This window comes from Meleagris gallopavo, chromosome Z, assembly GCF_905368555.1.
Source record: "Meleagris gallopavo chromosome Z, MGAL_WU_HG_1.1, whole genome shotgun sequence".
In the NCBI taxonomy this organism is placed as follows: Eukaryota; Metazoa; Chordata; class Aves; order Galliformes; family Phasianidae; genus Meleagris; species Meleagris gallopavo.
The window spans coordinates 15,615,540-15,759,718 of record NC_139435.1 but is presented as its reverse complement, the minus strand read 5'-3'; positions in this window follow the sequence as shown (position 1 = coordinate 15,759,718).

Here is a 144,179-nt window from a genome sequence, read left to right as displayed (position 1 = left end):
CAGCACTGCTGATAAATGGTGGAAAGCAGATTAGCAATTGCTTCTATCAGCTTCCTCAGTACCCTCATGTGAATCCCATCTTGGACTTGTGAATTATATGGACTTTGTGACTGTCCAGGCAGAGGACAAAGTTCTATCCTAGTCTTTCACCTCAAGGGACTGAGTACTCGCTTGACTATTAAGTACAGAAGTAAAAAAGGCATTGAGAATCTCAATCTTTTCCTTGTCCTCAATGATAGCATTCCCTGTCATGTCTAATAAAGGCTGGGGATTCTCCTTAGCCCTTCTCTTGCTGTTAATATATTTGTGAAAACATTTTTTACTGTTGTGATTTAACTCATCAGGTAGCTAAACACTATACAATTGTTCACTCACTCCCCCTCTCTTCTCTCATTGGGATGGGAGAGACAGTTGAAAAAAAACAATGTATAACTTGTGGATTGAGATAAAACTATTTAATAAGATAGAGAAAGAAGAGGGGGAAAGATAGTGTTCTCTGTTGTAAACAGCAGGTCTAATGGGGCAGTTCCCCCAGTAGACTTACTTACTGGCTGTCTCAGAAAGCTATCTTCCTTACACTCCAGGAACTTCCTAAACTGCTTGTCACTGCTGTACTGTTTTCAGCAAATGTCAGGTAAGCTGAAGTTCCTCACAAGAACCAAAGCTACCAATTACATGACTTCTATCATTTGAGAAAAGAAAACTACTACTGCCTCTTCTTCCTGGTTGGGAAGTTCAAGACATTTGTTGGTGGCCTTGTATGTGGTAAACCTAGTTGCCTACCACCCTTCTTTTGTTCCTGGCAGAAGCTGTCTTGGGGCATAAGGATGACCATCTCAACCTAGCCAGCTGTTTGGATGGACTTTCTTCAATATAAGCACTTACCTGTACTTTGAGTCCCACGGTCTCATACCTTTTGTGCAAGGGCACTACATATAAGGACACACAAAAATAAACATTTATATACAGATGCATATATATAGATAAATTCATAAGGCTGCATACTGCATATGTCACCTACATCTCTATGATATTGGAAAACAAGCCTGAAGAAAAAGCACTGAGATTAATTAGGCTAAGTAAAAGACAACAATGCACAGTACCCTCCGGATGTTATATTTCAGGGACTTGTTTAGAATTGTTTTTTATTATTGCTTTCTGGTTCAGGATTGATTACCACATAAACAAAAAAGAACACTACATCACCCTACATGATAATGTAATAAAACTCATTTCTCAGTAATAGTTATCACTTTCTTGACACAGAGTTCTACCCAGAGACTGAAATTTCTGTCACTGATTACTTCAAATTCACAAATATTTACTGTCTTGGTCAGTTAGAAAAAGCAAATATGCAAAATTAATTCCATCTCGACATTTCTAGACTTCAGCAAAGCCTTTGACACTGTCTCCCACAGTATTCTCCTGCAGAAGCTGGCAGCCTGTGGCTTGGATGGGTACACTCTTGGCTGGATAAGGAACTGGCTGGAAGGCCAAGCCCAGCAAGTGGTGATGAATGGAACTAAATCCAGCTGGAGACCGATCACGAATGGTGTTCCCCAGGGGTCGGTGCTGGGGCCTGTCCTCTTCAATATCTTTACTGATGACCTGGCTGAGGGCATTGAGTGCACGCTCAGTAAGTTTGCAGATGACACCAAGTTGGCTGGAAGTGTCGATCTGCTTGGGGGTAGCAAGGCCCTACAGAGGGATCTGAACAGGCTGGATAGCTGGGAGGAAGCCAATAGGATGAGGTTCAATAAGGCCAAATGCCGGGTCCTGCACACTTTGGCCACAACAACCCCAGGCAATGCTACAGGCTTGGGGCAGAATGGCTGGAAGACTGTGTACAGGAAATGGATCTGGGGGTATTGATTGATGCTCAGCTGAATATGAGCCAGCAGTGTGCCCAGGTGGCCAAGAAGGCCAATGGCATCCTGGCTTGCATCAGAAACAGTGCTGCCAGCAGGGAAGTGATTGTCCCCTTGTACTCAGCTCTGGTGAGGCTGCACATCAAGTACTGTGTCCAGTTTTGGGCCCCTCACTGCAAGAAAGACATTGAGGCCCTGGAATGGGTTCAAAGAAGGGCGACAGAGCTGGTGAGGGGTCTGGAGCACAGGCCTTATGAGGAGTGGCTGAAGGAGCTGGGATTGTTCAGTCTGGAGAAGAGGAGGCTCAGGGGAGACCTTATTGCTCTCTGTAACTACCTGAAGGGAGGTTGTAGTGAGCTGGGGGTCAGCCTCTTCTCTCGTGTAATTGGTGATAGGACTAGAGGGAATGGCTTCAAGCTGCACCAGGGGAGATTTAGGCTGGACATTAGGAAATACTACTTTTCTGAAAGAGTGATCAGGCACTGGAATGGGCTGCCTAGGGAGGGGTGGAGTCAACTGACCCTGGAGGTGTTCAAGGAATGTTTGAATTTTGTATTGAGGGATATGGTTTAGTGAGAACTATGGGTGATAGGTGGATGGTTGGAGTAGGTGATCTTGTAGGCCCCGAGGTCCCAGCATGCGACTGTGGCTCCCTATGGGGCATGTGGCCTCCAGTCGCCTTGCAAACAAGTGACGGAGAGGAATCGACAGACAGACTGTGCTCCGGATATAGTGAGCCCCCAGTCTGCTCCTTACCCTCACAATACTTATGTAGAACTAGGGGGTGTGGGACTGGGACAAAACTCTCTCCCAAAAGGGCAAGGTGATATCCACTGCTCAGTGGCGGAGCCTCTGCCCTTTTGTTGCCGAGCAGAGCAAAGCTGTTTGAGAGAGAAGGATGGGTGGAAACAGATACCGACTCGGCGTTGTGGGCGTCCCCCCCCCAGATCATGCTCGGTTCCCCAGGTGCCTCTGCGGAATAGATTTGAGGCCCTGGAACCCGAGGGAGAGGTGTGTGCAGGTGTGGAAGGAGGCCCACCTGTGAGGGTGCCTCGGGGGAAGCGGTCAATCCCGCGCCTCAAGACTTCCTACACCCGAAAGGATAGAAGGGTGGTTGTCATAGGCGACTCCCTGCTGCAAGGAACTGAAGGCCCTATATGCCGGCCCGACCCTACCCGCAGAGAGGTGTGCTGCCTCCCTGGGGCTCGAGTCAAAGACGTTGCTAGGAGAATTCCCAGACTGATCTGCCCTTCTGACTACTATCCACTATTGATAGTACAGGCTGGCAGTGAAGAAGTTGGTAAGATAAGCCTGAAGGCTATCAAAGATGACTTCAGGCGACTGGGGCGGGTAGTTGAAGGAACAGGTGTGCAGGTGGTTATTACATCTGTACCTTCAGTGGCAGGAAATGATAGTGGGTTGAGCCTAAAAACCCATCTCTTGAACAAATGGCTTAGGAGTTGGTGCAAACGCAGGAGTTTTGGTTTTTTTGATCATGGGGCAATTTACTCGGCACCTGGCATGATGGCTGCAGATGGATGCAGCCTGTCTCCACGGGGAAAGAGGGTTCTAGCTGAGGAACTGGCGGGACTTATTGACAGGTGTTTAAACTAGGTATGAAGGGGGAAGGGGACAAAATGACGACCGCTGGGACTGAGGGGGCAGTTCGAGGCTCCAAACAGGACTTGATGGGTGGAGACAGTGGAGTTCAAAGGCTTGGAGAGAGGTGGAGGGATGCTGCTTCTCTTAAGTGCCTGTATACTAATGCGCGTAGCATGGGGAATAAACAGGAAGAGCTGGAGTTCTGCGTGCGGTCGCGAGGTCATGATCTCATCGCGATCACGGAGACGTGGTGGGACAGCTCGCATGACTGGAATGTTGTCATGGAGGGCTATGTGCTTTTTAGGAAAGATCGGCTGGCTAGGCGGGGTGGTGGAGTTGCTTTTTATGTGAGAGAGCAGCTAGAATGTATTGAAATTCACTTGGGGGAGAGTGATGTAGCAGTGGAGAGCTTATGGGTGAGAATCAAGGGGCAGGCTGGTAAGGGTGACACTGTTGTGGGTGTGTACTACAGGCCCCCTGATCAGGATGAGGAGGCTGATGAGGCCTTCCAAAAGCAACTGGATGTAGCGTCACGTTCCCAGGCACTGGTGCTTATGGGGGACTTCAATTATCCAGATATTTGCTGGATGACCAACATAGCCAGGCACGCACGGTCCAGACGGTTCTTGCAGTGTGTTGAAGACAACTTTCTGATGCAGGTGGTGGAGGAACCGACGCGGGGAGGGGTGTTACTGGACCTTATTTTCACCAACAGGGATGGACTTGTTAAGGAAGTAAAGGTAGGGGGCAGTTTGGGTTGTAGTGATCATGAGATGGTGGAGTTCAAGATCCTGAGCGGAAGAAGCAAAGCAATAAGTAGGATTGCTACCCTGGACTTTAGGAGAGCCAACTTCGATCTCTTCCGGGACCTACTTGGAGCTATCCCGTGGGCTCGGGTGTTAGAAGGTAAGGGGGCCTCTGAGAGCTGGTCAGCGTTTAAACAGCTCTTCTTCCAAGCTCAGGATCGGTGCGTCCCTGTGAACAAGAAATCGGGAAAAGGTGGCAGGAGACCTTTGTGGATGAGCAAGGAGCTCATGCGCAAGCTCAAAGGAAAGAAGAAGGTCCATGAAATGTGGAAAAAGGGTCTGATCACTTGGGAAGAATATAGGAATGTAGTCAGGGCCTGCAGGGATGCAACGAGGAAGGCTAAAGCCCATCTGGAATTGAATCTGGCTAAAGTGATAAAGGATAATAAAAAAGGCTTCTTCAAGTATGTTAATAGCAAAAGGAAAACTAGGGAGAATGTGGGCCCCTTACTAAGTGAGGGGGGGGTCCTCGTAACGGGGGATGCTGAGAAGGCAGAGATACTGAATGCCTTCTTTACTTCTGTCTTCAGTGAAAAGGCTCTTCCGCAGGAATCCCACACCCTGGAGGTTAGTGAGAGGGTCTGGGGAATGGGAGACTTCCCTTTAGTCAGGAAAGAGGACGTGCGTGAGCGCCTAGGCAGTACTAAGGTCCACAAGTCCGTGGGACCTGATGGGGTGCATCCACGTGTGCTGAGGGAGCTGGCGGAGGTCATTGCTGAACCGCTCTCCATCATTTTTGAGAGGTCTTGGACGACAGGGGAGGTCCCTGAAGACTGGAGGATAGCCAATGTCACTCCGGTCTTCAAAAAGGGCAAGAAGGAAGATCCGGGTAATTATAGGCCTGTCAGCCTCACCTCCGTCCCTGGAAAGGTGATGGAACAGCTTGTGCTGGATACCATCTCCAGACAACTGGGAGAAAAGGAGGTTATCAGGAGTAGTCAGCATGGGTTCACCAAGGGGAGGTCGTGCTCGACCAACTTGGTGGCCTTCTATGATGCTGTCACATGCTGGGTGGATGGGGGAAGAGCGGTAGATGTAATCTACCTTGATTTTAGAAAGGCGTTTGATACTGTCTCCCACGACATCCTTATAACAAAGCTGAGGAAGTGTGGGATAGACGAGTGGACAGTGAGGTGGGTTGAGAACTGGCTGATTGGCAGAGTGCAGAGGGTCGTCGTTGGTGGTGCAGAGTCTGGCTGGAGACCTGTAACCAGTGGTGTCCCCCAGGGGTCTGTGCTGGGTCCGGTCTTGTTCAACATCTTCATCAATGACCTTGATGAGGGGATAGTGGCCACCCTCAGCAAGTTTGCTGATGATACGAAGTTGGGAGGATTGGCTGACACGCCTGAAGGCTGTGCTGCCATTCAGCGAGACCTGGACAGGCTGGAGAGCTGGGCAGTAAGAAACCAGATGAGGTTCAACACAAGCAAGTGTAGGGTCTTACACCTAGGGAGGAATAATTGCATGCACCAATACAGGCTGGGGGATGAGCTGCTGGAGAGGAGCTCTGCAGAGAGGGACCTGGGCGTCCTGGTGGACGACAGGTTGGCCATGAGCCAGCAGTGTGCCCTCGTGGCCAAAAAGGCCAATGGCATTCTGGGGTGCATTAAGAAGAGCGTGTCCAGCAGGTCGAGGGAGGTGATCCTCCCCCTCTACTCTGCCCTGGTAAGGCCTCATCTGGAATACTGTGTCCAGTTCTGGGCTCCCCAGTACAAAAAAGACAGGGATCTCTTGGAAAGAGTCCAGCGGAGGGCCACAAAGATGGTGAAGGGCCTGGAGCATCTCCCTTATGAAGAAAGGCTAAGTAAACTGGGTCTGTTTAGCCTTGAGAAAAGAAGACTGAGAGGGGACCTGATCCAGGTTTATAAATATCTGAGGTGTGGCGGCCATAGTGGTGAGGCCAGTCTCTTTTCAGTGGTATGTGGAGACAGGACGAGGGGAAACGGACATAAGCTGCAGCACAGGAAGTTTCGCACGAATGTGCGTAAGAACTTCTTCACGGTGAGGGTGACGGAGCACTGGAACAGGCTGCCCAGGGAGGTTGTGGAGTCTCCTTCTCTGGAGATATTCAAGTCTCGCCTGGACGCCTACCTGTGCGACCTGGTGTAGGGAACCTGCTTTGGCAGGGGGGTTGGTCTCGATGATCTCTAGAGGTCCCTTCCAACCCCTACAATTCTGTGATTCTGTGATTCTGTGATTTTCCAACCTTGGTGTTTCTGTGGTTCTGTGATTTTGTGGCCTCAATGAACATAGGAGAGGAATTAAATTTAAATTGTTAACATTTAGTTATCTATTTGTTTAGTAGGAGTGGAACAGTGGAAAGTACAAGAAAGATACATTTTACTGAGCAATGAATTCTTGGAGAATCTTCTTACTTTGAAGTCTGCATCAATTCTTAGTTGACAGAAATAATCTGTATTCAGTCAACCTCCAAAAAAACTTGGAAATTTTTGTAGTATACCAGCCTCTGTCAGGCAGCTCTCCAATCACTAGAGGGAGGAGATGAAGATTAAGATGTCAACTGTACATTATGTTTCTATTTCCTTACAGATACACTAAGTCCTATATACTATTTGCATGGGTCAGTAGTAAGATTTTCATTATATAAACTAGCGATTAGGATGTTTTAATTATCAAACTGTTTGCTGGAGAAAAGGCTACTTCCATGGAAAATAAGTGAAAGAATGAAACCATGAAAACCATGAAAATTAACAACACAGATAGGCAGTTGGCTGAAAGAAACATGTATAAACAAGAGTCATTATTTCATTCTATAATTTCTCCCAGCTTCACTTTATTAGTGTTACGTTCTAAGAAATCCTAAAATGTGCAACAGCAACAAGCAATTTTCCAGCAGTGCACTCAAGTGCCTGACTGAAAACTAGTGACGCTCCTTGAAAAGTCTGCAAAGAAAAAGAAGTACATGGTGAATCACACATTTGCATAAGTTAGAATAAAAACACTAGGCAGAAATCCAAGCTGCCGGCACTGCCATATAATGCTACACGCGAAACAGCATCAGGAAACTCGCAGTGCTACTCAGTAAAAGTTTTGAGAAAGGCCATGCTGGGCTTGGCCTCTTTCAAGAGCTCCATTGGAGTATGGTTTGACCAATCATCACAGTCATGGATTTACTATTTCAGTTAGTTAGTAGCACAGCCCATGTGAAAGAGTGAGTACTCTGATCAAGTTAGTTAAAGTCATTTATCGGTAGCCTCGTGTGTGGTAAACCTAGTACTCATGGCTTGGAAAGCTAGATATTGTAAAAGCTGGAAACATCTAGATATGCAAAATACATACATACAAAACCTTTATCTCACTCTCTTACACACACATACAAAGAGCATTCAAAAACTATGTCATATCCTATATACCACAAACCAGACTGAGCTACTTGAAAAAATAATACTAGCTGAGTTTCTTTTAATTGCTACCTGTATTTTTAAACTGTTAGTAAGGAGGTAGTTGGTACTACAAGAACACTGGCCACAAGCTTATTTAAAAGAGAGAAAAATAGTTATCTGTGTTTGCGATTCTAGCTAGCATGCAACATAAACTAAAGTAAACTTAGTAAGCAGCACTAAGCAGCACTACAAAGAATAGACTACAGCATTTGTTTTCTTCATTGTCTTCATATTCTTCCAAACTGAAAAGTAATACCAAATTTTAGGAGTATAACTATTTTGCTCGGTACTGTCTGACAATCTGTTGCAACCAGACAGTCTGTTTGAGATCCTTGAGTTTATGTACTATAACTGTCAGAACATTAGAGAATATTAAGTTTTGTACTTTCCCAGCCACCTGAGTGGGTGGGAAAGTACAAAAGTTTGCATAAAGGCTTTTATAGTATGTGCATATGTGATGCTGGACATTGTCATGGTTTTGTGATTTTTGGTTTTTGGTATTCCACATCATAACATCATGTGGGGCACTGGGAGTTTAACTGTTAATGCTTAAGTTCAGGGTACCTGCCCAGAGGAGAAGAAAAACTACATTCCCCAGGGGACTTTGTGGTCAGAGAGGAGATATAACTCCTGGTAAGGTCACCTGATGCGCTCTTTTTCATCTGCTCTTCTTTGTCGGCTCTCCTCCTTGTCCTTTCACTACTTTCTTTTGAAAAAAGTTAATTTCTTTCCTGCTTATTAGCTCCTTTTAAGTAATGGAAAGCCACCATCAATTTTCCCCTGAGACTTCTCTCCTCTGAATTGAACAAGCCCAGCTTGCTCAGCGTGTCTTCATAGGAGAAGTGCTCCAGTCTTCTCATCATCTCTGTGGCTCTCCTCTGGACCCCTTTCAAGAGATCCATATCTCTCCTGAGATGGGGGTACCAGGCCTCTGTGCAATACTCCAGATGGAGCCTCACTGGCAGAGTAGAGGGGGACAATCACCTCTCCCACCCTGCTGTCAACTCATTTGTCATGGTTTCATGATTTTTGGTTATCAGTATTCCACATCATAACATCATGTAATGCACTGGGGGTTTGACTGCTGATGCTCAAGTTCTGGGTGCCTGTCCGGAGGAGAAGAAGAGCTACATTTCCCCAGGGGGCTTTGCGGTCAGCGAGGAGATATAACTCCCGGCAAGGTCACCTGATTCTCTCTTCTTTGCCTGCGCTTCTTCGTTTGCGCTTCTCTGCCTGTGCTTCTCTGCCTGTGCTTCTTCATCGGCTCAACCGGACTGCATTCTCATCTCAGCATTGTGGTGAGGCCGATCCACCTTCCAGACACACACTCTCTCTCTCTCATTATATTCTGCTGATATTATATTTAGTAAATTACTTTGTTTCACCTCAGATTGTTGCCGCTGTTTTCAATTATTTTGGGATCTCCTATTTTCCTTTTCTGGGGGCGCGGATCCGCGGATCCCTCTGCCTTCTAGTCATGGAACTGGACTGAACCAGCCCGTAAACCGTTGACATCATTTTTGATGCAGTCCAGGATACTGTTGGCTTTCTGGGCAGCATGTGTATACTGTTGTCTCATTAAACTTTTCATCCTTAAGTCTTGTTCTCTGCAGGATTGCTCTCAAGTTCTTTTCTCATTCTGCACATATATCTGGGATTGTCCTAATCCAAGCAAAACATCTTGCACTTGGCCTTGTTGAACCTCATCAGGTTCACACTGGTGCACTTTTCAAGCCTGTCCCTTTGAATGGCATCCCTTCCATCTATTGCATCAACTGCACCATGCAGTTTGGTGACACCTGCTAAGTTGATGAGGGTTCACTCAATCCCATCATCTATGTCATGGATGTCCAATCATGTTGTGCTTCTCTAAATTTGCACCAGCGGAGGTGTCCCACTGTTGCCTCTTGCACCATACATTGTCTTGCTGTGCTCACACTCACTAATTGTTCTCTGTAAACATTCACTCAGTGACAATAGATGCATTTTTTTTCCACAGGGAGCAATTAAATTCCAGCCTTTGCTTCCTCTGCACTTCCATGTCAGATGCCAACTTGTCAGACTATCCATCTGCTGCCATTTTTCATATGACAAAAATATGTAATTGAATATTGGTGGGAATAAACTTCACCACCTTTCCACCAACATGCACCTCTGACATTGTAGGCCAACATAATAAAACAGCAGGCATTACTTATGGAGCAGCCTTCACATAATATTGTTCATGAATATCCGGGGTACATTAAAAAGAATGTGGCCAGCAGGTGGAGGGAGGTCCTCTACTCGGTGCTGGCGAGGCTACATTTAGTCTATTGTGTCCAGTTCCGGGCTCCCCAGTTCAAAAAAGACAGGGATCTCCTAGGAGTCCAGTGGAGGGCCACAAAGATGATAAAGGTTGTGGCCATTCAAACCTTCCTCCTGTGTGAGGAAAGGCTAAGTAACCTGGCTCTGCTCAGCCTGGGGAAAAGAAGACTGAGAGTCTTGAATTTCTTTACTGTTGCAGTTCATCAAAGCTACCTTGAAAGTCCTTGTCCTCGTAAGCCCTCAACCTTTATCATATCACAGAATCACAGAATCACAGAATTGTAGGGGTTGGAAGGGACCTCTAGAGATCATCGAGACCAACCCCCCTGCCAAAGCAGGTTCCCTACACCAGGTCGCACAGGTAGGCGTCCAGGCGAGACTTGAATATCTCCAGAGAAGGAGACTCCACAACCCCCCCTGGGCAGCCTGTTCCAGTGCTCCGTCACCCTCACCGTGAAGAAGTTCTTACGCACATTCGTGCGAAACTTCCTATGCTGCAGCTTATGTCCGTTTCCCCTCGTTCTGTCTCCACGTACCACTGAAAAGAGGCTGGCCTCACCGCTATGGCCGCCACATCTCAGATATTTACAAACCTGGATCAGGTCCTCTCAGTCTTCTTTTCTCAAGGCTAAACAGACCCAGTTCAATTAGCCTTTCTTCATAGGGGAGATGCTCCAGGCACTTCACCATCTTTGTGGCCCTCCACTAGACTCTTTTCAAGAGATCCCTGTCTTTTTTGAACTGGGGAGCCCAGAACTGGACACAGTACTCCAGATGAGGCCTTACCAGGGCAGAGTAGAGGGGGAGGATCACCTATCATACTGCAGAAGACACAATGTCAGATGCCCATTGCATAAACACCATTGTAATTGGTTATGCTGTCTCTTGTATTATTAGAACCAACTTAGATGCAAAAACTGAGCATGATTGTGCACACACTCACAGAGCCAACATATGGAAACCGTGGAAGAACAAGATCAGCTTCTATGTGGATTTGGAAAGTCCACCCCCTAACTAAGTGGGCTATCCTGAGCAGATAAGAGCCGAACCACACCTGTCTTGGGGGCCAGACAGATCCTTCCTTCTTTAGGAAGGATGCATCCATTAGTCTACATACAGCCAAAGCTACTGTATAAGGAAATCTGAATGTCCAGAAACACTGCTCTATAGACATAAATTGCTGTGTAACTCACAGGCTCTTGTCTGTAAGATCTCTGTTTCTGTGAGGAATGCCATGCAGATGGGCTTTATTTGCATTTATGTGCATTTTCAATTTTAGACATTTCAGTTATGCCTATCCTGACAGAATACATTATTTTTGTCATGGCAATGTAATGATATTTAATAGAACTCATTTGAAGTCCATTACTGCACGTGTATAGTTCTCATTAAAAAACATTGTTCTAATTATAATGTAATTAAACTTTGATTTTGGTAAAAATTATTATTATATTTTAGCAACTCAGTTAGCCTAAATTTGACAGTGCCTCTCTCATTGTAGTACCTATTCACCCAAATGCAGATTGCAGCCAAATCATTAAATTAAAATTAACTATATTCATTTTTCATAACCTAAAGCAAGAAGCAATTAGAAATCTGTGCATGATTCTTAGTAAGATGTCTAGTACTCAACTTAATAATCAATGCCACTTCAACAGAAGAAACATAAAGACTGTTTATTTTTTTTTAATTAACTTGCCTTTAAGAAGAGAACAAAATGATTGAGACTAGAATGAGAGAAATGAGAGCTAACACCTGTATCTGCTGAAAGCCTTCTATTTAACTTGAGTAAAATTATTAAAATTTTCTACAACTGCTTTGTATTACAATATTTTGTTTGTTATGTTCTAAGTTTAAAGATCTTGAATTAGAAAATGTTTTATGTTGTTTGTTTTTTTTCATTTTCTTTTAGCATGAAGGAGATAACAGTGCCAAGGTAAATGATATTTTGCAGAGAAAACAGAGTAGCTAGCATTATCTGCCATATAATTATTTTCTGTTAATTGAAACCTTGCACATTAAATTGTAATATTTGTCTGTATAATCCTTAGCAATTATGTATTCTACAAAGAAATGAATTTCAATTATTTTTTATTCCAAATCTAAACTTTAAATAGCCCCTATCTTTGTAACAGAAGGCACAACACTTTACTTATGTTGTGACCAGTACCTAAGCCTTTAGAATATTTTTTTTTCTCAGAAACTGAGAGCAGACTGAAAAAAATAGTAAATATTTTGCCATTTTCAAATTACAACATTTGCCCACTAGATCCAACACAGATGGAGATAAAAGCTCCTCCAAGAGCAAAAAGCGCATCTTTTTTTTTCTATTGCTACAAAATATTGATGAAGTGCTCTATTGAGGGAGAGATCTCATTAATTATTTGATTTACAGGAAAAGAAGACAGAGGGAAATGAGTGCCCTGGCTAATACCATGATGCACCATCTTGAGACTTAAGATCTTTTTAATGTATTCGTCAGTGATGCAGCTGAAAGAGGAAAGAGGAGTTGAATGGATCCATTAATTTAATTGAAGCGAGCTTTGACAAGAGATAAAACATCTCAAGCCCTGCATCTCTTCAAACTACATCAGTACTATAGTAAACAGCCTGTGATCCACAAAAATAAGCACACACACCAAAGGAAAAAAAAAAAAAAAAGAAAAGAAAGGAAAGGAAAGGAAAAAAAAAAAAAAAAAGACAAAAAAAGCTAAGGGTATGCATAGATTCTAGAGACTTCAAGGCCAGACAACATCTACAGAGGCAGAAGAAAATAGACTAAAGAGGCCCTCCCTTCATGCAACATCACAAAGTATTCAGCATCTACTACATTCGTTCAATTGTTCTCCCATGAACAACTTTTGGGTTAACTATAAGTGATTATGGAATTATTGCAAAAAACTTATATTTGTTCTTTTTTTTTTTTTTCATGTACTCTATCTTGTCATCTCTTGAAAGACGGAACAGAAATAAACTTTCAGCTGTCTTGGTAGAAGTTCTTATGTTGCTACTGTCTTTCATGTGTCTTACTCTTAATCCTCACGAGGCTGTCAGAAACTTGTCTTAAAATAAAGCTAGCACTTTTAACTATACTTTTACTTATTTAGCAGTCATGAACATATGCAATTAACACTGTAAGCAATTTTCACTAATAAAACACCACAGTGGCATTTCCTATTCTCCATCACAAAGGAGGGAATAAGTGAAAAGCTTCACGGTGCTGAGCTTGCCTCTCAGGTTAAACCAAAATATTCTTTTGGCACCCAATGAGGAGCACAAAAGATAACAATAATGATAGGTATGACCAGAGCATGTTAAATCAGATTTGTTATAAGAATTATAATAATAGTTACTCATCACAAGGATTATTTAGTCACTCACAATATTTTATTTGCTCTCAAGATGTTTTTCCTAACTCCTTTCTTGTTTAGTAACTGTGGGTACTTGTCTTGGTTTATCATTAATGAAACCAGGAGAAGCCTTTCCCCGACATCAGGACTACATCATTGAAGAAGAGACAGGTGTTAGTTGTAGCTGATTCCTTCTTATAGGGAACTGGAAGTCGAATATGCCAAGCAGACTTTCTTAGGAAGTTGGCTGTCTTCCTGGGACCCGGGTTTGAGATATCATCCAGAAACTGCTTAGCCTGGTACAGCCAACAGACCACAACCCCCTATTGCTTTTTCATATAGGTGGAGAAGAGGCAGGTATCTACATCAGGAAAGGAATAGAATGTGAAAAGCTGTCCCTTAGAGTAGGAAGCTCATCTAGTCCAACTCCCCTGCAGTGAACAGGGACATCCACAGCTAGTGGAAGCAGGAACAGATTACTGGAAGAACAACAAAGAAGTTGTCTGAGAAGTCAGCGATCTGGTTAGGAAAGCTAAAACCCAGACAGAATTAAATCTAGCCAGGGGCATAAAAGGGAACAAGAAGAAATTCTACAGGTGTATCAGTGATAAAAAGAAGTTCTAGGTGGATGTGGGCCCTCTCCAGAAGGAAACTGTAGACCTGGTCACAAGGGATGCAGAGAAGGCTGAGGTGCTCAGTGACTTCTTTGCCTCAGTCTTCTCCAGTCAAGGACTCTAGCTACACTATCCATGTTGTAGAAAGCAAAGTTAAGAACTGGGAGAAGGTAGATCTATCTGCTGTAAGTGAAGATCAGGTTTGAGACCATCTAAAGAACCTGAAGGTGCACAAGTCCATGGGACCCAATGAGATACATCCCTGGGTTTGGAGGGAACTGGAAGATGAAGTTGCCAAGGCCCTATCCATCCCATCTGAAAGGTCATGGCAGTCTAGTGAAATTCCCACTGATTGGAAAAGGGAAAACATAAACCCCTTTTTCAGGAAGGGAAAAAAAGAAGATCCAGGAAACTACAGGCCAGTCAATCTCATCTCTGTGCCTGTGAAGACCATGGAACAGATTTTCCAGAAGGCCATACTGAAGCACATGGAAAAGAAAAACAAGGTAATTGATGGTAACCATCATGGATTCAGCGGGAGAAGGTCATGCCTGACAAACCTGGTAGCCTTTTATGATGGATTTACAGTGTCAGAGGATAAAGGAAGAGCAACTGAAGTCATCTGTATAGACTTGTACAAAGTTTTTGACACTGTCTCACATAACATCCTCGTGGCCAAATTGGAGAAACACTGATTTGATGGATGGACCATTCTCTGGATAAGGAATTGGCTGTATGGTCACACTCAGAGAGTTGCGGTCAGCAGCTTAACATCCAAGTGAAGATGGATGATGAGTGGCATTCTCAGGAATCAGTGCTGGGGCTGGTGTTATTTAACATCTTTGCCGGTGACATAGACAGTGGGATTGAATGCACACTCAGCAAGTTGGCAGATTACACCAAGCTGAGTGGTGCAGTTGACATGCTATGGGGAAGCAGTTTTATTCAGACGGACCTGCACAGGCTTGAGATGTGGGCCGATGCCAATCTCATGAAGTTGAAAAATATCAAGTACAAGGTCCTGCACCTGGGTCAGGACAATTTCAAGCACAAATACCTGTTTAGTGGAGAATAACTTGAGAGCAGCCTTGTGGAGAAGGATTTGAGACTGTTGGTTGAGGAAAGACTCAGCATGAGGCATCAATGGACTTGCAGTCCAGAGGCCAACTGTATCCTGTGTAGCATCAAGAGAAATGTGATCAGCAGGTCAAGGGAGGTGATTCTGCCCCTCTGCTCTGCTCTCATGAGACACCACCTGCATTCAGTTCTGGAGCCCTCAACACAAAAAGGACATTGAGCTGTTGAAGATGGTTCAGACAAAGACTGTCAGAGGGCTAGAGCACCTCTCCTATGGGTGCAGGCTGAGAGTTGGAGATCTTCAGCCTGGAGAAGAGAAAGCTCTGAGGAAACCTTATAGTGGTCTTTCAGTACCTGAAGGGGGCCTATAGGGAAATGGTTTTAAATTGGAAGAGGGTAGATTCAGATTGGATATTAGGAAGAAATTATTTGCTGTGAGGGTGGTGAGACACTGGAACAGGTTGCCCAGAGAGGTTGTAGATATCCCCTGCATGGAGGCATTCAAGAGCAGGCTGAATGCCTATGAGAGGCATCCCTGTCTATAGCAGGGAGGTTGTAACTAGATGATCTTAAAGGTCCCTTCCAACCCAAACCATTCTGTGATTCTATGATACTGTGAATACAGCAGAGTAAGTTTTTGAGAAAGGAAATAGTCCAAATCCCTTTGAAAGCTGGTTTTCCTATAAAAGTCAAGGAACCTGCACAGGAAATTTAGATTTTAAGAGTAAAATGGCAAGAAGGATGCTGTAAGATCCTTAGGAATGTGATCAACAAATTAACTGCTATGTTTCCACCCATTAGCAAGAATGAAACACAAGCTTTCCTAGATTTTGTGGTTTTTGGAGATATGTTCTGGATTTCAGCCTGGTGGTATGTCCTCTCTAACAGGTGACCCAAAAGACAGTCTTCTGATGGGGCCCCAAGCAACAAGTCTTTAAACAAATTGAACAGGAGATAGCACTTGCAGCAGGCTGAGTGGGACAATATATAAAAAAAGTGCAGCTGAGGAGAATGGCCTCATTTGGAGCCCATGGCAGAAAGCCCCAGGGAAGACTTGAGGTAGAGGTTTGTGATACAGAGGATCCAAAGCCTGCTACTCTCCAGCTGAAAAAGAGATAGTGGCAGCAAATGAGTGGATTCAAGCTCCTTCAGAAGTGGTTGGTACTGAAACGCAGCTTCTCTTGGCAACCCAACTGCTTGTGCAGGGCTGGATTTTCAAAAGAGGGTCCCCTCCACTCATCATGCAATCAGTGCTACATGGTGTAAGTGGGTTACACTGATAACACAGTGGGCTCAAATAAGAAACATCAGTCATATCCAAATCTTGGAAGTAATCATGATCTGGGCAGAGGGCAGAGGTTTCAGAATATTGCCAGCAGAGAAGGCACAGCATGCTCAGGAGACTTAACTAAGACAACCAGAAAAAGAGAAATGGTATTCCCTGTTTAACGATGGGCCTTGTTGTACTATGGGAAAGTGTTGGAGATGGAAGACTGTTGTATGGAGCTCTACAAGACAAGTCATAGAAACTACAAGAAACTTGAAAATATTATTTCTCAGTAATTTTAAGATCCCTACACATTACTTTGTCATTTAAAGGAGAGCAATCCTACAAAAAATACCAAATGTAAATTTAGATTTAACTGACCCCGTCTTAACTCTGGTAAAATCTTTGAATAACTCAATCCTCACCCAATTTTTTTTTCAAACCAAAATGCCTAATGAGAAATTATTAAAAGATGCTCTCCAGCTACATTTTAAACAAAAAGTAAGACTAAAGGAAATACTCCCTACCTTGTGCTTTGCTGAATGCTGAATGAGCTCTGTAATGAAATTTTGTCCTGCTGCAGACTCCACTTCATAAGCTTCAAGAAGTTGATGTTGATGGTATACAAGATCTGGGATATACTGTGTTCTACAAAGGAGAACTGAGCCTATTTGGGAGAAAAATAATGTTGATAACACACTGATGGTTTAGTTGTTAAAGAACAATTCTTACACTAAGTCAAGGACATTTCAACTTCTCATACTGCCCTGCTAGAGAGAAGGCTAGTGGTGCTCAAGGAGCTAGTAGGTGCAAAACCTGGATCCAAAGTAGCCAAAGGGATGTCTCATACTGTATGATGTCATGGTGAACGGTGAAACTTGGATGCTGGCTGGGAGAGCTGCCACTGTTCAGAGATTGGCTGTGCATCAGTGGTGGGTGGTGATCAACTCCATTGTGCATCACTTGTTATTTTAATATTTATTTTTATTATTAATATTATTTATTATAATGTTCTCGTCCTTTCCTATCCTACTAAGCTGTCTTTATCTCAACTGGTAAGTTTTGTCTTTCTCCTTTTCTCTTCTCCATCCCAAATGGAGGAATGAGCAAATGGTGTGCTGCTTAGCTGCCTGTTGGTTTAAACTGTAATTTAAACTGGGAAATTAAATGCAACTGAATCATTTCAAATTAACATTTACATGTATAAATAAACTTGTCAGTCGAGCAGCTTTGAACTGCTCAGAGTTTGGCCACAAAATTTGTGAACTATCCAACACAAGCTTCCAGTAACACTACAGCTATTTAATGTCAGTATCTAACACTGCCTAGTATCCAACTAGCTTGTATGTGTCAATGTCAACAAACTTGAATTTCAAAGAGAATAAGGGTGTTCCAGGAAACAGACCTTGTGTGAAGCTAGAGCCATTATTTCTGTTTTCTGCATTTCTTTTCCGCCTAGTAGTCTTTCTGCAAGCTTAGATCACTTAAATAGTCATTTAATTATGGGAGAGTAATTGGGTTCATAGGCTGTGTTTTTGAAATATTAAGAAAATATACTTAAAGAATAGAAAAAATACTTTTTTTACCCTATGAACATTACAATTGTGACTTCCCTTATGAAATTGTTTTCCATATGAATTCACAGTAAAAGTGGGAAATTCTTTTCCTGTGCTGACTTATTAAAATTCATGATTCATAATTTGAAACAATTACTTATGAAAGAAAAAAAAATGAAGAAAGATTTAAACAAATGGAAAATTAAGTAAATAAATCCAACACATTCCTTAAAATGAGAGATGAGATTACAGAGATAGTCAAGGATCTGGGGACAGCAAAAAATAGAAATCCAGCAAGGTTTTCTAAATCCATGTGCCTAAAGAGAAGCCATATGTCTGGATTCAGACAGTGGTTATCCTACACTGCCTAAGTGGCCATTATAATATCTTCATAACTGCTTTTATATTAGCTGAAATTCTAGTAATATTAAGCAAACCAACAGTACAGCCCAATACTGAAAGAAATTGTATTTAGAACAATATTCCTGTCTATGGCTTATAATGCAAAGCAAACAAGTCATATTTTCTATTGAAATTCAAACTATCCGAGTTTTGTTGTTTTTTTGTGTTTTTTTTTTTTTTTTCTGGCTTTTACATATTTGTATCTATATATCTATGCATTTTGCACTCTCTAAGAACATGGTCCATATTCAGTGTTGTTAAACAGGAAGCAGAAAAGTACAGCAAAACATTTATAGTGAAAATTATGCTGTTAAAAAAACTGAAGCTACATCAACTTTACATATATGAGACTTTGACAGTTCTGGCACTAGATTTGACTGTAGTATCAACAGGTAATTATTTTAAAACTTTGTTGCAACATAAATTGGACTTTTTTATCTCTCAGTTAAGACATGGAAAATCCAAAATTCAATGAGCATAATATAATATTCACCTTAAATGTTTGCTGAATTTCTGGCATTTGACCAACAGCACATTTAGATTGTTTAAAAAAAAAAAAGTGATGCAAATGAAACAATTCCTGTATCCTTAAAGGAAGTCGTTTGAGCTGATTATACAGAGTGCAATGATGCATTAATGCATCACTGGATGTGAAATGTGTACAATGTATCACATAATTCTTTATTTAGAGTTTATTAAACAAGCATTGACCTTCAGTCTTATCATACACAAAACTATATCCTTGTAGTTCGATAAAGTGGGTTGTCAAAGTAAATATTTACACAGCTAGTAAAATAAAACTAGGTTATTTTCACTAATGGTCTATAACAATCATTTATTTTTGAGCAGCTATATTCTTGCTGTCAAGCTGAAGCCCTTTTTGGTGTTAAGAGTGTCCATCCAACCACAGTCCCTGAGGAAGACTACTGATACTTGCCAGTATCATGTAGCTATTAAAATTGAATTTTCTATGATAGCCCTACCATAAACTTTAATACCTTCACTTAATGAGGGCTCAACTTTTCTGACTAATTGAGAAACCAACCAGAAAACATAGCTTGACATGATGTTGCTGAAAGTGAAAGAGTACCAGATTCTCCTGACCCAAAGTCCTTTACCTTACACTTTGTAACCAGAATAAGCAACATCAAATAACGTGTAGCGTAACCAATTACTCAGGTAAAAATTAAAAATAAATAAATTAGCTATTATTGATTACCACTGTTCTTTTCTTGGAGGGGAGCTCACACAACAAAAGCAAGCGTGATAACTGTGGGATCATGTAAAGCTAAATCAGCAGTATAAATCAATGTTTTTTTCTATCTTGAATCTTTCTTTAAAATTTTTTAAAAAATTTAAATTTTTTCTGTGTTTCAGGTGTACAGAATGAAACATTATATAAAAATTCTTCCACTCTATATAAAAGCAGCACAAATAATGATTCACACTGAGACTTATGTGAGTACGTATTTCTACTCTATTATATCAGCCATTTGTTTTTCCCCAGTTTGTTCCATTTGCCCTTTTGTTCCTCAGACAGTTAGGAATGAAACAGAATTAGGGGGTACTACTTACACAGCCAGCCTCTCTATTTTCCTGTGCCCTAGGGCATGCATGGCAGCACATCTTCCTATAAAGAACCTGTACTAAAAGAATTTTCTACTTACTTCATATTGCAAACTAACCTTTGCAGTAGGATTTCAGCTACTCAGCAGGAGTAATAAAGACTATTCTTAAGCCTTAATGAAAACACTACTGTAGAGATACCTGTATTTTTGTGATTTTTCTTTTTCAATTTGTATGCTTAGCAAAACATTATAGACCATATACAAGAGCAGAATTTTGAAATGAGTGCTCAAAAAGGAAGGTCAGTAAATTTCTAATCTGAGCAATGAAATACATTCAGTGAAATATGTAACAAGAGAATGTGTGTGCACTTGTCTGTGATGCTTTCATTGTCAGCTTATACCTGTTCTTTCATGTACCCAGACAAAATGCACCATCTCCAGAAATGTAACCTCTCCCTAAAGGAAAGGTGAAAGATAAACATTCTTTACTCACTAACCATTTAGAAATGTTTTCTTATTTTATCAATAATATTTTTCTTGTATATATATATTTCAGTCACTTATACTAAGAATATTTAATTCCATACTAAGAGAAAGAACCTTCATATGTTCCCTAGTTTGCCACTGATACTGTGACAGTGGCAAGAGATAGCAAATGTGTTTGAAAATCACTCCCAAGGATATTCTGATATTCCTCAGTGTAAATGGGAAAGTAGAATTTCTAATCAGAATGAATCCACAGTTACTCTTAATATATTAGTAAATGTATTCTGGGTGGCATAGCAGCTTTCACAATGTGTGGGCTATTCTGGCAATGGTAGCTTCTGTAAGTAAAATGCATTAGGCATTCACTGGTGATAAAATAGGTGGGGACACATATCACGTTAGCAGAGTAGATTATTAATATGATGTATCCAGAAATCCATCTGAAAACAGAGAGCTCAGCTTTGTTAATCTGTTAACATCAGATAACTTTTTCAACTATTGCAGCAGTTTACGCAGGTAGAGTTTATTTATTCAAAATAATTTTGCAAAATAATTAAAATGAGACAGTGACCATAATGTAGCAAGGTATTTTGGAAAGTCCTGCATTATTATTTTAGTAAAATGACACTTTTTCATACCCAAAGCAAAGAAAATACAATATTTATAAACATGAAAATAATTTTAATGAGAAGGTACATTTTAATGTTTAATACATAGCAGTGTACACTGTATTCTGATGCTAATGACTTTTCAATGTATTTTACTTTATTTTACTATTTTATTATTTTATTTTACTTTCACGATCTGATTGCAGACATATAAGTTTGCTAAACAGAGTGTAAATGTATATACTCTAAGTAAAAAAGCTGAGAAGAAAATAACTAACAATAAATAAAAAATTCATAACTCTTTGGCATAATTACAATTCACTAATACACTGGAACAGCAAATTGACATTTCCAAGTCTATGTAGATTGCTCCGGAAGTAATGCCTCCTATTTATTTCCATGGAAATTTCAGCAGATATGAAGACAACAATAGCACCATTTGATAGAGCAGAACAAATTCTTAGCTACAAAACACTATTTTTTCAACACAGTCACCACAACTAGCTATACATTTTCACCAGCAACAAGAGCCAGCATGCCATGCTCATAAAAATCTAAACTAGCACTATTGCTGTCACCATTGCTGATCACCATCTCCTCACTGGGCTCACAACTACTGTTTGATATTCAGAAACATTCATCAAGTGACAATGAATGTCAGTGGGTGCCATCTTTTCTGCATAGATGAATTCAGTGACACACCTTTGCCTCATACTCACTTCCCTGTCAGATGTCACTCTGTCAGACTGCCCCTCTGCTGCCATCTGTCACACAGCAACACTGTAACAGAATATTCGTGGGAAGGTTCAGCCTCTACTGACATCCCACCAACATCCACCTTCGATGTTGTGGGCCAACATAATAAAATATGGGACATTACTTTTGGAGTAGCCATCATATTTGTTCCATTCAGAGATTTAATAAAGTAACTTTTAGACTACAGCAGTGTAAAGTAATGGAATCAATGGAATAGCAACATAACAAAGTCCCCTGATTGATAAAAAAATCTATTGTTTTTCCAAATACCATGCAGATCTGGAAGGGAGAAAAAACTAATTCTATTTCTCAATACTAGTATCCTACACTAACTTCATTATACTTTAACTGATATTTACAGAATCACAGAATTGTAGGGATTGGAAGGGACCTCCAGAGATCAATTCCAATCCCCCTGCCAAAGCAGGCTCCATACAGCAGGCTGCGCAGGCAGGCATCCGGGCAGGTCTTGAATATCTCCGGAGGAGAATCCACAATCCCACAGGGCAGCCTGTTCCAGTGCTCCATCACCCTCATCATGAAGAATTTCTTTTGCATATTGATGCTGAACTTCCTATGCTCAAGTTTATGGCCATTTTCCCTTGTCCTGTCCCCACAGTCTGCTGAAAAGAGGTTGGCCACGTCCCTTTGACTCCCACACTTAAGATATTTATAAACATTAATAAGATCCCCTCTCAGTCTTGTCTCAAGGCTGAACAGGTCCAGGTCACTCAGGCTTTCCTCATAGAGAAGATACTCCATGCTCTTTATCATCTTTGTGGCCCTCCACTGGACTCTTTCCAGGAGATCTCTGTCTTTTTTGTAACAGGGGAGCCCAGCACTGTATTCCAGGTGAGGCCTGACCAGGGCTAAGTAGAAGGGGAGGATCAAGTCCCTTGACCTGCTGGCCACACTCTTTTAATGCATCTCAGGATCTCATTGGCCTTCTTGGCCACCAGGGCACACTGCTGGCTCATGGCCAACCTGCTGACCAGGACACCAAGGTCCTTCTCCGCGGAGCTCCTCTCCAGCAGGTCATGTCCCAGCCTGTACTTGTTCATGCAGTTATTCCTTCCCAAGTGCAAGACTTTACACTTGCTTTTGTTAAACTTCATCTGGTTTCTTAAAAATGGCAACCTCATCTGGTTTCCAACAAATCCTTACTTTTCCCTAAGATTTTTCCTCATATTCTCTTTACAAATTGAAGAGTTATAAGGGTTTCTACACAGGTTGGTTCCTTAGAATATATTTCTTCTTTTCCATCTCTAGATGAGAATGAAGGAAGGAACTGAATACAAGTAATGGTTCCTCATCCAGGAGAAATAGCGTGGGTGAAATTCTCCATGAGGAAGCTTGAGGTGGTCACCAAAAGGACTGAAATTGAAAGATAGTGACAGAGGAAATCAAAGATCAAACTCCCATTTTATAATGCTGCTTTCTCATCATCTTTATGCCGCAATGGGACACTATAGCACAGGCGGTCTGAACTTCAGACTTTCCATCTGCTCCCCACAGATCACTTACAAAAAGTGTATGCAAACAGTAGTCACAACTCTGAAATGAAGTGCAGTTGCTATTAGCTAAACACATTTCTCTGTGATTATGAAATAAGTCATATGTTGACACTGCATAATGAACATAATGAGAAGTCAGCCCAGTTCATGTCCGTAAGTATGTATTCCCTTTCATTTTGCCAACAGCTTGCATGTTGATTTTGTTTTGCCTTTTTGTAGGAAAAACACTGGAATCCATTTCCTGCAAAACATTTACCCGGTTGTGCAGTAAAATGCTGGCACACCACTCAGAATAACAAGGAACTTTTTAAGTTTCGAATACATATTTGGTCTTGAAATTGTGAAAAAAAATATTCTGTATTTAATATGCATTAAATATTAATTGGGGGAGGACTCAAATTCAACTGCTTGAATCTAAAGAAATCTCATGTTCTATAATCCATATGATACATGAGAATAAATGACAGAATAGACTCGTACAGTCTATTATAACAATGAATACATATTGTTCTTACAACTCAATTAATGTGGGTTTGTTGTGGTTTAATCTTGCAGGTAGCTAAGCACCACACAGTTATTCTTTCACCCCATGTCCCATCACAGTATTATGATGGAGAGAAGAGAAAAGAAGTGATGAAATTGAACTTCTGGCTTGAAATGAAAATTCTTTAGAAAAGAAAGATAGAAGAGAAAAAGGAAAAAGTGATAGTGATTATAATAATATACACAAAGTAAGTGATGCACAAGCAGTTGCTCACTATCCACTGACCCCAAGCAGTTTCTGTGCCCAGGGCTAACATCCCACTGTTTTTCAAGTTTTTCTTCCACATTATGTCTATATATCTATATCCTTCTAGTCAGTTTAGGTCAGCTGTCCTGCTGTTTTCTCCCAGCTCCCTGTGCTCTTTCTGCCCCCTCCCTGTCAGGACAGTTTGAGAAGCTGGGAAACTGAAATCTCTTTGGCTCTGTGCAGCACTGCTCAGGAAATAAAACACTGATGTGTTACAAATACCATTTTCTCTGAAAGCCAACATATTGCATCCTATTAACCGCAATGAAGAAAAAATCAACTTTGTCCCTGGTGAAACCAGGAAAATGTTTCGCATTATCTGCATAATTTCTGTTTTTGGATTTTCTCGCTTTTATTATTCTGGATAATCAAGAGTTGCCTTTGATTTTTGGAGTTATTTGGGTTTTATGTGAGAGCCAGAACGCTGAGTGGCAGACTCTAGCTGTATCTTAGAGAAATTTAGACACACAGAAAAATCGAGCTGAATCTCTATAAGACTATACTCACAGAATCACCAGTTACTTTTGAAAATAGGCTCATTTTTCTTTAAATACCCAACTAATTTGTCTTCCACTGCAAAACTGTATGCAGGTATTCTTCCTGAATGAATGAGCTGGCTCTGAGAGAGCTACAGACTCAGCCCTGCTGTGGGTCCTTCCTCTCTTTTTCTTTCTTCACGTTGGCCTGCTTCCAAAAAACAGTATTATTGGCTGCCTTGTGAAAGACTCATGCTTAGCTGGACTTGCTCTTGCACTGTTTTCTGACATTATGTAAAGCTTAGCTGTACTATCAGGCACTTGAATCTCCTTTACTTTGCTTGCACTTGCTGTCAGCCAGTCTTTTTTGCCAAATATGGAGTCCTGCCCAAAATAAATTGCTGCCTATGCTTTGAATTCAGAACTCTGACTAGTGTGATTTTCAGTTCTCCTTAATTTCAGCTGAATGCCAAGCACACCAGCCTTATCGCAAACTTCTGAAACTGGAGTTTGTAATGGAAGTGCAGACATAGCCCTAACTATTGTCATGAGCAGTATGGCTATAATTATGTAAGGACAAATGGATAGGAAGAACACATCGTTGAATAGAGAATAATCTGCTTTTATTAACAATCTCATACGTTTGAGAAAATGACTTTGGAAAAGGAAAAGTTAAAATATTGAGTTAATAAAGGAGATGAAGAGAAGACCACAGTTCATCCCACTGTCCCTACAATCAAAAGCTAAAACAGAAATTGAATTTCTCTGAATAAGGACTCTGCTAAGTAGTATGTTGATTCCTAAGGTATGACATATGCACTGCAGCAAATATAGATTGAAGAAATTGGAACCAAACTCTGAGAGAATCTGATATGTATACTCTATATCAGATTGGGATTTTCTTTGCATTTTGTTTGTTTGCTTTTTTGTTTGTTTTATTTACACCTAGGCAATAGCATGTTTTCCTAACTCTACACTTGCTTTCAACAAACCTTTATTATACTAGAATTAGGCTAGCAGCACTCTGTAACTAACCCTGTCAACCTATTAGAACAAGTAGTAAGTATGTAGATTTACACAAACACAAATAAATATATGCATTTATGTCTATGTGTGTTTTATGGTCATACAGAAAAACATACATATTTCTTGAGTTGATTGGATGTATTTGTGCAGTCATAAACACATTAACTTGTTATATGAAGGCTTATACTAGCCTCTAAACATACCTAAGAGTTCACAACTTTAGAAGTTTTGAAAAAGAAAATATATCTCAAAATGTGAAGTTTTATCACTTTGTTAGCACAGCCACAACAGAATATGCTCCAACTGAGCCTACCATCAAGTATGCATAATATAACTGGCTGGCCCAGGGAGGAAAGACAAAATAATTTTTTTTTTAATTAAAAATATATTTTTTAAATGCTTTAATACTATAGTTTCTACATGATTCACCTGGCAAATCAAAAACTCCAAAAGGTACAGGAAAAAATAAGGAAATCTTTTTAAATTTTTTTTTAAAAAAGTGGTTATTGAAATTCTGATTTCCTTTTCTACTTTCTCAATAGTTTGCATTTTAAGTTACAACAATTTCTCTAATGTGTATATATATATGTTTTAAAACAAAGATTTAATAAGTAAAATATTTTAGAGAGTAAAAATATATACTAACTATGTTATCTGTTTTTTTTTAGGTAAATAATTCAGAGAATGTACCATAAAATAAATTATATTACCAGTCCTGATCCAGTGATTTAACAGGACTTCACATCAGCTGCAATGGTTACATAATGTGTTATAGTGCAATCATATGTGCAGAATATCAGAGAAAGAGATTAACTTTCCAGCTTGGACAAAATACAAAGCTGAACTTCAGTTCACCATTTTCTTTTGTCCATTTTAAAGCCACTATCTTTAAAGCAGTCTTGTTTATATCCTGGCCTCAATAAATTACATTTTATTCTGGAAGTGGAACTGTTAGCATTGCATAGCCAGTGCAATCTGACAAAACTGCCTTTGTCTTACACTACCACTAAAGACCTAATCTAAGGGCTGGAACCCGTAAAGATCACTAAAAGCTGAAATTGAGGCACTCCCACCTTTCCTGAAAATGAATGGAAGCTACTGCTCAAACCCAGAATGCATGGCCAGTCTGAAGATTACGAATTGATGTCTCATGTGAACATAATCTCATAAAAAAAAATCATGATAGTCAGAGCTGATAATTAAACAATGTCAATTTAGGCTAAATTTCTTCCCATATCCTTTACATAGTTTAATTTTGATGAAGTTGCACTGATATTGAAGACAAAAATCTCTTTCTCCATCTTCCAACACCTTTATAAAAAACATGTAATATTGCCTGATTCAGTTATAAATTTGATAAAGTTCCCAGTGCAGTTGGGGGTCAATATGTTTCTCTGGAAAATACTGGAATTTAATTTGACCCTTAAATCATTACATCCATAGATATTTAAAATATATTTGCATATCAGTTTTATACCTGTTGGCAGATAGATTTCTTCTGGCTCCACAGTCACATGATAGCCTGGAAGGGTCTGGAATATTAAATAAAATTGTCAGGGAAAACAACTCACTCCACAATTGATAGACTGCAAAATCGTTAGTTGGTAACAGCTGTAAAATGAAAGGTACCAGCTGCTCCTTGTGACAGGAAAAGAATCAGAGAAAGAGATAGAGTGTAGAACCAGAAGATGAATACATTTACCTGACAAAGAATCCCTTGACTCCTGTCAGTGTGTTACTGTGCTTTAAATTGAGAGATCCTAAAGTTATCACTCCAAGTTATCACTTTTACAGGACAAAGCATCTGTGATGATACTTGTGCAGCATAATCCAGGAAAAAGAATCTGCTGCACACTGAAGAGGACAGATGAAAATGCATAAGAACAAGAAAACAACAGAATAGGCCTGATTTCTTTAAGCCACGTATATTGAACATTTAAAAACTGTATGTCAGTGGAAGGCTTTGGATTGCTGCTGAACAGATGGCTAAGCTCTTATATGGAAATGAATTTCACAACACTTCTGCAATCATTTCGCTATGATTTTGATGAAATCAAATTAATGATTATTAATCATTTCGCTATGATTTTGCCTAGGAAGATGCACTTGATTTCTCCATGAATGTATGGCTTGTTTGCTCTTTATTAATAATTAATAATAAGAAATGCTACGTTGGGATTGTAGAATCATAGAATCATAGAATGGCCTGGATTGAAAGAGACCACAATGATCATCTAGTTTCAACCCCCCAGCTATGTGCAAGGTTGCCAACCACGAGACCAGGCTGCCCAGAGCCACATCCAGCCTGGCCTTGAATGCCTCCAGGGATGGGGCATCCACAACCTCCTTGGGCAACCTGTTCCAGTGCGTCACCACCCTCTGAATGAAAAACTTCTCCTAACATCTAACCTAAATCTCCTGTCTCAGTTTAAAGCCATTCCCCCTTGTCCTATCGCTATGGATCTTGGTTCTTTCAAAGATAAATCTTTTAAAATTGTCTTCTATGTGAAAGCTAATCAAATAGACAGAGGTCACTTGCCAGATGGTTAACTCTAAGTTCAGTTAAATAGAGGCAAAAATGAAAACGAGGATGAAACTGACTCTCAGCTTGTTATTGAAAGTCTCTATCAGCAAAAGAGCTAGAAAATGCACAACAGGCTGTATTAGATTTCTGCATGTTTTTGAGTAGGGAAGGAAAAAGGCTGATTTGGGCTGGAAACCAGTGCCTGAGCTTCTACTTTTATCTCAGAGGGTTACAGTGAAGTAGGGTGAAATGGTGAGTTTTTAATTATCCTCTGAGGTTCATGTCATGTAATCTCCATGCCACAGACACCAACTTCGAATTCTCTCAGCCATTTTCGAATCCTTCCAAGTTAATAGTTTGGATAAAATGAGGCAAATTGCATGGATATTGCGTTTAAAATTAAAAATGTTGACTGTGAGAGTCATAGAAAAGAACATAAGGGGTAAGGAAAAAGAACACATTAGCTTATAAAAAAATCCTTATGAGTTAAGCTTTATATTCAATTCAAAATAGATTAGTAGAAATAGTATTCAAAAGACTTTTACTGTATCAGTATTTTACTGAGATATTAAAAAAAAAAAGATATCATCCAGTGCAGATTCATAGTAAACTGATAGGATACAAAAAGGCTCTTTTTTTCTTGTCACATTTTATAAATATGAAAAAAAAAAAAAACTGCAAATGAATCGCGTTAACTTTATCACAAAAATAAAATCAAAGAAAACAAAGACTAACTCTGAGATCACAGATTGCTGTGACTGTTTACACTGATGTCAACATGGGTCCATAACCTGAGAAGAGATAGATGGCTACCTACTTGTCACAAGTTTTCTTACAGATTATGATGTTCCACCACAGATTTTCCCAGAATCTCTGGGTGCAACTTACTGTCTGCAAGATGAACGTTTTTGTTTAAAATATTTATGCCACTAAGAGAGTTTGCGTTCTTATTTAATATACATATAGGCAATGAACTTTACGTGTGATATAGGCAAACTTTCTGTACTTAGAAAAATGTGCAGAATATTCAATGAATATATTTGTGTGTTAAAACAGTTGGCTGTTACTTCATGTATAAATTATATTAGTTAATATTTAGAGCCAAACTGTAACTGCTGTTTGGTCTGAACATGCAAGTTATACTTGACAACTGAAATTATAGTAGAATGGAGTGTTAACCATGATTAATACAATTATTAGACTGCATATACAGGCAAATTCTGTCTTTACTTATACAAGTTTCACGGAGCTGTTTATCTAAGGCATAAAGATGTTTTCTTTCGTCTTGAAAATTGGCTACTTACATTTTTTACATTTCTAGGCAATTGTGAGTTGCTCTTTCTACATTCAACTCTGCTTGCTACAGACATACTGTTTCCTAGGAAAAAATAATTTAATAGTAATAGTCTATTTAAAATTGAAACGATGTGAAAAACCCACTAAGCATAAATCTGAAGCCAATGCAATATTTTTTTTTCCTTCTTAAACATATTTTTGGGGGGTCAGTGGTTGTTTACTTTGGCTTAATTTTCTACTCCATAATCTAGTTTGAAACATTTTTCTCATTCTCACTCTGAGTTGATTATCAGACAATCTTTGAAGGTATGAACTTAGTCAGAACTAAGTGGGCAATTTTTTACATAAGGTTGAACTGTTCTCAACACTGCTAACACAAATCTTTTGCATTAACATTAAATATGTGGAATAGTAGTATCTTCTCAGCTTTCCTCACTGCACTGATTTTGCTGTTGAGGAGGAAAAAAAGATCTCTTCCTGCCTTCTCTTGTGTTACTAACTTCCTGACCCTCCTCCCTTCTCACTATTATAAAATTCTTTTGTTAACCTGCATTTTTTGCCTTCTTGTCAGGACTCCTATTAATTATGTCATCTGAGTATGAAGATATTTACAATTCATTCCAAAACTGTAATCTGTTTTGTGTCTTGCATGAGGCACACAGACTCAAGGGTGGGCATGTGGGTGGCTTTGCATGCAGAAACAAAATCTTTCATAGAATTCTAAATGAATTCACTACTAATTACTATGATTAGGTCATGGTTGGACTCAATGATCTTGAAGGTCTTTTCCAACCTCAGTGATTCTATAATTCTATGAATTAGTTTAAGGAAATTCCTTCTCAAGGAGTTTTATGTACCTAACCACCAGAAGCTGAAGAGTCAGCTGAAAGCAAATTCATGGAGTGAAAAATGACAAATACTCAATCATGAGTTATATTAAACCAATGTTTAAACCAATATAACAATAGAGGATGAATATTTTCTTAACATTGGCTAAGATCAACAAGATAGATATCTACTGTGGTATACATTTTGGAGAAGAAATTAAGACTTCTGCCTAAGTATCTTACCGAATATAAATTCTGAATTCTATATAATGCGATTTTTATATATTGCACTAGCAGGAATTGCCTAAAATGAGATCAGTAAATGCATACAGAAATACTCTCTTGGTAAATGGAATTCCCAGAATGATCATATTGGTAAAGTGAAAACAAAACTTTTGTAGATAAACATTATGCTTTGCAAAGATACTGGAGTTTGAAGGCCGTAATAAAGTAAAGCAAAAATGATTCACTTTATACAATGTACTGATGATTGCATGTGAGTCTTATTCCACAATCAAAACAACGTGGTAAAGCTAGATAATGTCCCAGAGAAGGATGACTGGACTAGTATAGGTATGTGGTAGCTTCTACATCTTCTGGATATGGAAACATAGGACTCTTCCATAGAATCAATTAATGTGATCAGAGAATAATAAGTCTATTTTCCATAAAATAGAAAGTAAAACAAGGAAACCTGTTGAAGTTGCTGGGTAAACAGATCTAAAACAAATTTAAATGATTGTACCACACAACTTATTGATGTCGTGTTGCATGCCAGAAATTTGTATAAAAGGAGTTAAAATATAATTATATAAAGTAATAGATAAAAGGCACATGAAAAGTTGATAAATATGATTTCACAGAAAGAAAATTTGTGGGTTTGTTTGTCATGTTCTTATTTGTTTTGTCATTCTACAAGTAACAAATAGGAGACTCAGGAAGTTGATTATTAAGTTCAAGCATGTCTGCATGTTTCTGCACATGGCAATATAATATATTCTTGTATATGGTCTCAATCTTTATTTCTTTAAATGAAAAATAGCAAGATGAATGTGTATCTTCCACATCTCTGAATTACTTCAGTTATGTTTTGTGATGCCTACTAAATTCATTGTCTAAGCTATAGAAATTTGCACTCTTCCGATTGCTTCTCTTATTAGCATTTTAATGTTTAATAATACAGTCATCCTATGTATCAAATAATTCTTGTCCACTCTTATACTATTCTTTTCTTCTCTTAGTCCACCTTATGGAGTAACAGAAATAAATTAGTACAGGACCAGACATTTTAAATCCCTTTTATCAGATCATATCACTCTTGAGCACTTACTACACAAACAATTTATTTTTTAAATGCATTACTCCATGACAAATATATGTATTTTTTTAACAATAGCATAAATTATGAAGGATCAAAGGAGGAGGTTAAATCTTTTCACTTTAACTATTTCATCATTATGTAGATATCAAGTTAAGAGTAATACAACAATGTAAGAAGACCTCTGATTTTTCCGTATAAGTTGCCATCAGAATATGCTACAGGTAGTAAGGAATTATATCCTTGTCTTTTCTTTCTCTGCCTTCCTTCCTTCCTTCCTTCCTTCCTTCCTTCCTTCCTTCTTCTTTTCTTTTCTTTTCTTTTCTTTTCTTTCTTTTCTTTTCTTTTCTTTTCTTTTCTTTTCTTTTCTTTTCTTTTCTTTTCTTTTCTTTTCTTTTCTTTTCTTTTCTTTTCTTTCTTCTCTTCTCTTCTCTTCTCTTCTCTTCTCTTCTCTTCTCTTCTCTTCTCTCTCTTCTCTTCTCTTCTCTTCTCTCTCTTCTCTTCTCTTCTCTTCTCTTCTCTTCTCTTCTCTTCTCTTCTCTTCTCTTCCTCTTCCCTTCCCTTCCCTTCCCTTCCCTTCCCTTCCCTTCCCTTCCCTTCCCTTCCCTTCCCTTCCCTTCCCTTCCCTTCCCTTCCCTTCCCTTCCCTTCCCTTCCCTTCCCTTCCCTTCCCTTCCCTTCCCTTCCCTTCCCTTCCCTTCCCTTCCCTTCCCTTCCCTTCCCTTCCCTTCCCTTCCCTTCCCTTCCCTTCCCTTCCCTTCCCTTCCCTTCCCTTCCCTTCCCTTCCCTTCCCTTCCCTTCCCTTCCCTTCCCTTCCCTTCCCTTCCCTTCTCCCTTCCCTTCCTTCCCTTTCCTTCCCTTCCCTTCTTTCTTCTTCTTTCTTCTTTTCTTTTCTTTTCTTTTCTTTTCTTTTCTTTTCTTTTCTTTTCTTTTCTTTTCTTTTCTTCTTTTCTTTTCTTTTCTTTTCTTTTCTTTTCTTTTCTTTTTCTTTTCTTTTCTTTTCTTTTCTTTTCTTTTCTTTTCTTTTCTCTTTCTGACAAAAATATTCCTTTAAAGTCACTCTTATGCTATCTATGTAAAAGTTCTACACTATGAATTGTTTTTACATAGTCTTTTGTTCTGTATCAGTACACTAAATGTTTGTACTGAATATATCTGTTCCCAAAATATCTCCGTTGATGCACTGAGCCTAATATGAATGGAATAAGTCCAATATGCATCTCAGTATTCTACATTATCAAATGTAAATTATTTAATAATTAGTTAATTTCAGTTAAGAACATCAGGAAATAAATTTCAACTGAGCAAAAAATCCAGAATTTTTCAAGAATTTTTTTTTCCATCAAGCATTGTCTGAGAACAAATTAATAACTTTTCAGGAGTTTATTCTTTCCACAAATGTAACTGACATTTCAAAACCATTACAAATGAATTTAGAAATATAAATTAGTGAAACTGAATGGAAACATCATTTCCATTCATTTTTTCTTACTTTTAAATTAAGGAAATAGTTTTATTACGTGAATAAGATAAAAGCCCATGAACTTTATTGAAGAAAAATGTTAACTAGACTTAGTATAACCTTTAAAAAAACAAGGAAGAGACAGAGAGAAGTGTTCGTATGAATAGCACTTTCTGGGATACATTTAGCCATCTATAAACACTTGGTAGTTTTACTTTGAATGTTTATTTATATAAAATTGTATGTATGGCTTGCCATCATCAATCTGTATTCCTACAATCAAATCAAATATATTTAGTTGATGAGCTCCTGAAGGAAAATACAATGTATACGGGTAGAAGCTTGAAATAAAATAATGTATTCTAATCATGTTTGAAAGATTGTTAGTTTTGCTAGGAAAGAAAGGTCTCATCCTACTAATCCTGAATTATTACACCAATTTCTCTGTCTTTCCTCAGTCCCATATCAGACTTCTGTGGATCTGAAACAGCTTCAGGTTTTGTTTATGTCTTCCTGACAGGACCCTCATCTTTCTTTGGATGCTTAGTACATGGACTTTGTCGAGTTAAAAAGATGACATGACCTCACTGGCCAAAAATCCATTACTAAATAAAAGAAAATATTTTCACCTGGAAATGCTTCCACCTGGAGCAGACCAAGGTCCAGTCTCAGAAAATTCAATTGAATTATTTATAGCAGAAACAAGTTATCGAAGTAGAAATCTCTTTCTAAGATGTTATGGTACCTAGCCATTAATGAAGTTTTTTGGCACTACTTATATGCTGAACAGTTATCTTCTAACTCCAAACCCATTTGCATTTGCAAAAACATGCACTTATTTTAATGCCACTTCTTTTTTCTTTCCCTTGGATGAATATGAATTGATACTTACAATTCAAAACGTATGCGTTTAGAGGAGTTGCATTTCTAATATTAAGGGCAGAAATCAAATATCTATAGCTATTTGTAAGATTCCACTTATTGCTGTGGTAGCCTTATTTTAAATCAACTAAAAATGTTTCCAGTTAATTATTTTGGTGCAAAGGATGCTTGCAAGGATGTTTGTTATCATGTTTTCTTCTGACCTTATTCTCTGTTTGATATGTAACCTCTGCTTTTTTATGGCTTCTGTGATGTAATATCACGGTATGTTTGCACGGACTGTTTCTGTCACTGATTTGTCATCAGTAGTCATTTAATCAAAACCAACTGGTGAATCTTTTCCAATTTTGTAGAAATTGATACTGTTCATTACAGAAACAAATCTAATCAGAAGTTGCATTACACCTGTTCTGATACGACTGAAGTGAGAAGTTTTTTCCCTGATAGCCAGACAGGTAAAATGTTTCTAAGTATCAAGAACTCAAATCTTTTTGTATCCCATTATTCTTCTTTGCCAATTTGATTTATTTTCTTTATTTCTTTACTTGATATTCAAGATGTTTTGCTCTAGAAGATGTTAGTCCATCATGACACCATTAAGAGACACTTAGACTTTGTAAGGTAACATGTAAGATATATTATTATTTTTATTAGAGCTAAAATTCTACGATACAAATTACACAGATAACCTTATACCACTTAACTGACAGGCTTCTCAGGTGGTGTAGCATCAAACTGGATTCTATCCTTTGCATAGCACATAATACAGACCTCGTCCACAGCACAGATACTCTCATTTCCATTTCTCTGATTATTCTGTGTTATTCTCACTAAGAAAGTCAGACTGTTAGATATAGACAAGGCGGTGCAGTTGCTGGTAGTGTCTCTGTTTCTTGGAGTTGGCTAAGGTTATCCTGTGGCCAAGAGATTACTGTAGAACAAGAAAGTCCTGGATCTGTGTTGATTAAGGTTTTTTTGTTTTGTTTTCTTTTTGTTTTTTTAATCAGTGACTCTTGAAAGTATGATGTTCTCCGGTCAGGGTCACTGCACAAAATCAGAGCTCATTTCAGGGGAACAGAAACAGCCACTGTATTCACTTTGTGTTGAACAGGGAAGTGATTATCTTGTCTGTTTATCTAAACAAAATATACAGACTATGAATAATAAATCAGGAATTGGTTCCAAATGAGTGGAGACTAGCATAACAAAAAAATAAATGTGAAGACTGAAATCCTGGGAAAGTACAAAAATACTTTTATAATTCTGATTTTGAATGATTGTGAGTAATCTGATCACAGCATAGTGTTCTTTGAATGTCACATTGCAGGCATGAGGGACAAAAACATTTTTTTGTTGTTAAGCAAGGGGGCTGAGGATGAAAGTTTATCTTAGATTAAAAAAAAAAAAAAACCACCACTAAAGTAGGTATACTGGTAGTTGAAAACAATAGAAATACCCATGAGAAATTTGAAGCAGATAAAGTCAGTCATTCTTTCCAAATTTATGCAGGCTTTTGAGAGGTGTCATTGGTATTATTTAAGAAATGGTAGGACACTTGGTAATAGTAATTAATTCCTATTACAAACAGTCTTGTCTAGACAAACTAGTATAAATTTGTTTATCTAGAGGAAAAACAAAAAGTGAGTGCAGACTTGCCCAGATTCTGTACTTGCAGAATTGGTTTTTACTTCCATGTTACGCTTGGTAGCACCACTGTTTCATCATAGTGTATCACAGAATTTAAACACTATTATGGTTACTTAATTATTTCATTAGGTGTATCTAGGTTTATTTTCTACTTTAAAGAAGAAGGAAAATGACTGGAAAAAAATCCCATTTATTAAAGTAATATGCTGGACTGGTATAAAGCACTTGCTTACTCATTTTTTATTGTCTTTCTTGAAATTATGTATGCTATCAACTTCATTTACATTATAGGTTTAAGGCCCTGTAACTGTTAAATAAGCTTTGGTTTCCAAAGACTAAGTTTCATGGTAGTACATAATGAAAAACCTGTGAGAATAAGAACTCTGAAATGTAAACTGCAACTCACACCCCACAGGCTTTTTTTCCTAGAAGGCAGAACTGTACTCACCTTGGCCAGGAGGCCACCTTCTTTCCCTAGAGAGAGTTCTTCTCTCTTTATTTACCTTTACAGGATCATCAAAAATGGACTTTCCTTGTGTGCTGCTAAAGAACCAGAAGGCTGGAAGAAGATACATTCTTAACGTGTTGTGTTGGAGTTAGATTAGTATCGTTTGTCTTTGAAAAGAAGGACTTCTTGGTAAGCTTCAGCTGGGAGGCTGTCATGGTTTGAGATCAAAATGGCAGTCTGCTGCTAAATGAATTCAAATGCAAAAGCATTTATGTGCATGAATATGTTTGATGTTAAGAAGTCATATGACCTCCCTGTTCCATGGGAAATACGGCAAAGCCAATATAGAAGGTCATGGACTGACACAGCAACAAGCTGGTAGCAAACAGACTGCATATTTACTCCCAACATCAAAATTCAAAAACGCCAGCAACCCTCACGCATTCAGCAGTCCAAGTGCTTACGAGGTAGGACAGACATCACAGGACATCCAAAGCTGTAAGAGACCCACAAAAATCATTGCGTCCAACTTCTGGATTCACACAGTACCACCCAAAGTTCAAAGTATATTTCGAGAATGCTGTCCAAACACTTGAAACTCTGGCAGCTAAGGGCCATGACACTGCCCTGGAGAGCCTGTTCCAGGGCATGACCACCCTTTGGTGAAGAACCTTTCTCTGGCACCTCTTTGATCTTTCTCACACAGCCCCATGCTGTTCTCTTGGGATCTCTCATTGTCACCAGAGAGCAGAACTCAGTGTTGCCTCTCCAGTTCCTGTGAGGAGTAGCAGCCACCATGAGGCCTCCCCTCCACTCCTCTGCTACCATATGGGCACACACAACTTGACCTTCTGGGAGGTTCTCCATACACACCGTATGCTACTCAAGGGCACCTGAGCTAGGACACACCACTTCAGCCTCAGTCAATTTTAATGGAAACACCAGCCACCTTCCTCTCCCTCTTCCCCCACTTAGGAACAGCATCTGTGCATCAGGACATACATACAGCTTTAAACATCTGTGACCTCAGCTGGTAAAGCCATGGTGCTTCATTACTGGCCCATTATATCTTCCATACTGAATACAGTATGGAAGAGCTCAGAGTGATATAGCTAGCACTGAAATTAAACCACCATTCACAGTGAAAACACTTAGTATGTGACATACACTGCAGTTGTAAAATATTATTGTTGGGAAACCTACAGAGTATTGTAAATTTTAATAATGGAAAACAGATTTAGAGATTGATGATGAGATAATGATTAGTGGCTGCTTGTCCCATTGTGTGGATCATTGTCTTATTGATTAATAAAAACTGCATACTCTGCCAGCAATGCAATTAAGGTAATAATTTGAGAGGCATTCTGGAAAATAACCACAGCTGATGAATTTCACTTTTTTATAAGACAGCAACTTTATAAAAACTAGCAGTTGCCTTGATGCCCTTTCATGTTTTCCACCCATTTATTTTGTGCCAGAAAAAAAACAGAAGACAGTAGCAAAAATGCCTGAATGGCTCTCTGGCCAAACTTAGAGCAAATGTTGCTCTAATATTCACTGACAGATATTTTCTACTTTTAGGCTTGCTATTTAAAGTTCTATCTTTTGTTTATTCTGAATGTGTTTCTTTTGAAGCTTCAGTCTAATGGTACACCAGTCATAATAGGATGGCAAAGTCACCTAAATGGAGTGAATGCTCTCTAGAATATGTATATGGTATTGCATTGTGAATGAGTAGAAATAATGCTTTTAATGGAAGATGCTCGAGGTGTTCTTTTGTGTCCTTTTCACGAAGAACAATCTTTACCTACCAAAAGAGGAAAGCAGAAGACAAATACTGTTATCAAAGTGACACCCAAGACAGCACTGCAACTCTAGTTCAATTTGGATTCTGTATAGAAAGTCTTATTAGAGCAACAGTCTCAATATTGCCAAACCAAAATAAGGATCAGAGTTGGGACTAGTTCCTAGAAATATAAGAAGGAAAAGACAGCAGATAGCAATGTAAAATGAGTATAATGAGTAAGATGAGACGTGTTGTTCACAGGAAAATGAATAGTGTGACATAGACTCTCCATTTCAATTTGCCCTCTATTGTAATGGGTTTCACAATTTTTTTTCTTTATTTGTTCCTATATTTCAAGGGCTAAAGAAGTGAAGTAGCAGAAATAATGATAGCAAATGTTACAAGTGTAATATGCATACACTAAGTATTTACATGTAATGAAAAATTATAGCAGATTAAAATAAAATGTGCTCAAAGTTGAAGAAATCTCTGTGCACAAAAGGATCCTTTACTGGAAAACTAAGTCTTGGGTATTTCCTCTGGCAGTATCAACCTGCTGTCAGTATGCACAAGACTTTTTATTATCTTTAAAACTCTCGTTCTAAAGAATCATAGAATCACAAGATTAGAAACGACCTACAAGATCATCTAGTCCAACTGTCCTCCCATTACCATTGCTACCACAAGCTTCTAAACCATATCTCATAGCTCCTCATCAAGATGCCTTTTGAACACTCAGGGACGGCAACTCTACCACCTCTCTGGGCAGCCATTCCAGTGCCTGACCACTCCCTGAAAGAAAAAGTTTTTCCTTGTGTCTAATCTAAATCTCCTCTGATACAACTTGTGGCCATTTCCTCGGGCCATCACAACCTCCATTCAGGAAGTTGTAGAATGCAATGAGGTCTCCTCTGAGCCTCCTCTTCTCCACACTAAACAATCCCAGCTCCCTCAGCTGCTCCTCATAAGACTTGTGCTCCAGACCCTCACCAGTTTCATTGCCCTTCTCTGGACACGTTCCAGGGCCTCAATGTCTTTCTTGTAGTGAGCGGCCCAAAAATGAACACAGTACTTGAGGTGCGGCCTCATCAGTGTTGAGTACAGAGGGATAATTACCTCCCTGTTCCTGCTGACCACACTATCTCTAATGCAGGCCAGGATGCCATTGGTCCTTCTGGCCACCTGGGCACACTGTCGGTTCATGTTCAGCCAAGCATGAACCACCACCCCCAGGGCTGGTTCCTCTTCACAGTCATCCAGCCACTCAGCCCCAAGCCTATAGTGCTGCATGGGGTTGTTGCAGGACCCAGCACTTGGCCTTGTTGAACCTCATCCCAGTCACCTCAGCCCAGCAAACCAGCTTATCTAGATCTCTCTGAAGGGTCTCTCTACTCACAGGCAGATCGACAGTACTTCCCAACTTGGTGTCATCTGCAAACTTACTGAGGGTATACTCAATCTCCTCATCTAGGTCATCAATAAAGATATTAAACAAGATTGGCCCCAGTACTGACCCCTGGGGGACACCACTTGTAACAGGTCACCAGCTGGACTTAACTCCATTAATCACTACTCTCTGAGCACAGCCCTCTAGCCAGTTTCTTACCCAAAGAAGGGATCAGGCCCAGCCAGCATAGGTTCATGAGAGGCAGATTGTGCTTGATCAACCTCATCTCCTTTTATGACTGGGTAACCAGACCGGTATACAAGGAAAAGGCTGTTGATGTAGTCTGCCTAGACTTCAGCACAGCCTTTGACACAGTCTCTCACAGTATTCTCCCAGGGAAACTGGCTGCCTGTGGCCTAGATAGGTATCTAGATTAATTGTCTGTGGTACTCAGTTGCATTTAGATCTCCTAATACATAAGATTATTGATATAATATTAGAATGGTTTGAGTTGGAAGGGACCTTTAAGGTCATGTAATTCCAACCCTTCTACTATGGGCAGGGCCACTTCCCACTGCTTTTGAGCTAGTTATCAATGGAACTCAGTGGGGGGGTCACATTTTTCATTAAGTGAGAATGGAAGATAATTTGTATAGGCTACTACATACGGGACATGGATTCACTATAATGATGGAGCCTGACAAGAAGGAAAATATCTCAGAAGAACTAAGAAGGCTGTACATAAATAAATTGCTGTATGAGAAGCATTGTGATATTGTTGTGTTATTCAGCCTTATTGTCACAGTGGCGCCTGAAATGAAATTTTTTAAGTGTGAGCAAGTTGGATGTTTGCAATATCTCCCATGTTCTGATGCTGCTGAGAGTTGAGTTTTTGTTCGTTTTCACAAGTATTCATGACCAAGTAAATGAATGCTACAGATCTATTCCTTTCACAAACATTCTTTGTTTTGTAAAACAAAACAAAAGCATTTGCTGAACTTCAAAATGTAGAGGAATTTCAAGCAAGGAATGGTACTTGAGGGCAAACTACTTCCTTCTTATTCTAGCCAACAAATGGTTTACAAGTCTTGAAATTACTGAGACATCTTAGAGTACAACAAGTTGATCAAAAGTGCTATTTGGAGAAAGGCATTAAAAAAGAGCCTGTATCTTTGGCTTCTTTGTGCTGCATTTTTTCTTATGTCTCTCCCTCTTTGTACAGGAAAACAACATGATTAAGCAAGTATAACTGCCTTGAAACCACTGGTTTTGTTCAATATGTTTGATTGTACTGTAGTAGCTGGTATATTACTTCTAGGGCTCGTTTCACAAAGATTTCTAAAACTAAGAACAGGTGGGGATCCTTGAAGATTGTAAGGTTATTACTCTACCACTACACTTGAAGTCTTTCAAACAGCAAGGAAAAAAAGATCAAAGGCAGAGAAGAAGTGTAATGTAAAATATAAATGAAAAAATGCTTTTTGTATTGGACTACCATCATTGAAACTATCCCCTAAGAAAAATGTGTTGAAGTGATATAATCATTAGCAGAAAAAATGAAAATCTTTGACTTACATGTGTCTAAACATATATTTCAAAATATCTGAATATTAATTTTTTTTTCACTTTTCTATACTTAGCAGCCTAACAAAATGAGTATAACAATCCTATTTGTACAGCATAATTTCATGATGCCCCTGATCACTTCAAAGTAAGGTGATCCTCAGTCTTTAACAAATATCATGATGCCTTGCTCCAATTCCTAGAAGAGAGAGAAGGTTCTTTTAATATGTGTATATCCAACGGTGAGACTAAGACACAACGGGTCAAATGTTAGCTTGACTAGTTTATTACAAATCCTAGTCATTTAGGGAGATGTGTAAGGGAAGACAAGAAATAAAAGAAAGGAGTCTTAGTAGGAAGCAAGAGAGAGTTAGTCACCACCATGGTCCTGGCATTGTTTGTAGATCAGAAGTTGATCTTCGGTAGTGATGAGTCTCCTAAGAAACAGAAAGAGAAAGCAAAGCAAGAGAAGAGGAGAAGGAAGGGAGAAAAAAGAGAGAAGAAAGGAGAGGAGAGGAAAGGAGTGAAGAGGAGAGGATAGGAGAGGAGAGGAGAGGAGAGGAGAGGAGGAGAGGAGAGGAGAGGAGAGGAGAGGAGAGGAGAGGAGAGGAGAGGAGAGGAGAGGAGAGGAGAGGAGAGGAGAGGAGAGGAGAGGAGAGGAGAGGAATCAGATTTTAAATTCTTATGTTTGTGAGTATACCTTGAAAACCATAATCTAAGTATCTCCCCTTCCTATCTTCCTTACCCCTTCTCCAAAACAAAACAAAACAAAAACTGGAAAGATGCTTAAAAGATTGTTTTAGAAAATCCAGATTCTGAGTCTGTGAACTCATAGCGTATATAAAATGAGTCTAACAATATGGAGTGAGTTACATACAGGCTTCAGAAAGTTTGGTGGATTAGTTCTTATTGAGAGGTTAAGGAGAAGATATATGAAACTCTATTCTTTGTCTTCTATAGCAAGAATTTAAATGCTTGTTCTTAGTGAAAACATTTTTTCCATTTTCATAACCAAACTAAATCATAAGTCTCTGGGTGAGTTTTTTAATGTATTCAAGTCAGCTGAAAATCTGCTTGTAATTCATGCAGAACCAAATGAAATAATAACATCTCACTATAAAAATATTCACCCAAGATGACTAACTTTAGTGAGAAGTGTTTTGGACAACACAAAATTACAAAAACAAAAGTTATTTATTTCATGTATTTAATTTCCATATCCTGAGATATCAGAAAATCACTATTATGCATAATAGAAAAAAATCCAGTGTATTCAAGTTAGGCAGTGCGTTACTATGATTTTTAAAGGATATTTATCCATTACAACTTTGTCATCAAATATTGCCTGTGCTCTATAGTTATCGTCACTGTGCATTTACATTTCAATTGAAAAAAAACCCACTTTCTTTTTGTCTTCTCTGATTAACATTTTGAAGCTCTGTAATTTTCTTGCTGCTCAGAGAAACAAAGCACCCAGGCTCACAGGGAAAACCCATTCAGCAAGATATAAATATTTGCTATTCAGAAAATCTCAATGAGGGTTTAGTTATTTTAAACTAAAAAAAGAAAATTACTAATAATGATTGGTTTCAGCTAATGAAATGCTTTTATGCAAATATGTGAACCCTAAATATGACCTGGAAACAAAAGACTGCTTAACAGTTACTATTAAGCAATACATTAGGAGATCAATTAAACAGAACTCTTTCTAATGAATAAGCTGTACAAGGGTTGCTATGGAAACCTGGAAAGAGAAAGCCTTAGAATGCTAATTTGCAATTTTAAGAGCATAAAGTATTAGAAATCTACTAGTGGCTAGCTGGAGACTCATGTACCAAAGTTAAAAAGTATCTCACAAATGCTCTCAAAAGAGAAAAGAGAAGTAAAGGAATAGAGCCATGATATTCTTATCCAAGAATTACTTATGAAAAAATAACAGATAGAATAGTGTACCTAAATGGGAAGTTATGATTATATCATTCTGAAATGGACCATCAGAGGGAGCTGGAAGTTGCCGTTTTTCCGTGGAAGATCATTAGTGGTAGTCGAGGGAACACTGAGAGTGAATAGGTACTTTCTTCTCAAAGAAAAGACAGGCCTAATGATACACTTGGGTTCTTCAACAAGCTTATGGCATTTCTCCATTTATAAAAGATATGTAATGTGGACATTTGTAAGGTAATAGGTCAAAAGAATTGGTGGTAGCAACTGTTACCATAAGTATAAAAAAAAAAAGTTGCAACAGATGCAAGTTTCTCCATTGAACAGCCTAGACTGTCCGCCGACTACAATTCTTCTCTAAAAAATTTCATAGTCCGTATGTTTTTCCAGCTCTTCTTTTCCAGCTAAGTGAATAAAATAACTTGAAAGGTTGAGATAATGAGAGAAGATGAAGGCCAAAAATTCATTCTGAAAATTTATTTGTTTGTAAACATAAATTGCTTTTAATTTAAAAGTACTAGATATAAAGGATTTTTTTTTTAATTATCTGTTACCAGTTTTCCCTAAGCTTATATGTTGAGCAAAAATTAGGATTATATTTCATTTCTTCAACTTCTAGATGTTATGACAGCGGTGATTCTCTTAAATCTGATCATGTGCCAAAGAAAATTTATTTTTTTCCATCGACTTTAGTGGCAAGGTAGTGAAATGTGTATACACTAAGCATGTGATTTGGTACAATGCCTTTTCTGAGACAAGTACATTATTAGATGCTAAATCAGAAGTTGGGAGCCTGCTATTTCTACCCTCGACACTGAAGCTATGTCCATGTTGTATTTTAAGAGGTTGAAGAAGCCTATGCCAGCATCTACATTGACTGGATACAGAAACATGGAAAGCCTTGGGCTTAGGGAATTCTAGAACTCCAGAGCTGAATTTCAGATCTTAGCACTTAAAACATTAAATAATTTTTCAGTGGATAAGAAGGCTGCGGCATGTGTCATGCTAAGATTCCCATTCCCATCTACACATGTATTCATAAAATGACTGCAGAGTCAATCAAATTGCACCAACATTGCCTACTGCAAAAGTAGTTAGAATTTATGGATGGCAGTTGTCCTACAAGAAAAAGTAAAGGCAGAAAGAAAATGAACCACAAATACTCTGCAATCAGTGATGTGGATCTTGTCCAGAGGGATTGTGGAGTCTCTTTACCTGGAGATAATCAGAAACCATGTCAAAGGAGGTTAGAGTCCACGTCTCAAACAGTTGAAGCACCTATAGTGAATTAAAGAGCTGAGGATGAATTCAGGCTCTGCTTCATTTTTCAATAAGCAGAACAAAGACAAATGTTGATGTATTTCAGAGAGATTTTGTGAAATGTATAAAAGTTTAGCAAAATGTTTATTAACTAATCTATGAGTCATCTCAAAAATTATATTGCTAATCCTATTGGACAATGACTGCTATTTTATTGTTCAAAGATCCACAATGTATTTAAAAGAAGTAGACTTCTTAAATAATCCCTCTACCAGTTTAGGACTACTACCTAGGTAGTATAATGCTATACAGAGGTACTGATTGTACGTATTTGCTTTTTTCAAATTATTTCATTTATATTTGTTTGGCATCCAAGATTATATTATAAAAGAAGTGCCTCAGTCTTCAGAAATACAGAGCTGTGGAAAAGTCTTATACTGACCAAAGATTCCGGATTCCTACTGTAGTCTCCTCCAGTTTCCTTTTCTTTAAGGTACTTCAGAGAAGTAACATGAGATTTCTAACTAAACCACGTTTCACTATGAGGCTTAATTTTAAATATACATAATGGGGAAAAAATATTGTTATGAGATTTCTAAGGACAGGATGATTTATATAAAAATTTTAAGAGAGATATGTTATTCAGTAGGTTATAATGGTTGCATTTAGTCCCATCTTTTCACGTGTCTCAAGAAGATCACACAATACATAATCTCAGGGAAAGCAGTGTTTACAATGACATACATTTTCTTTCTGAACTCCTTTCATACTGCACTGACAATTTCTTCTTCCAACAGAATAGATTTCTTCATGTCTACATCCACTGGAATTATTCTCTGATATTATGATAAATGCTATATTTATCATGGTTGAGTGTATACTAACACAGAAGTCTCTCCGGAGATAGAAAGATAGCTTATCAGACTACATGTTGAAAAGACATGGACTGCACTGTTTCCATTCAGATTTCTCCATATGTAGGAGGTTGAAGCCAGCCATGTAAAATTTGCCCTACTATTCTGCAGAGGAAACTTATGATATTTTGGATACTCCCTGCCTTCTTTCTGAACAAAAATATGAAAGAGTTTTTTCTCTTTGTATCTTTATGAGGAATTATCTACTGAGACTGCAGTTGACAATTCATTTTTTTTTTTTCTTTATGTAATGCAGAATGACCCAGGGTATTGAGGAGAATCAGGAATTGCAGACATGGATGCAAGTTTAGTATTAAAAAAAAAAAAAAAATGCAAACAATAAATTAATGCTCAAGATGAACTCTTGTTGAAGTTTGGATGTTCTTTTAGCTACACCTGACATAAATTCCGTCACACAATAAATGCCAATATTGTAAGTGGTGGCTCATGCTTGCCTATGAAATTTTCTTTCTTAAAAGTATGGTTGTTCAGTGATGACATTAAAAAGGCCTTGGAGCTTGTGCCAAGAGATGTTACTAGATCTTCTCAGTCAAATCACAGTAATGAAAAAAAAAAAAGTCTCCACAGAAGGGATTATGAGTTGCATGCTCCTAACTGTTCTGTATAGCAATAAAATTAGGGACAAATACTTGTTCTCTTATTTCTCAGCAGCAGCATGAATTATAAGCAGAGAACTGCAGACAGGTTAATATCTCAGGATCTGCACGGCATTTCTGATCTTGCTTGGATCCTCTCTCTTGCTTGGATCCAGCCCTCTGAGCTGCTCAGGGCACTGATACAGCACTAGTCCCTGAATTCCCAGCACTGCAGAGGCAACTAGGAAACCTTACTTTATGATCACGCCCTTTGAATTCCTTTGGCCAGTTTTTAAGTACTTACAAATGCTTTCCAATCTCCAGCTCATATCTGGACCTTGTCTTTCAAAGAAGTACTTTTTTTCTTGAATGAAAACCCTCACTCTTCTACTGCTACTGCTTTGCAAAAATACGCAGGAGAGAATGTGTTAATGCTGTGAGAGATATGAGGCAAAAAGAGCAGAGGGCGAAGAAAAGGACACCTCTACCCACTCCAGCACCTCACTGGTGCTCATGATAACTTCAGAGGATCAGAGCAGGGGGGAGCTATGGAGACAAATGAATTCAGCTTTTGGAAGCAGTGTCACTATCAAAATTGAGAAGGAGTTTTTCATTAAAAGGTGTTTAAAAATCATAGGGTCATCAAAACAGAAATCTCTCTACCAAAAAATTATTTAACCGATTTGTGAAATAAAAATGAAAGAATAAGTTCTTCCTTGGTATTTTCTAAACAATGTATATTATGATATAAAAATGATTTTCTTCTTTTACAGTGTAAGTTGTAATTTTGAAATGCTATGTGAGTTTCAAATTATAATAAAATGATTGATAAAAAAAATTAAAAATCGAATGGTTTTTAAATTTTGACATATGATATTCCTTTTCAAAAATCATGAAGATTGTTGAAATTCCATTCCAATTTCAGTGAATACTGTCATTTCCTAGCTGTCCTCTCTGAAAAGACTTTGCAAATTAAATACGCTTTGTAGAAACTGTTGTTCAACAAACAGCAACGGAAAGTAGTGGCTTTTTGTTGGCAGAATTTCTTCTCTTTAATCATGCTTTCATTAGCAGAGAACTCAATCTCTAATTTTCACTCTGTATTATTATCAACCGATGAGGAACATTCACATTTCAGAATACAAATTTCTGATGTCTAATTTATTCTTGTAATTAAACAGAGACTTATTTGTCTAAACAAAGCCATCTGACCCTGTACAATCTACATTCCAATCTTGATCAACCATTTGAATCATTATCTGCATTGCTGCTTAGGATTTTCTTTCCTGCTAGTTATCAAAAAACAGTAGTAAAGAAATCCCAAATATATCAGGAATTAAAGTCCTGTGGAAGGAGTTACAATGGCAGTGAGTTAGGGCTAATGATTATAGTCTCTTCTTTCCTAAAATTTATAAAATTACCGTACCTATACCTTCTATTGACTATTTGTGCTCAAAAGGATTAATATGAATAGATCTTTAAGAATAGACCTGTGATTAATACATGTCCTAGAAAGTGGCATAGCTCTTTTACTTGAGCCAATCTGGGGTAAATTAGTTGTTTTAGCATTCTATCTGCAGTGAACATAAGATGGCATGTATAGGCTAAAAAAAAAAAAGAAGAAAAAAAGATGCCAAGCAACAGAGAAAAGGTAGATTAGTAGCTCATAAGTCTAAAAGAAGACTTAAAAAAAATAGTTTACTTTTTTTGAAAATATTCTAAAACCACTAATGAAAGTTATGTATTTCCTATTTACAGAAAATTATTCCTTCTGAGCCCCAAGTTGTCAGTCAATCATGATTTCTGTTTAGTAGAGGCAGTACACTGCAGTAGGCGTATCATTATAGCTTGACATTTTTTTCCAAATGTGGAAATGTCATATTTAATGACACAACAAAGCCAGAAACACTGAATGAGTTGAAGTAAAAATGAAGCATTCACTTGATTAATTAAAGGGTAGGCTAAATGCGTCTATATAAAATCATACCTCTTCGTGGTCTGTCTTCTGCATACTGTGCACAGGCTTGAATGTGTGTGCTTTGTTTGAGAGGAGAAAATAATGAGAGAGGTATTTTGTTTACTGTCATAGTAAAGCCAAAGTTTTTATGGTCCATTTCTCTTATGGGCCTATTCGTTCCTGATTTTATCAGCTCAGAGTGCCAATCACTGGGGTTTTGAAAGAGCATCCTGGTGTCATTTAATTAAAAATCAGGCAACCTTTCTTCTGTCTTTGCTTCTTTTTATCTCATTTTATTTCTTAGTCATAGCAGCTTTATTTGAGAAAGAGAAAATGAAACATGCATGATACCTGTAGATGACAGAGAGAGCTTGCCAAGGAGAGGCTGTGTGCACTTGCTGGAATTTTTAGTTGCTTTGGGAGGAAAGAGTGTAACCTGACCAAGGGTAAACACAATAGCGGTAATAGTTTTGCTGCAGCTGCTGGCGCTAAGATATTGATTCTGTACTACCAGGACTGTTTGAAGTCACCTACGAGCATTCAGCAAGGAAAAAAACAACAGTTAGTGACGGCTTTCACCAGGCATAGACGCATGCTGGCAAAGACATGAAGTGGTCTTCATGTGTTATTTGGGTGTCAGACAGTAACCTGACACAGGAGCCAGTGCAGCTGCCTTCATTTAATGGCCTTCAAATTTCATGAAATATGATAAATAATTGAGGATCTGTGTTAGCGTAAAAAAGTTAACCCTTTCCATGTGAACTTCAGTGTCTTTTTCATACAAAGCTGCAATGAATTTCAGCCTTTGTGGTAACGTCTTTACAACAGCAGAGGTTGTACAAACACTTTTGATTTACCCTGACAGAAATTACTGTTGACAAGGGTCTCTCCTAATGCTAAATTATATTTTAGATAACTTTCTTGTCCAGAGTTCATCTTATTTAGACACTTAGGAGTTCTGAAGAGGATTAGGATACTCGACTTGTTTGTGTTAATAAAGGTCTTTTTAATCCTTCTTGTATAAATTTTACTGCCACAATACTCCTATAATTTTACATTTCTCAGAAAATGTTTTGTCAGGAGAGCTTGAGAATTTATTTATGAACTACTTTCCACAGAGGAGTTAAATCTAACTGATATGCCCTGGCTCTCAGGATGCCATTAACTCTGCGACACTTCCCAGCCTTTCTTAATCAAAATTGCTCTAGCTGACTTTTAGTAAAACAGAGGCAAATACATCCTTTCTTGTCAGTAAAAAATCAAGGTACACAGATTTACACTTTCTTCTGTGGAATTTAATTTGGAAATTTTGTATCTGTAGAAATTTCATATCTTTAAATTTCCCCATTAATTCTTCCTGTGTATTCCTGTTTTAGGTTGTATCTGTCAGACTTGGCATCTTTTCTGCATATCTGTTAATTTCAAAATGCAATTGCTGTAACAGGAAAGTTGTACTCAAATTTATTTTTCCTGTCTTCTTGTCCTATGCTATTTCCAAAACAGTAGCACGTAAAAAAAATAACAAATCTTTGTGAAGCATGAAAATGTAAGAGTCAAATTAAACCTGATGCCCTGGCTATAGTGAAAAATACTGCATTACTTTTGTGCTTTCCCAACTCTTACTTTTCTGTGTCTCAACAGCATGTTCACCCAGACACCTAAATTGCATTTTGGCAACATTCACATCTCCATACAAATCCAGATAAAGCCTTCAGGGAAAATATCTTTTTCTAAGCAACCATATTTTAATAAGAAAATCTTAAGTGCATTGTTTTGACATTTTATACTCCAATAAGTAAACTCAAATTAAATAGTTTCTAAAATTAAATGTCTGATTTTTGCAATCATATGCAAATACCAATTAACAAGGAAAGGAAAATCAATACATAATACAGTTCAAGACTAGGTTCTGCATAGAGCTTATTCATGACTTCAACTGATGCACATATTGGAGAATAAGCTGAGGAGCAGACAATAAAGTACTTCACTATTACTCTCTGTGTTTATAGACTGTCAAGAGAAGGAATTTCTCATCAACCTTCAGGATTTTTTCAAAGTTAATCTTGGTCTCATTTGAATCTATGTTCAAATACTCTCTGTTCCAAATTGTATTCAGACTATGCTGCTGGACTATATAACTTATTATAGGTTTGAAGTTTACAGGTAAGTTTATGGTTAATGCTGCAGACATCAGCTACACAAAATAAAATGTTTCCTTCATAGTTACCAGGGTAACATTATTTTTTTTCAATAAAAGTAACTAAATTACTCAAAAATGTCATTGCTAGAGGTCAGTCTGAGAACGGTAAGGCCAGTACCTGAGTAAGGGAAGGAGGAACCTTCAAATTTCTTCCTCTGTGAGAAGCCAATTATGGGCTTTTAGATCCCACTGAGATCTCTTGTTATCTGTCATCTCACCTGCATCACTCTTTGTTTCCCTTCTATCCAAATGTACTGTGGTCCCAGCATTCATGCTCTCCTCCCTGTAACTATATTTGACTGATGAAGTCCCAGCTGTCACAGCTCTCTCTGTGCTTCCTCAGAGGGGCATCAGCACCACAAGCCTCCTAACCTGGAACTCAGGCTGCTGCTTATGTGGTCTCCATTCTAAAGACATAAGTAAAAAAAGAAGCATTCATCATCTCTCAAATATATGTAGTTATGGAAAACAGGATTATTTTACATCATTGTGTAAATCAGGAAAATATGCTCTTTGCTCCTCCAAACTCAAACAAGGAGTCACAAACAAGATAGATATACATTTAAGTAAGTGTAAAGAAATGAGAAGTACTTGTTCCAGTGTAAACAAATGACTTCTAATCAGAGAACAAATACATGTTTCAGCAGTTCCAGATCCAGCAATGCCAGATCCTGCTGGCTTTCACTGCTGCCAGCCACAGGGTGGCTCTTGTGCAGCTGACTGTTCCTCAGGAAACTGTTTTTTTGCCCAGCCTGGACAATTGCCCGGGGCTCTGCCTTCCCAGGGGCAGGGCTTAGTGTTTCTCTGTACTGAAATGCCAAAGAGCCATTCCTCCAACCTGCCCAAGTCCCTCTGGATGGCAGGTATGATCTAAAGCTGTCCTAGTTTCAGCTGGGACAGAGTGGTTTGTCTTCTTAGTATCAGGTATGATGCCCAGTTTTGGCTTAAGAAGAAAAACAATGCTGCTCACACACCAATGCAGGGCCAACAATGTTTCTACTTCTTACTCTACCCTGACAGTGAGGGGCTGGATGGTACTTGGAGACTGGAGGGGGCAGAGCCAGAACAGTTGACCTACATTGGCCAGAGGGTTATTCTATATCACATGGTGTCATGCTGAACAACAAAACTGGAGGGAGTTGGCTGGAGGGCAGATGCTGCTTGGGGACGGGGTGGACACCAGTTGGCAGATGGTGAGCAATTGCTTTGTGCATCACCTTTATATACATGTATATATATAAATGTACATATCTACATGGTATATATTTAGATATATATATATATAATTACAGCTGTCTTTACTTTCTGTCTTAGTAAATAGCTTTTATCTTAAACTATCAATTCTACTTTTTTTTTTTCTTTTTTTCCACAAATGTCTCCTCCATTCCAGTGGGAGAGGGAAAGAAGAACGACTGTTTGCTGCTTAGTTGCCTTCTGGGTTAAACCACAATACAAACACATTGACTTGTTTCCCCAGTCTTATGTCACCTAACAGCCTGAAGAGTGTGTGCTTTCACACCTTCTGCCAGTCACTTAGAGAGATTATAAACATCAGACATCATGGTATAGGCCCCTACATACTACCTCACTGATATCAATGCCCTGAGACCAACCATCCAGTCATCCCAGTTTCTGCATCCTTAATTGTGTACAGTACTGTGGAAAATTAGTGACAAAAGCCTTGCTGAAGTCAAGATCAAGGTAGTGAAGTCCAGTGAAGATAGTGAAATCTACTACTACGTCTTCATCCCAAAATCTGTGTCACTAGAGAAAGCAAACAATTTAGTGAGGTATGACTTAGGTTTATTAAATTCATGCTAACTGTTAAACCTCCTTCTTCCTCACATACACAGAAATATGTCTCTGGTGCTCCTCCTCCATGTGTCTCATACATAGTCTACTCTTACAGTAGATGCTGAGCTCTCTTAAGATAGATCTGTAAGCCAGAATGACTGCATGAATTCAGAATTCTTTTCATGAAAGCAACTGTTGAACAAAGATTAATGGCAACCTTCCTATGAGAACTGCAGGTTCTTGTCACCCCTTGAAAGCTGAGTTGTAAGTGGCTTTTCTGTGTCCATGCATGCAGCCTTCAAGTATGCATGTAAGCAGGGAATAAAGCCAAGATCTCTTCAGGATTCCTATTCCCCAGCACAGGACAGTAATTTCTTAATGCAGCATAATGCAAAATTGATATATATATCATTTCTAGTTCTCAAAATGCTTGTGCTTCCAGCTGGAACAAAGATGTGCATAGAAAAACCAAAGAATGTGCTAAATGTCACCAAACAGACCAACAATTATGTCAGTAAACTAACACTGGAGTGGATTTCAGTTAATATAAAACAACTATAGCCAGTGCTACCTCCCTTGACAAGCTAACTAGTCAAGAGCTGGCTATGCTTAATATGCACAAAGACTCTCCATAGTATTTTTTGTCTCCAAACACACGTCAAAAATGGTATCTTCTGGGCCAGTCACAAAACTCTGTTCTTCAATCACTGGCCAGGCAACAGAAACATATTTACTGCTGCCAATGTGACAGACAAGGGTGTATTTTAGACTTCTGTAATGCCAGCCATGAAATTTTGATACCAGCTACCACTTACAGTTGGAAGAACTGCTATGAGATATTTATTATGAATGCATTATTGACATCTCTCATTCCTTCTGTGGTGAACTTTATGCTATGTGGCATTTTATTAAAGCATCAGCTGTGAACACAGATAAAAATTCTTATTTTCACTTTAGAGAAATACTTGAGCATATAAAATGAAGAAGAAATTAGATCACAGAATCGTAAGGCTAGAAATGTACCTCTGAGGACCATTTACTCCTATCCCCTGCTAAATCAGGTTCCCTACAATGAGATCTGTAAAAGAAGATATTTTGTGAATGTTATTCAAAATGTAAAATTTCATCCAAATGGAAAACTTCTAAAGAACTATATCATGTAATTCCCCAAGCTTCCAGATTCTAGAAGCATGTCATATTAAAAAACAATCAGTAGGAATCAGACTTTGAGAATATTGATTTTATCAGAGACAATATATTTACAGCCGTAAATCCTAATACATCAGAGAACAAACTTTACACTGACTAAAAGGAGTAAAGAAAAAACCACCTATGGGCTTATTGAAAATACTTTTCTTATACAATAGATTTTCTTTCTATGTGTAGAAATTGCTACTGTAAAGCCTGTATCAAAGATCTGACTTCACGTTATTAAATTAACATCTGCACTAGCAACTGTTAATTTCTGTAATGATCTCAACATGATGGCATATTCACTGAGCACTGACATGACAAATAGTATTGGCATTTGTCAAATAATATGTCAAATATGATTGCAGAATATATCTAGATACAAAATACTGTTTCTTTAATACTCTCTTGTTATGGTTGCATAATAATAATTCATTAGTAAAAGCTGTAAAGATGGAACAAATGAAGCATGAACATGGTGGTACGGAAAAAATAGAGCTGCATGCAAGCAGGCAGTACTATGTGCAAAGCACAGAGCAAGAAAGACAGCACAGCAACAAGAAAACTCTTTAACATAACATTGAATCAGGCAGGCTGGGTGAGACGATCTGGAAAGATGGAAGAAAATAGGACACAGCAAGCAATCGGGGCTGAGGAACTGCTGCTGCTGAGCATCTGACAGTTAGTTGATGCTTCAGAATAGGTATTCACAGATCTGAGTACCAAAGCAGTTTACACAAAGCAGATAAAAAGCAAATAAACTGAAACTGCTAGCGATTGCACATTGTTTTGACTTCTGAAAAAAAACAATTAAAAAGTATACAGTGGCCCTATGCTATATAAACTGGCCATGATGCAAAATACATAGAAAATGGCACGGATTATAAAAAGTGTCCACTCAATAATAATAAAAATAAAAATAATAGTATGGAAAAAAGGAATTACAGAGGAGAGATTCCTTTCAATTTAACAGACCTCTGATTTTCCAGGGCTTTTATTTCTGTGTTGGTTTCTGAGTTTTGTTTTTTTTTTTTTGCTTGGTTGGCTTCCTTGTTTGTTTACACACACTCTTTTGAAGCAAATGTACCCTTAATTCTGTAAATACCTGAGGTTTTTAGAGGCATAGACCACACAGTAGCGCAGTCAATTAGTTTGGGAAATGTAGGACAATTTATTTGTAATGTAAATTGCATTTATGTAGAGTAGTTGAGGGAGGAAAAAAAACATGTTAAGACAGCAGAGGAATAACTAAGAAAAAAAGATAATGTATAATTAGATTATGAAAAATACATACATTCAGTTGTTATTTTATGTAGCATCTTCAGATTTCATTTTTGAAGTCTCTGAAGCCCCTCTGTCTCCTGTTTTAAGCTTTTATTGCCTACAGTTGTACTCCACAAGTGATTTTCAATGAAAGTTTATCGCATAAATTCTAGCGTAAAAAAATACATATTTTTTCCAGTTTGGGTTTCTGACTTCTCTGCTACAGTAGCCAATGATTTGCATCAGATTTTTCCTGGGCAGGGTATCCTTTCTATAAGAACAAAATGGATTATATTCTTCTACAAATCCTCCGATTTTCTTCCGAAACTGACATATGGAAGTAGTAGCAATGTGTTTATTGATTTACACTGATTTTATCAATTCCCACAATAAACTTTTCTGAGTCATGCTTCATTTCTAAGGTTTCCAACTTTAAGCAACTCTCTTTCTGCATGAAAAGGCTACTGATGGCTTTGTGTTTGCATGAAAATGAACAATTTACATATTTATTGCTAGTGATTTGTGTGCTAGCTGAACCATCAGCAATGTTTGTAGAATGCTATGTGAACTGGAAGGGGAGCGATTCATGAGGCTATGAATGGGACCAAAAGGGCAAAGAACAAGTAAAAGTATAAAGAGATTAGCAGTTGAATATTGTTCTGAAGAGGAAAGAATGAGTAAGTATGCAGAAAGATTATCAGGAAAACAGTGTATTGGAAAGGCTATCTATCATATTTCTGAGGTGCTTATCACAATGTCACCTATTTACCATGTATATCAGATCATTTATCTAGCTGGATTTCATCTCTTCATGATTCCATATTTTGTTTTCATCTAGAGTTCCTGAACAGAACAGAAGCTGTTTAATTTGCAAAGATATTTTTAAAATCAACATCCTCTTTTTATCAGCAATGTTTTACCTGTGTTAGTTATACAATGATATATAATTCCAAATAAACGGAAATGAGTATCAGTGACATCATATACTGATTCTCTTGTGTAGTCATATTTGCATATGAAATATACTTAATCTGATGGAAAGAAGTCATAAATAGAAACTACTCTATTTTTTGCAGAATTCAATCCACAGATATGGTGGGCCCTAAAGTTTTGTTGCTTCAAATGTTGAGAAATATATGAGATAGTTCAGTGGACGAACTTCAGTACATGATCTAGGGTAACTTACAGCTACTGTATTTTGCACATAGAAAAAATAAATGTGATATACTACTGTGGTTTTGAGTGGAGGGTGTAAAAATATGTATCAGTATTCATTTTTGCTGTTATTATTCTTTCTGTTGTTGTTGTTATGTATCTTGTTTCTGAGTTAGTGAGCCAATGGCATGGGTTGTTTGTAGCAGAATTAGTTAATTTCCTCTAAAGAATTTGTCCTTGGAGTCAGAAGACTGGACCACGTATACTTACCATACACTATGGTTTGCAAAAGGAAAAAAAAAAAGTTTCCGTATTGAGTGCAATTACATAGTGAAAATTATTGCTGCTAGATACTGTAGACCAGAGATTTTCTTAGTTATCCCAAAAACGCTGCTGTACTAATTTTCCCATGTATTAATGATCAGGCAAAAATTGTCTTATTTGCCCTTTTATTTTCACTGCATTCTTTTGACATCAAAGCTACTTACAGGTGTGCCACTAGTTTTAATAAAAAGAGGCTAAGCTTTCTTTTGAACTCAAATGACTAGAGATAGTTTAGGAGCAGACCATTCATACAGTCATCCAAGCTTCATACCTGCAGCAAAATACATACTGGAAATTTCTAAAGTGTCATTCAGTGCCCAGATAGATGATAATAGCCCAGAACTCTGTCATCATGAAGCCTTCTTAAACTGCTCTGATTGCCAGGACACATATGAACCATAAGCTCTTACATATATGAAAGTCATTTGTCCTGTATATTGTACATAATACAATCGACGCACCATAACTGTTATCACTCTATGTGATAACTGCATTATATATTTACTGATTCCTATTCCTCCCTTACAGGAGGGATTTGTTCCAGATAAGTCTCCTTTGTACCATGTGTAGAAGTGACAAAATGAGTACACACTGTGCATGGTAGATTCTTTTTGAAAGTTCATTCATTTTACCACATTGATAGTGATTGTACATTATCACTTGGCTCAAAAAAACTTGTACTTAAAATGTGTATTAGCTTACTAGGCACTCATTTATAAAAATTGCATTGTTAGTCGTCCTGCTGGTGACTTTACTGTGACAGACTCCTTTGAAGTGCAGTCTTTCTTTTAGAATGTTTGCACTTTTAAATGGCCATATCACCAATCTTTGCTTACATTATGCTTCACGTATCTTCTGGGGTTGGTAGTCATAACAGTAAATATTGGCACTAAGAAGCTGGCAGGCTCCAGATATATGTGTGCGTGCATATATACATCAGGGAGGTAAAGTCTGATAGTTTTTTTGAGTGTCTACATTTTGTTTAGCGCTAAGTTCTGCTCTCTCTACTGCCGTGGGCTAGTGGTCTATAACATGAATGACAGTGTAAATTTATTGAAAAAACAGCTTCTCAAACAGAGATCATACTCATCCAGAGTAAACATGGAATGATGAATGCTTCTTTCAGATAGACGTCTTTGTTCTAGGAAACTTTTCAACCTTGCTATAGATTAGCAAGTGCATGTCAATTATATTGGTTAATTCTTCAACTTTGCTATAGGATGTCAGAAAAGTGCAATCTATGTTAGGTACTTACCTCACTCTCATAAATAGTGTCTAAACATATTTAGAATGGAAAGTATTATAAACTATTCAAATGGGAGGCTTGAATAACATGAAGATAATCACTACATTTTTAAATAATTGAGACATGTCTGCTTCAGGCAGGAGGCAACAATGCAGCCATATTAAAGTAGTCGATCACAAAAAAAATAGTTTCACAGGAATAGGACAGAGTCCTCTTTCCAGATCTAAAAAGAAAAGCATGGGAGATTTCATCTGGAACCATATTTGTGTTGAGCCTGAGCAAATATCCTTGAGAAAAATGAGTTATTACCTTCAATAGAGCATTTCAGAGCATGCCTTAGTTGCTTCTAGGCATGATCTGCTCAAGGGCAGCTAAGACAAATGTCTCTGACTCACATTCTCCAGCAGTTCCAATTCTAGAGTTAGCTTAAGGAAATTTTCCACGCCATGTATAGATTTACACTTCAGACATTTAGGATACAAATAGAATCAATTTTCCTAATTATCTGTATATTTAACTTTTTTTACATGTTTACATACAACTTTGTTTACATTTGAAAACAGGGTCCTAAGTCTATTGTCTGAGATCAGACAAGAATAGAAACATAAACTTAAGACTCTTCATTCACTAAAATGCTAACTACCTCTAATCTTTCTTGGTAAAGATGTTAAATCAATGAAATGGCATGCAGATATTAGGTGGACGATTTTCAGGGTTTTTTAATTCATTTTCTAGGATATCCCCATTCTGCAGAGGCATGTCATTGGACTGTCAATCAGTATTGTGCTGAGTGGAGCCTGTTCCAATAAGTTGGAAAAGAGCAAACAGTTTTCTTTTTTTTTTTTTAATGTGGGAAGCAGTGATACACAGGTTATATAAAATAATTCTATATTCTAATTAGTTTGAATTGTTTTATGAGCCTTCATAAACAGATTGTTTTTCTTTTAGCTATGTTTCATCAAGTTTGTGTCACATATTTGTAATTTGCAAAGACCAAGTGGTAGAGATTTTAAGAAAAATGATCAGAAAATTTCACTACAAAGGAAAAATATGTGAAATTGAAACAGCAAGATAAAAATTTTAAAAGACACTTAAGAAAACAAAAAATAGAGATAGTGAAACTGCTTTCAAAAAATTCTCTACAAAGACTTAATAAAATAAGAAAAAGATTGGGTGTAGGAGAAAAAAAAATTAATCTGCAAAAACTATTTTAGAAGTGGATGTTTTATAAGTTTTTGGATCATTAATCCACTACATACTGCATGCCTCCGTAATGTGCTGCATATTTATGGTAGGCTCGGTAACACACATGTATTCTATCTTCTCTTGGCTGCACTTTCTCAGCAATCCTTTCACATTATTTTCATTTCTGTTTATTTGTCTTCCCTTTTATAACTGAGAGGCATATTTTAATGATGCCATTTCATCCAGCCATACAGATGTCAGTGTGTCTGTTTTTGTCTTTCAAGACCTATGTTCTGATAGACAGTACTATTTCTTTATACCATAGTCTACACAATATAAATCTACAACTATAATTCATTATCCAGTTGGGGTATTTTCTACAAAGGTATTTTCTGCATTTGGAAGGCTTAATCCTTAATTTTCAGTTTATTACATCTTCTTCCTTCCTTACTAACCAAAAATTAATAACAAATTTCATATGTGCATTGCACCAAAAAGACTAAAATTAGTAAGGAAATAAAGATTTGCGTGCATTTACATTCTATTTCCCCTTGAAATGACAGAGATTTAAAAGATCTTTGATCTCCAACATTTTCATTAAGAATCTTTCCTATTAGAAATTTATTTGTTACAGCACTGTAACAGAAGACATACATCCCTACTGTCACTTTATCTGCAAACAAACCTCTGCTAAAATTTAAACAATTTAAAATGATGGGTTTACTTGTATCTATTAAGTATGCAATTATATTAAGTTTGCAGCATGTCTATAAGCCTTTGCATACAACTACGTTTTCCTCATGTGACAATGATAAGTAGACTGTATGAGAAGTTTCAAATAGGTTTTGAGAACAGAGAAGGCAGGTGAAGGAAAATAACAGGATTTCAGCCATCAGTCAGAGGCAACCATGTTAAGGATTCAGGGGGGATATGTACAGAAAATAAGGTAGCAACAGCCACCTGTAAAAGCCAAGCTCTGAACAGATCAGACATCAAGTCTAGAAATACAGGTCCCAAAGCATTAAGAGAGAAAACTAAATGATGGAGCTCATAAATAATAAAATATTATTGTAGCCTTTCAAATTCCATGGGTATTAGAGTGACTAGGGTATTTGCAAATGTTAGAAACAAATGAAGTAAATATGCCCCCAGACAGGTACAAATCCATCCCATGCATCTTGATAAACCATTAACAAAAAGATGGAGGATGTCTAAGTCTTATATTTTCATTACTACGTACACCTAACATCATCCATCAACTACATAATTTGAGCATGAAAAGTCGAATCAATAAATGAGTGATCTCAGCTTTTTTGATTCACATTCTTATATTACATCATCTATAAAACCTCTTTTAGTACAGCTTGTAGTAGAGACGTCTGAATCTAAAGAAACGGGAGAATATCTGTTGAAGTGATAAACAACTATTGGTTCATATATCTACATTAAGTGATCTTGATAAGTAAGCTTTTCAAATGGACTAGTACAATCATTCAGCACCACAGAGTGAGTGCATTACCTCATCAAATCTTTTGGCTTGTCACAGTATCATGTTAACTTAGATTCAAGACCATTCTACATTCCATGTCTGATTTTCTTTGCATACCCTCTCCACCCTTGTTTCTTAAAAAGGAATATATAGCTACTTAGACTCAAAAATCAAGCTCAGTCTGGTTTCACAGCTGCGTTATATAGAAAAACAGTGTTGTTATTTGGGATTATATTCTGCTCAAACCAAAGAAAAAAGACATAATACATGGAAATAAGAAAAAAACATCTGCAATAACGTACTAGTGTAAAAAGATGTAATACATGTATATTATTTTTCTACATTTTTACTGCAACTTTTAGTACTGTATAAACCACATTATAAACTTAAAACCACAGAAACAGATGTCTTATCTCAGTTATAACTGAAACAACTATTGTGGAGCTTAAAAAGTCATCTGTTTTGTAGATGGTTATGTGCTTGCTGGGAGAAGTTAAATGAGAAGGTCTGATTGTTACGTGACTAAATCCAAACTACAATGAACAAAGACGAGAGTCATCAGAATATTCAACGTGTTTTTATTTGAAATTCATTCAGAAAATGCTTTCAGAAGCTGTAGTGACACTGAAGCTAGTGTGATATTATACAGAGAGTTGTACACATCACCACTGAAGATTAATGTTCTACTGTGCCTAGTGAACAAGCACAAGCTTGTCTGATTAAAAGATAAAAATGGTAAATTGACTTTAAAATAACAAGTCTTACACTCAGGCTTATAATCTACATCTTAGGGAGCTTCCCTATTACCACTGTAAAATTAAAATAATTATTTAGTGAACATGTCATATTTCTTTTTTTTCTGTGACAAGGCTAAATGGAAGGAGCCAGCTTCTCTAAATTTCATTAGACTGTAAATAATCCATATTTATATCTGAACTTTGTGTATGTTTGACATCTGAGAAAATCAAGCGGGTATAGAAGTATCCTTCAGAACCTAAAGAAACTTACCTGTTACAACAGTATCAGTGCATCCTAGTAAGATGAAGTATCCTGACTCACATAGAAATTATGTGTAAAACTGGATGATAAGGAATGGGTTTATTTGACAAGGAACAGAGAAGCAAAGTCACTGGAACATCCTGTTTGTGCTATTTTTTCTATGTAGTCAGTATGTACTGTTTGCCTGGACTTTAAGGTACACACTAACATACATTTTTTATAGTGATCACTCTCCTGCAGTGCAAATAGAAAATTCTGCTGAGCTTTTCGATAATCTGCTGATCGCATTGTTATTTCATTTTTGAGAAGAAAAAAAAGTTAATAAGAGATAAGGTGCTTTTGAAGAAGGTGCGATTACATTATTTAAATATTATACATTTTATAAGATAAGGTTTAAACACGTCAGGAGAAGTCAACATTGCATTATGAATGGTAGTGATTATGTTATCTATAAACTTTGAAGCTTTACGTACTGATCTGAACAATTGACTCTGTTGTTTTGTCATTACCATCAGCATTCCTCTTTCAGATCTGCTGAACTGACTGCTGTTTGCATAGCTAGAAGGAAGGAATGTTTATTTTCCCACTAGTATTTCATTGACTATTTAGCCTGAGTTGATAGTGACTTTTCACCTTCCTGTCTGCTTGATATATATATATAAAATTTCACTTCAGTTGTAAAATTGAATAATCAAAATCTTCACCTGAATCACTGAGAAGGTAATTCGAAAGAAAATTTTGCATCAAGGTCATCTCCTAAAATAGCAGTTTCCTTCAATTTATAGACACTGGTAGTACTCCTTTAGCAACATTTCTTTATTCTGTCATGTTGCATTGCTGCAGGTGGCAAATATTAGGCCACCAGATCAATGTCTAGAATTTAAAATACAAGAAGGAATATTTACTTTTTAATTTATACATGGATTCTGCCTGAAAAAAAAAAACATATTTTTATTGTTTACATTACAAACTGCATTATTGTAGGAGATTTAGTACTAAAATTCTCACTCAAAATAAAAACTTATGCTCTTTTTATGTGTCAGACTAACTATATTAGAAAGCACATAAGAGAACCATTTTTCCTTCCGACCCTACTTGCCCTTGACCCACACCACAATTCCTGTTTTATTGCTTGATGAATTGAAAGAAAAATCAGTCTTCCACCATTCAGTCCATTTTAAATTGAAGTGCAGAAAAACAGAAGGGGAGAAGTGAGAAATTAGAGAAGAGAAGGCTCCAGGGAGACCTCCCTGTGGCCTTTCAGTACTTGTAGATAGCGGGAATGGCTGTTTAAGAGGGTGGATAGTGATAGGACAAAGGGGAATGGTTTTAAACTGAAGCAGTGGAGGTATAGGTTGGATATTAGGAGGAAGTTTTTCACACAGAGGGTGGTGACACACTGCAACAGGTTGCCTGAAGAGGCTGTGGATGCCCCATCCTTGGAGGCATTCAAGGCCAGGTTGGATGTGACTCTGGGCAGCCTGGTCTGGTAGTTAGTGATCCTGCACATAGCAGGGGGGTTGAAACTAGATGATCTTTGAGGTCCTTTTCAACCCAGGTCATTCTGTGATTCTAGGAAATTCTGTGACTAAACTAGAGTTAAACCAACAGGATCCTCCTAGACAAAAGGAGGAGCAAGGAAAACTTTTTTTTTTTTTTTTTCCTCTTGGAGGCATTTATATAACTTTTTAGCTATATATTTTACATTCTGAGTGATCAGTTCTCAACATTTTGCCTGGATTTAATACTCATAAGTAAAGAATACTGGGGAAAGAAAACATAAAATTACACTTTGATGCTGATGAAAGTTCCTTCAAAAAAATGTTGCAGATGAACTTTAGACATCAAAAAAATACAACTTGCTTGCTTTTCCATTAGAAGAACCCTGAGATTTACTCAGCCTAGGAAGGTCCCATAATGAAATCCACTAGGCTATAATTTTGTTGTCCATAGGATTTAATAGCCAGGCAGATTTACCAGAGAATTCTATTTCATGAAAACTAAAATATAATAGTAAAACCAGGTAAAGTTTACTCTTTCTTCAACATGACCACTTCAAAGCATTTCCTTTCAAAAGCAACAAATTCATATGGTTCAGCAAAACAAGATTCAAGCTCATCATGTAAACAAAAAATGCTATTAAAATAATTCCAGTACTCTGACATAAATTAACTGTGAATGGAGTAAGACAGAAGAAAAATGTTATCAAAATCCTGACATTACTGGCATGGTATTTCTGCTTTCAATCTGAATTGTAGTCAAGAGTTTCAAAAAACAGGTTATACCTTCAAAAAACTCAAAAGAATTTACTCCCTTCCCCTAAAAGAATAACAGAGTAATTATATTCAAAAAACATATACTTTTAATAGAAGCAGTTTTTATATATAGACAAGCATATTTTTGAGTATTTTTCTATGTATTAAAAAAAAAAAAGTGCTATTGATTCATAAAGGGACACAATTTTTTTCTGTAAATAAAGTAAAAGCACAAGTTAAAATCCCACAACAGACTATTAACTCAACCTTAAGCTTAGCATATGTTTACAGATATTTACTCCCATTTCAGGGAGTTCAGGATTACCAGCAAGTTTTATTTTAAGGAAGGGTTGTTTCTGTAGTATTATCACTTTCCTCTGTTGTTACTGTATTTGTTTTTTCCATTTTTCTTTGATAGGAAACTCACATTTAGAGGAAGGGAAAACATGTGCACAGGCAGATTTCATTTTATAAGCCAATTGCATGTCAATGTGCAGAATTTATGGGTAAGGGCCCCAAACTTAGTAAACTAAAGTTTCTGCCAGCTTCAGACTTTTAGTGTTCTGCCAACAACAATTGGAAGTATGATTTTTCAGAATGAAAACAAAGAGATTAGGTTTTCATGGTAGGCTTCTTGGTATTGGTATTTCTTAAAGTCAAGCTGAAATGAGGCAATTTTACTATTTATTGCACGGAAAGTTTTTCTCAAAACTAAATTTCATGAGATTGGATGGCAAGAACTACTTGGAAAGAGCAAACATTACTTCTGATCTGGATTGATTAAAATAGCTACAGGAGAACTTGTCAGAGATTAAACATTCTTCCTTGTTTTCTTCTTCAACAGCTTCAAGAATACCCATTCACTTAACTACAGAGGAACAATGATTTATGGGAACTGCTACATTGATTGTGGTTCTAGCTACAGACTGTAATAAGATTGTGATAAAGGAGCTTGCAGGAGTGATTCAGGTATGTTTACATACAGTATATAAATATTCTTTCTTTCAAATAGAGTCATCATCTGTAGATATTTTTCCCCTCCAAATCCAGTAACTATACCAAAGGATTGCTTTCCAGCCTACAAATTGACTTTTCACACTGCAGTGGCCAAAACATCTAGCATGCATGAGAAATAACCACGTCTATAAGGAAAATGGATAGGTACAAACACGCCTTTGGCTCGTTCTTCCCATTTACATAGTAGTTAGCAGATGTCTATGGCTTTTTTGAGAGTACGAGTTTTTTTCCGGATAAATCAGTTTAGTAGAATAATCAGTTCAGTAGGAACCAGTTCTTTCTAGACATTGTTTACATTGGCAGTCAATGCAGAAGCAGAGGGCTATGGCTACACCATTACTTTCTTATCCACTGACATTTCCAAGATCGTGAAGTTGGTAACTAAGCTCAAAGAGTCCATCCAGGGACCTAATGAGACAGAGAAGAGCAATAATACTACAATATCACTAGTATTCAGTAGCTTTTATATCAGTAATTACCCATATGGCAAAATCTAAGACCTTACAGTTTACGTACTGAGTCACAATGATACCCGAATGTTACACTAACAGTAGTTATCTGTAAGTTGTTCTGGCAGAGGATATAGCATGCTCCAGAAATAGCAAATGCCTTCAGATAGAGAGAGAAACAATAAAGCAATGAATTGTGGACTGTGAATTGAAGTGTATGCTTTCATTATATTGTTAACCATAAAAGGGGAGTAGATTCTACAATATACGTAATACAATAATATTCTTTTATCATATGATGAGAAATAACTATATGAAATATATTTTCTGAATTACATATTATAGGAATTTTCTTACATTTGAAGCTATTCTCTGGTGACTGTCAATGAACTAAACTATAGAATCATAGAATTGCTCAGGTTGAAAAATACCTTGAAGATCATCAAGGTATCGCAACCTAACCATACTACCCTAACTAACAACCCTTTGCTAAATCATGTCCCTGAGCACCACATCCAAATGGTTTTTGAACACATCCAAGGACGGTGACTCAACCATCTCCCTGGGGAGCCTATTCCAGTGCTTAACAACTCTTTCTGTAAAGAAGTTTTTCCTGATAGCCAACCTAAACTTACCTTGGCGCAACTTAAGGCCATTTCCCCTCGTCCTGTCATCCATCACCAGTGAGAAGAGACCAACCCCACTCTTGCTATAAGTGCCTTTCAGATACTGAGAGAGAGCAATAAGGTCTCCCCTCAGCCTTATCACTGATAAGGCCCCTCCCTCTCAGCCTCCTTTTCCCCAGACTAAACAGCCCCAGTTACTTTAGTCTCTCCTCATAGGGCATGTTCTCCAAGCCCTTCACAAGCCTTGCTGCCTTTCTTTGGACCTGCTCCACCACCTCCATGTTCTTTCTGTACTGAGGTGCCCAAAACTGAACACAGTACTCGAGGTGAGGCCTCACCAATGCCGAGTACAGGGGTAGGATGACTTCCCCAGTTCTGCTCACCATACCATTGCTGATACAAGCCAAGATGCTATTGGCCTTCTTGACCACCTGGGCACACTGCTGGCTTGTAGTCAGCCGACTGTCCTTTAGTACACCAAGGTCCCTTTCCATCAGGCAGCTTTCCAGCCACTCCTCCCCAAGCCTGTAGGGTTGCCTGGGGTTGTTGTGACCAAAATACAATTGGCTCTATTGAAACTCATACTGTTAATCTTGGCCCATCGATCCAGTCTATCCAGGTCCCTTTGTAGTGCCTTTCTACCCTCAGGCAGATCAACACTCCCTCCCAGCTTGGTGTCATCTGCATACTTCCTGAGAGTGCACTCAATCCCCTCATCAAGACCATTAATAAAGATGTTAAATAGAAGCCCAGTTCTAGCTGGTCTTTGGCTTTTCTAATTTTCTCCCCACACAGCTTCACTACATACCTGTAATCATCATAAGTAGCTTGCCCACTCTTCCAGAGACCATAAACTTTCCTTTTGCTCTTGAGTTCCAGCCGAAGGTCTCTGTTCAGCCAATGCAGCCTCCTTGCCTGTTGGCTCATCTTCCGTTACTTAGGGATGGTCAGCTCCCACTCCTTTAAAATAACTTCCTTAAAGGATTCCCAGCCTTCCTAGGCTCCCACGCTCTCCAAAACTACCTCCCAAGGGATCCTCTCAGCCATGGTCCTAAAGAGTAGGAGTCCAAGGTAGCTGTTCTGCTGACTCCCCTCCATGGTTCAAAAGGGTTGAGAAATCTAGCATCTCATGATCGCTTTGCTCCAAATGGCTTCCAACCTTTACATTCCCTACAAGACTTTCTCAGTTAGCAAACAAGCAGGTCAAGGATTTTGCTTCTGCTTGTTGGCTCCTTCACCAGTTGTGTCAGTAAGTTATCTTCCTCACATTCTAGGAACCTCTGGAACTGTTTCCTATCTACTGTATTATAAATCCAGCAGGTGTCTGGGAAGTTGAAGTCCCCCACGAGAACAAGGAGGAGAGACCTTGAGACCTCACCCAACTGCCTATGTAAAGTTTATCTATCTAAAAATCTATCTAAAGTTTATAATTTGAATATCCCAAACATCCTGAATTTCTATCATATAATATTTATTTTTGTCTAATTTTATTAAGAGCTCAAATGTTACTTTGGAGCGAGTGCTGGGAGCAACAAAGCTTTAGATAAGAAATATTTTCTTAGATTGCTAAATCCAGCCTCCTACATCCAATCTTATTACATTCTATTACATTTCATTTATACACAGATCCTAATTTATATTTTCGTATCATTTTTCATTAGTAGCCTTAGTGGAAAAGGTGCTCAAGATTGTCTTCCTTATTCATAAAAACTTGCTTCTTATTTTTTGTCTAAATTTATTTCTAGTCAGTTTGTAAACACCTTGTGCTAACTCTGGCCTTTAGCTTAAGCAGTTTGTTTTCCTCTCTATTGCTTATTTTCCTAGAATATATATTTAGAAGTGTCATATTTCTTTTTATCCTTTTTATCAGATAATCAAGCCCTTTGGTTTTGTCTTTGTGTGCATGTGTTCTAGCTCTTTTTGTTAGTAGGAAGCCTTTGCATTCTAGTGGCCCTTTATTTTATCCCTTCCAAGCAGTTCTGTTAAACCCAGATGAGAAGATTCAGTTCTCTTCAGTCCTCACTAAACCTCTGTGGGCTCAGTGTTTTTCTATTTCTATTCTTTAATTTTATAGTCAAATTTTGTCTTTTTTAACAGCTGAATATATTTTCTTGTAACAGAACTATATCAACAGGACTTTTGCCTCCCATACCCTGCTCTAAAAGATGACCCTTTTTACTAATTTATGTTTTTTTCTTTCATTTTATATGATTGTGTTTAATTCTTTTTTCTCACCCTCCCTTCAGTCATGGTATCTCCTTGTCATCTATCATCAGCAAGTGCCTACTTTTTGTGCAATTGCCATTAATGAGGATATAAAGACAAGAGCCATTTGAAGATCATGTCTTGAGGAATTCCACTAATGGTCTCCTACCTATCTAATAATTCCTTTATCAACATAAGTTGTCTCCTTTCTAACCTTTCTCTTCTAACCAGTTGCTAACTCATCTTATAAATCCTTCTTCTCTCCACATGAGCTCATAATTTCCCACACAATAAAATCTCAAATGCTTGATTGAAGTCTACATTACAATAAATGTGTTTTCTCTGTCTAGCATTACTTATCTTATCAAACAAGTATACCTAGCTATTCCGGCTCAGTCAACTTTCACTAAATCACTTTCCACTTATTGATGAATCTTTAACTATTTTTTAATTCAGAATTTATTTCACAGGTTTAATATTCTACTCAATGATTCATTTTCTCCAGTTATGAAATGGCAATCATAATTACTTGACTTTCAGATTTTAGAAAGCAGTGCACTGACTTTGTTAAAATACTTTGATGCCCTCAGTAGAAAATAGTCTGAAATACAAATATTTTATCAATTTTGTCATATGCTACCTTAAAAAAATTATTTCTGTCAATTATGTTATGTGCAAATATCACTTACAGAGAAAGATCAAAGAATGCTCCTTTCAGCACATTTTCACTTGTGAATCCTCTTTTTAAAATACAGCATTTTTTTCACATTTGTCAAACATGGTCACTTTTAAAAGCTGTTAATCAAGTTAAAATAAACTCTAACAAAACTGGAGTTATTTGTAAGGTAAGAAGTTTCTATTAAAAAAAAAATAAAAGTTCATTACGTATTGACAGTAGCATTAGCCATCAGATACATGAGGAGGAGGTGAACAGAAATAGTCAGCCAAGGGCCTTCTACAATGGAGTGACAGCATTGGTGTATAAAGGAAGGGTGAGTCCATCTATCTGAACTTCTGCAAGGCTTTTAACACCATCCTACACCATATCCTTATCTCTGAATTGGAAATATGTGGATTTGAAGGCTGCATTATTCAGTGGATAAAGAATTGATTGGATGGTTGCAGCCAGAGTACTGTGGTCAGTGGATCTGTGTCCAGGTGGAAGTTAGCCAAAAGTGACGTCCCTCTGGGGTCCATCTTGGGACGTATGCTCTTCAACATCTTTATCAATAATATAGACAGTGGGATAGAGGAAGGGATGCTATCCAAAAAGACCCAGACATGTGTGGGCTCACAAGTACCTAATGATATTCAACAAGTCCAAGAGCATTGTGTTGCACTTGGGTTGGGGAAATCCCAGATATCTGTAAAGACTATGAGAACTTGAAAGCAACTGTGCAGAGAAGGGCTTGGGGATTCTGTTGGACAAAAAGCTGTACATGAGCCAGCAGTGTGTGCGTGTGCTTGCAAACTAAATGGCCAACTGTATCCTGGGCTACATCAAAAGAGGGGTGGCCAAGAAGGAGTGGGAGATGATTTTCCCCTCTGCTCTACCCTTGTGAGGCCCCATATGGAGTATTACATCTAGTCCCAGTGCCCCCAAAACAAGAAAGGCATGGAGCTTTTGGAATGGGTCCAGAAAAGGCCCACAAGACTGATCAGAGGGCTGGAGCATCCTTCTTATGAAGAAAGGTTGAGGGAGTTGGTTTTGTTTAGCTTGGAGAAGTGAAGTCTCCTGGGACACCTCACTGCAGCCCTCCAGTACTTGAAGGTTAGAGGGAAATCAACTTTTTACATGATCTAATAGTGATAGGAAAAGGTGAAATGTTTTTAAACTAAAAGAGGGAAGGTTTAAATTAGATATGAGGAGGAAATTTTTCACTCAGACTTGGTGAGACACTGAAATATGTTGCCTAGAGAAATTGTGGATGCCCCAAACCTAGAGGCACCCTAAATTGCAAAGGGTTAATTCTTTCTAGCTCTAAATCTAAATAAACTCCTCTGAAATGTTAGTATATTGGTCATATATTTTTGAGTAGAAAAGAGCAAAGTAAATTTTATCTTTTTTTCGTTAATGCATTATTTTTAATTAGTTTGATATGTTTGGATGAAATGAATGGAACAGACACAAATTATTTTGCATATTTCAAAATTTTCCAGTTATATCAAATGTAACTATCATACAGTTTTAGAATGGTTAGTTGGAAGCAACCTTAAAGATCATCTTGTTCCAATCCCCACCTCAAAGCACCATTCAGCTGTTGCCTTCCGCCTCGCTTACAGGCCCACCGCCCAGCCTTCTAGGCCCCGCGCACGACCCGGGCCATCCTCCCATTAACCACACCAATATGATGTGGGCGTTTATTGGCAGTGTGTCCCTTGCTTATATAGATTTTGTGTCCCTGCCTGCAAGCTGCATAATCATTGGGTAATTGTTCATTCGCCATCTTTTGCCACCTATTATCAAGCACGAGGCATAGGGAGGGATCCTACCACGTCACACCCCTGACATGGCGCATATCGCCTAATACAACATCCAGCCTAGCTTTAAATGCTTCCAGGGATAGCGCAGGGATCCACAGCTTCTGTGGGAAACTTGTTCAGTGCCTCATCCCCCTCACAGTATACCTAATCTAAATCTATCCTCTTTCAGTGTAAAATCATTACCCTTTGTCCTATCACTACCTTCCCTGATAAGAATCCACCTCCAAGCTTTTCTATACGTGGCCCCTACAGGGTCTCCCTGTAAATTTCTCCAGGATAAACACCAACACTCAGCTTGTCCTCAGAGGTGTGGTACTCTCGCTCTCCAATCATTGTCATGGACCTTCTTTGGATTTTTTTCCAGCAGCTCCACATCCTTGTTTTGCTGGGAGTGCCAGATCTCAATGCAGTACTCTGGGCAGAGTCTCACAAGAATGGAGTAGAGAGGGAGAATCACCTCCCACAACCTACTGGCGGTCATGCTTCTTTTGATGCAGCCAAGTGTACGGTTGACTTTCTGGGCTGCAAGTGCACATTGTCACTTCTCATCAACCAACATCCTCAAGTCCTTCTCCTCATTGTTGCTCTCCATTCACTCATCATTCATTCACCTATATTTTTGTCTGTTTTCTCCAGGCCAGGTGCAGGATAACTTCCTAAGTCAAGTAATACACAGTTTACAAAGGGAGATGTAATACTGGAACTGTCGCTTACCAATGCAAGTGAATTGATTGCTGACATCAGGATTGGAGACTGCCTGGGCTGTAGTGACCATGCAGTGGTGAAGTTCACATCCCTAAGGCATATCAGACAGACAAAGAGTAAAATCAGGAAGCTTAATTTTACAGAAGCCAAATTTCATCTCTTCAGGTAGTTAGTCAACAAAATCCCCTGGGAAACTGTCATCAAGAACAAGGGAATAGTGCAGAGCTCCCTTAAAGCACAAGAACTCTCTATCTACAGGTATAGGAAGTCAGAAAATGAAGATGAGAGTGGTATGGCTGAACTGAGAACTTCTGGTCAAAGAGAAGAAAAAAATGCTCAGGCAGTGAAAGCAGAAACAGGTAACCTGAAAGAAATCTAGGGATACTGCTGGGCTGTATAGACACAAGGTCAGAAAGGCCAAGGCCCAACTGGAAGTGGACTTGGCAAGGACACTACAAAACAAGAAAGGCTTTTATAGGAGTGTAAACTAGAAAAAAAGTGTTGAAGGAGTACCTCATCCCAGTGAATAATACAGGCAGGCTCGTAACAATGGACAAGAACTTTTTGCTTCAGTCTTTACTGGCACTTTACTGGCAACTGCTCTTCATACACCTCTCTAGTGGATGGTTTGTAAGGTGGGGGCTGAGGGAGCAGTGTCCCTCCCTCTGTAAAGAAAGATGAGGTTTGTGACCACATGAGGAACTTGACCAACCATAAGTCTGTAGGTCCAGCTGAGATTCATCCCAGAGTCTTGAGAGAATTGTCTGTTGTAGCAGCCAAGCCACTTCAATGATATTAGACTGCCATATAGTCATGGTACTCAGGTGAAGTCCCATTTTTAAGAATAGAAAGAACAATCCTAGGAGTCACAAACATTTCAATCTCATCTGGATAGGGAAGATCATGGAATAGATCCTCTTGGAAGCTATACTAAGGCAGATGGAAGACAGAGAGGCGATATGGGACAGACAGCATGACTTCATCAATAGCAAGCCATTTAATCAACCCAGTGGCATTCTATGATGGCATAGCTGGACAATGGAAGAGACACTAACTGTCATTTAACTGGAATTTAGTAAGGCTTTTGATGTGATCCTTTATAACTTCCTTCTCTCTGAATTGGAGAGATTTGGATTTGATGAGTGGACTGTTTCATGAATGAGATATTAGTTGCAAGGTAGTACCTAGAGTATAGTGGTCAGTGACTCAGTGTTCATCTCATTGTCAGCACTGATACAGTACAGGAAACCGTCACCTTCAGACAAACTTATATACTGTGTTGTTTCTGTTCATATGTGAACATTTGCAGGAACAACCTGGAGCACACATTGCAATATTCCAGTATTGCCACCATCATTTTCAGTGCATTAAAGCTAATATTCAGCTCTGCATGCAGTTCCCCGGTTGTAATCTGCCAGTTCACATGGATGAGCTGGTAGCTCTTCACTTTATGGTGTCACATCTGTGCATGACTGCACAACAACAAAAGATAATGAAATATTGGCAGGAAGGTTCAACTTCTACTTCCATACCACCAAATTATGCATCTGATGTCATAAGCCATCTTAATGAAATAGGAGGCATTACTTTTGGAGCAGCCCCGTACCTTAATCAATCACATCAATATTGTGCTTGAGTGCACCATCAGCTAGTTTGAGGAAGACAACAAGATTTGTGGTGTAGTTAACAAACCACAGGGACAGGATGCTATGCAGAGAAACATAGACAGGCTGAGCAGTGGTCCCAGGATAATCTCATGAGGTTCAACACATCCAAGTGCAAGTACTTGCACCTGGACTGTGGCAAACTCCATTTATCAATACAAGTTGGGGCAGGAAAAGACAGAGCACTGCCCTGTCAAAAAGGGCTTGACTGTACTAGTGGATGGTAACCTGGACCTGAGCCCTCACAGTTCAGAAAGCCAAATATATCCTGGGCTGCATTAAAAGAAGTGTGGCCAGTAGATTAAGGGTTAATCCTGCCCTATTGCTTTGTGCTGGTAAGACCTCACCTGGAGTACTGCATTCAGATTTGCAGTCAGTAAAGAAGAGAAATAGACCTGTCCTGAGAGCTATATAAATGATCCAAAGGATGAAACACTTCTACTATAAGAAAAGGCTGAGAGAGCTGGGGCTCTTCAGCCTGAAGAAGAAAAGGCTCCAGGGTGACCTGACGCAGCTTATCAATAATAAAAAGGAAGCTGTAAGAAGGAAGGGGACAGACACGTTATCAGAGTCTGTTGTGATATGATGAAGGGAAATGGTTTCAAATTAATTCAGGCTGATTTAGACCTGACATAAGAAAAATGTTTTCTACAATAAGAGTGGTGAGGCACTGGAAAAAGGTTTCTCAGAGAGAGATTGTGGATGCTGCATCCCTGGAGAAATTCAAGGTCAGGCTGGACAGGGCTCTAAGCAACCTGATTGAGCTATTCATTGCAAGAGAGTTGGATTAGGTGACCTTTAAAGGTCTGCTCTGACTCAAATGGTTCTGTGATTCTGATTCTAAGACATTTGGTAGGTCAGGAAACTTTTTCTTTTGAGGAACAAAGGGGTATGTGGATGTGCACTTCCTAACTTCTACCAAATTGAGAGGATTCATGTGGATGACACATAACATGAGATTTGTATAAGTGCTATGATCTAGCTTAGGTAACCTGCTTTGATTTCAGATCTACAACCTCCCAAAGTACCTTTCCTGGAGGGGCTCTTGTAAGTAAAGGACTACTAGGAAAGTTAAAATTTCCTCCTATTATTTTTTCTTTCCTAATAATTTAAGCTGTTTTGACTGGGCTGAATTCCTTTGTTTTATTTTTCATTCCGTACCTTTTACATAAGCAGAATTTTAAATGTATGATGTTCTTGATATTTCTTGCTGTCTTCAAATGGCCTCCATTAACAATATTCTATCCCCTTATCTGCCCCAATTTGTTCTTGTATTTTAAAATAATATTTGTACTTGACTTTAGTAGATTTAATTTAAAATGGCATTTGTACTTGATTTTAAAATAATACTTTGTATTCTACAGATAAAATTATTTTGAATTAATACTAATTCCTGTTTCAACACTATGCAACAAACAATTTTTGTGGGATAACTGTTTAACAATTAACTTTCAACAATATCAGTTTCTCACCACCTTTTATTTCTCAGATACTAATGAACAAGATCAGTTACAAAAAGGAAAAAATTGTTATGAAATCCAGACTTGAGCCTGTTTTGGCACTTTTGACAGTTGCTGCTGAAAAGTGTAAACCCAAATGGACTCCATTTCAGACACTGAAATGCAGGAGACAAAACTATTATTTCATCTGCTCTGGCCACTGTCTCTGTTCACTCTTACTTTTATGTCATCATGTTGGTTTGACACCTATAATAGGTTTAATAGGTTTTTCTCTGATGTTATTATTGGCTAATGATTCTGCTCTTCTCCGGGGATGGCAAAAATGAGAAGTCACACTGTTCTCCTGTTTTATGTAGCCCTACAGGGACAGCCTTAGCTATAGTACTCCATCGGAGTATGTCATCTTAAATCAATAGATAGAAAGTTAACCTTTAACATTTGGATTGCTTGCTTGAGTTTTAGAAATCAGACTAGCAATTATAAGACTATCCTTGATGATTCAGTAGTTCAATATTTATCTTAATTCATATATTTTATGCTTTTAGTATTTAAAGAGAACTAAAGGAGGAGGTGATTTATAAAGCTTTATCAATGTCTTTTATGCACGATTTTAAATTTTCTAACGGAATGAACAGTTGTCACATGATGATAATGTAAGAGCTGGCTTCATTGGATCAGTTGTTTTTAACAACACCTTGATAACACATTAGTCTTTAAGTCACTGCCTTCCCAAAATCATTGGCAGGAAGGATAGAGGGTCAACACATTTTACATTTCTAAAATAGTCATAGGAAAGAGGTAATTACTACAACATGAGTGGCTGCCAAAATCACTTCTTTGTGTCAACAGCAAAATGGACATGTTTTACAAAGCTGCTCAGCAACCTTGTATTTTGTATTCATTTTCAGCTAGAGCTCAAGGGGTAACAATATAGTAACTATATAGTTAACTTCACTCTGAAAAAAAACAAAAGTCATTCTGGACTTTCCAGTCATTCAGTTCGTTTAGTCTTCTCTCCAAACTAGCCTTGATTGCTTTGGAATATTTTTTTCTTTTAAGAGACACCAGAAAGAAACCCTGAATTTTAGGAAATCTATGCCTATGGGCACCATATGTGAAGCTCCTTGAAGAACTGAACTGAGATACTAAGCTTACTTAATTCCTTTGGTTCTGGTCCTCAGCTAGAATCCCAGTTGTTCTCTAGGGCGAATGCAAAGTTTCATTAAACTATAAGCCACTGAACATTGTCAGAGATATTTTCAGTTGTTAAATGGGGAGATTATTATTTTCAAATGTTGTATTCTTATTGCTCCATATCATAAGTACTTCAATAATTCATGATTTTCAGACAAAAACAGATAATTTCAATTTCTGTTTGTGAAATCTGAAAAAGTTGCTGGGAAGGGAAAAATAGGCTTCAGAAACATCTTGGATCAATTTCTTAAAACCGGAATGATTTTCTAAATGATTTTCTAAATGATTTTCTCAATCATGTTTCTTGAAAGTAACATCTAGTTAATATTTACTTTTAATAGAACACATACTTCAAATACCTTTTCAGTATATAAAAATATAGACATATATATACATTTTCCAGAAAAGCAGCCAGAATGCACCAGATAGTTTGGTCTGAGTTTTCACAAACTGGAAAACTAGAAGAACTAGGCATATAAAGAAGAGTATGACAGTATCACAGTCTATAAGAATTGGTCTTGCATGGATTTTAGAAGGAGAAAATATATACAAATGTTCCTGTCCACTCCATAGGTAAAGCGGAGGACAATAATGAGAATGTCAAAGATTATTAAAAGCTCACTGAAATACATGAGTTTGTATACACAAAACTGCTTATCTTGAACATTGCTATTAATGTCTTTCAGCATTTTACTTAGGTTTGAACTTGTTGTCTTCTTTTCATATATGCACTTACTCCTTTCAATAACTGTATATTTTCTTTCCAATATTTCCACTCCACACTCCTAAACGTGAACCAGATATCACTTTATGCCACAAACTACAGTCAAGGATTTCCTTCATATTCTGTGTTTCATTTCTTTCTTCTCTTCTCTCCCTCCTAAGACATACTAGTATGTTTTCTAGCCAGGAATGACATGGATGTTACCTATAGTTACTGTCCGAAAAGTTGTATTTGCTGTACACAAATGGAAGCTCTTCTTCAAGAGCAAGACTATTGTACTAATGGAAATAAGAAGAAACAAGAGTAAACAGTAATAATGTTGAAACTTTCTATTGGCAGAATCTAACCAGGTATAGAAACATCTATCTTTCCAGTAACATGGTTTTCACATAACTGTACTAGAACAGTATCAGAAAAATACATATCTTGGACATATCTCAGGAACTTGAGACATCTGCAGCTGAACAGCTGCCTCTGCCTATACAATATAGAGCAAAATTGGGAAAAAATTGGAAAAAAATGAGTCAGGATGAGATGGCCAGCTAACAGTTAGCTTCTGCAAGACCAAGCATTATTCATGTTCCAGAAGGACCTGGATAGGCTGGAGAAGTGGGCTCATGAAAATCTAATGAGGTTCGATAAGGCCAAGGGCAGGATGCTACACTTGGATTGGGGCAATCCCATGTATTTATACAAACTGGGGGAAGAGCTTCTTGAGAGCAGCCCTGCAGAGAAGGACTTGGGGGTCCTGGTGGACGAGAAGCTGGACATGAGCCAGCAGTGTGCGCTTGCAGCCTGGAAGGTCAAATGTGTTCTGGGCTAAATTAAAAAGAGGTGGCCAGCTGGGGGAGGGAGGCAATTGTCCCCCTCTACTCAGTTCTTGCAAGGCCCCATCAGCAGTACTGCAGACCTAGGCCTCCCAGTACAAAAAAGACACAGAGCTCTTAGAATGAGTCCAGAGGAGGGCCACTAAGATAATCACAGGGCTCTCCTATGAGTAAAGGTTGAGAGAACTGGGATTTTTTAGCTTGGAGAAGAGAAGGCTTGGGGAGACCTCATTATGGCCTTTCAATACTTAAAGAGAGCATATAAACAGGAAGGAGAACAGCTGTTTACGAGGGTGGATAGTGATAGGACAAGGGGGAATGGTTTTAAACTGAGACAGGGAAGGTTTAGATTAGATATTAGGAGGAAGCTTTTCACTCAGAGGGAGGTGACACACTGGAACAGGTTGCCCAGGGAGGTTGTGGATGCCCCATCCCTATGTGGGTGTGAATGTGGATGTGGATGTGGCTCTGGGCAGCCTGGTCTGGTGGTTGGCAACCCTGCATATAGCGGGGGCTGAAACTGGATAATCATTGTGGTCCTTTTCAACTCAGGCCATTCTATGATTCTATGGTTCTACAATGAAGGCTCGTTTTTATGCTTAGGCCATATTCCTTAGTGACAGCTGTATAATTTCTAATGTATAATTCAGCTTTTTTAAGCAGGATAGTTTAAATGAGCTCAGAGATTAGATGATATGTACTTTTTTTTTTTTTAATGCAAATCAGTATTGATCCTATAAATGTTTGTTCTTGATGCATTTAGGGAACAAATCAAAAGTTGTGGACTGGAGAAATGAACACAGAATAGCAGGTGTGATCAAACAAAAACTGAAATTTCTTCCCAAGACTTCAATGCTTCTAGGCTGCTAGAGTCTGTAGCACATCACAGAACATTTAGGAAATTAAGAGCATAAGCTATTCCATCACCTTCCCTCTCATCCTTTTGCTAATTTGTTCTTACACACAAAGAAGACTGGTGGAGATGTGAAGGCTGGGGGGCTGCTTTGGTTGCAGCTACCAAGAAATAATGACGTTCAGGATTTTATATGGAAGAAACAGGGCAATGAAAGTAAAGCAAACTGGCCTATAGTTTTCCAGCTACTCCTTCTTGCCTTTTTTGTAGACTAGTGTGACTTTGGTTTTCATCTTGTCTTCAAGCACCTCTCCTGTTCTCCATGATTTTTCAAGGATGATAATTCTGCAGTCACTTCTACCAGGTGCCTCAACACTTGTAGGTGCATCCCATCAGAGCCCATGGATTTGTGCGTGTTGAGTTTGTCTAGAGGATTTCAGAACAAATCCTCCTTGACCAAGGGGGAGTCTTCAATTCTCCAGAATCTCTCTTACTCCCAGGGTCTGGGATTCCTAAGGGGCAGTCTTACCAGAAAAGACTGAAGCAAAGAAGGCATCCTGTGTATTTGCCTTCTCAGTGTCCTTCATAACCAAGGCACATGCCCCATTCAGCAGTAGTCTCATATTTTTCCTTGTCTTCCTTTTACTATCAGTATATTTAAAGAAGCTTTTCTTGTTGTACTTGACCTCCTCCTGTTTAATTCCAAGTGCACCTTAGCCTTCCATGTTGCATTCCTACAGACCTTAACAATGTTCATTTATTCCTTCAAGTGTCCAGACCCTTTTTCCACATTCTAGAGACTTTCTTCTTCCATCTGTTTTTTTCATGAGCTTCTTGCTCATTCATGCAGGTCTTCTGCTACCTTTGCTTGATTTCATACTCATGGGAATGCATTGATCTTAAGCTCGGAGGAAGGGGTGCTTGTATGTTATCCAGCTCTCTTGGGTCCCCTTACCTTCTAAAGTTCTAACCTTGGTCTGTCCAACCCACGACCTGCACGCTACGTGTGGCACTGGACAGCTAGTAATGTGGCCCCTTAAAATCATAAACTTTAAACATTACTTTAAACATTATGGATGTTAGGAAAAACTTCTCTGAAAGAGTAGTTAGCACTGTGATGGGCTACCCAGGGAGATGGTTGAATGACCATCCCTGAGAGGGTTCAAGAAAAGCTAAAGTGTTGTATAAGGTACATATTTATTGGAAAAATTGGTGATAGGTGGACAGTTGGACTGAATGGTCTTGGATGCCTTTTCCAGCCTTGGGGATTCTATGATTCTATGATTAGTTTCCCAAAAACAAGGTCAAAAATCCCACTAAATTTATGTTTTTCTTTTTTCGTGTTCTATAATACATATATATAGATACAAGTTTTATTATAAACATTAACCATATTATACATATATTTTATATATGGCTCAAGACAATTCTTCTTCACTCAGCATGGTTCATGCGAGACAAAAAGTTGGACCCCATGCTCTAACATATTGGATACTTCCAAGTAGGTTCTTCAAGAGGTCAAAGCCATCTCTCCTGAAGTCCAGGGCAGCAGTCCTACTTATTGCCCTTATATTCCATGTAAAATCCTGAACGTCATTATTTCTTGGTAGCTGCAGCCAAAGCAGCCCCCCAGCCTTCACATCTCCACCAGTCTTCTTTGTGTGTAAGAACAAATTAGCAAAAGGATGAGAGGGAAGGTGATAGAGTAGCTTGTGCTCCACCTCCAAGCAAGTGGAAGAAAAGATTATGAGGAGTAGTCAGCATTTATTCAACGTGGGAAAATCGTGCTTGACCAATTCAATAACCTTCTATGATGTCATGACTTGCTAAGTAGTTGAGGAGAGAGCAGTTGATGTTGTCTACCTTAACTTCAGCATGGCTTTTCAGACTGTCTCCCATAACACTCTCACAGGCAAGCCTAGGATAGTGAAGTGGATTGAAAACTGGCTGACTTGCAGAGCTTGGAGGTTCGTGATCAATACAGTCTAATTGGAGGCCAGTAGCTAGCAATGTCCCTCAGGGATTGGTGCTCGGTCCAATCTTTTTCAACAGCTCCATCAATGACCTGAATGAAGGGATAAAATGTACCCTTGGTAAGTTTGCCCTTTATACAAAGTTGGAAGGAGTGGCTGACATACCACAAGTCTGTGCCATTCAGCAAGACATGGCCAGGCTGGAGAGCTGAACAGACAGGAACTCTGTGAGGTTCATCAAGAGCAAGTGTAGAGTCTTGCATTTGGAGAGGAACAACTGCATGCATCAGTACAGGCGCTGATCTACTAGAAAGGAGCTCTGTGAAGAAGGACCTGGATGTCCTGGTGGACAAAAGGTTGACCATGAACCAGTAGTATGTTCTTGTGACCAAGAAGGCCAGTGGTACGCCAGGGTGTGTTGAAAGAGCATTGCCAGCAGGTTGAGGGAGTTGATCTTCCACCTCTGCTCTGTGCTGGTAAGGCCACAAAATATAAATAGGGCAGGTGTCAACTGGATGGGGCCAGGCTTTTTTTTTGCTCAGTGACAGAATAATGGACAATGGATACAGACTAGAATACATGTCAGTATGAGGGAAAACTCTCTATTTCCTTATTTCCATTCAGTACTGATACGTTTCTTTCTTTCTTCATGCCAGTACTAGGCAAAAAAAATAATGGCTTCAGCCATTTTAAAGAGCACAAGTGACAAGCATGATGTCAACACATCACTGCATGTGTTACAGCAATAGGCAGTCGAAATGGTGCCAGGTGGGGATTACACAGGGCAAGAAAACATCTGCTATACTATCATAAGTGTAAATGATAGTTTCTCATGTTGTTCCATAAACAGCCTGAGGTAAGAAAGGCTGGTAGAGCTCCCATCACAAATTAAATCCTTACCAGCAGGTACGATTCTGGTCCATCTGTCTGTTGAGAGGAGCTCAAACAGAATAAAAAGCTTTATAAAATATTTTCCAGAGAGATAAAAGGCAAATAATGCAATTTATTTATGGTCTGGGGACAGATATGAAAGCAAAACAAAACAGAAAGAGAAGATGTTTCTTCCCTATGATGAATGAAAAGTGCTGTTACATAATCTGTTTCCAGGGGTAGGGGACAGATTTTCCAAAGTGCACTTTTCCTGTATGTTTTATATACAAACAGACAAACAAACACAAGCATAAAGTACTTATCTTGGACATACATAGTCCGTAACCCTGAGAATTGGATCCCAAAGTTTCACTAGGTCACTTATTTTAGTTGTTCTTTCTTTATGCTATTAAAAAGACTGTAGATAATCTTGTAGTTATCCAGATGAAAGAAAGCTATGTAAAAAAAACCACCAGGAACAATGTAAAATGCTTAATACTAAGTAGCCTCCTTAAGGCCTTGAGAAAAACCTAAGCTATAAATGCTAATCACAAGAAGTACTTTGACTTCAGACAGCTACCATGACACTATAAGCTACATCGCATGGGCAAAATAATAAACTACCTGATCAACATTCACCTTACCGTGTACATGAATGAGTTGCTTGAACTGCTTGCTGTCTCCTATTTGGAAAGACAAGATAAATTGTACTTTCTTAATAAAAAAGCAAGGTGTTGAAGTACCAAACTCACTGATTGAATAGAATTGAGTTATCTGATACCAATTTATTTAATTTCCAAGAAGCTAACTACTTTCAGTTCCAATAGCATTTCCATTCCCATAAATGACCAGTTGGATTTTCTTTATAATGTAAGGAAATCAAAAATTTCTGTAATCAGGGGCAAATGTGTATTGATTATAATTTTATTTCATTTTTGTTCCATATGGATTATACTACAATGAAATGGGAAAAAATAAAGGCAGAGAATATGTTCTAAAAAACAACATGTATTCTCTTTTTCCTTTCAACCTTACCTACACAGCAAAATTGAAATATTAAAGCGTTCTGGAAGTGCAATATTATGTTCTCTAAGCAAAAAAAATATAAAGTACCTCAGAAGCGTATGTAAAAGTTTGTAATTATCTGAGGCTCTCAGTTTTTCAAGCTTTGCTAAACTTTCTGCTTTCTTTTTTTTTCCCTAAGAAGAATTAGTAGAATTCAATTTTGAAGTTATGTATGTTCCTAATGGTGTGAATATGTACCTAATGGAATTACCAATAGTGTTGCTATATTTTGTTCAACAGTGATGTCAAAATAGTATTCTGATCATTAATTAACTGTTTTCAGAATCAGGCATTCAGTTTCTGAACTATTTGACCACTTTGGAAAATGTTCCCTTTATTTGGTGCTATCATAAAACAGTGGTTTTTGTGATTCTGTCAGCATCTAATTACATCTGTAAAAACTTTGCTAGAGAAATATATATGACTACAATAAATATACTTTCAGAGATTTTTCAATTTATTATTTTTTTTTTTTTTAATTTTGAAAACTCATTGTGTCTCACCATATATTGCTAAATGGCTTTCTGAATCAAGAAGCCTTTGTTCTTAATCTCTTCTCATTCTGGAACGCTACAATACTCAATTGAAATATTACATATGCGTTTTTAAATTAATTGTGAATTAAGACAGTACATCTTTTATCTGACTGAGAGGAAGCATGAGATAATCTAATTACTTAAAAAATGTTCTGTGTACTATGGCTTTTTACTAGAACAAGCCAAGCTGGAGCTCACATTGTAACACATGGCATTATAAACTAATTTTTTTTTTTTTGTCTGTGCTTGCTCTGATTATCACAAAACTTTGTAGTACCTGAGCCTAGAGTCATAACTTATGCTGTTACAAAAGTTATGCAGGAACTTTTAGACAAAAAGTAGCACTGAAAAGGTTTTACTGAAGTAAAAGAGGAATTCAGTACAACTGAAGGAACAAGAAATTACTGACTTAGGATTTAATATCTGACTGTTTTTTGGTCAGGAGCTCTTTAGGTAGAACTAAATATAAGACACGGTCACATCTATTTTGGAAGAGACTCCCAAAAGGCATAAATCAAGGAAGAAAGACAATCTATTAAAAAACAAATTAAAGCATCACATTCACTACACTTTCTGTACTGTGATCTACAAGACTATATAATAATATTAATGAAAAGTGAATATAGCATCCACATTCTCTGGTAGCCATTAATTGTATTGCTACTACTGTGAACACTGAATGAACAAGAAACTTTCATTATTTCCCACTGCTGCCATAGCTGCCTGCTATTGATCCATCATTGCCTTTGTAATGCATTGATAATGGTTATTGTATGATGTTCAGCAGTTATGCTTCCAAGGTCTCAAAGAGCACATTATCAGTTATCACTGGGTTATTGTTCAGAAAGAACAGGAGGAAAAAGATGAGAGAGAAGAGCTTAAAACAAGAATTCTAAAATTAATTTTTGAAATGACGTGTCTGTCCACAAGGCACAAGTGAAACTCAGATAGCATGTGCCAAATGGAAACTCCTAGTCCAAAGAAAATACAGTTTTAAAAACTTGAGCAGATCTTTTGAATGTGGCTGCTTAGTAAAAGCCTAATAAAAGAGTTTGGAGATAAAAGATAAAAAAAATGTTCTGATATACATTTTATATCCAACCCAACAGGAATGTTTTTGTTACACCAATATAGAAATGAAGTAGGATAATAATAAATAACAAATAATAAACAATAATAATAATAAATGAAATCAGTTTTATTGTGCATTAGTTAGTGAGATAGTTGCAATTTAATGTTAAGAATTATACTTTCAATCTATTATTTTCATATTCTAACTGGACTGCAGCAAGAGGTCAGTGGGTGCCAGGAGAGAGGTCTTGTTATGCTTCATTCTCCATACATGCAGGTTTCCAGAAAGCCCTTAGTCTGCTTCTCTAGCTTGGCTTTCCTGCACCCAAAAGTCTGCTGCCTTAGCATTCCTGAGTTCTATTTTCACATTATCTGTCCATTTGAACAACAGTTCTTGTTGTAAATTCTTGTTGACCTTACATGTAAGGGATTATTCTCAAAGGGTAGTCTAGACATACTTTATTGTGTACAGCCCACCTCTTTTCTATATGACAGATAAAAGAGTTCAATTATTCTTTTTTTATGAAACCCCTTGTAGCATGCTGCCAGGGATCAAGCAGGTGAAGCATGGCTATTTCCATTTTATATAGGAATTGAGCATCAAGTGATGGAGTTATTACTCCAGTATCTCCGTTGTTCCATTTTCTTTCGTACCAGTCACATACTCTATTCTGTTTCTCCCATACACTCAAGATTCAACTACTTTGAAAATACAGTACTGCTTTCCAGTTAACTACAGAGTTCATTAGAAAATATCAATAACTTTTCTTTTTCATCCAAAATAATTTGTGTGAAAGTGCTGTATATTTACTCTATGCAAAAAGGTATAACTGTGAACTTGACTTCTCATGCTCATAAAACATGATAAAGAATGTTTTGTAGGAAGCCATTAATACTTAATCACATCTGTGTAAGAAATCATTTTGTTTGCCTGGTTTACTGGTGTATGTTCATTTTTAATAGAAAGAAAGGCTGCTATTGACTTTTGCTGGGCTGTTGCAGAGAACTGCTGCATATAAAGCAATTGTCATCTCTTGAAAAGAGATGCCTATATTTCTAAGGCGCAGAAAGAGTAATCAGATATGTGTGTTTAAAGTTTGAGAATCTGAAAGAATTTTGTGATGGGTCTCCTAAGAAACAGAAAGAGAAAGCAAAGCAAGGAAAGAGGAGAAGAAAGGGAGAAGAAAGAGGAGAAGAAAGGGAAGGGAGGGGAAAGGAGGGAAAGGGAGGGAAAAGATTGCTCATCTGCCTTTGAAATCAAATGGTGGATATTTTCTCTTTTATATTTAGGAGGAGCAGATGACTAAGAACTACCATAAAACTAGTTTTTTTTCAGTCTCTAAAAATTCTAGCAGTAACCTCCACTGCTTTGTCACACACTATTTTTTTTTCCCTAGTAACTCTTTATACTCATAGAAAAAAATCAGAAATCCAGGGCTTCACTGTTCTCAAGCCCCTGAGACCACATAGTACATTTACACCCTGGGTTCAGTGTTACAAGTTTACATAGATCAGCTAAATTATTTGATTAATTAGACTTTCATTAAATGAATTTTGAGCATGTGCTTACTGCAAGCAGCAATTTTTACTGAAAAAGAACCAGCAACAAATAATTCATAAGCAACAATTAAAAACAGGAGAAAGAGCCATCTATAATTACTATTATTGAAAGTATTGTAAGTCAGTAAATTCTTGTTTTGACAAATTCAGAAGAATATTTTGTAGGCTAAGAAAATTCCTAGATTTATGAAATAGAGAGCTGGGAATATACTAAGAACTTAGGATACTGAAAACATCTAAAACTGCCTCTCTTACTCAGTAACTAAAGAAAAGCTACATTCATTCCTACTTTAAAGTTTTAACTGCCTTTTCAGATCCTAAATGCTGGTGTGATTAAAGTCTGAGTTATAATTTTTTTTTTTCCTTTGATGATTTTTTCCACTCTTGGATATTGTTAATAGAGTGCATTGTAATATGATGTAATTATTTTATCTTAAGGCTAATGCAAGGTATTATTTACAAACCTACTAGTTATGTAGCTTGTCCTCTTAAAGTCCATAGTTATAAAAAAGTGTGTTACATGGCAAAATAAGCTCCCTCAGCACTAATAGTAAAGCATAAGCTGAGGCAGCATCTCCATTTTAGGTACCATGTTTTCATCAGAATACTATTTAATCAGAATTAGGATATTTATATCTACCTCTCTTACACCAGTGTCTTCTGAAATGCCATTGGTACTGAACAACTAGTGAATATCTGCATAATTTTCTGAAAGCCTCTGCTTTCAACAACAGACAACATCAAATGAGATTAAATTTTTGCATGTCAGTAACATATTAATACATAAAAACTGTTCCTATTAGGTTTGAGAGCGGAAACTTGACACAAATTCCTAATTTCATAGTCAGTTCTTATCCTAATCTTATTTTGTGTATGGTTTTTTTGTTTTGTTTTGTTTTGTTTACTTTAATATGATTCAGGCTCTCCCTTCTAATTCTGATAGTAATTTCACACTTCTGACTCTGTCTGACTGCATAGTTTTTTTAGTCATACCATGACTGAGTGCTCATTTTCTCAGAATGGAACCAAAAGACTCAGAATAATGTTAAAAGATTTTATTTTGAATAGATAAAAAAGGTATTTCTTAAATGAAGGGATTACTTTCAGTCCTGGGGGAGTTTCTATTTGAAACTCATATGAGAAGGAGAAAAAATGTTAATTGAATCTTCTCATTTACACCTTCCATCTGTTTTCATTCCAGCTGCATCTGCTTAGATACTTGAGATGCAGGTCAAGCTAACACTTAAAGGGTCTCAGTTGATTGCTGTAGTAATTTAATAAAATTTCTACGAATAGAAAGCAGAAGTGTAAATACCTTTTTGCCACTGTGTTAAATAAAAATTTTTTAAAGCTATTTTTCTTGGTTTTCAGTTTATTAGATTAAGAAAAAAAAAATCTGACAATTTTCTTCCATGGGAAATTTATTTTCCTTCTTTGAAACTTTATGGTATTATGATCTTATGATCATTGGATACAAATATTTCTTCTTAAAAAGATTTTTCTATCTTGCAACTTCAGCCATCTAACTATTGGCGTCATTGATTCTGTCTTAGCACACAGTGAGGAAAAGATACCTCTGGAAAGTAACTTATTTCATCACCTATTTAGGATATTAAACAAAGGATAAAAAACTTGTGTGTGTATATATATACATACATATATATATGTACAAGTATATACATAGTTACATAATGTTAGCTCAGTTCAGCACAAGAGAATTAATATTTTCTATCCTGTGAGAACATTCAAAGTCAAAAATATGTGCTGTCCAACGTTAAGAAGATGTGGTTTACTATCTAAATCTTGCTTGCTATATTGAGACCTATGCTGATGAAAATTTTACTACACTGGCTAGAAGAAATTTTCTTCCATAAAACAATGGAGAAAATCTAGTGTGAGTAACAAAAGCTGGAGAAATTGAAGGAGACAGAGGCCATAAAGAAGTTAACGTAGCGATTAGTAAGGTAAGCAATGACAAGTGCATATGTATTACAAAATACTGGTGGTCCTTCATAGTGTGTTTATCAAACTAGGCATACAGGTGTGCAGATGGAATAGTGTGTATGTCTTAATAGTTTAATGAATGTAAACAGGAGAATCCTTAGTCTGTTGGGGCTGAGTCTTTTAAACTGAGAAGACTGCAGAAAATCCAGTTATTAAATTACATATAAAGAAAATTAATAAGATAGTTATTTAAACATATTTTATATAAAAAGTTGGTAATATGTATATACATATAAGGTGAAGAAATTTTAAAGATCAAACTTAATGTGAGGATTACAGGGAGCTGGCAAATGAAGCCATTGGTATGATTGCAAATGCAGATTCTTCTCTTGCAGTCATCTTGGAGATATTTAGATGGACAGTTTGGAAGTTACAGGTTCTGCATAAGATAGAAAAATGTAATTATATTAAATTATTTAAAATGTCATGAGATGCAGTGTGGAGTACAATTAGCATTGGTGTAGAACATAAGGTTAACAGTACAGTATAGAAGAAAGAGGTCATGAATGCCAAAGAATCCTAGCGTAATTATTCCATTTCCTTTCTCCCAGTAAATTTATTTAAAGCCAGGTTCTCTAGCTTCATCTGGCAATAATGACTATTTTCTATATTTAACCCTATGAGATTTTATCTTCTAACTGTCCGTATTTTAGCATTCCTAATTATTCTATAAATGTATTAGGCAGATGTTTATCTAAAAAAATGCATTTCTTCTTTCTTTTCAACAGTATTATATTTAGTTCATAGTACATAACTGGTTAGAATGTTAAACACATAATTTAAATCCATAAACATTTTTATAGAAGCTTAATATAAATGATCAGAATGATGGCTCAAAGGCAATCAAATTATGCTTTGTAGAAAAATAACACTTTGAAAAGAGTTGAGATTTTGCTCTAAAAAGATTTCTGAAAGACAGTGGTTGATCTACCAGCACAGTGTGAACCTCATGTTTGAAAAGAGAATATATTCTGATTACAGCTTGGATGTTTTTAATATTATTTACACAAATGAAAAAGTATTCCTTCAGAGTGTCAAAGTCTCTGTGAAAGTGAAACTGTGACATTCTTTGAATGCTTCAGTTGTCTGATAATCATCAGGCTACCTGTCTGCATCTTCCAAATAGGCAAGCGATTTGGAAAACGAAGCTAGATAGAGATTATGTGATGGCACACTTAGTGTTCAGTGTATGAGAAAGAAAGACAGAAGAAAAAAAAATTAAATAGAAATAGAAGTTATTTTTTCTGATTCCCAGTATTGACTTCCTTTGACTTTACCTTCCAGTGAGGAGAAATAGCAGCCTTGAGTTTTTACATAAATGATGTGGACAGCCTGTCTTTTTACACAGGTGATACTTCTGCTTATTGAACCTTAGTTCCTTGTCTGACTAGGTGAAGGAGCTAAGAACTGACAAGGCTCAGAATAAGTCTTCTGCTGCAGAACTCCTGACATTACTTGTATTAACGTCATTCTAAGAAATTCTCATTCCTGTTCTCACCAGGTACCTCAATGCTGAATGCAAAGGAGTACTTCTTAAACCAGGCTCCTTTTTTGCTTTTTGTCTTTTATAACCATTTTTATTAAAAGGTTACTCAGAACAGGGAAAATATAGAGGGTTAAACTAATTCTCAGTGGAATGCTAAGGTTTAAAGATACACTTATATTTAGTGTGATATTTGCTTTACATTTTGAGTCTTCGTCAATTTATACACTGAATGGGAGTCACAACGTTGTTTTGTTGGACTATTAACAACATGCTACCACTGCAGTATACTTTCAATATCTTGCAGAGACCCTGAGTCAGGTTTCTCGTTACTTTCAAATTTTGCAATGCTTTCATAAACCTTCTTCAAGCAATCTTTGATATTTGAAATAGTTCAGTGTGACATTTAAATATCTATTCTTCCTACTAAGAATAGTCAGATCTATCAAAATGTTGAAATATATACAGTTAGCTTCCTTCCAAGCAACATCTTCACACACATTCTGAACGAATACTAAATTTGGTTATTATTATGACCTTCTAGCAGAGGTAGAAGTTGTTCATAACAGCTTTCATAATCAGGATATATCTAGTACAGTTTGGAAAGCTAGTTAAAAGTAAAAGAAAGAAGCCGTTTGAGAACTGGCATTCCAGAATCAAAGCAGAATCAAATATTTATTGAGGAATATTTATTAAATATATTTTCATATCTGTTTTCTATCTTGAATTTTTACGTTGAAGTACCAGAACATGGAAAAACTATTTCTACAAGAGCCTCTGTAGAAAGGCAGATTTTACCACCTTATTTCTTGTTTACATTGACTAGAATTATTACATTTAAGAGAACGAATTATATTTAATTTTATCTCATGCAAATATAGCTCTTGTTGAGAAATTTTGATTAGAACCGGAAACTCAGCAAAGCTTTTATGTAAAATCTGTGAGTTCTATAAATTTGCTATAACCATTAAAAGCTTTAAAACTCTGCTTTATCTTTTATCTGCAGAAAGAGATGTCTGACAGGCACAAAGCATGATCACTTTTCTTTTTCAATTGTCTCTTACATAAGGCATGAAGAGGATAATAGATGAGCCTTTCCACATTGAGAAGAAGAAACAGGACTGCTCTGGGGTGGTCAAAATTTTCACTTCTTATTTCTGGCAATTCACCTGTAGCCTTTTTTTTTCTTTTTCTTTTTTTCTTTTAACATTACAGAATCTCTGCCTCTCTTTTTTAAAGCTGTATTTCAAAGACATTAGTGGGAATTTTCTCAAGACACTTATCAGCATTGGCTGGCACATAGCCAGCGAATAACCTACTTTCTCCTTGTGCCAACATTACTGCTGCTGCTTTTATTATTCACATTATCATAGCACTTTACTGTGCTAGGTGTTAAAAAAGAAAAAAAGCATGTTAAAAAAGAAAAAAGAAACATTATGTACTAGCTCTCCTTATACCATTCCCTGTGCCCTGCTGTTCTACATTCCTTGGTGCCTCAAATGCTCTTATGTAGAGGCTGCAGAAATGTCGATGTAGCACTACAATAAAATATATTAACATTTTTGCTGGTATTCTGAAGGTGCAAGTGCTGTTCAGAATTACCAAGGTGTAACGTGGTTTAATTTAAATGCAGAAATTACTTACTCATCTACCTTAATGTTAGGAAAAAAAACAACAATTTATTTTCACTTTTTCCTGGATATTTTTTTTCTGGCATATTTTCTGCTATTTTGTAGTAGTTGTTGTTGTTGTTGTTTTAATAAGTAAAAATGTAGTAGGAATTCAGGAAAAGTATTTTATTGAATAATACAGCCATGTTTGCCATTTAAGTTTCATTAGCATTCCTTGGCACTGCATTAATTTTTAACATGTGGCTATAAAATTTACTTCAAATGGATTCTAATAATACTGTGGAAATGAAAAAGCATTTTCAGAGAGATAGGCTTGAAACAAAATTCAAATAAGCACATTCTGAAAAACATGTTTCAGATCCTCCTCCAAATTTTACATTCTGTCTCATCTTGGTGCTTCATCCCACCTCTCTAGCTTCTGCTCTGGTTCAAGCTATGGCTGTAAGAGTTCCTCACTGTAGGCACATATTGTCCAAATGCTTAGGCACATCTTGTAGTAAATTTAACATTTTTCACAAAAGTCCTTGCAGGCTGACTGACAGGTGAGTACACATTTATCTTTCTTTGGCATGAAACATCACTGCAGTTGGACTGTGGTCTCTTCCTTGCCTGTCTGAAACTCCTTGGAGAAAAGCAGCTAAAAAAAGCCTAGACAGCTTTATCCAGCCTGAACTATCCTCTGATTCTGAAATCCTGCTTGTATAAATGTATATGCATATGCTGAAATACTGACTTGAAATTACAAATGATTCAGAGAAAAAATAGATCATACTATTTGAAACTTGAGTTGAGACAACCTCCACTACCAGTAAAAGCTGGGAAATGAAAGAATTGAGCATGCTAGTGAGCAGAAGACCTTCTAAATATGTATTTGCTGATTGTACTGTGTTTGTTGCTTGCTGTTTTTCTTACTATTTACAGCTTTTCATAATGGAATTGATGCATACATATGTATAATAGTGTATCGAATTTTATGGAATTGAATTAGTCATTATTGTTTTTCTTGATCTTCTTTTAATTTGTCTTGCATTTTTTCAGCATCTTGTGGCATATAAATATTGAAGATATCTTTATATGTAAATATCTAAAGCACACAGACTTTACACATTCATTAATAGAGAGACAATATACATATGGCTTAAAATGCTATAGCTGATTGCTTTGTTGCATTGTTTTTCTTCATGTAAATTGGGAAAAAACTGAATTTAAAATCAGATGTAGCAGGATGGTGTATGAAGCATTTTTATTGACAATAATTTAAGATATTTAACATAACTTGAAATTTTAGTCTTCTTTCAACTCATTTATGACCAGGTAACTACTGACATCCCTTTCTTAAAATATTCAGAAGATACTGGTTATTTAAAAAAGCAAGCAAACAAACAAAGTATAGTATGAGAAGCATTAAAAGCTGTATATTCTTACTTCTTGATATGTTTAACTTTTTGCACAGATTTCAATAACCCTCCCTTTCTTTTCTTTTTCCCAGACATTTTCCTCAAAATTTTAACTTCCTTTTTTGCAGCTGCTGGCTGCCAAAATGCTGAGCACAGCACTTGCTGAGAACTAATAAAAAGTCAAAGAGTTGATGTCAGGCTCTCTTAGACTTATTTAATCACTATGAGTGGAAAGAAAGACAGATTTTGATTAAGACCAGCTAAAACGATCAATAAAGTCCTTGAACTTGCATAAGTCACTACTGGCTACCTTCAATAATGGTGATGGTCTATACTTAGGAAGAAATAGCCTTGCATTTGTACTTTAACATACAAAACATATGTGGAAGATTATATACATATGCTCCTGTAAGTGACTGCATTATAATTAATATTTTACTGCTGTGATTTGGAAATTCAGCTTCAGCTAACTTCTTTCACAATGAATCTGTGGGAAAGCTGAATTCTAAAATGATGATCTGGCAGCCGTATATAAACTGAAAAGGAGACTATATATACAATGAGCAGCATGACAACTTTGCGTGTGCAATTTTCACTAATTCTGTTCTTGATGTAGTAGGCCAAGTTCAAAAAGAGGAGAAGGTCAGGGTGGAGGTGCACTACTTCAAGATCCTGAAGATCCATTGGATATGAGACTTAAACAAACAAGAAATTACTTTCATTGATTAAATGTAGATTGAATTAGTAGGAAAAAATGACAGGCCATGCTAAGGTTGTGTCCCCTAGTCATTGTTTAACGCAGCGTGACAGATTCAATCTGCTCAGCCCAAAGGAAGGCCAAAGATGTCACTTATGGACTCTGCACAATGCTAGAGATGTAGAAGAGCAAAATCGAAAAGTTACACTTTATCAACTCACAGCCTGGAGCCACTGTTCTCATTCGGGTTGTGTTAGCAGAACAATGTGTTACAGCAGGCGCAAGGCCACTCCACATAATAATTATAGGTATCCCACAGGCAAAGCTCTTGTTGCTTTTAAGAATTGACAGAATGTGTCTTGTAGGCATGACCTAGCAGATGGGGGACTTTTTCTTTCATCTTTTGCAAAAAGCCACCTAGCAGAAACATATAAAGAATCCTGATAAGGGATATATTTTCTCCTAAAGGGATAGGTTGATTACTATAAGCTGCTCTTCTTTTTCATTCGCCTTAAAAATAATTGCTGGTTACCTTAGTAGAAAGAAGTCAAGTATAGCAACAGAAGCAGGGATAGACCTTTTGCTCTATCCTGCTAATTTGTGTCACCTACTGCACGGCCTTATGTATTGATGGTAGAAAAAATGAAGCAGAAAATTAAGTCTGAAAGGCGTTTTTGTCCTGCTGTCACTTTGTACAACATTTAGTTCAGTTGACATGACACTGTGCCTTTTGTTACATAAAACTGTCACATTGTCCCCTTCTGGTTAGCCACAGTTGCTGGCCAAATCAATAATATCTGTCAAAACTGTCAAATAATGAAGACAGTCTAAAAATATCTTTTATAATAGATAATATTTTTAATGACAATTAAAAAATAAAATTATGCCAATGAACAAAGAAATGAGACAAATATAACTATTAGCTTAGAAAAAAAAAAGATAAAAAGAAAAAAAAACAGAACAAGGATGTTCACAAATATATTGTAACTACTGGGTATTTTAATTGTTTCAAAATATGTTTTAAAATCTATTTTGAGGGGTTTTGCATGATATTAGCTAGAGAAGAAAGTTTCTGACTACTGAAGAACAGTTAAAAATCATGATTATATGTATTTAATGCATTTTCTTATATTTGCTATGTTTTTTATACAAAACATATAACACAGAAAGGCTTGAAGAATGAAAACCAGTGTAAAAATAATTAAATTGTCTGTATTTTCCACTAGCACCTGGAGACAATAGTGTGATACAAAAATGTAAAGCAAAGATGAATTTAGATTCATGAACAATACTTAATGTCTTATGATATATTTCTATTTGCTTTCCATCATTTCAGACTGAAATTCTCCAGATTTTTTTTTGTTTATAGTTTCTTATTAGAAGCTCTGGTAAACATGCAATTTGTTAAGAATGTGGAAGAAATGATTAGTGTACTACAAAGTACACTGCGGTGCTGGCCTATGAAGCTTCTTGGCTGGATAGTGTTGGAAGATATGCAGTCAAATTTGCCTACTACTCTCCTTCTGTAACTGTTAATTCTACTTATGTATTTGCTCAAGCATTGTCCATTTTCTTAGTAGATATTATAAGACTTTTCTGGGTAACATACTTACAAAACTTTAGGATTATTGTGGTTATTTCAGATAATTTCTGGAAGATCCAGGAGAAAAGTAGAACTGGTGTAAATGTTCTCAATTAAGTTCTGTTTTGTTGAGTGGAAAGAAAAATGGATTTTCAAGGGATGATGTCACTTTTTATTATTCAGCTTGCTTTTTGTTGTTGTTTGCCTTCCACATCTTCACAAATATGATTCCAGCCTCATCCTACCAACTGATCAGTTTTTCTAAGTTATGAAAGTTATGCATGTTTTTAAAGCTACTTTGAACATTTGTGAGATGAAGGGGAAAGTAAAGATTAGGGAAAGAGCAATAGCCACCAGATCCAAACACCAATAATTTGTTAATGTAAATTTAAACCTACTCATATACATAGGCCTTTCTCTGTCTATAAATGGAAACAATAAAGGAATTCAATTTTCCTCTTTTTCAGCTCAGAAAATTTATCTCCTCGGATTTGTATCTTCATATGATACCTTTGCTTGAAAAGGAAATTCTGAAATACTATCAAAATGAGACCAGAAAAGTACCTAATAAGAGGGAGAAAAATTACATAGCAAGCCTTCTCTCCTTTTGTGACAATCCATTATTCTTGTGAATTGTACATAAGAAAGAGATATGATAATAATATGGTAATAGATACGTAAACTGAATATCTTGAGGTCTTCAGACACATCCAAATTATTTGAACTGATCTTCACTGAACTTTATGGTCCCACTCTCAATAAATTAAAATTTAACAACAACAAAGATGTCTCATTAATAATCTCAATATTTTCTCTCTTAGGTATTTTATAAAACAGAGAGATTTTACAGAAATATCAAGATTATAGTAACTCATGATTCCAGGTATTTTTCTTTGTGGAGTATTTATTTTGAATCTGAGCTTGTTTCTATTTTGATTCCAAATATCCGTACCTTCTCTGACTGTCTATTCTAGAGGAAAAATAGTAATGTGAAGTACCTTTTTTTTTAATTTTTTTTATTTTTTTGTCAACTCCAGCACGATGAAGTCCCTCTAAGCAGTAATCCCAAAATTCAGCTTACTGAAAGGTTCACTTAGTTTGCTTTCATCATTGCAGTTGATGACAAAGATGTTAAAAAGTACTGATCCACTCAGACCCTAAGAAATACAAATTCTAGCCACTTTCCAGATTGTATTTGAACTGTTTGCCATACTCCTTGTGTCTGAATGGCCATTTTAACTACATTCCTATAGTCCATCATCCAGTTCAGATCTCCTCTCATTTACTACCAGGACACAGTATAATGTAGTGTTAAAAATGTCATTAAAGAGAAAAGGCTTTCTCCACACTTGTCCATGAAGCCAATTACTTCATTATTAGAAGGAAATCAGGTTCATTAAACGTGATTTGCCTCTTGGTAAGTCTATGCTAGCTGTTCTCAGACACTTTTCCTTTCACTTGAATTTTAATGAAAATTCAACACTATTGAGGGAAAAGTATTTTGCAGTGAGAGTGGTCAAATACTGAAAGTGGACAGTTCCATCTTTGGTGACATTCAAAACACAACTAGGTGCTCCCATGGGCAAACCTGATTTATCTGATTTAAGCCATGGATTCAAGAATTTATAAGTCCCAAGGCCACTTCCAACCTAGACTCTTCTAGGTTACTATGGGGGTCATATACTAACACATGCATCTGGAAATTTCTTCGAGGAAAGTTTAACATGTACTTTTCATAGTCTGAGAGACTGAGCTGATAATAAACAGCCTACAGTTTTCTGCAACCTCCTTCTTGACTTCTCAATCATAGTTTCTTCAGGTGATAAACCTATGTTTATAAATAATTAAAAATATGTAATAATGTGTTTTTTAAATACATATTTTAGACAAGGAGGATCTCAGTTTAGATTGATGCAGGTGATAACAATTACCATGGAAAAGCCCACAAGAAAGACTTTTAAGAAGAAAAATGCAAGTTACAATCTTTTCTTCAGCCTGCTTTGATCTCGGATTTAATTACATGATTTTACAGCATATTTGCCAACATCTTCTAATAATATGGTTGTTAAAAAACAATAACATGTAAAATGGAGAATTAGAATTTTAAAAGGTTACCAAGATACTGATACAACTGAGGTATCTTTTAAAAGGGAATTGCCCTCTACATTACAACAGTGAAGACACTGCAAGGACATACAGGAAAAGATTGAGAGCCTGTGGGTTAAGATTAGGGATGGGACCAACAAAAGGCAGCTGGCTGTCAGGTAGACCAGAGGCCCCCAGAGCAAGGAGAGATGCTGATGAGGTCTTCTTGCTTCAGCTGCTAGAACTGTTACACTCCCAGGCTCTCATCTTGATGGGGGATTTCAATCATTCAGATGTCTGCTGGAAAAACATAATGGCAAGCTACAAACAATCCAGGAGACTCCTGGAGCGCATCAAGAATAACTTTCTGGTTCAAGTATTGAACAGAACCAACCAGAGGGACCTGGTGCTTACCAATACAGAAGAGGTCATTAATGACATTAAGATTGGAGGCAGCCTGGATTGCAGTGACCATGCTCTCGAGGAGCATGAGTCTGGCAAAGAGTGGAGTAAGGACCCTAAAATTCAGGAGAGTGAACTTCAGGTTGTTTAAAGAACTATTGGATGAGATCACCTGGGAGGCTGTTACTAGAGAGAAAATAGTGGAACAAAGCTGCATACTCTTTAAGCATAACTGTCTGAGAGTGCAAGAGCTCTCTGCCCCTCTGTACAGGAAAACACACAGAGAAGGCAGGAAACCACCATGGCTTGGGAAGGACCAGCTGATCAAACTGGGAGATAAGAAAGGCATGTACAGGCAGTAGAAACAAGGATGTGTCAGCTGGGAAGAATATAGGGATGCCATTTGGACATGCAGAAATGGGATTAGGAAAGCCAGGGTGTAAGAAAGTGCTTTTTATTTGTTTGTTTGTTCTTTTTGCACCTTTATCTCAAAACTTGCTTTTGAACATGGGTAAGTCCAGGTAAGTCCTGGTCAAAGTTTGGGAAATCCTTTGTCTGAAAATTTGGCCAGGGGCAATGAGAGAGAGTGATAAGTAGCAGCTTAGTTGCTGATAAGCAATCTTTTGTATGGGCTTATCTGGAGGGAGATAACTATACCGGCATGCTTAGGGGTGCTGCACATGACTCTCACCTAACTGCCCAGAAATGCCTGCACATGACTCTTATCTAAATGCCTCAAAATGCCAAAATTGGCAGAAGAGGATAAAAAAAAGGGACCTACAACCAAGGGAGGTGTGTCTAACATCTGATACCTCATGACGTGATAGCTGCCTGATGCCGGACTCTCCTGGACCTGCAACCTGAGACCTGCCTGTTACTTCTGGACTCACTGTTGCTGCACCTGTTTGCTACCTACGGTTAGCCACTCTGCTGCTGCTCTCCCCTGTGCTTTTTCTCCAGAGTGAATCTTGAACCATCGGAATGGCATGCAACAGGATGCTGTTGGATCTTTGATGGTGACTATCCATGCTTTACATAATTCATGCTGCTTTCCTATCTTTCCTATTGCCCATTTTCCCTTCCCCATCACCCTAATTTGTAATAATCGCCAGCCTTCCCTTTCCCATCTCTCTGATTGACCAGGATTTATAATAAACTGGTCACTGTGTCTTAATCTCACTGTCAGGTATACGTATATTAAAAGAATGTCCTCTCCTTTCTGTAAATTGGAGTGAAATTCAGGGCAGAGATGAAATTGAATATGGTGAGGGATGCTAAAACAGAAGAAATGTTCTATAGGTTCACTGGTCAGAAGAGGTGGGCCAAAAAGAGTGTACTTCCTCTGACAAATGAGAAAGGAGAGCTGGCTACAACAAACATGGAGAAAGCTGATGTACTTCGTGAGTTCTTTTCTTCAGACTTCACTGGCAGCCAGGGTTCTCATAGTTTTTACATACCTGAACATCTTGGCAGGAACTGGGGGAGCTAGTTGCCCCCTCCTGTAAGGGCAGAGCAAGTTCGAGACTGTTTCATATAACTGAATATCTACAAGTATATGGGACTGGAAGACATGTTGCCAGTTCCATCTTCCACAGTGCTTTAAAGAATAAACATCCGTAATCCCATACATGTGTCTTTTCTTTATCACTTCGGATTGTCTGATCCCTACAAAGGCAGGCAGAAATTTTGATCTACAAATTTCCCAGTGTTCACAGATAATTTTTGAGCACCCATTCTCTATGGATCTTACATCCAGGTTTCTAATATTCTTCTCTGTCACTACGCTTTTGAGATAAGGCCAAAATTACGGTTTGAAAACATTTCTACAAAAGTAGATAAGCTCTATCCTTGTGTGAAAAATTCTGGGCAATTCCCTGCAGAATTTGTGTATAGTAGTGTTAATTATTTATCTTTTCTTTACTTTTTTGAAAGCTCTCTCAGAAAAAGACATTTAGTTTTGTGTCCCTAGGAGAAAAAAAAACATATTTCTCAGTCTGCCTTTTTTTTTTAAGCTATAGGATAAGCAAACTTTCACCCTCTGAAAGTGTAACTGAACAGAATGACTCTTCATTTCTGTAAGCTGAATTTCACCCAAGAGGAAATGAGTAATTCTTCAAACCTAATTAGTGTACTTGTGATAATTCCTCTTGTGGTGAGAGTTGTCTGAAACATGAGTCTTCATTCAATCCTATTTATTGATGACCACATTAGAATTTCCAATAATATAGGGTACTGCTGCCTTGAAAATGTATCATCAGTCACCCAGGAAGCCTCCATATTGAAAGCAAACCTTTGCATTGATTAGATATCTTATTATGGCTCCATAAGAAAGTCTGAATAGAATATGTAGCCAAAAGATCTATAACTCTTGAACAAGGTGCTAATGAGGATCTGTATTGTCTCTAGTACTGACACAGCTGTGCTCAGTAGTAGGAAGGAATGACCTTTCCCACTTCTCCATTCTTTAAAAAAATTGTAGCTCTGGCCACCAGAGCAAATAAATCCAAGACTTAATAAATAATATTCTTCCCAAATCAGCACATGCATAGGGAGTGACTTTCCAGGTGAAATTCAAGGAATAATCTATAGCATCCAAAAGGATTTAAATAATCTTTTCCCCACTTATTTGCTAGATTTGAAAGGGGGAAAGCCAACAAAACAAAAACAACAGCAGTAACAAAACAAAACAAAACAAAAAAACAACCGCACTCAAAGGACAGAATTATATTTCCTTCTTGAATAGGAAGAAGGAAATCATTCTCTCCTCAAGAAATGTCATTATTAGGCATTTGAAAATTACTGATGAACTACAGCTACTTACTTTCTGATTTATTTCCCAAATCAATTATTTAGGAATTATTATATCTTAAAACATTTATTTGTAAATTTCAAAGTCTGTATGGATGAGCAATAACAGAAATTACTAAGGAAAATTCCTGTCATCTTAGATAAAACCAAATGTCTTAAAGGAAAACAGTATACAACTGTTTAATACATTGTTTGAATATTCTGTGCAATTAATAATATGCTATCTTGCTGACATTTAACTTCCAGCAAATGGCCAAAACAATGTAAATATTTCAAGAGTTCATTTAAAGCAATAGTGGACTGAAATTTTCTGAATTTGAACTTTCATTTAGAACTTTCATTTTGGTACATGGGATGCAATTTTTTTTTTTCACAAAAATAAAAATACTATTTATCTTGTAAATATTAAGTGAATGACTTCTTCAATCAGAGTCCCAGGCTTCTGCACAGGTTTGTTTCTCATTCTTTATTTTTTAACATCTGAGCAACTCACATTTAGAAACTGATTTCTTTTTTGTTATTCTGAATTGTTGATGCTCTTAGACTATAACTCCATATTTCTGCCACTCTTTCTTTCTCACTCTCTTCTGATGCTCCAGCATGCAGTCCCTCCCACAGGATGGCATTCTTTCCAAACTGATTCAGTATGGGCTTCTTAGAATCTACAGTTCTTCAAAATCTGTTACAGTGTGGATCCATACCATGTGGCTCAGTTCTTCAGTAATTAAATTCTTAAGCACAGACCGCAGAAGCAGTTCCAACCAGGCTGAGTTCCTCTCTATGAGCTACAGCCTCTACCCAGCCACATCTACTGTGGCACTGTAGGCTGCTCCATGGTTCCATGGAGAGCTCTGTGTGGTTCCCATGCAGTGCAGGGGCCAGATTGCTCTGCCATGGGCCTTTCTTGGACTGCAGGGAACTGCTGCACTGTACCTTGAACACCTCCTACTCTCGTTCCACAGTGATCTTGGTGCCTGCAGGACTGCTTATCTCACTTTTCTCACTCTTCTCTCCCAGCTGCTGCTGCACGGCAGTTTTTCTCTTCATTAAATCTGCTCTCCCAGAGCACACCGAGCTTTGCTCATGTCTCAGCTCTGCCCAGCCCTGCTGAGTACTTTTTGGAAAACCTGGAGCTATGATCTGATCTGGGACAGCTGCTGCACCCATAGAATTCACTCCTGCAGTCACCACTACCAAAACTTTGCCACTTAAACCAAGTACATATTAAAGTAACATTCAAGTAAGAGTTATATATTAATTGTTTTTATTATGTTTTATTCTAATTGTATCATCTTCAAAATATTATTCCTTACAACAGACCCTAAAAATTATTGACCCTTTTCGAAGTAGCTAGTCATGGCTCAGAAATCTTGATTATGTTAAAACAAATGTATGTAAAAGAAAGCTCATGTGTAATGAGCAGAATTAAGCACAAAGAATGTGGGCAATCTCATAGAAATCATGTCAGCCTGGAAAAAAATTGATGATTTTAAATAATACAAGTAAGCTTTTCAACATCTATATCAATGTTCTAGATAGAAGGATTGAGTGTAACCTCAGCAATTTTTCTGATGATACTAAGCTGAATAGTTCAGTAAGTACAATAGAACGAAGGGATGCCATCCAGAGGCACCTGGACAGGCTTAAAAAGTAGGCTCTCAAGAATTTTGTGAAGTTTAACAAGGCCAAGTGCAAGGTGTTGCACTTGGGTTGGGTTAATCCCGGGTATGTGTACAGACTAGGAGAAGAAGGCATTGAGAACATCCCTGCAGAGGTCTTGGGAGTCCTGATGAAATGAAAAGCTGGACATGAACCAGCATTTGCAGCCTGGAAGGCCAACAGTATTCATAGGCTGAATCATAAGAGGAGTGGCCAGGGATAGGGAGGTGATTGTCCCACTCTGCTCTGCCCTTGTCAGACCACACCTGGAATACTGTGCTGGGCCTCCAGCACAAGAAAGATGTGGAACTGTTGGAGAGGGTCCAGAGGAGGGCCACTAAGATGACATGAGATGGGAATACCTCTCTTATGAAGATAGACTGAAGTAGCAGGGCTTGTTAAACCTGGAGAAGGCTCAGGGGAAACCTGATAGTGGGCTTTTAAAACTTAAAATGAGCTTATATTCAGGAGGCAGACGAACTGATATTGGTAGGACAAAGAAGAAACTAAAAGAAGGGATATTTAGATTAGATATTAGGAGGAAGTTTTTTACTTAGAGGACGTTCAGGTCCTGGCATAGGTTGCTCAGAGAAGTGTGGATGCCACATCCCTGGAGTCCTTCAAGGACAGGTTAGATGGGGCCCTGGGCAGTCTGATCTGTTGGGTGATAATCCTGACTATGGCAGGGAGGTTGGAACTAGATGGTCTTTACGGCTCCTTCCAATTCAATCCATTCTATGATTCTATGACATAAAATGGATGCGAGAAAAACAATCACTGAAGCAAATTTGTGCAGGTATTTAGGGGATGACAGGCAAGTGCAGAGAGTATCTGTAATATAAAAAATGTTCATCATTTTCTTTATATAAAATGGTTATGATTTTTATGCATCTGAGTTTTAATATTTATGGCTGAGATGAAAATTAGCTTTTTTACTTTTTTTTTTTTTTTAAGCCCAATCTGTTCTTCAGCTGTATTAATTTCCCTAACCCCCATAGCGTCAGAGTTCTGATGCCATCAGCTTCATTCCAACCAAGGAGTCAGTTCATAACACTGAGTCATAGCCAGTGTCAAAATTGTGCATAAGCAAGAATCAATTCAGGACAATCATTATGCAGACATTATTTGGCTAATTACAAATAACAAATATATCCAAGAAAATTGCAATAACTGCACAGGTCTACACAATTTGCAAGCAGAACAAAAAGCAAAATGTCAGATTACTTTTTTGTTGTTAGCTGATCCTCAGATGCACATTTCTGTTATTTTCATTTTCTTTGGAAGCAGTTTTTATCTATAACATGGTAACATTTTGTTTCAGATCTTTCTGTTTTCCCACAGTTTGACTAGAAGAGAGGAGGGAATAGTCTTTAATCCATGGGACTGGGTAGGGAAACCTGTTATTTTTGTACATATGACAAACTAGCCAAATAAGATAACATCTGGAAACACAGTAAGGATTTTTTTCCTTGTTTCTGAACAATCAGCTGTTTTTTCCGTTGTGATATACTTTTGAGAAATGGTCTGATATTCAACAGGTAATCCTACTGGGGTAATGATTCATTAGTACCCTGCATCTTCTAAAGAGAAGATGAAACATGACAGTTTCGCAGAAACATTTCAATTTTTCTTCAATATAGTATACCATACTGTTCAAAGGTATTTTACCTTTTTAAATTAGTTTGTTTGAAAAATATTTACTGATTAACAATGTATACCTCATTTTCCATAAGTACAGTAACAACTGTCTTTCTCCGTATTCTGTAATCAGTAAAAACATGTGTCAAAATACCTGAGTCATTGCTGATCTTTGTGTACTCAGAGCAGCTATAGACGTTTTTCTGTTTTTAAATATTTCGTCCACTGTAACACGGATTGTGAATTTTTTCCTCTTAAATTCTCATTTGCATTTTGAAGAGATGTCCTCTTTTTAAAAAGGAGATATTTTAAAGACAAATGCAGAATGTCCTGGTTGGCAACCGGCATGCATTTCCTCCACGTCCCCTACTTCTGAGAGGCAGCTCTCACCCAAAACTGTTTGACAACTTGCCCTGGGTCTATTTGGGATGAGGTTAACATTCCTATCCAAATAGGATAGGATAGAACCTATCCAAAGCGCATCCACTTTGAATTTGTATTAAAACAATATTGACAACTGACTGGTACTTTTACTATATCTGGTAAGTGTCAAGGAGGCTTCTTCTTTTCTCTCTTCTCCCAACAGGTAGGGTGGGAAGAAGCTGGAAGGTGACAGTCTGGAATATTGATTCAAACTATCCATATATTCTATACTGTATAACCTTGTGCTCTGCAATTCAAACTGGTGAGCCACTTCTCAGAGGTTGGCCATCATTCAGCTTGATGGAAGTGATAAGAGAATACCACTGAGCCACTGATTGTTGTCTGGTTTTTTTGGTTCATTGTTACCTTGGGATTTTTTGTTTTTTGTTTTTTTTTTTTCCCTTCTCTTTTTCCTTCATTTATTAAACTGTGCAAATCTTTACCATGAGTGAACTACCCTTTTTTGGTTTTGCTGTTCCTACTTTCTCTTATCCCTCTACAAGGATTGCATGGGTTTTTAGATGCTGGCTGAGGTCAACACACAGTTGCCTTAATGCAACAGTTGGCTCCAAAATTATAGTCCATCCAGCTTCTTGGCATGCTTTGATGTGGATTTGAGTTATAGCACCCTCCAGGTATGATGTGTTTGCTCGGGCAGAGCAAGCTGGCACCCATGGTATTACTGCTTCTTTCCGCAGATAGTTAGAGAGAGAGCAATGAGCTCAAATAGGTATTTGCTTAGCTGTGTACCTAAATTTTTGTTACTTATAGCAGACCTCTGAGTTACACAGAATGAAGTACTTTATGTTGCAGACAACTAAGGCTGCTACTTTTCTGCCTTAATTGCATGGTCAAGATATCTTCAGTGATTTGAGATTTTTGATTACTGACTTCAAATTGCTTTGTGTAGTGGCACTGAGAACGAGACATGTCTACATTTTCCACCTTACTCAAAAGTTGGATTTTGTAATAACACCTACCTGAATATTTGTGTTTTGACTTACGTAATTGTTTATTATACCACAATTATCTTTTGCCCCAGTTTTGTAACTTCTCTAAATTGGTGGTATTTTACAAGACAAATAAACCATCTTTTAATTCCAATCCTATCCTGTTCATTGCTAAGTTGGGTATTGGTTAGTATCTAAAGAAAAATCTCCCTCCATGAGATTCAGAAGCCTCCAAACTCTGAGATCTACTGATCTGTGTTTTATGGTTCTTCTTTAGCAACTGAAAATTCCTGCCATTTTTTATACTTATTTCTTAGTTTGATGATAGTGTAAAGAAGAAAATATAACTTATGCAGAAGATAAATTATAAAGACAGGTGTCCAGAGGATGTTAGGGTCAGAATAGCTTTATTCAGATTCACAACTGAATAGAGAATACCTTTGTTAAATCGTTTAGTTATCTTATCTCTAATTATAAATACAGATTTTATTTTTGTTCTCTAGTGCAGCGAACAGATGGCACTTGAATCTAGTTAAGCTTGTTTAACTAATTTCTGCCAATCAGGAGGGCCCATTTCCTTCAGTTATGATGAGCTGTAATGATAAGAATGTACCTTTCTAATTGACTGTGACATACAGACATCCTAATACTTTTATCTCTTTCTACACAAAGGTTTTTTTCAAAACACATTTCTCCCAAATTTTATGCAACTCATCAGGATCAGTGAATGCACTTAGTTATTTGCCATATTAACTATTTATGGTGAGACTGAAGAATAGCTTTATTTTTCTGAAAGAAAATCTTGCTTTTTTTGCTTTTATGCTTACCTTTCCAGTTTGAGCTATGCAAATTCTCTGGCAGAGAGGTGGATGCATGTGTAATTAGACATTCACTGACTATTGGTTATGGCATTCATGCAACTGTAGAGATCTCCTGGGACTAACTTTTGCTCCCACTACCATTTATGATTTTGGGGGATGGTTGTTTTTCCTCAGTGGCTATGTCAATTATAATACACAAGGGAGCCTGAGAACAGAGATCACAGTCAAGGTCTTCCTCTTTTCATGCCAAAAACCTCTGTTCTGATGTATAACACTCACTGGAGTCTACTTTGTGGCATGCAAAATCCCAAAGATGTATTTGCAGCACTATAAATACAAGACTTGGGGAATGACCATCCTACCAGAACTGCTTTTTTTCATGCTCGGCTTTCAATCTTAGCCAATAGAAGCTGGAGGCAAATCCTGCTCAGATATTTTCTTCTACATGCTAAACAGGTTCTTCAATTGCCATGTACATGTGCTGTGTGGAAGTCTATCACTGTGCTCTAAAAGCAGGCTGTGACCATACCTGCCTGACGGTTGTTTATGCACTTGTTATATGCAAGATGAATTTTCAGAACATAAACAGATGGAGATCTTCAGGTGACACTAGTGGAAGAACATCTGCAGTTTTATTCTAATCAATTGCAAAGGTACTGAGCAACACTCAGTTCTGTTCTTGAAAGTGAAGTGAAAGAAGCAGAAAAAGAAATTCAAAGCTAGGACAGCAAATCTGGGACTGCTGAATTCAGGTCTGCAGGATCAGGTAACAGCAGAGCAGAAGATTTTTCGTGATTGCATTTTGGACACATGCTCTTGAGACTTTTCTTAAAACTAACCCTTGCTGTGCATGAAATGCACAATTAAATAATCAAACAATCCATCCTAAAATTGAAAAAAATGTTTACTGACACTATTTTCCAACTGTAGAATATTCAGTGAGTTAGAAAGAAACCTTGAGTTCTCACAAAGATTTAAAGGCATATGAAACTCACTTATATTCAGGATGATCCTTTAAAAATCTCAACCTTTTCTAATATGGTTTGATATTTGAAAGATGACACAATTAAGTTTGCAAGAGAGTGAACCTTAATTGACCATGTTTCTTGCAAAAGAACATTTTTATTTAACTTATGTTGCTGAATAGAGTATTTCTTGGGCTTTGAATTGCCTTTTACAACTTTTTTATTACCTAATGAAACTTTCTTTATAGTTCTTACACCCAACAATGTTTGGTTTTATGCACTTTCAAAAAATGTATCTGCCTGCCTGTATATACTGTTTTCATCTTTCCTACTGCACTACTTGTACTATGTTACTCAAGCTGAATTTTCTACATAAAAAATAAGAGGCCATTTTGAGGTACAGCTTCAGTTATCAGTAACAAAACATCTACAGAGTCGATCTTTAGCCTGACTATTTATTGCATTCATCCTTCCTTGCATACATCCTGGATATACTAAGAAGCATCTTATCTGTATTATTGCATCCATGCTGTGATGGATTTTATGACTTCACCCACAGAACTGAAACGTTAAGAGCATCCTGATCTTAAAACGAGCTGAATACTCAGAGCTCCCAAGGGAATCAACAGGAAACACTCTGTATCTCTCAGAATTGTCCTCTCTAATGTAAATAGTCATAGCTACAGGAATGGCACTGTAAGAATTAATTCTAGTTTGTATACATTTTCCTTTCTTTATTTCTTTAACTAAAAACTGCATTTCTGCAATTTTTTAAGAATTCTTAATATAAAAAATAGATCACTAATCTGAATAAAATTCAGATCTTTAGATAATTTATTGCATTTGTCCAAATGCTCTGTCCTGATGTTTTGTATTTTTTTCTGGTTCATCTTTATTCATACTATGTTGTACATGGTGATCTTTGTTTAAGTAGCACATTTCTTATGCAGTGTTAGCTGTATTAATCTTAATGTCATTCTAGCCTAAGTCACTTTCCCGGAACCAAATATTACCTTAGTAAATGAAGAGGAGTTATAATGTGCACACACACAAGAAAAATTACTAATTGACTTTAAAAAATAATGACATATTTATTGTTTTTTCGTAACAGCATATAGGAATATACTTCAAAATTTTAGGAAAAACTAAATCTTTTAAAACTATTACATTGTCCTCTCTTCATTTGTAAAGACAAGCAATTATTTTGGGAAAAAAGATGTTTTCCTCACAGTCTGGGTATTCGTTCATGTGTCTGTGTGTGCTGCACAGATGTGTGTATATATATATATATATATATACGAACACATACATTACAAAGCATGCAAGCATAGGCTGCTGAGAATCACTATATTAATACAGTAATGAGCATATGTATTATATAGGTACTGCACAGACTCCAAATAATATTTGTCATGTTCCAGATGCTTGAAATGACAGTCTTTGTGTATTATACGTCTCCAGCACAATTTAGACCACCATACGCTCATTTGCCCTCAAGTAGGCCTATTTAAAGTATAATTGACTGCCCTGGCAATTATTGTGAATAGCAGCTGTCTGCTTGTGAAAAAAAAAGAAAAAAAGAAAAAAAAGAAAAAAAAAGCATATATAGAATGAAAGAGAAAGGATCAAATATAAGCAATAGAAAAAAAAAAAAAAAGCATAAAGAAAATATATAAGGTATTTTAGACCAAATTTTGTAGTAGAAAGCCACAAGGCCTATTAGCCATTTTCAATTAGGGTCTATCAAAAAATGAATGAAAGTACTCACCTATTTATGAAAAGCAGCTGGGTCTACCCTAAATATAAAACTGGCAAAAGTTTATTTGTTCTAAAATTGTTACAGCTTACAGCACTTCATTTATTTTCATTAACTGTGTGAGGTTTTGTTGAAACCTTTGTTGTATCATGTACCTTCTGTATCAGGCAAAAACACCTTGCTTTGTTTTTCTCCTAAATAGCTACATAATTAGATGGATTATTTCATGTGTCTGTGCGTGTGTTTGCTGAAGAGAACAAGCCAGATAAATTAGCACTTAGCAGAACACACAATAGCACATAATATGCCCTTGTGTTTCATATAAAGCTTTATTTGTCATTCACGGCTGGTTGGCAAAACTGACTTTGCTTTTGAAAATGACAGGTGGTACTCTGGTGCTTTCTGTATGAAAAAGAGAAACAACCTTCACCAAGACAGCTTCTGTCAATAGCTTCTGTGATTTAGTATTCAACCCTGGGCTTGTGTTTCCTCTAAAGTTTTGTTTCATTTGCATCTCTTAGGTCTGACATCACTGAGTCAGTTTAATAGTTGAGATTCTATGCCACAAGTTACATTCAGTCCCCAAAAGACTTTCCTCTTTCCTCGAGGCCTGATTATAAGACAGGTGAAGTTCAGTATATTTCAATAAGCTCTGCATTCCATGTCAGGAATCAATAGCTCTCCTCCTTTCTTTGGGGGTTATTAAATTGCAGCTGTAACATTAGCCTTCTTTATCTAATTGATTGTCTTTTCACAAGGCTAAGAAAATCAATAGCAGTCAATGGGACTGCCCTGTTTTTCCTTAATAGATGTTTTCTCCTAATTGGCTGCCTGGGTGGCTTCAGTGAGCTCAGTATGTTTTCAGAAGTCCACAATATGTTGCAGCTCTTGTAAACTATTTTACCATGTGCAACGGTTATTGATTTTATAATGAAATCTAGAAAATTCAATAGCAATCAGGAATATAGATCAGAATTCCTAGGTAGGCTAAGGCAAAGGGCAAACTCACTTTGCTACCACTTCAAGCTGTGATCCAATTAAATATGTCCTTAAAGCATTATGGTAGCTAACGACTTTCTACAAAGTCAGTTGATCAACTCTCCTTATTTTCATATGAAGGAGAAGCTGTAAAAATTATATAAGGTTTTTGACCACAGTGTCCAAACTACCATTGACTTTAGTCAATGCATGAAAGTAAGAGTGGATAACATTTTCAAAAATGTTCTAGTCATTGAATTTTGTCCACCTTGACCTCTTGAAATACGCATTCAAACAAGAAACTAGAAAATCAGGTTAGAAAGGAAAAAAAGAGTGAGGCAGGTGGGAAGAAACACTCAGCACTACCAAAATGATGCATTTGACCTTTGTTGAAAAGGTCAGCATATCAAATGCCTTATTCTCACAGTCCACTCAACACTTAGAAGCTCAGTTCTGCCTATGGAGAAGCTTTGGAGGTGGCCAAATCTCATGAGCACTTATTTCCCTCTAAACAGTGTTACTGCCTCAATTCTGCTCTATATTTTTATGGGATATCTTGAATGTCAGATGGAATAGCAGCATCAGCAGCACATCAATCAAAATCTGCAGGGATCAGCAGTCAGTGTACACTGTAATGTGATGTAAACAGTAGATACTGAGACGCAGTCTACATTATATAAATTTGTTACTGACTTAAGACTTTCTTTAAATTGGGAACTGTAGCTTCTCTAAAAATCTCCCTCAATTATGCACTGTGATACAGTGACAGCAGCTCAGATTTCTCTGATAGTGACAAGACCTCAAATTTCTCCAGTGAGAAGAAACAGACAGAAATTCCTCACTTTCACCAGCCACCACAAATAAAGAGAATTATGTTTGAATCTATCCTTTCAAGAAGAGGAAACATCCCCTGTGTATTTGTTTCCTTTTTAGTAAACGGCATAAAAAGAGAATAAATGAAAAAGAAAATTCCATGTCATTTAAATGACCTATATATATATATATATATACACAAATACTTATATATACCTATATATATATTTGATTTTCTTCCTTTGTGTCATCCTTCTTATTGTTAGTTCAATAAAATAAATAAATAAATAAATAAATAAATAAATAAAATTTTCTATTATCACCAGAGGACTCTAATGGCTTCTTTAGTTAGATAAACCTCTAGAGCTGATATTCATGGCCCTGACTTCCCATGGTTCTCAATAGATCTTGCTCTAACTGGAGATCAGTCAAATGAGGTCATAGAGTTTGCTCATTTATAGGTGTTTACCATGGATGATAAGAGACTTGATTGTCACAAAATAATGTGATAATAATGATCAAATACTGTGTCACTAAGAGAACTTACTTAAAGACATACCCTATCCTAAATCACAGGAAATCCTAAAATCACAGGGAATGTTAGTAATTTGTCGTTAGGGTAATCTATAATTAAAAGGACTAAGTTCCCAATAAATGTTCATGTGTTTTATGAATGTGTTAATGTTGTTAAAACCAATGAGAATTTGAAAGTATTCTGTAATTTGTATTTAACCATGACAAGACCAATTCAAAGTTCAATATATCTCATACTCTTTAAGAAAATTCAAAGCAAATGTGTATCTGCATCAAGTATAAGATATCTGATAAGAAGAGGAACTTAATATGAAACAATCAATTTGCAAAAAACATATTCCCTAAATACAATTTTGTCAGGAGGAAAAAGTTTGCGTACACATACAATAAAATATATATAGGATAAAATATCTAGATTTTTTTTATTCTGTACACAGCTTAACTGAAATAATTTTCAGGCCATGTAAAGAAACAGCTCCCTTCCTCTGCTTTCTCTGCACCGTAAGTAACTTCTTAGAAAGGTAGTACACACACTTGTCTTGTTTTTCTTGCAATCATTGAGAAACAGTGTCAGACTCAGATGTGAGTCTGCACCACTCTCATTTTTGGGGGGTACTTAGACATCTCATGTACCCAGCTGTATTAAAAAAAGGCTGGTCAAGTCATTATTCTATTGTCTACCTCCTACATTTGGATTGCACATGAAGAAGAAACCCGTGACTTGATCTGGTTTGATATTGGATATACATTAAGTCTTTTCAGCATCTTGTCATAACAAGCTCTAATGTTCTGGTTAATAGTGCAGTTAAGCATAAACTTGCTTAATTGTTTTGTGGCATTACAGCCTAAAGCTAGGAGATAATCGGGCAAAATGACATGGCAATTGTTAGCATATCTTTCTCTGATATTTTTTTTGTGAAAATTTAATTCCAAAACCAGCAAACTAGAACATGGAGATATAACAGTTTCAAGAGAATGCTGACATAAGAGACTTTTTTCTTTTTAAAACCCAGTTTAGTTCCTGGTGGAAAAAAACAAAACAAAACAAAACAAGAATTCCCTCTTCACAGCAAACTGGATAATGACTGTAGTTAATGAGATCAAAACAAGAGCAACAAATATGGAACAGTTTTGCTCTCTGTCCAACTCATGACATAATTCACTGAATGTAAGCCAGAACGTAACTAGTTTGTTTCTAGTTGTGGGCATCACTTTAAGCTCATCTGAAATACATAAAAAAATTACTTGCTTTGTTCAATACTTACTATATTTAATAAGGGTTCATTACTTTCTACGTCATTCAGGCCCATTTCATTTGTATTAATTAGTTTCATAGATTGCTATAATATCTGAACATTTCAGGTATTACAACCTAGCCTAGCCTTTTTTACTTTTTTAAGGCATATTACTATCAAATAAATTATTAAATCAAATGAGATATTTTACTTAAAATTAATTAAAATTATTCACATATTCATTTCCAATGATTTCAGCAATGGACTGTAAATTTTGCCAACATCTGAAATTCCCGAACTCCTAGTATGACAGCTAAAAAACATCACAGCAATGAAATAAGAAATATATTAAATGACACCAAAAAGCAGTGGCGTACTAAAGTTTCTCAATTCATATGTATTCTGATGATGTAATAATAAAGAAAATAGTGAAAGAAAAAATCCTGAGATAGCTCAGTAAAAGAATTTCAATTTTCATATGGAAATGTCTTCCTAGAATGTAGTAGATGTACACATTTTAGAGCTGTGACTACACTTGACTTGGAACACTGTCTGCAAAATGGGTAAGACTATAATAGGTTACAGGACAAGGCCTAAAGTTAGCATGATAACAGTAATGTTTACAACAGTATAACCTGAACAGATGAAATACCCATTTATTGCAGTTCAATGAAAAAGAATCCTTGGTTTAAGAAATGAAGTCATGTGGGATCTTGCAATATTGGAAATGGCAATACTATTTGTTTTTTTCCCCACTTGACTCACACCTTTCTTCACACTCTCTTGATAATTATGTCTACTTCAGAAAGGTTCCAGAGTACACAATTCTTAATGGCATGCCTCTATATGCATACATAAATAGTGTATTTTTTTCTGCTTGGGCATTTTTTGAAAGTACATAGAAAATAAAAAATAAGATACCTGAATAAGATACCACTGAAATAATCTCCTTTTATTTTTAACTAAAATTAGATTAAATCATTTGAAAAAGCTCTAAATTAATAGTCAAGTGAATATATATATAAAATGAAATTTCTAAATGATTTTTTAAATACCTTTTAGTTTTTATTCTAATCACTTGGTTAAATATATATATAAGCATTAACTAACAATTCCTAGCAGTGACAGCAATTTCTTTTTTTTTTTTCCCCTATAAACTAACATAAATTAATTAATAACTTGTACACATTCTACTCTGGTAGCTTTACAATTATTCTTTGCACATAATAGTGTTTTAATGTTCTCAATTTCTGTCTCAGAGACATCTCTGCTGCAAAACAGACTTTTGCAAGCAAATCTGCAATTTATGTATGGTTGAGTGAATATTTGTTTTCAATCACAATTATTAATCAATCTGATTATATTGCTTCTGAATTTATTTATATATCAAGCGCATTTTACTAAAAAGAAGATAAGATTGCAAATACGGCATAATTTAAACCGAAGACCTTGTTACATTCAACAATATTTTTCATTTAAATTGCATAGTGTATTTAACTCACAGCAGAGCATGATTCATTGAATCTTGGCATTGTGTTGCTAGAGTAGGCTATAGAAGAAAATTATAATCAGGTTGAAGATTTAATAGGAAGGGATTATTCCAACTAGCTATTTTCATCTGAAGGGTATATTGGTTTAAGTATGTGCCAATTTGCTGTGCTCCTTCTGCAAAATCACAGCCATCCTGAGAGAGGCCCACACAGTGTTAGGGCCAAATCCAATAAACGATTTAGAGTAAGCAAGGTTTGGTCATAAGTTAGTCATTTAAATCCTAAATTGTGACCCTCCTTTCAGTTGTCAGCTTACATGGGGGGGTATCTAAACCTCATAAACTTCATAAATTACTCTATGACTTTGAAGTTTCCCAGCCTTCTAGATTCTCTTTGGAGTGGCTGAAACCTGTGTGCAGTTAGTGAGTGAACCTAGCACACACCAGCAGGATTTTCATCTTTGCAAAGTGCTGTTGAATCAGACATTAGGATTTAACGTACAGCCGAAGTAGAGGCTCCCTGTTCTGCTCTGCAGATTAAGTTATTATTAAAAAAAAAAAAAAAAAAAAAAAAAGTGAGACAGAGATTCAATCCTATCTCCCACTGTAGGTGTTCAAATTTCTTTTAAAGCCGTAAAGCTACAAGCTGCACGGGGAGGCAAGGCAGGAAAACCTCTCCTGCTGAAGGTGTACTGCTGTGCAGAAATTCAAGATTTATTCAGCCAGAAAGAACTCACAAGAGCTAGTGTAGTGCTCTAGCCCAATGATTAGGGCACTCCTTTGTGAGGCAAGGGACCACAGCTCTTCTCCCAGAACTGCTTCTGTATTTTTATCCAGTGACTACTTAATGGATGTACACACCCAGGAGAGCAAGTACAGAAATAGACGTTGTGTTCACCAGAGTGAGGTTCTAGATTTTATATTATCTCTGTAAGGATAATGAAGTTATTTTCTACCCCTTACCTTCCCATCAGTACACCAGATGGTCAAGCAGAATATGTGCAATAATAATTGCACCCAGTGTAACAGTGGCATATTAGTATCTATGCTCCACAAAATGGCTTCTCTGGGAAACAGGCCACTCTAGAATAATTTTACAAACTAGACCCTAAAAAGACATTCTGCTTCATGTATGAATTTGATTTATTATTTCTTTGATATAGAATGATAAGTATTTCCTGTTAAAATTAAAAACTAGACATACATGCATTTACAATGAAGCACACAATAGAGTAGAACTCCATTTAAAAATGGCTAGCACACAGCTAGATGGAATAAAATATACCTACAAGCATGACAATAATTACTTTAGAATCAGATTGGCAAGGGAGTTTCATACCTCTGCATTGCCTTGCAAAGTTATCCAGTTTTATTTACAGAAATGGAGCAGCAAAGAACTAAAGCTAGTCACAAGCGTCAAGTGAATGAGCCCAGTCCATCAGTGAGGCATTATTTGTGCGTCTCTTCATTCCCTTCCTTTTTTCTCGGTCTTTGTTCTTTAGGGTGTATTTATTCAGACATAAATTTTCACTAATTCATGTAACATATCTAGCCAAATTGCTGGTATATTCCAGTGTCCAGTTCCTGAATATTTCCAATTTAATCTCTTAGGTAAAAAATAAGTTGAAAGAACTATACTGCATGGCCTATAAAAAGATAGTTTCCAGCAGTCCAAACCTTCCTATGGCACAACAGGTCAACATCCCTTTCATGCTTTTTCAGGTCAGTCTAACCCAGAAAGGAGCACATACCACATATCTGCATAGAGTCTACATCTCTGCTTCAGATGTCTGCCACTGTGGTCTGCTGTGTATGGGATGAAGATGGTACCTCTGTGCTTGGATCTTTCTGTGCTATGTAATCCCATTGGTCCTGCTATTAACCTCGCTTGCTGCCACACTCTTGCTAATTCCCCTGTATCTCCTGACCTGAGGAAGAAAATTACGAGTTTAGACTTCATTTAGTGTATCTGACCTACACGTGCATAGATTATAAAATCAGAAGGTGCTTTTCAATCAGCTCATCTGAACCTCTAAATAATGTAACCCAGACGGTCTTTCTCTGTTAAATTTCTGCTTAAACTGGAGTTAATCCAGTTACTTGGATGAGCAGGTGAATACTCATATTCTGAGAAAAGTTAGACGAGATAGACACCTTAGGGCATGGAATCTCAGGTCCTGACTGGCCTTAGTGTAGGGAACAAGGGAATATATGTCCTCATCTTGAAAATTCATAGTGAATTTCCAAATCTAATGATGAAAAAATATTTGTACATATTAAAGGAGATGACACTAGAAAATTCAAATTATAATGTGCCTTCTCATATAAAAAGATATTTTTTTATATGGAAATAGCCTGATCAGAAGTAGAGATGAAGCACTGCTGTGTATAAGGAAATTTAACTTGCCGTTTGTTTGGTCTGAATGGTTAAATGCAAGTCCTGAGATTCTTGCTTTTTATATAGTCAGCTCAGCTGTAATAGAAATCATCTCAAACAAACTTTCACTGACCTGAAACTGAGATCATCCTTTTTGCCTACGCATTTGCTTCTCATAATACACCTGTGGTGTATTAGCTGCTACTGTTTCCAAGTTTTTAAAGTAATATGTATTTCAGACATTTGATTTAGAGCATGGCCAAACTTACTGAGAGATGCACTTTCCATTGTTCATTGCAGTGTTGCCTGCAAGCACCTGGCAGAATATAGCCTGTGGGAGGGATGGATGAAGGATCTGGGCTGCACAGCCTGAATGTTTATATAGCAATCAAAACTACAGAAAATTGTTCATAGTGAGTTTATTTCTATACTACTGGAAGCTGTACATCTATATGTGGGATTCTGTATCATTGAATGAACAGCTAGGGGTTTTTAAAGATCAGTTTAAAAAACTGCTGAAGGAAAAGCTCAGAATGAGAATAACTACTAAAGAAAAAATTGCAGAAGAAAATCTATCACTCATGTGATCTAAAAACAGCTTTGCTAGGAGTTGTATATCAGTAGAAAAGCATGCACATCTTAAGAAAGAGACCTAAACCTGTCACACGTTTCAAAATACTGACAGGGCAGGGTTCTCAAATGAGCAGAGGACAGATCCAAGCTCTACTCTTGGTCCTTTATTCCACAGACCACAGCAGAGAGTGAACTCTAGTTTCTAATTAACAAATATGGTAATATAATTTGTCACTGCTTGCAAGAAGATAGATGTATTTCTCACTCCCCTTTTTCAACATTCATCACCAGCTAAACCCCTGTTGGAGGTGGCCAGAAAGAGGTGGCCAGCAGAAACCTCCTAGAGCTGTGGAAGTGTAATAAAGTTGGGCTCAGCTGTTTCAAGGCACTGCCCTGCTCTGGTTCTTCTCAGATTTTGTCCCACTGTCAGCTCCATGTTTGACCTGGCAGTGGACGCTCCACTTGGAAAATCTATGACAGACAGGTCAATAAAGTAAGAAATAACATTTATAGAAGTCTTGCCTAGCAAGTCAAATGTCTGGCCGGGCATTTCCTTCACTTATTTGGGAAGGTACTACAAAATAGGACATAACTGCGCTTCTTCCCTTTTCAGACTTTTACTTATTACTTTTCAGAGCAATATTCTAGAGAACTGAACAGCTAGCTGTTTTATAAGGCAGTTTCTATTCATTATGCAGCAAAAGAATTGAGTGGAGTGATACTAATATTAATATACATGGACTTAGAAATGAAAAAAATATATATACTGAATGATTATCAACATCTTCAGGCAAACAGTAATTTCCTTATTGAGAAAGAATGATAATTAATGAGAATGAAAATCTCAGATAAAAGCTGAAAGTGATGTGTTATGTATTTTTCAGGCTCATAGACCCGCTGGCAGTCTACCTGAGTCTCCTTTGCCATATATGTATCCTGTAATAAGGTCAATTGTAACCAAGCAATAGATTGCTTATGTGGCTGCCAGGTTTTAATTGAAATGTTGTGATAAATTTCACTGCCAAGGTCAAATGTTATTCTCTGGTTAAGGAGGGTTCAAGTCGGTCTCTTAAAAAACCACTCCTGATTTTTATAGTGTCCAGTGATCTGTTCCTGGGAGTTGATTTACCACAGATATGACCTGCTTACTCTCGGCTGACCTCTTCCAAAATTGTCAAGACTCAGATTCATTTACAGACATTAGCTAAAAGTGTATTTTAGTAAACTAGGTTCCATTTTATTAGTGTGAAAATAGGCCTCACCAAATCAATAAGACAGGAAGCCTTCATTTTATTGCTTTAGACTAGAGACTTAAAGGTCACTTTATATAAACAGAGCTGGGCACATAGCAAAGACAAGCAGTAAATGCTAGAAATCTCAACACAGATAGTCTTGGTGGCCTTCCATGGGAGAAGAAAAAAAAAAAAAGAAATCAAAGACATCTTTCTATCTTAACAGAAATATAAATTTTCAACAGTCCAATGTAAGCTGGTTTAGAAAACATTTACAGAGCTAGTGTATTCTTATGAACATAAAAATTAAGGGGAATACTTCAAATACTGTGTCATTTAAGAGGCAGATTGTAAATTATGGATTACATAAATAAACTTTGCATATGAGTAGAGTTAAAATAGAAGCATTGAGAATATAAAATATCTCTGTGAAGTACTGTAATCATAAGAATACAGTGCATCAAAGATTTTCTAATAGATTGTTTGTATCCATTTTTTACATATGCTTGCAATAGGCCTCTTAAACATCTATAGTATTGTACGTGTGCTCAACAACATAATTATTTCAAATTACATAAGTTTCCATGTTGTAAAATCACATTTCACTAAAACTACACAGTATATGGTAAATTAAGGTTATTTCTAAATGGCAAATTCTTGCTAGCTGAAGAAATGAAATATGCAATATAAATTCATTTGATAAAAAAATAAAGTAGAAAGAAGTCTGCCAGACTAATCATCCAAAATCATTGCCAGTCACACAAAACAAACTGGAACTGAGATTATGTTTATTATCCAGTGCTGCTGTCTTTTTACTCAAAAACACTTTGGAAAAGTAAACAAATAGGTTTATAAGAAAAAATTTTTGTAATGATAATTTAGGTAATTCCTACTGATATTTAAAAACAAATGAAATTATGGCTTTGTGCAATTAACAAATTAAAAATACATTGAGCATTTAACTAACGAGCTATAGTTATAGAATTCAAATTTAAAGACATTTTTAAATTTCTATCTTAAATAAAAACCAAATTCTAAAGCTTGTTATCAGAGATTATAATTATTTTTAAGGATTTTCTTTTCCTTTTTTTCCCCTAAATAAAATTTACAAATGTAAAATGTTGTGGCTGTAACGGCTCTTTTTTCAGAAACAATCTAAAGCTGTGTATACATATAAATACATACAGCTGATCAAGCAACTTAGAAGTTTTACTTTTTAAAGGGGTTTCAGAGGGGAGTTGAAACTAGATGATCATTGTGGTCCTTTTCAACACAAGCCATTCTACAATTCTATGATTCTATGATTCTATGATTTTATGATTCTATGATTCTATGATCATGCACAAGCTTCCAATATGCTGAGTCTTCTCCATGGTGGTCTCCTATTGATCTTTCAACATCACGTGTACACCATCTTGTGCACATCCCATCTTTCTGTTGTGCACAGCTCTTACAAACTTCCTGCACTCACACAACTCTGACAAAGAAGAGTTCTCTTTCTCCATGTCCTCCAATGTCATCCCAGAGCAGTGGACAGGAGGAGGCCTCTTCTGCAACAGTGATCCTTGTTTGATCTGTCTTTAAAAACATTCATACCTACAATAGAATTTGTCCCTTATGCCATGATCAGAGTGCACTCCACCTGACTACTGTTTTGTTTTTTTTTTATGTAGCCCTTCTGCCTCACTGTCCCATGAAGCATTTATGGGTGAATGTGAAACAAAACCACCTTCACTGAGTCTGGCTCCTGGCTGCAGCAGACATTCATTCCCCTCAAACCATTCTATGCTGGGGCATAGCAGAAGATGGAATCAGACCAAGGAAAGATATTTTGCCAATGCCTTGAATTTTTTTTTGTCCTTGCTCACGATTTGTTAATTAAGAACCATCAGGATCCTGCAGCACTCTCCCAGAATTTTAATAGTAAGAATAGCACAGTTTTTCATTTTAGAACAGATAATCTAAAATTTTGTGATATTGAACAGTTAGACAACACTATATATGATAATTTATGAGGACTCAATAGAAAAGCACTCAACTGCTAATAAATTCCAGGTCATGTTTTGTATCCTGCAGTCTTCCTCCTAACAGTCGCGGAGAGCTAGCACAGCGATCAGAAATATAAATCTTATATTTGTTTTATTTTTGTAATGCACTGTATGGACACTGTGGTTTGATGAAGTACAACAGAGAAGCTTGTGTAATTACCCAATGAGGAATGAGAGAAAACTAACCTAACAGCACTACACCCACAATACAACACAATTCATAGGCAGAATAGGTTAAAGATGTTATTCCAGCTGTGAATATTTCTCTGTACCTAGGTTTGGCCCAACTTTTAACCACAGTATACGTCAGAGGATATACAGTGGATGGTATCAAAGAACAACCTTTGGGTGGGTGCAGGCTTCTATTTATGCAAATTCTATCATTTAGATGTATCTACTGCAACAGTAACCAGGTAATAGTTTATGGCTAGCTGAATCTTCAACAAAGCTTTCTAGCCTCAGGATAGAAATCAGATCTGTTATAATCAAATTTCATCCAAATCTTTGAAAAGTTAATATTACCTCTACAAGAAGGATCAATTCTCTGCTGAGAAGGTCATGTATGTCCTGGTTTACTATGAGCCAACAGTGTGCCTTTGCAAACAAGAGAGCCAATTATAACCTAGAGGACATTAAAAATGGCCAGTGGATCAAGGAACGTGAGTGTCCCCTTCTATTCTGTCCTGGTGAGGCCACATGTGGAGAACTGTGACTGCATCTGGACCCCTCAGTTCAAGAAAAAGAGGGAGCTTCTAGAAAAAATACAGTGGCGAGCTGCAAAGATGATAAAGAGCCTGGAGCATCAACCTTATAAAGAAAGGTTGAAAGATCAGCGTGGAGCAGACTGAGGAGGGGTCTTATCAACACCTATATGAAGAGGAGGTGTCAAGTAGATGTGGCCAGGCTCTTTTTGGTGGTGCACAGTGACAAGGACAAAGGGCAAGAGGCAGAAACTGGAACATAGGGAATTCTGTTTGAAGAAGAGTAAAATCTTCTTTGCTTTTAGGACTTCGGACCACTAAGACAGACTGCCCATAGAGATTGCGGAGTCTCCTTCTCTGCGAATATTCAAAATCTGGAATTTAGTGTAATCTTTGCCTTATGCTCTCTTTATTTAGACAGTGATGTGATTATGCGTCCATATTTAGTCCAGATCAAGCATGTGTCACTGCAAGATCCAGTAAAGTACAGATCCTTTATTATCAGTCATCAGAATACAGCCTCCCCAAGATCCATATCTGCTCTATGAAAACTCACTAATCCAGGAAAAATAATTGCTTTCAAAAGTTTGATTGATTCCAGGACTGCCTCTGGAAGCAACATAATACTCAGCAGGATAAAGGGTGTCCTTATAGCAACAAAATGAAATTAATTTACAAAAGTGGGTTTTTTTACTTTATTTTATTTTTATTTATTTAATTTTATTTTATTTTATTTTATTTTATTTTATTTTATTTTATTTTTTGCTTTCCAAAATCGATTCCAGCTAAAAATATAAAATATAAACAGGCTTTGTCTTTTTCTCATGGTTAGTGTAACATTTTTCAGTCAAGCTATGGACTCCAGTTCTTTTACAAAGGATTTTCAGCGTAATTCTGAACTGTTATTGTTCAGTTTTCATTTGGCTTTTTTATTTCTGGAATAATAGTTTTGAAAGTAATGCAAGTAGGCTCTGCTCCCATGTGATCCTGAGCAGATGTTAGCTGTTTACAAGGCACAGGTTGTTTGTAGCAAGCATACATAAACAGATCTTCAGAGCGCATTCACTTTAGAGCTTTATGGGGGTACTGATCAGTACACAAGACGATAATCAAAGTACGGCCAACAGTCCTTTGCTGCATCAGCTGCTCTGCTGGAGCTAGTGTTTTGCCATTGAAATTCTTTTTTTTTCTGTTTAGTGGGCAATAAATGGCAATGATGACTCGCATGTTGTCCTCCCTTCATGGGATGGGTTTCTTTCTTGAAGCTTTAGGTAGACTCGAAGAGCCAACTATTAACTATCTTCCAGTGCTTGTGTGTTTGTCTGCTTGTAATGTGGACATATAGGTAACTCAGTTCTTTATTGCTAGATAGTGAACATGAGGGGAGGCATAATTTCTCTCTCTGAGAGAAACATTTTCAAAGAAAACTTAGATTGACAGGTAAAGAACTTTGGCCTCCAGAAAATCTCATTACCTTTATACAAATCACCCAGCAGACAACTCACTTATATGTGAAAAATGGAGGAATGACTCACCTAGGTTATACAGATAACTAGTTTTTTTTTTCTTCTCTGTGTCCAATTAGAGTTGATAATTTTATTCCATATACAAATCGTATATAGTAAAACAAAAAATATCTGGAAGCCTATATATAAATAATAAGATTTTTAGAAGTGCTGGTTGCTCTATATTCTCTCATTTCTAAAATGCTCTTTCACTAACTTTAAAAACAGCACATAAAGATAGATAAACATGGCAGCACTGGACAACTCATATGTGCACAGGCTCAAATCTATCACTGTTATAAAGAAGAGATGAGATAGGAAATAGGAGGAAAGAGTCATAAATTTAAAGAAATTCATTCTGAGTTTATAACTGAGATAGAAACATTTTCAGGACCACAGACCCGCAACATATTTGATCGTCAATATTACATCAGTGTTGGTTTGCAGACATTTGTCAAAATAAATGTTTCCTTTAATTAAGTCTCACATGGGACTCATGACAAGGGGTGTTTCTATCAGTGATAATCAGTGTATCCTGTGGTATACTGAGAGGCCTTCCTCCTCCATCATAGGTATTCGTTCTTCCTCTCTTAGCACCAAATGTTCTGCAAGATATAGCCCCCACCTCTTCTGCAAAGGGCTAGTGAAAGCTTGGAAATATCATGCCAGGAAGAACTAAGTGATGTTCAGAACAAGAATGAATTTTATGTTGCAAAAATTGTTTGGAAGTGTTTGGAAGTTATTAGCATGAATTTCTAGGTGGATTTAAGTATATAACGTCTTTGAATTGTAAATTCTCCATGTTTGCTAGCGAATGTGCTATCTGCTGCTTGTCTTGGTCCTTAAAACCTATCACCAGAATATAGATAAAAAACTATACATTATTTTTCGACAGCAAACCTTGCTTTTCCCTCTTTGGGCAACTACAGAAAGTGTCAAAGATATCAGTGAAATAGTAATCATTTTTAGGAAAAGTTAACAAATGTTTTATAAGAAGGGATCTCATAAAAAAAAAAAACCCTCAAAAATCCCATTTTCATCTCACTACCATAGCGAGAAAACAGACCTAAGTAGCAACACAATAAATATCTGGTACTGTAGAAAAGTAGGTATTGATATTCTTTGGAATTTGGAAGGGAATAACCTCTTCCAAAGATTTCTTAGCAAAATGTCTGCAACACTAAACCTGAAGCTACCAATTTTTGGAAGTGAGTAAATAATCTTAAAAAGGTCTCATATGTGTTCTGTATTTTAAAATGAAGTAGAACAAATGTTAATACATTTAATTGTATTCTTGGTGGTCATTTCAATTGAGAATCATGATGTAATGTTTAATGGGACTGTTCATTGTCTTACAGAATCATATTAAACAAATTAATATGCAACCTAATATATCTTGAACTGGTGACTGAATAACTCACAGCATATCTCTTACTGGGGTGTCAGATGTCACAAACGTCTTGCTGCAACAACCTGGAGGGAAGCAGATGTACAACCAACCTGATGACTAAGGTACTGGGCTCTTGGCTGTAGTATATACATCTGGGGCTGAAAATCCATTAATAGCAGAGATTTGTCAATCTGAGGTATGGGAAAGTTACCGTGACTTAGATGATTTATTGAGAATAAAGATAGAAAGGAATGAAAAGGAGATATTGAGTAATAAATACTAATTTAAAGTTATTTCAAGTGGGGAACTTCATCAGCAATCTTTTTATCACAATGCAAACTTCAAATTCTTATATGCCTTCCTTCATAATCTCCAGATATAGTTTCAATAAGTGATTACTGAAATTATTTCATGATTTTATTAATTAGATTTAATAACTTATATTTATTATGAACTTACATTCTGACATGAATATGTGATTCCAACTGAACTACAGTATTTATTGTATTTATGTATTTACAGACAGAGAACTTACAGTATATAATTTTTTATGTTGCATAACTGGTATGCTATATATGTAGTAAAGTTGGTATAATAACTTTTTAATTAGTACAAATAATAATCATCACCATGTTAATTATATGTACTTTCCTGTCTTTGCATTACAAGCATAAAGATAATGTATATTGTTTGTTGCTTATTAGAATCCATATGCACCTCCCAGTATCTTTACACCCACATATTATCTAAACACTGTAGATAATTAGAAGTACCAGTAACATTATTGAACATGAAAAAATAGTTGTACTAGTTAGTCTGGGGAGTGGTTCTTTCTTTATTTTGTATTTTCTTACACATGGGTCTCAGCTGCTCCCTTCCACAATTTTACTCTGAGGCAATAAATAATTCAGTGTGCTAATTTGACAGATGACTCTCCAGGAGCCTCCTACCATTACTAGCACCATTAGACCATAATATGCATGATGGGCATAGACCATTCAGCAAATGCCCTTCACTTGTTTACCCCTAAAGAGCTATACTCTGCGCAATTAACTAATGAAGCATTATGGGCTCTTTTTCCCCTTCCCTGCTATTTCAATATATCAGTGCATATTGTCTGAAAGGAAAATATATTTTGTTTTCTTTAGGCAAATGATTATTTATGGAAAAGCTGTAGACTTCTTCATGTCCCAACCTCTGAGAATAAAGAGAAAATGATAAGATGCTAAAAAAGGAAGTCATTATTATTTAATTTTTCTTCAATGATTTGCACAGTACATGCATAAGAAATGTATCCCATATAGATGACAGAAAAAATACAGAGTTATGTTATACATTATGCAAGCTGAGAAATACTGAACAGATAGTTCAGGGCTTTGTGACATATTTGCCCTGGCTGGACTCTGGGTAGCTGCAAGAATCAAAAGGGGACCACATTAGAACTGAAAAAACAAGTATTTATTAAACCATGGATGGATAAATAATAACTTTAGAGAATGCATGTGAGATGAATTCCAGTATTGCATAGTATATTTTGATCCACTGCATAAATCAAATTGACAAAACTGTGTTAAATATGTTCACTATAGAGAGTGTAAAGAAAATCACATTATCAAAGGAAAATTTAAGAGAGACAAGACCATCTATTTTTGCAGTCATCTTACTAATTGAATATCTTATTCCTCATCATCTATTAGTATAGTATTAGAGCCACATTTGTAAGGTAAATGTAGGTATACACAAATAAATAAACAAAAGAAGTTCTAAATTCTTTCTGTTTTAAAGTAGAATTTCACCCAGAACAAAAGTCAGATTTTTTCCTCAGTTTGTTTTATCTTTCATCTCCATTTCTTTACTGATACATGCAAATCCCCTATACTGTTTAACTTTTCTTGCTTTTTATTTCCATTGTGTTCCCTCCCCTTTTTCCTTTGTTCTAACCCTTAGTTAGCTCCTAGTTTGCAGACAGCACTCTCTTGTTATCCTACGTTTCTCTGATATGTACACAAGTAATGCAGTTAGCACTGAGCTACTCTGGCTGGGCACAGCTAACACACACTATGAAGTCCTTGTGTGAGATTACAGATTATGCAGCATATAGGTAAAAGTTTTCACAAGAATGAAGTAAATGCAGTTCTAATCCTGAATGTTATCTACCCTTCTCTTCATCCAGGTTTGTCTACCTATCAGTATATTTTTATTAATTTTTATTAGTATAAAAATTATGCAAATAATCTCTATACTATCCTTCGTATATCTGCTTTCCTTTTAATTTGATCTACTGAATCTGATCAATGAAAAGTCACAGAGGCAGAAAAAAGCAAATGAGTTGTACTCCAGGGAGTACATCCAGGAAACCAGTCCTCATGAACAAGAGGAAAATAGTTTCATCTTGCTACTGAACATCCTACAGTTTTCAATGTGAGATTAGACAAATTGAAGTTCATGATAAGTATATTTATAATGAAACTTTCTTGCCTTCCATTAAACAAGCTTTAAATTTGAAATGCAGCATACCATGGCATACAGATAGTAATAAAAAGGCATGGGACACAGGGGACTAAGAACAAAAATTTTCATTGGAAAAAAGGATTATATGGTTGTATTGCGTGCTCTATTGTCCACAACAATGGCACTAGCACCTCATTAGGCCTTGTAGTAAGCACTGGACATGTGTCTTTAGAAAAAGGAAATTTCTCTCATCCCACTTTCTCCCAGCAGTGCTTTGTTGGATCACAGCAAGAGGCTGACTTTGTGTCCTGATCACACTTCAAGAGGAAGTCCAGCTCAATTCAATTTGCCTATCTGCCTTTTAGTAATAAGACAACATGTATGTGAGCAAGCCCCATGGTAATGCAGAACAGATGGGCAGACTTTTGTCTAATTAGATTCTGGACAGCTTGTTTGCTTGTAGTAAATGTGCATGTATTTAGAGATTTCACACTTATTATAGTGACAACAGATTAGTCAAAGACAAGGATGGAAGATTTTTGCCTTTTTTTTTTTTCTGCTTAGCAAAGGTGTAGGTCTAGTAAAGAGAGCTGCTTGATAAAGTCTGCTAACTGTAACTGATTGGTTTTTAGCTATCATGCTTTCCATGGTTCAAATGTCATGCACTTTGAACCTTGAAGACAATGAGCCATAGAAAAACTTCTTGTACAATCCACTGCAAAGATAAATGTTTCTAGTATTTGCATCAAGTACATTTTGCAGTGTTTTCTAATATTTCAATTACAGTGCAAAGATAATTAACCCAAAGAACATTTCATTAGTGACTTATTGTCTCAATACAAACTTATCAGCATTTGTTATGTTTCCATTAGTATCCTGATAGCGTTTGGAAAGCTTGCTAGCAAAGCACTGAAATACTCTTTGAGGAAATCATTATTATACGTGGTGTCATTTTACCCTATGAACAGAGAGCAAGAACAGTGTTAAATTCAAAAGGCAGAAAATATACTCTAAGAAAATATATAATACTGCTAATTGAATTGAACCCAGTAAAATTTCCGTACTTACCCGTTACTCATCTACTATATCTACTACATCTATTATCTTCACATTAAAATATAACTTGTGATGAAAAAACAATGGTTGTTACTTCTCAACGTACTGCATGTTTGCACACAGTATATGTGAGCCTGTTTTCCATTACTTATGTGTCTTAGCTATCTTTAGTTTTAAAGATAGTTGGGACTATAGGAATAGTGTAAGATATTTCCAGTATTAATAATATAATACAAAGAGAAATTCAGAGATAAGTGGTGTATAAATATCAATTTTCTACTTGAATCAAATTATAAAATCATAGAATCACAGAATGATTGAGACCTTAAAGAGGACCTTAAAGACCATCTAGTTCCAACCTCCTGCCGTGGTCAGGTCTGCCAACCACTAAATCAGGCACTAATCAGATTATCCAGGGCCTCATCCAGTGTGGTCGTACATAGTTCCAGGAATGAGACGTCCACAGCTCCTCTGGGCAACCTGTTCCTGTGCCTCAACACCCTCAGAGTAAAAAATCTAACCTAAATCTCACCTCTTTTAGTTTAAAACCATTCACACTTGTCCTATCACTATCAGGCCATATAAAATCTCCCTCCTGATTATAAGCTCCTTTTAAATATGGGAAGGCCCCAAAGAGGTCTTCCCAGAGCCTTCTCTTCTCCAGGTTGAACAAGACCGGCTGCCTCAGCCTTTCCTTGAAGGAGAGGTATTCCACAACTCTGATCATCTTCATGGTCATTCTCTACACCTCCTCCAGCAGCTCCATGTCTTTCTTTTGCTGTATTTTTCTTTGAACGTCTTAAATGGACTCATCTCCTTTTCCCTTCACTTCATGGTATAGACTTGGATGGTTGAAACCACCACAGTTTACTTGGGTATACTGGTGACATTCATTTCTGTACAGCTTTCTACAGATATGACTAACTGCTACAAGGATTTTAGTATCCAAATAGCAACTGGTGTGACACTAGTGGTCTTATTTGATTAGGTCAGAATTAGACTGCATAAAACTGAAACAATGCCTGTCAGAAAGAGAGGGTTTTTTTTCCAGTACAAACTGACTTTCATTACTATGCCTGTTACTCTTACATATTAGGCTACTCCATTAGAATTAAATGTTTAAAACTAATTTTTTGTAATTATGATCATCTGTTCTAGAGAAGTGCCTCAGGTCATGCTCTACAGCATTTGGTCATTGTTTTTACTCTTAGTATGAGCCAACTTCTCAAAATCTTACTGAAATAGATTCCACTTGTGGTCAATGAGTCTGCTTTTATGACCCAATTGAAGTGTTATGTTCTTTTAGCTGATAGCAGTTTTCACATCCTCAGAAAATACAAAGGGTGCCTAAAGAAGAAGGCATATAATTCACCAAGAATGTAATATTGCCAGGGACTGCTCCTAAAGCTCTAATATAACTTCCTTGTTGTTAATGATATCATGAAAATAGAAGAAAATACAGAAAGATTTATTAACTGTTCAAACCCACAAACTTAAGTGACTTACACTGTACTCTTCCTTACTGACTCTGTAAATTCATAGATTACACAGGTGCAGGGTTTCACCAGGGATCTGCATCACTGGATTTTTAAAGATAAAGGTGATGATCACTTCTATTTTGAGCGAGTAAAAATAGCTTTAAACTCTGCTTCCTTGTTACAGTTCAGAGTTTTGTGAAGTGCTCCCTTCAAACAAGATTTTTTTACCTATCAGATACTCCTACCAGTTCATCTTCATCTTCTAGCAAGTTTTTACTTTCCCGACAGCCATGGACTTCCTTCCTCCTCTAGTTAGATTTTCCATCCTTTATCTTTCCCATCCCCTAGAACATGTGCTTTGATGGGTAGGCAGCTGAGAAAGAATTCATGCTGGTTCTTGGATTTTAACTTTCTTGTTCTGGCTCTACGGGCTTCTTAAATGAAAGACCATCAAAGGCCAGATGTGCCCCAACACCAACCTCCTAAATGAAGTAGCAGGCAGCCAGTGTGTTTGCTGACCACCTTTGAGCTAGCTACATTTGTGTACTATTTCCAAACTTTTATCCCAGTTTGTAATTTATTTTAAAATAACGCTTTTTTCTTTCATGATTAAAATATTGTTCTTTATCATCCCAAAGGAGGTAGTATTACAAAGATGCTGATGGAAAACACATTGTTCATATATGAAATCTTGTTTTAAGTGTATCACAGATTAGACCAAGAAGCTTTGCTCAGGAGCAAAAGAGAAAGTAAAGACTCATGATGTATGGATTTGTTAGAGAAGTAAATAGCAAAACCACTCTACTGTGTGCAAGTACCACTAACTAAAACAGTAACATTTACTAACCTGTAAAATATTATTGCTTTTCAAATAGGCATTTCTCTAGATTCAATTATGAAGCTGTATTTTACTCCAAACAGATTTGATTTATACCCTTGTGTGAATTATCTAATTTGAAAAAAAGAACTCATTAGTCATTATTGAACTTTATTTTTGAATCACTTGTTCTTTGGCTGAACCATCCAAAAATAATTTCTAAGAATGGTTCACTTTTTTTTATTTATTTACAGGTATCAGCTATGACACCTCTCTCCTAATGCGTTTTTCAATTAATACCCGTTGACTGGGATAGGTCATATGGGAAAATTCATCTTGTACTTTGCATATATCCTGATTGTCTGCTTTACCCCATTGACAACAGAGGTTAGACTGTCCTCCCAGAACCATACGAGCTTTTACTTCCGTGGGAGGGCATTATCAGTTCTTAGCTCATCTGAAAATCACAGAATCACAGAATCATAGAATGGCTCAGGTTGGAAGGGACCTTAAGGATCATGAACATCCAATCCCCCTGCCATAGGCAGGGCCACCAACCTCCCCATTTAATACTAGACCAGGTTGCCCAGGGCCCCATCCAATCTGACCCTGAACACCTCCAGGGATGGGTCACCCACAACTGCTCTGGGCAGCCTGTTCCAACATCTTACCACTCTCACAATAAGGAATTTCCCCCTGACATTCAACTGAAATCTTCTCTCCCTCAGCTTAGAATCATTTCTCTTTGTCCTGCTGTTATCTACCCTTTCAAAGAGTTGATTCCCCTCCTGCTTGTAGGCTCCCTTTAGGTACTGAAAGGCAGCAGTGAGGTCACCCCACAGCCTTCTTTTCTCCAGGCTGAACAAGCCCAGCTCCCTCAGCCTGTCTTTGTTGTGGACGTGCTCCAGCCCCCTGATCATCTTTGTGGCTCTCCTCTGGATCCTCTCCAACAACTCTCTGTCTTTCTTGTACTGGGGTCTCCAGACCTGGACACAGTACTCCAGATGGGGCCTCACAAGGGCAGAGTAGAGAGGGACAATCACTTTCCTGTCCCTGCTGGGCACTCCTCTTCTGATGGAGCCCAGGATACCATTTGCTTTCCAAGCTGCAAAAGCACACTGCTGGCTCATGTTAAGCTTTTCATCCATCAAGACCCCCAGGTCCTTCTTTGCAGGGCTGCTCTCAAGGACTCCTCCTTCCAGTCTGTATAGATGCCTGGGATCCCTCTGGCCCAAGTGCAGAACCTGGCACTTTGCTGTGTTGAACCTCATTAGGTTCACCCGGCCCATCTTTCAAGTCTGAATGGCATCCCTTCCTTCCACCATGTCAACCACACCACTCAGCTTGGTGTCATCAGCAAACTTGCTGAGGGTGCACTCGATTCCGTCATCGATGTCATTGATAAAGATGTTAAAGAGCACCGGTCTCAAGACAGACCTCTGGGGGACGCCGCTCATTATTGGCCTCCACCTGGACATAGAATTATTGATGATCACCCTCTGTCTGTGGCCTTTCAACAAATTTCTTATCCATTGAGTGGTCCACCCATCAAATCCACATCCCTCCAATTTGGAGATAAGGATGTGGTGGGGGACCGTATCAAAGACCTTGCTCAAGTCCAGGAAAATGACATCGGTCGCCTTTCCCTTGTCCACCAACGCCGTCACTCCATCATAGACAAGATTGGTTAAGCATGACCTTCCCCTGGTGAAGCTATGCTGGCTGTCTTGGAACACAAGCTCATTCCTCATGTGATCAAGTATCCAGGAGGATATGTTCCATGACCTTCCCAGGTACAGAAGTGAGACTCACCAGCCTGCAGTTTCCTGGGCCCTCCTTGCTCCCTTTCTTGTAAATGGAAGTGATGTGACCCTTCCTCCAGTCATCCGGGACCTCACCTGGCAGCCATGACTTTTCAAATATGATGGAGGGTGGCTCAGCAACCATCTCAGCCATCTCCTTCAGAACCCTGGGATGCACACTATCTGGCCCCATAGACTTGTACACGTTCAGTCTCATGTGGTGGTCTCAGACTTTCTCTGCCCTTACAGTGGGGGGGATTTACTGCCCTGGTCCCCAGCTAGAGATTTAGGGATGCAGGGCTCAGGGACATGAGAAGAACTGGAATCATGGCCACCAGTGAAGACCGAGGCAAAGAACTCATTCAGTATCTCAGCCTTCTCTTTGTCCGTTGAAGCCAGTTCTCCTTTTACATTTATGAAAGATGATACACTCGATTTGGTCTGTCTCTTCTGGCCAATGTACCTGTAGAAATGTACCTGGCCAATGTACCTATTGTTTTTCACATCCCTCATCAAGTTCAGTTCTGCCTGCGACTTGGCTTTCCTGATCCCACGTCTGCAAGTCCAGACAGCATCCCTGTATTCTTCCCAGGTGACACACCCTTGTTTCCAGAGCTTGTATGCACCTTTCTTTACCCTTAGTGTGCCCAGTAGGTCCTTGCCGAGCCATGACGGTTTCCTACCTTCTCTGCCTGCTTTCTTATTCAGAGGGATGGAGAGCTCTTGTGCTCTCAGAAAGTCATCCTTGAAGAGTAGCCAGCTCTCTTCAGCATCTTTGTCTTTAATGACAGCATCCCAGGGATCTAGGCCTACAATCTATTGAACAGCTTAAAGTTTGCTCTTCCAAAGTTCAGGGTCCTGACCCTACTCTTTGCCAGGCCCACATCCCTTGAGATCATGAATTCAACCGGGGCGTGGTCCCTGCAGCCCAGGCTGCCTCCAAACTTGACACCTTTAATGATCTCCTCCGCATTGGTGAGCAGTAGGTCCAGTAACACTTCACATCTAGTCAGTCTGTTCAATATCTGGACCAGAAAGTAATCATCAATGGATTCCAGGAGTCTCCTGGGCCTCTTGCAGCTTGCTGTGTGGTCTTTCCAACAGATATCCGGATGGTTGAAGTCCCCCACCAGGACAGGAGACTGTGAGCACAATGCCTCCTGCATCTGAAGCAAGAAAGCCTCGTCAACAGTCTTTCCTTGATCAGGTGGCCTTTGTTATATAGTATACCCCTATCACCAGCTGGCCTTTGTTAGCCCTATCCCTTATACTAACCTACAGGCTCTCAATCTGTTCCTGACTGTTTCTCAGAGGGAGCTCCTCACAGTCTATCCACTCTGACATAGAGGGCAACTCCCCTACCCTTCCTACCTCACCTATCCCTTCTAAAGAGCCGATATCCCTCAATGGTGGTATTCCAGTTATGGGAGTCATTGCACATTGTTTTCATGATAGTAACAAGATCATAACTTTCCAAGCGCATCACGGTTTCCAACTTGTCCTGCTTATTTCCCAGGCTGTGTGCCTGTATTGGTGTAAAGGCACTTCAGCTGGACTTTCTATCTCACTACTTTTATAGAGGATCTAGGATCCCCTAGATCAGCAGCATCTCCAGCATCCCCCTGCCCTAGTCCATCCCTTTGTACTCCACACTCTTCACCCATCAAGTTTGGTACAAGCCCTCGAATGACCCGTTCAATCCCAGCGGCCCTTGTTTTGTCTCCTTCCCCCTTCATACCTAGTTTAAAGACCTTTCAGTGAGTGCTGCCAGTTCCTCAGCTAAGATCGTCTTACCCCTCAGAGACAGGCTAATTCCATCTGTAGCCATCATGCCAGGTGCCAAGTAAATTGCCCCATGGTCAAAAAAAAAAACAAAATTCCTGTGTTTGCACCAACTTCTAAGCCATTTATTTATTAGGTGGGCTTTTTTGGATTCTCTCAGTCTCTTTCCTTGCCACTGAAGATATAGAAGAAAAAACCACCTGCACACCTGCTCCATCAACTACCTGCCCCAGTCTCCTGAAGTCTTTCTTGATAGTCCTCAGGCTTTTCTCAGCAACTTAATCACTGCCAGCCTGAACTATCAATAAGGGGTAATAATCAGAAGGGCAAATCACAGAATCACAGAATCACAGAATTGTAGGGGTTGGAAGGGACCTCTAGAGATCATCGAGACCAACCCCCCTGCCAAAGCAGGTTCCCTACACCAGGTCGCACAGGTAGGCGTCCAGGCGAGACTTGAATATCTCCAGAGAAGGAGACTCCACAACCTCCCTGGGCAGCCTGTTCCAGTGCTCCGTCACCCTCACCGTGAAGAAGTTCTTACGCACATTCGTGCGAAACTTCCTATGCTGCAGCTTATGTCCGTTTCCCCTCGTCCTGTCTCCACGTACCACTGAAAAGAGACTGGCCTCACCACTATGGCCGCCACACCTCAGATATTTATAAACCTGGATCAGGTCCCCTCTCAGTCTTCTTTTCTCAAGGCTAAACAGACCCAGTTTACTTAGCCTTTCTTCATAGGGGAGATGCTCCAGGCCCTTCACCATCTTTGTGGCCCTCCGCTGGACTCTTTCCAAGAGATCCCTGTCTTTTTTGTACTGGGGAGCCCAGAACTGGACACAGTACTCCAGATGAGGCCTTACCAGGGCAGAGTAGAGGGGGAGGATCACCTCCCTCGACCTGCTGGACACGCTCTTTTTAATGCACCCCAGAATGCCATTGGCCTTTTTGGCCACGAGGGCACACTGCTGGCTCATGGCCAATCTGTCGTCCACCAGGACGCCCAGGTCCCTCTCTGCAGAGCTCCTCTCCAGCAGCTCATCCCCCAGCCTGTATTGGTGCATGCAATTCTTCCTCCCTAGGTGTAAGACCCTACACTTGCTTGTGTTGAACCTCATCCGGTTTCTTACTGCCCAGCTCTCCAGCCTGTCCAGGTCTCGCTGAATGGCAGCACAGCCTTCAGGCGTGTCAGCCAATCCTCCCAACTTCGTATCATCAGCAAACTTGCTGAGGGTGGCCACTATCCCCTCATCAAGGTCATTGATGAAGATGTTGAACAAGACCGGACCCAGCACAGACCCCTGGGGGACACCACTGGTTACAGGTCTCCAGCCAGAATTTCCTAGAAATGATCCCTGACCCATGCCCTGGGGAGGCAGCACACCTCCCTGCAGGTAGGGGCAGGCTGACATTTTGGGCCTTTCATTCCTCTGTGCAGGGAGTCACCAACGACAACTACCTTTCTGCTCTCCGGGTGGAGGCAGTCTTGAGGTGTGGGGTTGACTGCTTCACCCGAGGCAAACTCACGTGTGGATCTCCCTCCACATCCCCACTCACCTCTCCTTTACGTTTCAGGGCCTTAAACCTATTGCGCAGAGGCACCTGGGGAGCTGAGGATGGTTGGGATGGGGGGATGCTCACTTTGCCGAGCCAGTATCCATTTCCACTCCTCCTCCTCTCTCTAGTTTCTAGGGGTAGGAGAGGACAGGGGGCTCACTGCAGCAACATCTGCCTGCCGGTTCCCCTCTCCCACCTGTTTGCAAGGTGGCAGCGGGTGACATGCTCCATGTGGAGCCTCAGCTGTGTGCCAAGATCTTGGGGCTGATAGGGACTGGTGCCACCAATGAATCTCCCTCTCACATTCCTTTATGGACCTCAGCCTCTCCACCTCCTCCTTCAGGTCGACCACAAGGCTGAGTAAGTCATTTAGCTGGTCCCATCTTTTACAAGTGCTGCCTCCATTGCCTAGCACTGCAAAGGCCAGGCTCTGGTACTCATCACAACCAGTGACCTATGTACTAGCATCTTGTGTAGGGACCTCAGTTTGAGTCTCCACATTTTTCTTAGCATCAGCTCCCCTTTCATACATGCACAGGACCTCAGTCTGGGTCTGCACATTCTTCTTGGCTGCAGTCTTCCTTCTGCGTGAACATGGGACGTCTGTCTGGGTCTCCAAAATTTTTGTGGAGGCAGACTTCTGCCGGGGTGCAGCTATTGCAAACCAGCAAGTTCACTAACACTATTAGACAGCCTTAATGGGATGTGACTGATCAGTCCCTGCCTGCTGACAGTAGTGCTGGCTCAGCCCTTTCCCCATTGCCAGGTTGTTAACAGGAGCCCCCACACTTATTGCTCACTTGACAGTGATAACAACCCTCCTGGTTGTGTAGTCTCGTGAGTGGGTGGCTTACTTCCTGATTCAAATTTTAGACTGCATTTATAAATTGCTTACTTGTTATAATATTAAAATTTTCAGCGTGAAGCAGGAGCTTTCCTAATAAAGGCAGTTTATTAGGAAATAATTTTCTTCACTTCTTTCTTACAGTGATCATGATGCAACATTGGAAGTGGGAGCCTTGTGCTGATGCAATCACTACCATACCACTTTATTGGAAGATGAGAGTTAATAGTGAACACAGCCAAGCTCAGAGCTTGGGAAATGTTAATATGCACCAAGGCAGACCTGCAAGCATCAGCTAAAGGAATCCAGAACTGCTGGAGTGGGAAATGTAATCAGGAAGTATTTGACCCTTAGTGTGGGACTCATAGCTTACACATTTTATATATGTGAAGGTGTTAAATTCTGGATGTTGGAAAAACTTGTACAAACATCACAGTCAACTAATTAACACTAACAGGTAATGACAACATGTGAATGAGTCCATCTTGTTTCGTCAGAGAATTAGCCCAGTACTGATTGGAATATGAATAAGCCTGGATCTTAGCAGAAGAGAGGCTGATACAAAATAAACTGTTTACAATGGGAGATTCTGAAGGGCCTTTTCAAAACAAATATCTTTATTTGTACGGACAACAGAGTATTTGTTCTCCTGCTCCTATGATAACTGAAGCCTTGAGAAATAGTATGGATTTAAAGGAGCCAAGAGACAAAAGGAGAAGTACAGTTGACTATTCCCCTATTGAATACTCAGTCAAATATAAAGGGGTGGAAGTTTCTACTGGATCATGAAATTTTATACAATTGTATTTCACATTAATCTTATTTTATTAGTCACAATTAGAAATTTTGCAGCCTTAAGCATGTAAAATTAAAACCGTAGATGATTTCTTAATTGTGCAACTCCTCAGTACTCAATTAGCATCACTCTACTTTCCCCTAACAACTATGTAATACTGTACTAAATGAAAAACAGGGCTTCTTTATTTGCTATGGCCTTGGGGTCAATTATCAATTTATCATTGTGTCCTGCAGGTTTAAAATAAAATACACTGTGCAGTGTAACCATTGTAGAAAATTGACATTAAGTAGATTCTGCAAGCATGGACTTAATAAAAAATACAAAGAGTGCTGCCTAAAAGGGTTCTACTACTATAAATTCTATTAGGCTGCCTTTAATATAGGACAGTAGAAAACTGCAAAACTAATTTAAAAGGATTTTTTTTCTTTTACTATCTTCTTTGTATATTCTGCATGAGAATAGTCAAGAAAGATGTGAATTAAAAAATAGCTTTAGTTGTATTTTAAAGATTTCTTATGATTTCAAATAGCATTGTAATTAAAATTTTTGTTTGGCTTTTAGTGAATGAAGAACTTAGAGTCTATCAACATCTTTCAAATACAGCTATAATTTAATGTAATGAGACCATGAGAAATTGCTGAAGTTAGTAAAGAATTAAAAATATCCTCTTTAAATTATACAAGCAGAAAATAATTAAATAGAAATTAAATTTCTTATTAAAGCAAACATATGGTGAAGAAATTCATTTATAGTGCATTTACTGTAAAATCCAGTTCTTCACATCCAGTGAATTGATATGTGCTACTACAATTTCCATTATTTGGGTGCCTCTTCTACAAGAGATACTTGTGTTCCCACAAGTAACTCTTAATCTTGTTCAATGAAGAATTTTTGTGGGGCTTTTCTTATAGCCGTAACATTGAGCCAAAGATCCCATATTTCATTAGTTGGCTTACCGGTCTTTATCTTCATCCAAAGTTCCACTCATCTTTGCCTTCTTTGCACAGAAGAATTTAATTTCAGCCCCCTTATATCTCAACCCACATTTCCTACCATTTTCATGTGACTGCAGCAAAACCTAATTGTTACTTTGGAGAAGAGATGCACTAGGAAGTTTTGACTGAACTTACAGACTTGAGACTATTAGCAGACTCCCTTGGCTCTTTCCTTTTATTGACCAGCCCCTGCAATGCAGCCTGTCTCCACCTATTTACACACAGTACCCAAAAATCCATGATTAGATAAGAATTGACTCTGATACTTATGTCTAAATAGAAGTTGAATTATCAGTGCAGCTTACCACCTGTGTAAGTGCACTGCCTCTCTCTGATATGTACTGAGCCATTCTTTAGTGGTAATATTTTTGCTCTTAATCAAAGGTACCTCTTCGGTACGCTACAGTTATCTCTCAACAACAATTACAAGTACACAAAGACATCCTGATCATGATAGAGAGGCAATGATGTGAAGTAATTTTTCATGCCAGACAAGTTTTCCCACCATCCTCTCATATATCTAATCCAAAATTCTTGTGGGAAACCTGGACTTCATATACATCTTGAAGTCTATATCAGTATTTTCGTTCCTGAAACTAAACCAGCAAATACCACAAGAAGAGAATAATTTTTCAACTGGTGCCTTTTTCTGTGGCATCACACAGGGTGGCATGACTAAGATACCGCATGTTTAATTGATTAGTGCACTTGAGAAAGGGCTGGGTATGGTCCAGTACAGATCATTCTAAACATTGATAAATTACCACCTTTGTGTGAAATGGTTGAGGTGGGACCACTGCCCTTTGACAAACCAGAAAATGAAATGATTACTATTGGATTCTATTGACTTGTCTGGTTAGAGCAGTTGTGCTTCTTTCCAAAGGTTAATTGGACTTGAACTCAAGAAATTAAGAGGTCAGGTAGGGTCACAGTGACAGCAGGCAAACTTTTAACTTACCACTAATAATATTTGTCAGAGGAAAGACATACTGTAGATCTTTAGCCATGTCTCTGCTCAAGGATTTTCTATAAAAACTGATTGTTTGTCTACATTATTATATAAGCAGCAAGTGTATATGTTAAATATGTTCATTAATATTCATGATTTACTGTAGATAAAAAATCGATCTGTAGTCATATCATGAAGAAGTCAATGTGGATAACATTTAAAAAAAAAATTAAGAAATTCAATAAAAAATGACCTGAAAAAAAGATATATCAGTGAGTACATAGATCATAGCATAATTTTAAAATTTTTACATTAGGAATTCTTATGGTAACTGTGTTTAGGCCTTAATTTTACAAGTTTGATGGTTTCTGGTATTTCTAAATGCAGATTAAAAATATTTTTGGGAATTAGAGGGTTTTTTTGGGAGAACAAAATCAGTTTTAATTAAGACACAACTGGCCTATATATTTTTTAGGGAGGAAAGAAATCTAAAATATGTTTTTGGATTTCTTTCTTCCATTTGTTGCATTTATTGGCTCACGTATTCTTCTTTCAGGAATTTTTACAGTTTTTAAATAATATTATTATATCATATAATTCATAAGCAATGTCTTATCACTGCATCTTTCACATACACACATATGGGGAGTATATACATACAGTCCTTTTTCAAAAGATATTATTAATTATCTTTCTAAATGATTAGTGATATTTATTGAAAGGCCAAAATTATACTCTGATACGATACGTAGTTATTTTAGTTTATCAAATTAATGGGACACATTTTTTTGCTTTGTCTGATTTATCTTTAGTACAAAAAAACCCATTTTTTTGTGACCTTCATATACTGGAATTTACTCTGATTATGTTGCATATGTTCTATGTGTAATTGTAGATTATTTTCTTTGTATGTGTATGTGATATGGATATTGATTGAGATGGTAACTATATTTATTATCAGAAACCAATTTTATTATTTAAATACTGCTTTCACTGCCTTCAAGTGTATGAGCTTGGTAAATAACAAAGTTTGAAACTATACTGTATACACCTTCAAGTGTATGAGCTTGGTAAATAACAAAGTTTGAAACTATACTGTATACACCTTCCAGTGTATGAGGTTGGTAAATAACAAAGTTTGAAACTATACTGTATTGCTTAAAAGCTAATATTGCATTATTTAATTTTCTTTATGCATACCCAGCATAGTCAGTGAAACAATGTGTTGAATGTGGTGCAATCTGAAATTATTATTGAGAAAATTGTCCTGGAGCTTTCTCTGAACTGACAAAAATGACTTTGGATTAAGTTAATTAAGGAAGAGTACCATGCTCACCTGCAGAGATTGCTTCATTGTATATACATTCAAGCAGACATCTGTATTTGAGTGGTTAATTGATTTTTTCTGTACATACAGCAAGCATTTTTTTCCATGGTTGATATACGCAGACATTTCTAAAACAAACACGAGTTGTAGACAAAGCAAGTGGAGATGCTAGGGAATCATTCTTAATCTCTTTCTTTCAAATTGAATATTAAATCATATCCCCAGTTTTGCATTCCACACGCCTCCTTATAAACTAAAACCAGTGAAGAAAAATTAAAAGGTTGAAAAAAATTGTGGAAAAAAAAAGATCTGATGACTAGAAAGGTGTAGAATAAATTTGGAACTGGAGGTTGTAATTATAATCAGTTTCTCAGGAAATCTGCAGGTACCAGAAGAATTAGTATATTAACATTTAACATTTACTTACTTACTGCAAAACCTAAGGAAAAAAAAATCCATGCTTTTACTTCATGATCTTTATCTTTTTCAGCAAAAGCTTTTCCAGTGTCAGACAATAAGGACCTGCACAACAGGCAGAGACAATCAAGTCTGAAGGTACTCATTGCAGGCCCCTCACATACCCGGACTTTAGTCTGTCGAGTGCAGACTGAATGGAATCAACTGATTTAGTGAAAAGGCCTTCATGTCAAAATGAAAAGTGTGCACCTCTTTCTACAATAGGTACACAAAAGATAACACACCACATGTAAGAATTACAAAAACAGAGAAATAACAAGGAAGAGAAAAATTCTACACATTCTGAAATTTGTTCACATAGGGGCAATATTCCTACAGAAAATAGGTAGATAGATATGTAGATAGATAGATAGACAAACAGACAGACAAAGAATAAAAAATAATAAACCATTTTAAAAGCTGTGCTCATAGACCAGAGGGAAATTGGCTTCAGCATGGAAAAAAAAAAAAAAAAAAAGTCATGCTAAATCATTTATAAAGAGAGAATTTTTTAAATCATTTTCTTCACAGACACAAAGAAAAGAACAGAAAATAATCATGATACAGATAGTCCTCTTAGTCAGTGACTGCATACCAAATGGATTCTTTGATTTTTAACCTAAAATTTATCCTAGCATTACTTATGAATTGCAATACATAAAGGAGAACATGCAATAGTATTTCTAAATAATTTCTTCTATGTTCAGAACCGCAGAGAAGTTATGTCTTGAATTCTGCTGCTCAGAATTTTGCACTAGTTATTCCATAAAGAAGAAGATTTCAGAACATGTTAAATATTGTATAACTTTCAGCACCTATTTATTTGCCTCAATGTCTGGTATAATGCCAGGGAAGAAGTTAATCTCTTGAAAAAATCATAAAAGCACCTAACCTAACACCTGTCTTAATAGCTCTGAATCAAATCTTAAATATGTCTTGTATTTTCTCTGCTTTATTTATGATGATCTATAATATTCAGTTGTACTTCTAAAGAAAGAAATAAGAATATTTTTCCTTTTATTTTTCCTAATAAGATTATTCACATAAGGAATTTCCAGACATCAAGAGAAGTGAGCTAGATATAGCTTTTTGCCAGCTCTCTAAAATAACAAAACATTTGAAAAAAAATAAATAAATAAATAAAACAACTGTTAGAAGGCTGCGTACTTCAGTTCCTGAGTTATAACCTTGGTTACTCTGTATTTAAAGAAAAATCAGGTTATGGCTACATGGGGAAAAAGTTACGAAAGTATTCTTATTATATCAAATTGTCTCCAGGTCAGCACATAATGTAATTTACCTTGGAAAAGAAGTAGAGTTCCCTTAACCTAATTTTCTATTTGGTAAGTGCACTAAAACAACCCTGCTGGAACTGATGTTTTAAGGAGTAGAATGAAATAGTGGAGCAGCAATGAAAGAGAGTGAAAAATAGAATTCTTCAATTCAGACAGTATAAGAAATTTCACTGTACTGTATGCTGGCATTCCTGAGCCTTGTATTAGGAGGAATAGTACATGTTCAAATAAAAATAATGGCATAATTATTTTTTGTATTTTGGACAACTAGCAAATTTTAATATAAATAAAAACAAAGCCTTTTTGTCACACTTTCTATTAAAAAATAAATAAATAAAATTACTAAGGTTAGAAAGTTTAAAGCTTTACCTAGCAGAAATGTCTTCTGTTTTATTAAAGCAATATTAAAGCAAATGATCCTGAGTAATATTTTTCTACAAAAATTTAGTTCAGCCATTGACTTGAATACTGTCAGTATAAAACACAGCATCTTGTGTCATGTGAATAGCAGCAGATCACAAATTTATGTCTCCTTATTATACTCTATAACATAAAATTGTTTGCATGTACACAGAAAATAAATCATTTATTGATTTGTGCAAATCATCAAGTATTAAACTGTATGAAACTGTTTATATATAGTTTAATTAGTTTTGTATATCTGTAAATAGCAAAATCATTGCCTTTAAGTTTTGTACATTGTAATTGTAACATGCTTTAGTTAAAGACAGGTCAAATAACCACAGGAGTCTTCACTGTTAGGCTATTTTTCTTCAATCTATGTTGAAAAAGATATTTATTTATTCTGTTTTCCCTTTTTCATATCCTCTCTTCTCAATTCCTTCTTTGAGTGTTGGTCTCATGTTCTAACTCACAATTAGACACAAGAAAACAGAGATGTTCCACCTACTTTCCAACCACCCATTCTGAATGAACAATTCTGACTGCATATAAACTAAATGCCAGGGATTGTGCTCGGATGATGGAAGTATAGTCAAGAAGACAGGCTAAATGACAATCTTAATCCTGATGTTTTTGTCATGTTAGTCTGGATATCTTTTACAGAATTTGGTTTGCAAATTAGGACTTCCATGTCTTAGAACAACTTTCACAGACAGATTCTATTAACACTGGTAAGATGTCAGGATGTAACGGAGACATGCGGGACATAAATATGTTAACAAATATGGCAGTGCCAACAGAACTACTGCCCAGTTTAGAACAGTAGGGATAACATTATGCAGTCACCAGTCATATTCATTTCAAATGTGCTACAAAATACTTTTAAATCTAGAGTTGAATAGTACTATGTAGAATGTAAATACAGCTATATTACGATATGGAATTCATAATGAGCTATTATGTCTTTGTGCCAATCATGATTGCTTCCTTCAAATTGGTCCTAACCTGGCCAAATGAACAGGAAACTGCTTTAACCATTTGTATTTAATATATTAAGGGAAAGAAAGAAAAGAAAGAAAGAAAGAAAGAAAGAAAGAAAGAAAGAAAGAAAGAAAGAAAGAAAGAAAGAAAGAAAGAAACAAACAAACAAACAAACAAACAAACAAACAAACAAACAAACTTTCAGTGATATCATGAACATATAGCAATGAAATAGAGAAAGAAATAAGCCTCATAATTGAGCCCATTCTGACACTGATATTACTGGAGAGGTTTTTTTATATGTATATATAGTTCAAGAACAGGCTTAACTTGTGATACTTCAATCTCTAATTCAGAAAAGAAAAAAGAAACAAACAAACAAACAAACAACAACAACAACAACAAAAAAAAAACAGAAAACTTGCATTTCGCTTTAAGCACATATGTAAAGTCATTGGCTCCTGATGGTGTACTCAAGCATAAAAGTAAGCCTTTGTTTTAGTGAACAACTTAGCAGCGATTTATAAGATAATCTTAACAAGATTAAAAATATTCTTACTGGTGAATATTCAGCCTGACAGAGCATATATAATTGTATAATTTGTCTCATTCTTTCAACAGTTTCTTTAGAGTTTTACTTAGATAGTTTCCCTTTCTATCTAGAGTTAAAATTCTGTATTTGGAGCAGCTATTTTTATACAGTGCAGTAAATATTTTAGTGCCCTTGCATAACATCCATCTGAATGAGTTATTTCTAATCAGGTTTAAAATGTAAAAGCACTTGGGGCTAAATTTTTTAAAAGTCTCTGGATGCTGGATGTAGGTGCCATGTGTAATGCAACTGAACTGCAGTCTGGGTAGGGCTTCTTATAAGCCTGAGGAATGTTAATATTAAAGATAAAAACACTAGTGTGGCTATACTGATTCAGGCCACAGATCAATATAGTGTAGTACTCTCCAAAAGTCAGTGGGACGACCTGAAGTTACATTTGGAGGAGACTAAATGGCTCTCCATCACTTAGATGTTTTTCTATGCCAATCTGGTTTGTGCTAGGTGGTAGTGATACTCCAGAGTCTATTATCTTTTTGGAGCATAATGTGACGGGCTATTTCCCTCATTTTAATTCATTCTCAGCCCAGGCTCTAGGACTCTCTCTGAGGTGGATAGAGTAGAAGTCTTTATTGATGCTGAATCCCCCATGTCCTTCACAATGAAAATCTCCAAAATAGGAAATATTTCAGTATTTTCTTCTCTCATCTTTGCTATGAGGCAGATATAAGGCAGATATAAGGAATTTGTTTTTGTAATTTCTCAGACAATGGATTCTGTTGATATTGGAAATACCTTTTACAAATTTGCAAACCAATTTTTATTTTTGTATTCCTGTTTCCTGTCATCAGAGTCATCAGACTCATTTTTGAAAATTAGTTTGAAAATATGTTCTTTAGAGTACATTTATACACACTCTTGTGTTGTTGAGTATTATATTTGGCTTGGAGCAAGTTTGATCAAATTTTTGGAATATATGTGACAGGGATCCTACATAGATTCATAAACAGCTGAGTCAAGCAATGGTGCTGTTGCTAGAAAGAAATAAAATGTAAGTAATTTCATTATAAAAGAATTCCAGCTGAAGCCTGAAAGCTCTAATAAAAATTTGGATAGCACTGCAGCCAAAGCTTTTTTAAATATCAGTTTACTTATTAACAGATAAGGATGAATTATGGAAATCCTGGTTTTGACTGAAAGAAATAAAACCTGGGTTTATAGACTCAGTGGTGAAGTCATCTTCGGTCTTTTCTATTTGGAGATGCAACTTATCTAGAGTTATAAATGTTCCTCCTATATTATAAGCATATTATAAGGCATATGGGCAGTTCACTAGCATAATGGTTATCAATCCTGTGAAAGAACTTCTAAGTCTAAACATCATGATTATTCCTGACTGGTATCTCTGGAAAAAAATTATTCTCAGACATTTATTGTCTTTTCCAATCGTTATATTAAAAATTCCTGTCCTATTTTTAGTTCAGATGACACTTCAGCATCTGTATGGCAAAATGTATCACTCAGAGAGGCCTGACCCAGTGTCAGCTAGGAATTCTCCCTTCTCAGGACAGAGAAAGGCAGAAAGAGGTGGTAGAAGGATCAGGGGATGCTGCTTCTTTTGCTATGAGTTTTCCTCCAGTGCCACGCGCAATCAGATTGGTGGCATGTCATTTCAGTCTGTCAACATCCCCTGAGTGTGACTCAGTCAGCCATAAGGAAATACCTTGTCTGTCGACAGAGGATGTCCTTTCACAACACCCAGCCGCTCAGTCATGCAGCCTAAATGGGGCGGCAAACAGTACCTTCACACCAGCGTATGTTAACTGAGCTCTCTATCGATGTGTCTTGACCTCATAAGAAGACACAGCAAAAAGGCCAGGGTGAAGAGCAGAGAAAGGCTAACCTTTCCTTGTCTGCTAAAAATGGCAGCTCCCTTTACTCCACTCAGTCAGAAACAAACATATTTTGTGTGTGTGCCTGTGTGTGTATGTATATATAAATAAATAAAACTCCACACACAATTTCCTTTTTGCAGTATGGGAATGTTACCACTAGATGACACCAAGAGATAGTTCCTATAGACCTGATTTTTTAATTCTTTATTCATCTGCCTGTTCAAAAGGTGACATTCTTGCTGAGATTGTAATTAAGATTACAGAGATACGCAAATTAAGTGATCTGGCAAGTATTAATAGTTACTTTACTTTAATATTACCAATTACTGTCCTAGAGCGCAAAGAGCTTGGAATTTATGATATTTTGGACAGTGGATTTCAAACATTACCTCTCCTTCCCTGCTGTGTATACCTTTAATTGGTTACTACAAAAGCATCATCCGTATTGTAATAGGCAGAGCCTGTTGGTGCTCCTACAGCAAATTTCTTGGTTGTGGTAGCTTAAAATCCATCAAAAGTGAAGACAGTATTGTTGAATTTAGTTATGGGGTTATATGTTTAGGTGAGTTCAGAATTAACTGCTTTACCCTTCTACATTACTTTTTTTTGTTTTGTTGTTTTTTTCCTCCAAAATGAACTAAAGCTACATAGTTTAATAAAAGGGAAACAAGAAATGTTTCTCTTCACTGATTGAAATGTCAAAATTGATAATTTTTTATATGAATTTCTGAGATTTTGTTTTTGGTAGTGGTAAAGAGGAAGGAGGTTTGAAATTATCCTTTTATGTCATTTTAATAATTGAGAGTTTCATTACATTTTCAATGAATTTCTGTGAGTATCTAAGGCTGTCAGGTCTGCATAGATGTTACATTAACACAAAGTGGCCTAAATTTCTAAGTGCTGGGTAGAAATTTAGTCCCATGTGCCTACATATAAATTCATAAAAGCAATATAGTATGACTAATGTCACCCATTAATGTCAATTAGAGATGCAGAACTTGCTTGATGATACAGAGTGTTATTTTGGTCACAGAAAAATGTGTAAGTCTTGGGGAAATAATCCTATTGAAGTCTTTTTAGTACCTCCTTCTACCTCTTCTACCATATTCTCCAGTGCAACTAAGCTATAACCTTTCACTCTAAACAGTCTTTCATAAGCATCCATTGATTTACAGCAACAACAACAAAAAGGAATTGAGTAGTTTTTCTCATACAAGTATGTTCTAGATATGCACACTGCTTTATGTACCTCAATGTTATTAGTGAGAAAAATTGAACTAAGGATGGTTGTCATTAAAACTTTTGCAATACCCTGCCATGTCTGTTATGATCTTCATGGCAGTTATAATAATGAGAAGACGGTACTTACAAAGGTCTTACTGGTGAACTCTATGTATATAAGCAACAGCGGAGAATATAACATAAACACCTATTGAGCACATTAAGAGCAAAAACAGTAATTGGGATTTTAAGTGTGTTTGCAATGAGGCAACAAATTGAAATCTCACTGACACAACCTCTCATTCACAGCTTGTGTGAGCAGCATGAAGTGATTGCTGTCAACCATGCATTGTGTCTGGATCTGAGATGGAAGATGGATGAACACTCTCCCAGTGCCTTTTCCCCACATGAGAAACACTTACCATCCGTGCAGTCCCTATGGTTGCCTACCTCTCTTGTGAGAAAATAACCTACTGCCTGGCCCAGGACATACCTGCTTTTGATAGGTACACAGAAATCCTGGTGCTGACCATGCTACAGCTGAAGGTGCCGGTGGGAGCTGAACAACATGCCCAACTTCTTCCTGTAGTGAAGTTAGCAGCCCAGGGCTAAAACAAGAAGTTGTAGATATAAATATCCACAAATACATGAAAAGAAGAGAAAGAGCACTAAGTTTTCTCA